The sequence below is a fragment of the Ranitomeya imitator genome, chromosome 3 (assembly GCF_032444005.1).
Source record: "Ranitomeya imitator isolate aRanImi1 chromosome 3, aRanImi1.pri, whole genome shotgun sequence".
NCBI classification, from domain to species: Eukaryota; Metazoa; Chordata; class Amphibia; order Anura; family Dendrobatidae; genus Ranitomeya; species Ranitomeya imitator.
Window position 1 is genome coordinate 99,378,780 of NC_091284.1, and position 124,747 is coordinate 99,503,526.

Consider the following 124,747-nt stretch of genomic DNA (forward strand, 5'->3'; position numbering starts at 1 on the left):
TACTGACCATGGTATTACTGTGCTCAATTGGCCTGCCAACTCTCCTGACCTGAACCCCATAGAGAATCTGTGGGATATTGTGAAGAGAAAGTTGAGAGATGCAAGACCCAACACTCTGGATGAGCTTAAGGCCGCTATTGAAGCATCCTGGGCCTCCATAACATCTCAGCAGTGTCACAGGCTGATTGCCTCCATGCCACGCCGCATTGAAGCAGTCATTTCTGCCAAAGGATTCCCGACCAAGTATTGAGTGCATAACTGAACATTATTATTTGATGGTTTTTTTGTTTGTTATTAAAAAACACTTTTATTTGATTGGATGGGTGAAATATGCTAATTTATTGAGACAGGTTTTTTGGGTTATCAGGAGTTGTATGCCAAAATCATCAGTATTAAAACAATAAAAGACCTGACAAATTTCAGTTGGTGGATAATGAATCTATAATATATGAAAGTTTAATTGTAATCATTACATTATGGTAAATAATGAAATTTAACACTATATGCTAATTTTTTGAGAAGGACCTGTATACCCCTATACTATGTGTAGACATTTATTTTAGCTATTCTATTCTAACCTGTCAGTGTGATTTTACTGTACACCGCACTGAATTGCCGGCTTTTCTATAGAACACCGCTGCCTATTTCTCGCAAGTCACACTGTTTGATCCATGTGTAATCCGTAATTTTCTCGCCCCATAGATTTTCATTGGCGATTTTTTTTTTGCGCAATACGGTGACAAACACAGCATGCTGCGATTTTCTACGGCCGTAGAAGACCGTATAATACGGATCAGTAAAATACGGCAGATAGGAGCTGGGGCATAGAGAATCATTGTACCGTATGCAATCCGTATTTTCTGCACCTCTCATACGTCCGTAAAACTCGCTAGTGTGACGCCGGCCTAAAACACATAAAAAAGAAAGATTGTCAAGATACAAATGCATAAAAAATAAGGAGGAGATATGACAGTCCCCCTACAACAATCACACACTATCTCATAAGTGTGTGCAAACAGGCCAGATATCCAAGGTACATGGGTAGAGAGATCGATGTCAATTGCAAGGACTTAAACAAAATAATTTCAGATAAAGCAGCTATAGGTAAGTTGTTCATTTAACCCTTTATGGGCTACTGACTCCATTCTAAAAATCCACTGAGATTTTCTCTGCAATAATGATCTATCCCAGTCACCCTGTCTACCGTTTGGTCTAACCACCTCCAGAACACAGAATCTCAGAATGTCCGCAGTCCCTTGATGGCACTCCCATATACCGTATGTCTGCCTATTGGGGTGTCGCTCTTATTCCTCACATCACCCAAATGCTCGCCTATCCGTTTCCTGAATTCCCTCTTGGTCTTCCCTTTATAGTTCAGAGGACAGGAGCATGTTGCCATATAAATAACTCCTGTAGTTTTGCAATTGGCAAAATCTCTTGTAAAGAATCTCCGATTAGTTGATGCACTCACAAAACTTTTACCTGGTGAGATAACTTTACAGAAAGAGCAGTTACCGCATCTAAAAGTGCCACAGACTTTCCTGTCAAGCCAGGAACCTTTATTTCTTTGTCTGATATAGTGGCTATGTACCAAGCGGTCCTTAAAGGGACACTGTCACCTGAATTTGGAGGGAACAATCTTCAGCCATGGAGGCGGGGTTTTGGGGTTTTTGATTCACCCTTTCCTTACCTGCTGGCTGCAATATTGGATTGAAGTTCATTCTCTGTCCTCCGTAGTACACGCCTGCGCAAGGCAAGATTGCTTTGTGCAGGCATGTACTATGGAGGACAGAGAATGAACTTCAATCCAATATTGCAGCCAGCATGCAGCCAGCGGGTAAGGAAAGGGTGGATCAAACACCCGAAAACCCCGCCTCCATGGCTGAAGATTGTTCCCTCCAAATTCAGGTGACAGTGTCCCTTTAAGGGACCTCCCTCTCCGAAAAGTAATCTGTGGTTGGGAGGGGATGAAATCCTCAAGAATGTTATCTGCTTGCAAGATTTGCCAGTGTTTCCTCAGAATCCTCTAAATATTCTCTGATTCCGCTGACAGGAAGGGTTCATTAGGGAGTAATAGGCACGCTTTATTTTTGAACCGGGTTATTTGTGTCTATTGACTGCATTGTTTCTAGGGTTCAATAGTGTGCATCTAGGGTGAGCCGTCGATGAGTGGGGGCGCCATTTTGCGTACAAGATAGGGTGCCAACCTCCGCTGACAGGAAGGGTTCATTAGGGAGTAATAGGGTGGATTAGGAGCCTGCGTTATTGTGTTTTTGGATGGGGGTTTGTGGTAAATTGTCAAAAGTTTTTTATTAGTCAATAATAAATTTATATTTTTAGGTATTAGGGTTTTTTTTTTAAGTATTTATGGGGGCACCCTGCTGTCAGTTATAGGGACGCCCTGCTGTAATGTATAGAGGGCACCATGCTGTCATTTGTAGGAGTGCCCTGCTGTCATATATATCATTTATAGAGGCGCCCTGATGTCATTTATGGGGGCACCCTGCTGTCATTTTTAGAAGCGCCCTGTTGTCAATTATAGGGGTGCTCTGCTGCCACTGTGTTATAGGGTTGCCCTGTTGTCATTTTTGGGAGTACCCTGCTGTCATTTATAGGAGTGCCCTGCTGTCATATATATCATTTATAGAGGCGCCCTGATGTAATTTATGGGGGCACCCTGCTGTCAATTATAGGGGTGCTTCTGCTGCCACTGTGTTATAGGGTCGCCCTGGTGTCATTTTTGGGAGCACCCTGCTGTAATTTATAGGGTTGCCATGGTGTCATTTATAGGAGTGCACTGCTGCTGCTGCTGGCGGTTGTAGGAGTGCCCTGCTTCTGCTGTCATTATAGGGGCATCCTGCTGCCACTTTTGTTTATAGGGACGCTCTGCTTCCGTTGTCATTTATAAGGGTGCCGATGCACTGCTGCCAGTTATAAGGGCGCCATGCTGCCGCTGTCTGTAATAGGGGTGCCCAGCTGCAGCTGTCAGTTATAGGGGTGCCCAGATGCCGGAGTCATTTATAGGGCACCCTACTGTCACTTTTGTTTATAGGGGTGCCCTGCTGCTGCTGTCATTTATAAGGGTGCCCTGCTGTTAATTATAGGGGCACCCTGCTGCCACTGTTTGCTATAGGGGCGCTCTGCTGTCAGTTATAGAGGTGCTCTGCTGCCGCTGTCTGTTAAACCACTAAAAAGAATTAGTGCCATGGTCCGCTAATTACATATATAGAAAAAGTTTATTGAAAAGTACATAAAAAAATTACAATCAGCAGAATAGGGGATATATGACAACAAACCACATGGTAACTAGGAGAGAGGAGTTACTCCCCAAATACAGATCATAACTTGTGCTATATATGGCACAACATATCATATGCAAAAGTGGGTTCATATCAAGACAGGCATGCCCATGTTAGACAATGATCATAAGGACATATTGCATCAAGACAATGTACAGAGTGACAGAATTATATATAAAATACCATGATACAGACATGTCATGCAAATAATCAAGGCATGCCTATGTACAATGTAAATAGATGAACGTACCACTGGTGCAGAGGGGATAACACCAAACTCCAGCTCACCCCGCTGTCTGTTACAGGGGCGCTCTGCTGTCACTTTCGGTTATAGGGGCGCATCGCTTCTGCTGTTTTTGGGGGATGTTCTGCTGTCAGTTATAGGGGCACCCTGCTGTCAGTTATAGGGGCGCCTTACTGCCGCTGTCGGTCATGTTTGTTAAAAGTGTATCGTATTTGGCTCCTTCTTATTAAGCAGGTTGTCTGCTTTTATAGGTCAAGGTATCACCCCCTTTAGTTTACTCTCTACCTTCCTTTCCTTTATTTGTGTCTATTGACTGCATTGTTTCTAGGGTTCAATAGTGTGCATCTAGGGTGACCCATTGATGAGTGGGGGCGCCATTTTGCGTACAAGATAGGGTGCCAACCTCCGCTGACAGGAAGGGTTCATTAGGGAGTAATAGGGTGGATTAGGAGCCTGCGTTATTGTGTTTTTGGATGTGGGTTTGTGGTAAATTGTCAAAAGTTAGATTTTTAGGTATTAGGTTTTTTTCTGTTAAAGTGTTAGATTACTATACCACTATATCTATTTTGCCCCCATAAATAACATCAGGGCACCTCGATAAATGACAGCAGGGAGCCCTTGTAACAGACAGCAGGGCGCTTCCATAAATAACAGTATGGCGCCCCTATAAATTACAGCAGGGAGCTCATATAACTGACAGCAGGGTGCCCCTATAATTGACAGCTGAGTGCCCCTAAAACTGACAGCAGGTGACCCTATAACTGACAGCAGGGTGCTTCCATAAATGACAGCGGGGCACCCCTATAAATGACAGCAGGGTGCCCCATAAATGACAGCAGGGCGTCTCGATAAATTACAGCAGGGAGCCCTTATAACTGACAGCAGGGCGCTTCCATAAATGACAGCATGGCGCTTCTATAAATAACAGCAGGGTCCTCCCATAACTGACAGTAGGGCGACCATATAAGTGACAGCAGGGAGCCCCTATAATCAACAGCACGGCGCCCCTATAACTGACAGCAGGATGTCCCTATAACTGAGAGCAGGGAGCCCCTATAACTGAGAGCAGGGAGCCCCTATAACTGACAGTGGGGAGCCGCTATAACTGACAGGAGGGCGGCTCTATAACTGACAGCAGGAAGCCCCTATAACTGACAGCAGGGCGCCCCTATAACTGACAGCAGGGAGCCTCTATAACTGACAGCAGGACGCCTCTATAACTGACAGGAGGATGCTTCTATAACTGACAGCAGGGCGCCCCTATAACTGACAGCGGGGAGCCCCTATAACTGACCGGAGGGCGGCTCTATAACTGACAGCAGGGCTCCTCTATAACTGACATCAGGACGCCCCTATAACTGACAGCAGGGCGCCCCTATAACTGACATCGGGACGCCCCTATAACTGACAGCAGGACGCCCCTATAACTGAGAGCAGGACTCGCCTATAACCGACAGAAGGGCACCCCTATAACTGACAGCGTGGAGCCCCAATAACTGACAGGTGGGCAGCTCTATAACTGACAGCAGGAAGCCCCTATAACTGACAGCAGGGCGCCCCTATAACTGACAGCAGGGCGCCCCTATAACTGACAGCAGGGCGCCCCTATAACTGACAGCAGGACGCCCCTATAACTGACAGCAGGGAGCCCCTATAACTGACAGCAGGATGCCCCTATAACTGACAGCGGGGAGCCCCTATAACTGACAGGAGGGTGCCCCCATAACTGACAGCAGGGAGCCTCTACAACTGACAGCAGGGGGCCCCTATAACTGACAGCAGGACGCCCCTATAATTGACAGCAGGACGCCCCTATAATTGACAGCAGGGGGCCCCTATAACTGACAGCAGGACGCCCCTATAACTGACAGCGGGGAGCCCCTATAACTGACAGCGGGGGGCCCCTATAACTGACAGCAGGACGCCCCTATAATTGACAGCAGGGAGCCCCCCTAACTGACAGCAGGACGCCCCTATAACTGACAGCAGGGAGCCCATATAACTGACAGCAGGACGCCTCTATAACTGACAGCAGGGAGCCCCTATAACTGACAGCAGGTCGCCTCTATAACTGACAGCAGGGAGCCCCTATAACTGACAGCAGGACGCCCCTATAACTGACAGCAGGGAGCCCCTATAACTGACAGCAGGACGCCCCTATAACTGACAGCAGGGAGCCCCTATAACTGACAGCAGGACGCCCCTATAACTGACAGCAGGGAGCCCCTATAACTGACAGCAGGACGCCCCTATAATTGACAGCAGGTCGCCTCTATAACTGACAGCAGGGAGCCCCTATAACTGACAGCAGGAGCCCCTATAACTGACAGCAGGAGCCCCTATAAATAGTAACATTAGCGGATCTCTGCATCTGTCACTGAGGGCAGATAACGAGTCTTCCTGTCTCCATGACAACACAGTGATTTACACCAGCAGATCACTAATAAGATTTCCGGAGCCCGGATGAACCGTGACGTCACGTCAGACACACCCCCAGCTCTGAGGCGGAGCCGCCCTGCTGTATATCTTTCCTGTATCACAAGGATAAAGTCACCCAGGGAGGAATCAGTTATCCTTGGAAGCACGTGATTCCTCCCTATTCTGATTGGTTTTCTGTACAACAAGCTCCGCCCCCATAGCGCCTGAGAGGGCTATTCTAAGTCATTCATGCCCTGGCTCCGCCTACTCGCCTGCGGAGGGGCCGTGCGCAACGAGCAGCTGACTCCGCCCCGCTTGGGTGTCGTAAGCGTCTTGTTGTCTGCGAGGAGGAAGGCGACATTAGCGGCAACGCGACATACGACCTGTGCGCACGGAGCTCCGCAGCCATGGGCAACTGTCACACGGTGGGGCCCAACGAGGCGCTGGTGGTGTCCGGTGAGTGCAGGGCCCGGCTGTGCGGCCGTGCTGGAGAGAGGCCGCACACAGTGTGCTGTTATCAGCGGCAGCCTCCATCTGTCTGTGTCTGCTGCTCACTGCTGGGTGAAGCGCTGTCCTGGGCGCTGGTGGCTGCTGCAGAGTCTGGTGATCGCTACTAATATCTGCCGCCCATCGTATAAATCACAGACTATGGAAAATGAGTGGGAAAATATCTGTAATGGGGGGATTGTAGTCTGTGACTTCTGTGTAACTGAAGACCTGTCACTGTGTGTACAGGGGGCTGCACCATCTGTTGCACTGCGATAAGTTGGCTGTGGTGTGTGTGTATATATATATATATATTACATTACGCTGTATTTCTACAGGTGATCTGTGTGTATAGATGTATATATTCGCTATATCTCCCCTCCTGTATGGCTGTGCCTGTACACACAGGCTGGCTCTGCAGGGAGTGGCAGTGTTTAGCACTGGCTCATTGCAGAGTGATCAGCAGAATTCCTAGTGGACCCGCAGGTTAACGCTTCGCTGTCTGGGGTGGTCTCGCTGTCTGGGGTGGTCTCGCTGTCTGGGGTGGTCTCGCTGTCTGGGGTGGTCTCGCTGTCTGGGGTGGTCTCGCTGTCTGGGGTGGTCTCGCTGTCTGGGGTGGTCTCGCTACAAGTGCTCCTCTCCCTCCCTCTGGATAGTTATACAGGCTGTGATTTCCCGGCCTCAGATCCGTTATTAGGGTGTGATTCATTCTCTCATGTTCTTGTAATCATTACTAGGTGGGGCGATTATACCGCACTACTGTGTCAATAAGACGACTTCTATGGGAGCGTTTACTTATCGATCGTCCTCTTTATCTCTGTACTGTTTGACACTTGATGTGTGGCAGATGTGGCGCTGATCCAAAGTGTATGGGTTTATACATAATAGATTGGACTGGCCACAGGTAAACAGGTGAACTCCGGGTGGGCCACCCTCACCTATATCACTATGTGCAGACAACTGATCATTGAGTTAACAGTCGCTCAGTGTATTATTATTATTATTATTATTATTATTATTATATAGACCCACAGGTAAACTAGCAATTGAGGGTAATGTAGTATTTGTATGTAGCGTAGCAGTGGCCCCCTGAGTGATGTTATTGGTGGGCCTCTGCCCCCTAGTCCGATAATGTATAATCTGTCAGAGATGAGCGAATTATATTTTCAGGTCGCTGGTGCAGAGGCCACATCCGTACCCCATGGGGGCTGACCAGGAGCTCTGTGACCCACCTGCGGCCCCTCTTTGGATTACGTGTCCTGGTGTCTTGCTATGTCTCTCACCATCCGGCTGGTCAGTGGAGCTGGGAGGATGCACACTGGGCTCTGATGCACTGACCTGTGAATGGATATCCTCCGCTTTAACATCTCCATATTACATTTATATCCAGAGAGTAAAGTGATGTCTTGTATCATAAACCTGTCTTTTATTACTCCCGTTATTTCTCTGCCCTTGTATTCACAAATGCTGCACAGGGTGGGGTTTATATCAGTACTGTTAGTTATCCCAAAAATAACCATGTGCTGTTACCAGTCTATAAATCACTGGTGCGGCCACATCTAGAATATGGGATCCAATGTTGGATATTCAGACATTAGTTTAAAGCCGGAGAAGTAGACTATTACAAGGGATGGAAGGCCTCTTGTATCATGAAAGGTTGGAAAAGTTTACAAAAAGATTCCTCAGAGGGGATCTCATTTACATTTATACAGTTGTGCCCAAAAGTTTACATACCCCGGCAGAGTTTTTGCTTTCTTGGCTTTTTTCAGAGAATATGAATTTTAACACCAGAGCTTTCTCCACTCATGGTTAGTGGTTGGGTGAAGCAATTTATTGTCAAACTACTGTGTTTTCTCTTTTTAAATCATAATGACAACACAACACACTAGTCTCCGCAAGAGAAATTTCATCAGTAGAATACATTGAATTTAGTGAATCCACACGGTTCACTGATCACGTGCGGATTCACCTACGTTCGATAGGCGGCGGCACTTTGGATGCGTAACATGCACTGCTACTTCCGGACCGTGTGCACCTGGCCTTGTACATCAGATGGCCAAGTTCTCAAAAAATATGATGACGTGATCATAGGAGGTTACAACTATCCAGACATTTGTTGGGAATCTCCCTCAGGAACAAGTAATGGGTCCAGTAAATTGGTATCTTCTCTTGCTGACTGCTTCCAAAAGGTAGAGAAGAAAACAAGAGGATCTGCTACCTTTGACCTAATCCTTTATAAACAGTGAGGAAATAGTTGAGGTGGTAAGGGTGGCTTGGATCCTAAGTGGCAGCGATCATGGTATCATAGAATTTTCGATAACTAGGGGAGGAAGACCTGTGATGACTCGGGCTTCAAGGTTGGATTTCAGAAAGGTAGATTTTAAGGGACTCAAAAAGAATATAGGAGGGATTCATTGAAAAAGAGTTTAGATTATACTCACCCAGGGGCGGTCCCGGTCCGGTCCGATGGGCGTCGCAGTCCGGTCCGGCGCCTCCCATCTTCATCAGATGACATCCCCTTCTGGTCTTCACGCTACGGCGCAGGCGTGCTTTATCTGAACTGTTGAGGGCAGAGCAAAGTACTGCAGTGAGCAGGTGCTGGGAAAGGTCAGAGAGGCACAGCGCACTGCAGTACTTTGCTCTGCCCTCAACAGGGCAGATAAAGTACACCGTAGCCGCAGCGTGTAGACCAGAAGAGGACGTCATCCTATGAAGATGGGAGGCCCCGGACTGCGACGCCCACCGGATCAGACCGCCCGCCCGCCCAGGTGAGTATAATATGACCTCTCTTTCTCATCTTATAGGATACATCGGGGGCTTATCTACAGCATTACAGAATGCTGTATATAAGCCCCTGATGCCGGTGGGCTTAGCTCACCCTTGATTTTGGGGTTGACAGGTTCCCTTTAAGAACCGAAATGTCCAGGAAGGATGGGAAGTTTTGAAAAATTAGATTCTCAAAGCACAATCGTTAAAAATCCCTAAAAGAGGGAAGAATAGGAAGCAGTTAAGGAAACCAGGATGGATGAATACAGAGGTAAAATGAAATGTTTATTAAATAGAAAGAGGGAGACCTATCTGAAGAATATACTGTTGTCTGCGGGGCACGCAAAAGATTATCTAAAGCTGATAATGAATTAAGGCTTGCAAGAGACGTCAAAAGCAATAAGAGATGATTTTGAGGGTATATCAAAACTAAAACAAAAGTCAAAGATGCTATAAGATTTCTACAGTATGAAAATGGTGACGTGGTAAAAAATGATATTGAGAAGGCTGAACTTTTAAATTCCTATTTTGCATCTGTTTTCTTTCATAATGTAAATGTAACATCAGCTGATCTTCACTGTTCTATCCAGGGAATAGTGTGGATTCTTCTATCTATAGATAGAGAGGGAATACGTAGCTAACATAAATTAATTCAAGTCTCCAGGTCCAGATTAATTACATCCCCAGGTACTGAAGGAGATGGTAGAGGAAATTTATTGAAGCACTCTCCATAGTCTTTGAAATTTCATGGAGAACAGGAGAATACCTAGAAGACTGGAGAAGAGTACTTGTTGTCCCTATATTCATAAAGGGAAAGCAGGTGGACCCAGGGAACTAAAGGCCGGTGAGCCTGACTTCTTCTATATCAGGAAAGATCTTTGAACAAATTATTAAACAACATGTATGCAAGTACCTGGATGAGAATGAAGTGATTAACCAGAGCCAGCATGGGTTTGTAACTAATAAGTCATGTCAGACTAACTTAATTTCCTTCTATGATAGAATCACTGACTGGTATAGTATATCTTGACTTCAGCAAAAATTTGACAAATGTATTTCATACCATCTTTATTGAAAAAATGATCAACTATGCGATGGGCAAGGCAACTATTAGGCCGGCCTCACACTAGCGTGTTTTACGGACGTAAGAGAGGTGCTGAAAATACGGATTGCATACGGTACAATGCTTCTCTATGCTCCAGATCCTATCTGCCGTATTTTACTGATCCGTATTATACGTTGTTCTACGGCCGTAGAAAATCGCAGCATGCTGCGTTTGTCACCGTATTGCGCAAAAAATACGCCAATGAAAGTGTATGGGGGCCAGAAAAATACGGATTACACACGGACCAGCAGTGTGACTTGCGAGAAATACGCAGCGGTGTTCTATAGAAAGCCGGCAATTCAGTGCGGTGTACAGTAAAATCACACTGACTGGTTAAAATAGCTAAAATAAATTTACTCGGACTCCCATGACAGCACGACGAGAGAGGGGATCCGCCCATTAGGAACAGGAAACCTACAGCTACAAAAGGGCGGTACCTCTCCCTTGCCTCAGTTGGTTTCCTGTTCCTGAGGGGACGGGTGCCTACAGACAGAAGCCCAGGCCGGCCGGCCGATTACGGTAGCAGGGGGGTCTCCTACCTCGGCCGGTGCGGAGATCCCTGGAGACGCCACGGTGGTCCTTGCTGGATTGCACGTCGGTGGCATTCGCAGCAGGGAGCGGAGTCCGGAGGATTTCCTGCATCCATCAGTGTCGGCGCAGGTAAGTATTCCCATTGGTGGCGCAGCGGTGCGGCGTGGCTGCGGGTGCCGGGCTCAGATGTGTGGGTGAGCTCCGGAGCGCTGCCAATCCGTCCCCGTCGTCCTGCACCGCTCTCAGCGTGTGCTGGAGTGTTTCCGGGTGCGGTGACGTAGGGGGGCGGAGTTTGGTAGCCGCTTCCGGGTCGCCGGACGTCTGCGCATGCGCGGTCGGTCCAAAATGGCGGCGCCCATCGCATCTGGACGCCGGTTCGTCCGACAGCCCTCCTGCCCTCCCTGCGGTGTCCAGAACCAATAGGGATAGCGCTGGCCCATCTGCTGACCGGATCCAAGGGGGATATAAGCAGGTTAAGATGTCAGAACCTTGCTTTTTGATCGCAATTCGTCATGGAGAGTGGTGGTGAGCAGCAGCAGCTGTCAGACGAGGTGCGTCAGAAGCCCAAAAAGGATAGAGGCGACCAACCCAGTCGAAAAAGCTCATCCAAGCAGGGATCCAGAGCTTCGACTAGGAAAGAACCCCCTCGGATTCCGGTACTTGACTTTGGCGCACGGTTAAGTGATCTACGTGAAAGTTCACTCTGTGACGCAGGCCCCTTATACTTTATCTTTCCAGGGGAAGAAGAGTTCGGACAAATCAAAACATAAGGAGTGTGCCCTCTGTGGAGTCCCCTTACCTGACTCTTGTTTGAAAAAGTTATGTGCCCCCTGTATACAACAGACGGTGAGGTCTACAGGAGTGGTTGGGTGGAAGTGACTTTAGGTCAGATAGTGGTTATCACCTATATCTCCCCTAGGTAGCAGAAGAGTCCGTGAGCACAGCAAACTTAAAGGAAATGATCCGGCTTGAAGTAAGGGAGTCATTACGATCCCTATCCCAAGCGGAAGGCTCGAAGCATAGGACACCTCTGGACTCTAATTCGTCAGATGAGGAAAGAGAAGAAAGTACCTATCTCTCTAGTCCTTTCTCCTCTTCATCAGATGAGGAGTCTGGACGATTTTGTCTACCCTTGGATAAGATTGACAGGGTGGTCAAATCAGTTAGAGGCACGATGGGTATAGAGGAACCCAAATCACAGCCCTCAAAACAGGAGTTAATGTTTAGTGGATTAGATCGTAAAAAACATAGATCTTTTCCGGTAAATGAGAAGATCCAAGAGCTGATCCTCCGAGAATGGAAGAAACCGGAAAAAAGGGGGCCTTACCGCCAGCTTTAAAACGCAGGTATCCCTTTCATGATCCGGTGGTGGATATATGGGATAAAGCCCCTAAGTTGGACGCGGCGGTAGCAAAAGCGTCAAAGAAAGCCTCATTACCCTTTGAGGATATGGGGTCCCTCAAAGATCCCCTAGACAGGAAGGCGGATATCTTCCTAAAAGGTACCTGGGAGATGGCGGCAGGATCCCTCAGACCAGCCGTGGCCGCAACATGCACAGCCAGGTCATTAATGGTCTGGCTAGATCAATTAGAGTCTCAGCTGAAGGACGGGGCATCCAGAGATTCTATTCTGAAAGCGCTACCGACAATTCAGAATGCTGCGGCGTTCCTATCGGATGCATCTGTGGACTCTGTCAGAATGGCAGCTAGAGCGGCAGGACTATCTAACGCGGCTCGCAGAGCCCTATGGTTAAAGTGCTGGTCGGGTGACATTCAGTCCAGAACTAAACTCTGCGCCATTCCGTGCGAGGGACAGTATCTCTTTGGTCCAACACTGGATGAATTACTGGAAAAGGCAGGCGACGACAAAAAGAAGTTTCCCAGCCTGTACTTGGCATCCTACCGCTGACCCTTCAATCGAAGAAGGTTTGGACGCGGGAAGAAACGCGGGTCCTCTCCCACTAGAGAAAGTTTCAGATGGGAAGACAGACGCGGTAGAGGTACGGGCTACATGTTTCGCCGTTCCTCAAAGGATCAGAAAAAACCGGACCAATGACTAGCGATCCCTGTGGGGGGTAGATTGTCAGCATTCTCCTCAGCGTGGCTTGACATTACGAACAGTAGATGGGTCAGAGGTATTGTTACTAAAGGTCTAAGGCTGGACTTCAATCATTGGCCTCGATATAAATTCAAATTAACCCCTTTTCGTTCCTCCCCCCTGGAGCAAGCAGCTCTAGAAGCAGAAGTCATGAACTTATGCGCTAAAAATGTATTGGTGGAAATCCCAGAATCAGAAAGAGGAAGGGGATTCTATTCTCCTCTTTTTCTGATCAAAAAGCCAGATGGATCTTTTAGAATGATCATTAATCTAAAATGTCTTAATGAGTTCCTGGTTAATGAATCCTTCAAAATGGAAACAATTAATTCAGCAATAAAAATGTTGTTTAATCACTGTTTCATGGTAGTTGTAGATCTTAAAGGGAACCTGCCACCCCGTTTTTTGAGATTGAGCTATAAATACTGTTAAATAGGGCCTGCGCTGTGTGTTCCTATAGTGTATGTAGTGTACCCCGATTCCCTATGTATGCTGAGAAATAACTTACCAAAGTCGCCGTTTTCGCCTGTCAATCAGGCTGGTCAGGTCGGGAGGGCGTGGTGACATCGGTGGTTCTTCCTCAGCTTTACGTTGGTGGCGTAGTGGTGAACAAGCAGCGCGCGATCTGCGCTGTAATCCCTTGCATTGGTGGGGGCGGCCATCTTCCTGGGGCCGCGCGTGCGCAGATCGAGTGCTCTGCTGCACGGGGCTTCAGGAAAATGGCCGCGGGATGCCGCGCGTGCGCATTAGAGATCGCGGCGGCCATTTTCCCAAAGCCGAGTTTGCATCTCGGCTTTGGGAAAATGGCCGCCGCGATCTCTAATGCGCACGCGCGGCATCCCGCGGCCATTTTCCTGAAGCCCCGTGCAGCAGAGCACTCGATCTGCGCACGCGCGGCCCCAGGAAGATGGCCGCCCCCACCGATGCAAGGGATTACAGCGCAGATCGCGCGCTGCTTGTTCACCACTACGCCACCAACGTAAAGCTGAGGAAGAACCACCGATGTCACCACGCCCTCCCGACCTGACCAGCCTGATTGACAGGCGAAAACGGCGACTTTGGTAAGTTATTTCTCAGCATACATGGGGAATCGGGGTACACTACATACACTATAGGAACACACAGCGCAGGCCCTATTTAACAGTATTTATAGCTCAATCTCAAAAAACGGGGTGACAGGTTCCCTTTAAAGACGCATACTATCATGTCCCAATACATGAAGATTTCCAGAGGTTCCTGAGAGTAGCTGTGTCAATGGAGGGTAGCATTCGCCATTTCCAGTTCAGAGCTCTCCCCTTTGGCTTATCAGCGGCTCCTAGGGTGTTCACAAAACTAGTGGCTGAGGTCATGGCGCACTTGCGAGAGTCCGACATCCTGATCATTCCCTACTTGGATGACTTTCTTATAGTAGGGAGCTCAGCAGACCATTGCCTGTCCCAGCTAGAAACAGCCACATCCAGAATGGAGCGTCTGGGGTGGATCATAAATTATGAGAAATCTCGTTTACAGCCTCAAAAAATACAAAGATTCTTAGGACTGTCATTAAACTCAGAATCCCAACAGTGTTGTCTTCCACCCGACAAATCAGTACATATCCAGCATCAGGTGTCTAAAGCAATTGACAAACCATCCATGACCCTTAGACAGGCTATGTCACTATTGGGTTCCCTAACCTCTTGCATACCCGCTGTCCGTTGGGCCCAATTCCACACCAGACCGTTACAATCCGAGGTGCTGGTTAATGACAGAATCTTACAGGGGTCCCTGCAGAGTCAGATTACCTTAGGTCCAAAAGCGCTTACATCTCTTAGGTGGTGGCTAGACAGTGAAAACTTATCGGCGGGAGTTCCCTGGGTGTCACAGGTAACATGTGTTGTAACAACAGATGCTAGCCCTTCGGGTTGGGGAGCACACATGGATGACATGACGGTTCAGGGTCTATGGCCCCCTCCCCTAACATCAGCCTCCTCCAACCAGAAAGAGTTAATGGCAGTAGAGCTTTCAGTGAAAAAATTCCTCATATATCTGCAGGGTCATCATGTCAAGATCCTATCGGACAACCAGGTGGCGGTCGCATACATAAATCATCAGGGTGGAACTCATTCCGAGTCACTGATGAGAGTGGCGGATCGTCTGTTCCAGACAGCGGAAAATCACTTCTTATCCCTAACTGCTCTACACATAAGAGGAAAAGAAAACGTCAGAGCGGACTTTCTAAGCCGCAACACCTTGAGGCAAGGGGAATGGTCCCTAAACAATTGCGTGTTCGATCAGATTGTCCAAAGATGGGGACATCCAGAAGTAGATCTATTTGCTACCAGGGACAACCGGAAGACAACAAAATTTTGTTCCCTAAATCCCAGGGAGAATCCTCTGGCAGTAGACGCCCTTCTGATCAATTGGGATTTTCAGCTGGCGTATGCATTTCCTCCACTAGGCCTGTTACCCTTAGTAGTCAGGAAGATAAGAGAAGATCGAGCCAGAGTTATATTGATTGCCCCATTCTGGCCCAGAAGGGCCTGGTTCACTTGGCTCAGGATCATGTCAGTGGAGGATCCCTGGGTGCTTCCGGAGATTCCGGATTTGCTCTACCAGGGTCCGATCAGTCATCCGCAAGTAAAGAACCTTCATTTAACGTCATGGATTTTGAAAGGGCGTTACTGAAAAACAAGGGGTTTTCCCCGAGTTTAATTGAAACCCTTATGAAAAGTAGGAAGCAAATAACCACAACAATCTACGCTAGGACCTGGCGAAAGTTTCTGGCCTCTTCTGATTTCAATTTAGAAGAAGGAATACCCGTAAAACAAATTTTAGAATTCCTGCAAAAAGGCTTAGAGTTAGGTCTATCTACTAGTACTCTAAAGGTACAGGTCTCGGCCCTAGGGGCTCTATTCTCCTGTAACATCGCCAATAATTACTGGATCTCAAGGTTCATTAAGGCATCTAGTAGGTCTAGACCCATACATAAAGATAGATCTATGCCTTGGGATCTCAACTTAGTCCTATCAGCATTGACTAAAGAGCCGTTTGAACCTTTACAATCAGCTTCAATTAAGGCCTTATCCCTTAAGACAGCATTTCTGGTAGCAATTACATCTGCCCGTAGAATAGGAGACATACAATCTCTCTCCAGGGTTTCCCCTTATACAGAGTTTCTACCAGACAGAGTAATCCTCAGACCAGACCCAGCCTATTTACCAAAAGTATCATCACGGTTTCACAGGTCACAAGAGATAATTTGACCATCCTTCCTCCCTAATCCTGCTAACCCTAAGGAAGAACTACTCCATACATTAGACGTTAGGAGATGCCTGCTAGAATACATCTCTGTTACTGACACATGAAGAAAGATGATGCATTATTTTTATCTTTCCAAAATCCTAGAAAGGGACTCAGGGTATCAAAATACACACTAGCAAAGTGGATTAGGGAGGCTATCTCTTTGGCTTATACTGCAGGTGGGGGTCCGGCTCCGCAGAATCTGAGGGCGCATTCCACCAGGGCCATGGCTACATCCTGGGCGGAAAAATCTGGAGTATCAATCGACCAGATATGTAAGGCGGCCACATGGTCATCCCCGTCCACCTTCTTTAAACACTATAGGTTGAATTTGGGGGCTTCCTCTGATCTCACATTTGGGTTAAGGGTGCTACAGGCCATAGTCCCTCCCTAAGGAAGTTTACATCTCTGTAATTCTCTCGTCGTGCTGTCATGGGAGTCTGAGTAAAGCATTAAGCTACTTACTGGTAGCAGCATTTCTCGGAGGCCCATGACAGCACCCTTAGTTCCCTCCCTATTCACGTGGGGGTTGCACTTCCTATAGATGTATATATCTCACATAGGATACCCAGTTCCAAATATATGGCTGAAAATTTGTATATAATCTGTATATAGTGTATATTTTTTGTGCCACTAACCGCGGTAGTCCTCTCAAGACTCTGAAATACAACTGAGGCAAGGGAGAGGTACCGCCCTTTTGTATCTGTAGGTTTCCTGTTCCTAATGGGTGGATCCCCTCTCTCGTCGTGCTGTCATGGGCCTCCGAGAAATGCCGCTACCAGTAAGTAGCTTAATGCTTTCTACACATAGTATAGGGGTGTGTGTGTGTGCACACACACACACACACACACACACACACACACACACACACACACACACACACACACACACACACACACACACACACACACACACACCAAGATTTTTTGGCCTGAAAGTGCCCCTCTCGGCTTATACTCGAGTCACGGTCGGCGGGTGAGGGGGAGAGGGCGCTGAGGCATACTTACCTGCTTCCGGGGCTCCTGGCGCTGTCCCTGCAGTCCCACAGTCTCCGGGTGCCGCAGCTCTTCCCCTGTTCAGCGGTCACGTGGGACCGCTCATTAAAGTAATGAATATGGACTCCACTCCCATAGGGATGGAGCTGCATATTCATTTCTCTAATGAGCGGTAACGGTGACCGCTGATAGAGGAAGAGGCTGCGGCACCGAAGACCAACTGTCCGGGGGAAGGAGCGGGACGCCAGGAGCAGGTAAGTATTACATATTTACCTGTCCGCGTTCCACACGCCGGGCGCCGCTCTGTCTTCGCGTCCTCTTGCACTGACTGTTCAGGTCAGAGAGCACGATGACGCATATAGTGTGCGCGCCGCCCTCTGCCTGATCAGTCAGTGCAGAGAGACGCCGGGATGGGACGCTGAGGAGCTGGAAGCAAGAGCAGTGAGTATGGCATTTTTTTTATTGCAGCAGCAGCAGCAATGGCACAGCTTTATAAGGAGCATCTATGGGAAAATAATGAACGGTGCAGAGCACTATATGGCACAGCTATGGGGCAAGAATGAACGGTGCAGAGCATTATATGGCACAGCTATGGGACAAGAATGAACGGTGCAGAGCACTATATGGCACAGTTATGGGGCAAGAATGAACGGTGCAGAGCACTATATGGCACAGCTATGGGGCAATAATGAACGGTGCAGAGCACTATATGGCTCAGCTATGGGGCAATAATGAACGGTGCAGAGCACTATATGGCACAGCTATGGGGCAATAATGAACGGTGCAGAGCACTATATGGCACAGTTATGGGGCAATAGTGAACGGTGCAGAGCACTATATGGCACAGCTTTCTATGGTACATCTATGGGGCAATAATGAACGGTGCAGAGCACTATATGGCACAGCTATGGGGCCATAATGAACGGTATGGAGCATCTATTTTTATTTTTGAAATTCACCGGTAGCTGCTGCATTTTCCACCCTAGGCCTATACTCGAGTCAATAAGTTTTCCCATTTTTTTGTGGCTAAATTAGGGGGGTTGGCTTATACTCGGGTTGGCTTATACTCGAGTATATACGGTGTGTGTATATATTTATATGTATAATTAGATAGATATATATCGATCTCAGTGAGACACATGTGTATATATATTAATATTTCATACAGCGCTAGATAGCTTAAAGGCCGGTAATTCAATTGCCGGCTTTTGCTATCTCCTGTCCAAACCCGACATGATATGAGACATGGTTTACATACAGTAAACCATCTCATATCCCTTTTTTTTTTTTGCATATTCCACACTATAATAGTAGTGTGTATGTGCAAAATTTGGGCGCTCTAGCTATTAATTTAAAGCGTTAAATCACGGAAAAAATTGGCGTGGGCTCCCGCGCAGTTTTCTCCACCAGAATGGTAAAAGCCAGTGACTGAGGGCAGCTATAAATAGCCTGGAGAGGGTCCATGGTTATTCCCCTCCCCCGGCTAAAAACACCTTCCCCCAGCCACCCTATTCTGGCACTTGGCCCCTCTCTTCCCATTCCCGTGTAGTGGTGGGATATGGGGTAATGAAGGGTTAATGTCGCCTTGCTATTGTAAGGTGACATTAAGCCAGATTAATAATGGAGAGGCGTCAATTATGACACCTATCCATTATTAATCCAATTGTATGTAATGGTTAAAAAACACACACACACATTATTACAAAGTATTTTAATGAAATAAATACACAGGTTGTTGTAATATTTTATTATACTCAAAAATATTTCCCGGATCCGTGCTTTCCTTGACCGCAACACTGCAAAAACGCTAGTGCATGCCCTTATCATCTCCCGCCTCGACTACTGCAACCTCCTACTCTCTGGACTCCCCTCTAGCACTCTGGCACCACTCCAATCCATCCTACACTCTGCTGCCCGACTAATCCACCTGTCCCCCCGCTATTCCCCAGCCTCTCCCCTGTGTCAAGCCCTTCACTGGCTTCCTATCGCCCAGAGACTCCAGTTCAAAACCCTCACACTGACATACAAAGCCATCCACAACCTGTCTCCTCCATACATCTGTGACATGGTCTCCCGGTACCTACCTACACGCGACCTCCGGTCCTCCCAAGACCTCCTTCTCTACTCCCCTCTCATCTCTTCTTCCCATAACCGCATCCAAGACTTCTCCCGTGCTTCCCCCATACTCTGGAACTCTCTACCCCAACACATCAGACTTGCGCCTACCATAGAAACCTTCAAAAAGAACCTGAAGACTCATCTCTTCCGACAAGCCTACAGCCTGCAGTGATCCTCAACCTACTGAACAGCCGCACAGCCAGCTCTTCCCTCTCCTAGTGTATCCTCACCCACCCCCTGCAGACTGTGAGCCCTCGCGGGCAGGGTCCTCCCTCCTTATGTACTCGTGTGCCTTGTTATCTGCTCATGTTTAATGTATTTGTCTATATTTGCCCCGTATTCACATGTAAAGCGCCATGGAATAAATGGCGCTATAAAAATGTATAATAATAATAATAATAATAAATACTGGTAATCCACCTGAAGACCCTCGTTCTGTAAAAAAAAGTAAAATAAAAAAACAACAATATCCCATACTTTCCGTCGTTCTGTCACGTCCAACGATGTAAATCCATCTGAAGGGGTTAACTAATTTTACAAGCAGGAGCCTGCTAATGCAGCTGTGCTCCTGCCAGTAAAACCCCAGGGAATGAATGGAATGTAGGTCAATGACCTGTAGTTACCTTTAGTCGCGGTGATGGGCCCTCTGCTGGATGTCCTCATATGAACTCGAGCCTGGGAACTTTTCAGAATATTTTCCCACGCTATATAACATGACAGATTCAAACAACGCTGAGGAGGTGGTGCCAAGGGGACATGAATGACGGCTGTGCTGCGTCTCATTAGGAAGGAAAGTCCCGCCTCCCTGGCGATTTCACAGTATGAAGAGGCACATTTTATAAGTGTTTATTTTAGCGTGTGCAAGGAGCATAACTAAAAGAGCCACCTTGTCCAAATGCAGCATTAGTGCTGCACAAGGTGGCTCTTTTAGTTACAAACGCCTGGGGGGGTAGGGGGGTGACAGGTTCCCATTAATGGTTGGTAAGAGATAAAATACTTCACTGCAAAATGCAAATTTATATAATTTATACAATGTGATTTTCTGGATTTGATTTTTGATATTCTATCTCTCAATATTAAAATTAACCTCCCCTTAAAATTTATAAACTGCATGTATTTGTCAGTGGGCAAACTTACAAAATCAGCAAGGGATCAAATACTTATTTCCTTCACTGTAGTTCCAGGATGTATTAAGAGGTGCATAGTCTAAACAAATAATGAGTTGGTGATTAAATTATCACCTGTGCAGTACAAGGAAATCCTGAAAACATGACCTGTTTGCTGCCCTCGAGGAATGCAGTTTGACACCCCTGGTCTAGATTACGTGAAGTAAGGCTACGTTCACACTAGCGTTGTGCACCGCTGCGTCGGCGACACAACGCATGCAAAAACGCGGCAAAACGCACGCAAAAACGCTGCGTTTTGCGACGCATGCGTCGTTTTTTGCCGAAAATCGGACGCAAGAAAAATGCAACTTGTTGCGTTTTCTTGGTCCGACGCTTGCGGCAAAAAAGACGCATGCGTCACACAACGCAACAAACGCATGCGTCGCGTCCCCCATGTTAAATATAGGGGCGCATGACGCGTGCGTCGCCGCTGCGTCGCCCGACGCTAACCCGACGCACACTAGCATAACGCTAGTGTGAACGTAGCCTAATTATCCCCTCCCTCTCCTCCTTAGTCAGGCGTCATCTGGAGTCAAGTTCAAGGCACCACATTTAAAAAAAAATTGAAAAAATGGAGCAAGTTCAGAAAAGAACGCCCAGAATGGTGACCGATGTCCTATGAGGAATGGTTTGAGGATTTGGTAATGTTTAGCTTGCAAAAGAGAAGACCGAGAGGAGACTTAATAGCTGTCTACAAACATCTGAAAGGCTGTCACAATGTAGAGGGCTTAGCATTATTCTCATTTGCACATGGAAACATGGAAGCAATGGGGATGACACTGAATGGGAGAAGATACAGATTAGATGTTGGAAACCACTTTTTGACAGTTGGGGTGATCAATGAGTGGAACAGGCTGCCACGAGAGGTGGTGAGTTCTCCTTCAATGGAAGTCTTTATCAGAGGCTGCACAGTCATCTATCTGGGATGGTTTAGTGAATCCTGCAGTGGGTTGGACCAGATGGCTCTTGAAGGTGCCCTCCAACTCTAACATTCTATGACTTTAGTAGGATTTGTGGCCAGGAGCACACAGTTGTCACTCTGTGACTGCTGGCTTCTGAATCCTGACAGCATGATGTGCAGACGCAGTCGGGATTCACCAGTACTGTGGGCTAGAGTGGCCATCACGTGACTGTTAGTATGCAATATGCATACTACTATCCACATTCAGACTAGACGTTCCTGACTTTTTTCAATACAAGTGAATTGAGCGAAGCCTCACACTGGTAATACAATAAGCTCTGGAGGCAGATTATCAGGGAGATCTATGTCCAACCCATAGATCTTAGCAGCTCATTTACATACTAAGAAAAACGTGCATTTCTCTGTAGTAGGACATCGGATCACAGATATCAAGGTATCATTTTGTTCAACGGTCTATGACTTACATTAACTTGGGAGGGTGATCAGATTTAGGTACTGTACCGAATAGATGTAAGTTGGCTGAACCTGCTGATTTCGGGGGACCTGACAACCATCCTATGTGCAGGGGAGTATTGGAAGTTCTTTATTCCGCTTCCTGTGACCTGCGGGCATACATATACAGCCTAGGGGTGTTAATGTAAGCATGCTGGGCTGAGCTTGCAGGCTGCAGCGGTATTCCATTCCCATAATCTCATGGCCTATTACTAGGATATGACATTTATGATTGTTGGAAGCCTCGGTGCCAGATTCTCGCTGCTGCCTCTTTACTGCCTGAACTTTGCTTGTACCTCCAGTCTTGCAGGAAGTGGTTGTTCAGCTTTGGGGATTTCCCTGTATGTGGGTCGCACGTGGTCGGCAGTACGTGGGATCATTTCTGGAAGTAATTCTTGTGCTCTTGTTGTCAGCATCTAATGTTAGTGCCAGGGTCTGGCTCTCTGCGTTTCTGTGATAAACCAATTGTAAACCATATTAATCCGCCCCACGTGACCGCATGATTATGTTACACAGGGAACGGCTGGGTATTTTCCAGCCAGCAGACACGCTATCTTTTACTGAAGGTGTGTTTATCCAGTAAATGTAGCTTGCTTTACTTAGATTTTTTTTTTTTTTTTAACAAAGCATGTCATCTCTGAACAGTTTAAAGGGGTTGTCCGGTCTAAATTGATAAGTCTGCAGTAACTCTGTGTGACTGTTGGCTTGTGCATCCCCCCAGCGCTGTGAGCAGGGGTGTATATAGAAATCATCATAGGGCCCCATAGCGTTACGCCATTGGCTTGAGGATTTGCCCGTTTCTGAGACGAGGGCAGCAGGTACGTATGTGATATGCATGATCCCGGCCAGAGCCCGTCTAGTGGGCGCAGCATCACTCCATTCACTTATATAGAGCGAGGCTGCAAACACTGGTCGACCACATCACTAGAGTGGACAACCCCTTTAAAGGGAAGCTGTCAGCAGGATTGTGCTCAGTCACCTACAGTGTCAGGTCAGCGCCATTATGCTGATTACAATGATACCGTGGTTGATGAAATCTGTCTTGTGGTTGTTGTTTGGGGCAGCCTCTGGGCGGGGCTTTGTAGTGCTCTGATTACATATTCATACTGATGGCTTATGATAGGTCACTGATCCCTCAGTGACCTGCCCCCTATTTTACATACTGAATATTATATAGATAGTCACCTTTGGCAGGCGCCTGTGCTGCAGCATGACCGCATCCATAATGTGTATTTACAGTAATTATCAGGAAGTCTTCTACACATGAACAATGCACAGCAGTACATGCCGTGGTTCCTGTTACTCACATGGTAGTATACAGTCACACCATGTTCTTGAAGTTGTGATGGTAGCAGGAAGAAAGGGCAAGTGTAAGGCTACGTTCACATGTTGCCTTTTTTTTATGCAAATTTTCAGCTGGGTTTCACAGTACTAGCAAAGCCTAGGAGATTTCAGAAATGCCCCATTTTAATAGCCAGTAAAGGTTAAGTATACAGCTGTGAGCTGATATTAATAGCATGGGAAGCTACATGGGTATAACCCCCTTCCCAGGCTATAACCATCTGCCCCCAGATATCCGCTTTCCCTCTGCTGGTTAATAAAATGTCAGTGGAACCCCGTGCAATTTTTCTGGGGGGGAAATTAATTTAAAATACATGTACAGAAAGCTACACATGCAAAGCACTGGTTATATATCTCACAATTATTTATTATATATATATTTTTTTATTATTGAATATTTATTGAAAACTGTAAATAAATGACATATGGAATTGCACTATTGAGAAGCTTGGGTTAAAATCGCGTTGCATTTGCATGTAATTCGGATGCAAGGTGTTAAAAATCAGATGACTTTTTTTTTTTTTTTTTTTTTTTTTTTTTTAAACCGCTAGCGTGTCTCAGGCTTGAGAGCTGTTGCACACCAGGAACAGCTCCTCATGGCAGGGGTATTCCTTAATGGCAGAAACCTTTTCAACAAGAAAATATGCTCTACCACTATGCGAAGTTCACCAGATCTCCGTCTGAGCAAACCTCTTGCAGGACTGTAGGATCTGCTGCTGTCTTCTTGGCGCCAGATCTTCCCGGTCACTGTCGGAGCTCTGGTTTGTGTATGTTTTGTATAACAAGCTGTTAGTGAGTGTAATGTGACCTCCCATAGTGCCATAACTTCAGCCTCTGTTTCTCGGTGACTGCACGCAAACTAGGTCGTTACCATTTCCACTTCCTCTTCTATTTTTTTTTTTTTTGGCAGGATGAGGTTTTTGGGGGTTTTAATACAGTCTTTGATTTTTCATGCAACATCTTGGATTGTGTTCATATAATGACTAAAGCTGGCCGTACACGAGGCCTCCTGTCACCCAGCTTTCTCTCCCGACTTCACCATAAACGTGAGCAGTCAGGTGTCTCCAGGGGGAGAGAGGACAAAGCCGCTGCCCGACACAAGAAGCGGGCATTGAAATTCCAACTACAGGGTCCATCTGTCTCCAGACATCATCTGTCAGGGGAGAGGCGGGAAGCGCCTATACACCTCAAATGGGTGGCCAGTCTTGGTGAAATTGCCTGGTTTGACCGACCTTCAAGTATTGTGCCCTTTGGCCTTACGTTGTCTTTAAAGCCCTGTTCACATCAGATTTTTATGGCCCCGTCACACATGGCGACGCTTGAGCGATTCCGACAACGATACGACCTGTCAGGGATCGCTCAAGCGTCGCTATGTGGTCGCTGGTGAGATGTCACACAGTGCGATCTCCCCAACGACGCAGCAGCGATGCGGCGAACTGTAGCGACCTGTAGAACGATGCTATTTCATGATTCAATGGGACGTCCTGTCAGCGAGGTCGTTGGTAAGGTGTCAAACACAGCGATGTGTGCTACCCAGCGGGACCTCAACGATCAAAAAATGGTCCAGGCCATTCCGACACGACCAGCGATCTCACAGCAGGGGCCTGATCGCTGCCACGTGTCACACATAGCGAGATCGCTACTGAGGTCGCTGTTGCGTCACAAAACTTGTGACTCAGCAGCAATCTCGCTAGCGATCTCGCTGTGTGTGACGGGGGCTTTACTCCACGTCTTATCCGTATGCCAGAATGGCTCTCTGATTTCCACACAATTGTCCATAGCTCTCATCACAGGCAAAGGCCTAAAGTGTGTCTTTGGTTGCTGTGTAGCTGGTATGCGTCAGTTGTATGAAATAGCATAATAGACTCTAGTAGCCCATCCTCGGTGATGGTTGCCACTGTTTGTGCCAATTATGGGCATGCATTTAAAGGGAATCTGTCACTAGTTTTTTTACCTTCTATTCTGAGAGCAGCATAATGTAAATACAAAAGATGCTGCTTGCTGTAGGTTTCATAATCTGCTGATAGTGATTTATCACTAGAGGACTAGTAATCCTGCTGAGCTCTGCATAATCACTCTCCCATCTCTGATTGGCTGCTTTCTGCCCACGTACAGTGTAAAGCTACCAATCAGTGGTTTGGGTGGGGTTATACAGAGCTCAGCATTCAGAGAACTGCTAGATCTGCAGCAGATGAAACAGGAATTGTTTGAAAATAAGACCAAACAACCCAGTAAGTGACACATCACTGGAATCTGGGTCTCTGCCTCTACATTATACTCAGATTCGGTAGAGAAGAGATGGTGACAGATTCCCTTTAATGGATTCGTCTTGGGCTTTTCAATAGTTTTTCATGACTGGTTCATTAGACAACTTTCACCCATGAGACCTGTCCGAGTTCTGTCTGACCTTTGTTTATTTTTTTGATCCATAGAGGAGTAGAATGGAGAGAGTGAGGTCCATGAGACTCGGAGCAGGTCTTATTCTGATCTGATTTGCGGCCATTCAAGTTTGACGATTCTTGAGACACAGATGCAAATCGGAAGGCTTCCGTTTTGTATCTGTCTCACAGATCTGGTGCTTAGTAAAAAAAAAAAAAAGTTAAATAAAAACGTAACCTTCAACTTTTTTATTAGGATGGAAGCAAACATACTTCCTCAGTGGGTAAAAAAATAAAAACCTGCACCCTTGGTGAATACCCACCGAAAACAGGGGTGCACAACCAATCCCTAGGGCCGCAAATTTTTTTAAAGTGGTCGCTAAGTCTGCAGTCACTCTGTGTGAGTGCAGACTTAAGGTACCGTCACACTGAACGATATCGCTAGCGATCCGTGACGTTGCAGCGTCCTCGCTAGCGATATCATTCAGTTTGACAGGCAGCAGCGATCAGGATCCTGCTGGGAGATTGTTGGTCGCTGGGGAAAGTCCAGAACTTTATTTCGTCGCTGGACTCCCTGCAGACATCGCTGAATCGGCGTGTGTGACGCCGATTCAGCGATATCTTCACTGGTAACCAGGGTAAACATCGGGTTACTAAGCGCAGGGCCGCGCTTAGTAAAGCGATGTTTACCCTGGTTACCATCGTAAAAGTAAAAAAACCAAACACTACATACTTACCTTCCGGTGTCTGTTCCCGGGGACAGACAGCGGAATGTAAGTATGTAGTGTTTTTTTTTTTTTTACTTTTACGATGGTAAACATCGGGTTACTAAGCGCAGCCCTGCGCTTAGTAACCCGATGTTTACCCTGGTTACAGGCATCATTGGTCGCTGGAGAGCTGTCTGTGTGACAGCTCTCCAGCGACCAAACAGCGACGCTGCAGCGATCGACATCGTTGCCGGTATCGCTGCAGCGTCGCTGAGTGTGAAGGTACCTTTAAGAATCCCCCCAGAGCACACGCTGTGAGGGTTTGCCTGGACCCGAGCGTATGCATGCGTTATACATTCTTCTGCCCAGAGCCCGTCCAGTGGGCACGGCCTCCCTCCATGCATAAATAGAAATATCTCCTATGTTGTGCCCCTGAATAAATAAAATTATCCTGCACAAAATACCCCCACCCACACACACTGCCCTTCTTCAAAATATACCCCCATACTACTCCTCTCTATAATATCCTCCATGTTGTTGCCCTCGATACTATGCCCCCCCCACACTGCCCCTTTCCGTAATGTTCACCCTCACAGCCCCTCTCCATAATATACCCTCTCAACATAATAAACCCCCCCAAACTTCCCCATGGGCTGCATTAAGTCCATATTAAGAACCCTTGCCACTTGACTAGAGGTACCGTCACATTTAGCGACGCTGCAGCGATCTAGACAACGATCCTGATTGCTGCAGCGTCGCTGTGTGGTCGCTGGAGAGCTGTCACACAGACAGCTCTCCAGCAACCAACTATGTGAAGTCCCCTGGTAACCAGGGTAAACATCGGGTTACTAAGCGCAGGGCCGCGCTTAGTAACCCGATGTCTACCCTGGTTACCAGCGTAAACGTAAAAAAAAAAAAAAAAACACTACATACTTACATTCCGGTGTCTGTCCCCTGGCGCTGTGCTTCTCTGCACTGTGTAAGCGCCGGCCGGAAAGCAGAGCACAGCGGTGACGTCACGACGGATGCGTACGTGTGGCAATCCGTCGCAATGCGTCGTCAATACAAGTCTATGGGGAAAAAACGCATCCTGCAAGCACTTTTGCAGGATGCGTTTTTTCTGCAAAACGACGCATTGTGACGGATTGCAGTTAACGCTAGTGTGACAGTAGCATAAGCGCGGCCCTGCGCTTAGTAACCCGATGTTTACCCTGGTTACCAGTGAAGACATCGCTGAATCGGCGTCACACACGCCGATTCAGCGATGTCTGCGGGAGTCCAGGGACGAAATAAAGTTCTGGACTTCTAGCTCCGACCAACGATGGCACAGCAGGATCCAGATCGCTGCTGCGTGTCAAACACAACGATATCGCTATCCAGGATGCTGCAACGTCACGGATCGCTAGCGATATCGTTCAGTGTTAAGGTACCTTTGGGATCGTAGAGTAGAGAAAACAGCCGCACTCAGAGTATTGACTTTCAAAGGAAACGGACATTTGTGTCTATGCCAAGTATATACAAGATAATGGAGACAAAGAAATCACATGCTATGTACAACAATATTCAAAATATATACAATAAACGCACACAAGATATACATGTGTACAGAGAAAAGCCCAAACAAAGGGAATAATCATAAGGACGTGTTTTTTAAAAGAAGAAATGGCAGCATATTTCACATGGGCTGGAGCGAGGACAAGCTAGCCCTCCTAATGCATAGCAGAGATGCTGAGTAGGTGTAAAAAAAACGCGTCCTTATGATTATTCCCTTTGCTTGGGCTTTTCTCTGTACACATGAATATCTTGTGTGCGTTTTATTGTATAGACAATCCTTGGCTTAGACACAAATGTCCGTTTCCTTTTTCTTTTCCTGTTATTGTAGTATGGTTGATAGCCACCGCATGCATAGCTGTGATAGCTTTTGTATAGCACTACGTTTTTTGCTTATTGATTGTATGACTATTATTTTTGTCAGTGTGGTTTGATAAAGACCCATTACGGGGCCGAAATGTTACCTTTGCACTTTTTTCTACTTCTGTGGTGACTTAAATAAATACTTGCCCTTTGTTACGCATTTGAAAATCAATACTGAGTGCGGCTGTTTTCTCTACGATTGGCTCCAGGTCCAGCCTGCACCTACCTCACACCTGACAGTGTGCATGCCATTGCTCTAGAACTTGACTTGGGATAACAACCAAACCAGAATCTTTATTTGCAGAACCATGTTTTTGTGTGTTGCCCCTCCAAGCAAGAAACAAGACCTTATTTGTCTATTTGAGAGGTCTCTGACTTGGGATCTCAGGCGTCCAATAGGTGGCACTAGAGTTCAAGTCCTCTTCCTCTCTGAAGAGGCAAGTTTCTGTAGTTTCCTTGAGACTAATCTTTTGCTTGCATGTATAAGATCTTCCTTGTGCATTTGTGTATATGTATACAAGGCTCTCCATTGTTATTCGGCCTGATCTATCTGTGTAGTTTGCCACAGACAGACTGTTTGTATTTCCAATGATGACTACAGTCTGTTGTGTGATCCTGAACCAGCCTGATCACTCAGAAACCTGCATCTTATTCCACCTACAAATTTTGGTATGTGCCACACAAAGGGGTTTTTCATGTGATCTTTCGTCACTTCATAGTCCTGTGCTTGGACTGCACCTTCTTTTGGAACTTTGCTTGTTGGAATCTTTGTATTTTTTTTTTTTGTATTTCCTCATTCGTGCTTTGTATAGGTTCACTCATACACTTACATTAAACTCGCTTTAAGAGCTTTCTGCACAGACATGAACCTGATCATTGTTTGGTGTTCAATGTTTACAACCCAGCTTAGCCAGCCACTAGACTCTAAGGGTATGTGCACACGTCTTCTGGAGGACTGCGGATTTTTCCGCAGCGGATTTGGAAAAACCGCAGTGCAAAACCGCTGCGGTTTTTCCTGCGGATTTATCGCGGTTTCTACTGCGGATTGCGCTGCGGCTTTACACCTGCAGTTTTCATTGGAGCAGGAGTAAAACCGCAGCGGAATCCGCACAAAGAATTGACATGTTGCGGAATGTAAACGGCTGCGTTTCCGCGCGTTTTTTTCCGCAGCATGTGCACTGCGGATTTCGTTTCCCATAGGTTAACATGGTACTGTAAACTCATGGGAAACCGCTGCGGATCCGCAGCTGCGGAAATGCTGCGGATCCGCAGCGTGTGCATATACCCTAAAACTTAACATTTAATATGTATACCTCTAAAATTGTGTACTTTAAAAACAATTTGGTGCTCATGTTTAACCGTGCACTAGACAAGAAAAATGGCATGATCTCACCCAATTGCTGTCTCTCTTCTTGTTATAGATTCTTGTGCTTGTTGAGAGCACGGCGTGGGACGGAGACCAATAGACCTTTTCCGATGGGGGGGTAGCAAAAATAGGTAGGGGGGAGGGTTTGAAGCTATCTTCCCTGTCGTGCCCTGTGTATAAGACTCCCGACCTGACAAGGGCAGCCCCCAAGTTTGAGCCTACTTAGTGAAGCCCTTTAGTTAGTATAACCACCCTGGATAATGTGTCCTCTTTCTTTTCCCAACGCGTTTCCCTCCCCGTTACGGGGGTTCATCAGGGGAATAAAATGTCCAGGTTAATGGAGGTATTCTGCAGTGGCAGACATAACCTCATTCAGCGGCGTCCTCCATGTGAGGATAAGGCCTTAACCTCATTCAGCGGTGTCCTCCATGTGAGGATATGTCTGCCACTGCACCACCAAATTGTTTTTAAAGTACACATAATTTTAGAGGTATACATATTAAATGTTAAGTTTTAGAGTCTAGTGGCTGGCTAAGCTGGGTTGTGAGTTAAAAGTGGTCAGACGTGATCAGGAACGAAACGTTCTGTTTTTTTTTTCCTGCTGAATTCATGTGTTCAATGTTTGGTCATGGAAGCAGAAAACTTATAGCTAGGGTATTATTGTTATCATTATTATTGTTTGATTATTATTTTCCACTACCTTGCGACAATACTAATGCACTGCTAGATGCAGCACAACCCCATGATAAAAGGCTGAGGCAGAGCAAGTGCAAAATACTGATAGAACAGCCCTTTGCACACCGATCATCCATTAGGAGGACTGCCTGGTATTAGACACTGATAAGGCTTGTATGTGAAGCGTGTAGTGCAGTGAATTACGCTTAATTTTAGTCTAGAACTATTCCTATTCAGACAGTGAGAACACTTTGAGGAATACAAGCTTGCATATTTTGGCTAAAAACATCCAACACTAGATAGAGAGATAGATATATACACACACACATCTATCTATCTATCTATCTATCTATCTATCTATCTATCTATCTATCTATCTATCTATCTATCTATCTATCTATCTATCTATATCTATCTTACCCTTCGCCACGACAGCACCCCACATGAGAGAGAGGGATCCGCCCATAGGAACAGGAAACCTACAGAATAAAAGGAGGCGGTCCCCTCTCCTCCTCAGTTTAGGTTTCCTGTTCCTATAGGATTCCCAGCTTACCCTACAGATGAAGGATCCCTGGGCCATGCACCCGCCTGCGTCGGTCTCTGTGGGAACGGCAGGGGCTGCGGTCCAGAAGCAGCGGCAGGGGAGCCACTGTGTTCAGCCTCCCCCCTCGTCTGGTCAGTCGCCATGGTCCGGGTCCGGTTACCGCTGGTCCACCCAGCTCCATGAGGGCGCGCGCGCTCAAGCGGCCGGCTAAATGAACACAGCCGCCGCATGGAGAGAGGAGCGGCGCGTCTAACCCGGAAGTCGCTGGAGCACTTCCGGGTTCGGGCCGGGGAGGCAGGAGATTCGGCGCCAGATTCAAAAACTGCAGCGCTAGTGTCGGCCGGTGTGTGGATGTGAGTATGGCTTCACCGGCCAACGAGACGCACCTTGCTGTGACAGAGCGCTCTCCTAGTAAGGAGAAAAGCGCCAGAAGCAGTACTAAAGATGGTGGTCGACAAGAGCGATCTTCCATCAAACAAAAAGATCCCTCAAAGAATCCGCCTCCAGATCCGGTACCTGTCAGCTTCTCTGGGTGAGTTTAAACAATCCTCTACCTATATGCTGATATATGTTCCTCCTATGTCCCCTTCCTTTAGTCCAGGAAAAAGGCACACAAATCCAAGCACAAAGAGTGTGCTTTATGTATACAGCCCCTACCGGATTCTTATATGAAGAGGTTATGCTCGGATTGCATCTTGCTAACCTTACGTCAGGAAAACATAATGACACCATCTGACGTCAGAGCCATGATTTGGGAAGAGATGCAGGGGTTGGCGCAGGCTAGTAGCACCAGTTCCCGCCAACCTAGCAAGTCCCCATCTCCAGAAAATCCAGAGTCAGAGGGGATGCATAAGTCCTCAGATGAATCGGAATCTCGGCCGAGTTCATCCAAAGATGAAGGGGGGCTGTGTCTGCCTAACAGCAGCGTGGACAACTTGGTGAAAGCGGTCAGAAACACGATGGGGTGCCCAGACGAAAAAGGGAAAAAATCAGCTCAGGACATCATGTTCGTGGGGTTAGGACAAAGGAAACGTAGGTCCTTCCCCGTAGTTACCACCGTTAAAGAGTTAATTAAGAAGGAGTGGGATAGACCGAGCACAAGAGGATTTTTACCATCGTCCTCTAAAAGGCGATATCCCTTCAGTGACGAGGAGCTGAATTCTTGGTCAAAAGTGCCAAAAGTAGATGCAGCTGTAGCCTCAACCTCCAGGCAATCGGTCTTGCCAATTGAGGATTCGGGGATGCTAACTGACCCATTGGACCGAAACGCAGAGGCCTTGCTTAAAAAATCTTGGGAGGCCAATACAGGGGCATTCCGGCCAGCCATCTCTGCTACCTGTACGGCGAGATCGCTGCTGGTATGGATGGAACAACTGGAGGAGCAGATCAAAGGTAGAACTGCAAGAGACTCCATTCTACCAAAGATCCCTCTAATGAAGGAGGCTGTAGCATTCCTAGCGGACGCCTCAGTGGATTCGCTACGCTTAGCAGCCAGGTCAGCCGGCCTAGTGAATACAGCCCGGCGAGCACTCTGGTTGAAGAACTGGAAAGGGGACGCACAGGCAAAGGCAAAACTTTGTGCGCTCCCCTGCCAGGGTGAGTTCCTTTTTGGAAAGACTCTGGATGAGCTCTTAAATAAAGCAGGAGAACGGAAGAAGGGTTTTCCTAATCAATATCTTCCGTCTTACAGGAGAGCATTCAAGAGATGACCCTTTACCAGGAAACCGTTTGAGCAAAGGGATCGCTGGGAAGCGAAAGATCCTAAGCAAAAAGGAGCTCTGTTTAGCGGATCCTACAATTCGAAACGTGGCAAGTACCGCTAACCTTGAAGTGGGCGGCAGGCTAAAAAAAAATTTCTGTCCAAATGGGAACATATAACATCCAGCCGTTGGATTCTGGACATTATAAGAGATGGTCTAAAATTAGAATTTATTAGAATCCCTTGGGATTCTTTTTTAATAACATCAACAAGGGGACAAGAACAACAAGAGCCTCTAGAGTCCGAGATCCTATCTCTTCTATCTAAAAAAGTGTTGATGGAGGTTCCCCAAGATCAGAAACAAAGGGGAGTAGAATCCCCTTCCTTTTTGATCAAAAAACCAGATGGTTCATTCAGAACCATCAAAAATCTCAAAAAATTAAATTCCTTTTTGCGTAATCATACTTTTAAAATGGAATCCATTAGTTCTGCCATCAAGCTTTTGTTCCCTAGGTGTGTCATGGCCGGAATAGACCTAAAAGATGTCTATTATCTTCCCATACATGCCGAACACCAGCAGTACCTAAGGGTAGCGGTCATCCTGGCAGGACAGGTTCGTCACTTTCAGTATGTAGCAATGCCCTTTGGGCTTTCTATGGCTCCCCGCATCTTTACAAAGGTGATCCTAGAAGTGATGGCTCACTTAGGCCAGCAGAACACTCTCATAATACCCTACCTGGATGATTTTCTTGTTATAGGAAATTCCATAACCCAATGTGAAATGCGGTTATCTAATGCGATCTCATCCCTGCAGGATCTAGGTTGGATCGTGAATTACGAAAAATCCAGGTTGAATCCAGACACCATCCAGATATTTCTGGGAATTCAACTAGATTCAGTAAGTCAGAAAAGTTTTCTTCCGCAGTCAAAGAGAATAATTATACAATCAAAGGTGTCAGAGGCAATGTCAAAACCCTGCATGACCCTGAGGAAGGCCATGTCCTTGCTAGGATCATTGTCCTCATGTATACCAGCTGTGCCGTGGGCTCAATATCATACCCGTCAATTGCAGTATGAAATATTGTCTATCCAAGAGAAAGTACGACATTTAGAGAGTAAAATTACTCTTTCCAGAGACGTGGTTGAATCCCTTAGCTGGTGGTTAGACATGGATCACCTTTCAAGGGGTGTACCATGGATGATAAATCCCTCTAAAACAATTATCAGTGACGCCAGCCCTGTGGGTTGGGGTGCACATATGGAGGATAGTCTGGTCCAAAACACCTGGAATCAGGCAGAGCTAATGTGTTCTTCAAATTGGAAAGAATTAAAAGCGGTAGAATATGCCCCAAGTCATTTTCTTCCACAGGTTCAGGGAATGCATGTGAGAGTTCTGTCGGACAGATCCACCACAGAGAGAGAGAATTTTAGTCTAGGAAGAGGTTTCACATGTACCCATTCAGATGGAGACGTTTATTCTCAGCGAGGTAAGGCAAGTTTAGGACCTGGTATAAGAGAGATGCCGTAAAGGGGCTACCAGGTACACATAAAATTGGCCATTTTTATGCGCTAAACGCTCTCATTTTTCATATTTCTAGTGCAGTAATGCAGTTCAAATTTCGTATTTCAAGTTTGCATGTTCTAGCGCTGCAGTGTGCTGCCTTATTTACTTAACTAGTTCCACCACAGTGGCGTACATAAACCGTCAGGGAGGTACGCGATCAGGAACCCTGATGAACGTAGCAGCAAACATCCTCCAGTTGGCAGAGTTTCATCTTCCATCCTTAACAGCCCTGCACATCAAGGGGGCAGAAAACACCAAGGCAGACTACCTCAGTCGAAACAGGCTACACCAAGGAGAATGGACCTTAAACAGGGACATATTCAGGATGATAACAAAAGCATGGGGCGTACCCCAAATAGATCTGTTCGCCACAAGAGGCAACAGACAGGTAAAAAGGTTTGCTTCCCTGAACCTCATGGATCACCCAGACATGTTGGACTCTCTTCACCATCCTTGGAGCTTCAAACTAGCGTACGCCTTTCATCCGATGTCTCTGATACCTCTAGTGATCAGGAGGGACCAAGCCAGAGTAATCCTGATTGCGCCCTTCTGGCCAAAAAGACCATGGTTCTCGTGTCTCCAGATCATGTCTCTATGCGATCCATGGATCCTTCCTTTACACAAGGAACTGCTGTCTCAGGGCCCATTTTTCCACCCGCAAGTGAAAGGTCTTCACTTGACGGCGTGGAATTTGAGAGGCAGTTATTAAAGTCAAGGGGGTTCTCAGAACAACTAGTTAACACCCTGTTAAAAGGAAAATATCTACCACCCTATTATACAGTAGGGTATGGAATAAATTCTTAAATTTTCATACAAGACCATTCACTAGACAAATCCCGATAGTTCCGATTCTAGAGTTCCTACAAAAGGGTAGAGAATTAGGTCTATCGGTAAACACCCTAAAGGTTCAAATCTCAGCTTTAGGAGCCTCGTATGGAGACAACATAGCAGCTAACAAGTGGGTCTCCAGATTTATTAAATCCTGTGAACGTTGTAATCCGGTCCATATTCCCCTTCTACCTCCGTGGGATTTGAATTTAGTCTTAGAAGCCTTAACTGGCTCCCCATTTGAGCCACTAGATGCCATACCTCTAAAGATCCTAACATACAAAGTCGCCCTATTGGTAGCCCTAACCTCAGCTAGAAGGGTTAGTGACATCCAGGCCCTATCGGTAGACCCGCCTTTCTTAATGGTATTTCAGGATAGAATTGTCTTAAAACCTGACCCCTCATACCTCCCTAAGGTAGCATCCATCTATCACAGATCTCAGGAGATATTTCTGCCTTCCTTTTCTATACACCTGTAACCCCAGAACAACATAAGTTGCACACCTTAGATGTCAGAAGAGCCATCCTGACGTATATAGAGAGGTCTCAGACATGGAGGCAGAGTAGGGCTCTGCTTGTCTCCTTTCAGGGCCGCAAGAAAGGACATGGGGTCACAAAAGCTACCATTTCTCGATGGATCAGAGAAACTATCTGTCTGGCCTACACATCGAAGGGCGAAATCACGCCAGTGGGGATAAAGGCGCATTCCACGCGAGCCATGGCTTCCTCTTGGGCAGAGCAAGCGGATGTACCAATCCACCTAATATGTAAGGCCGCAACCTGGTCCACACCTTCTACCTTCTACAACCATTACAGACTTGACCTTTCTGCTTCCTCTGATCTGACTTTTGGTAGAGCTGTCCTTAGTACAGTAATCCCACCCAAATAATGACTCTCTGAAAATCTCTCATGTCGGGTGCTGTCGTGGCGAAGGGTAAAAAGCCAGATTACGTACCGGTAATGCTCTTTTAATGAGTCCACGACAGCACCCATGTATTACCCTCCCTAAATTCTGCACACTTCTTTCCTTTGAGTTCAAAAGTAATGGTTGTATAGAGTTAAGAATTTTATGTTACTGAATAAGAATGAATACTAACACTTTTGCGGTTCCCTTTTTATACTCTGTAAACTAAACTGAGGAGGAGAGGGGACCGCCTCCTTTTATTCTGTAGGTTTCCTGTTCCTATGGGCGGATCTTTCTCTCTCATGTGGGGTGCTGTCGTGGACTCATTAAAAGAGCATTACCGTTACGTAATCCGGCTTATTGTAGTCTTGCCCTCCGATTTGGGGAAGGACTGGGTTAAATCACAGCTCTATGGTGTCTTGATTAGATGCATCTATAGGATGTTGCTGAGAACCAGGAAGTAGCTTCATGGAGTACCAGTCTCCTGACGCAGTGTCAGGCTGTGGATGTTGCGTAAAGTTAAGGGTGATGGTGGTGAGTGTTCAGCCAAAATGTGGGCTCTATGTGAACGAGAGACTCACGCCGAGGTCCCTCTCTGAATGGCGATTGTATTAAGCAGTCTTTTTGTGAGAGCTGCAGAGAACAGTGAGAGCTGCAGCCTATTCATTGTGAACTGTGCCCAGAGTTGAAAACGTCTGTTTGGCACTGAAAGCTGCTGGAACTCGGAATGAAGGGCATATTGCAAGTGGTGGGATTGTGCGTCTTCTGTGTATGAAGTCTGCTCTGGGAGACAGGACTGTCATCCATTTGGGTGAGCCTGCACTGACATATGTAGGTTTTAATTAAATGCACAAGCCGTGTGCAGAGAACCGCAAGCATCAGTGGTTGCTAGCTGTTGTTTCACTGAGGTAGCTCAGCCATGTATAAGTTTCCAGGGTCTGTTCTGTTTAGTTAGCGCTTGGACAAGTCTGGGCAACCCAGTGCTGTGGAGTCGGTAAGGCTTCTTTCACACTAGCGTCAGAATCTCCCCGTCGCAATGCGTCGGGGAGAGATTCCGACGCTAGCGTTTGCTGCATTGCACAATGGGTGCAGCGGATGCATTTTTCCGCCGCATCCGCTGCCCCATTGTAAGGTGCGGGGAGGTGGGGGCGGAGTTCCGGTCCGTCAGGAGAAAAAAACGTTACATGTAGCGTTTTTTTCTCCCGACGGTCCGTAAAAGCACGATGGATGCGACGTGTGGCAATCCGTCGCAAATGCGTCGTCAATGCAAGTCTATGGGGAAAAAACGCATCCTGCAAGCACTTTTGCAGGATGCGTTTTTTCTGCAAAACGACGCATTGTGACGGATTGCAGAAAACGCTAGTGTGAAAGTAGCCTAAGGCTACTTTCACACTTCCGTCTTTTTGCCTCCGTCGTTATGGCAAAAAAACGGATCCTGCAAATGTGCCCACAGGATGTTTTTTTTTTTTGCCATACATTTTAGTGGACGACGGATTGCGACGGATAGCCACACGTTGCATCTGTCGTGCGATGGATGCGTCATGTTTTAGCGGTCCGCCGTGACAAAAAAAGTTAAATGTAAGTTTGTTTTTGTTTGTTTTTTTTGTCCGTCCGGTTCTGCCATTTCCGACCACGCATGCGCGTCTGTAACTCCACCCCCTCCTCCCCTCTCATCACAATGGGCAGCAGATGCATTGTAAAACTGCATCCGCTGCTCAAGTTGTGCCAAATTTAGCACAACGTTCATCGGGCCGACGGTTTGCGACGGCCCCATACCGACGGAAGTGTGAAAGTAGCCTAAGCCAAACCACTGCCTCCCAACTCCACATCACTGGTCACTACTGAGCATATGTACATTAAGTGCAGCACTGCCTCACTGCTGAGCATACAGTTACATCCATATATATTTGGACAGAGACAACATTTTGCTAATTTTGGTTATAGACATTACCACAATGAATTTTAAACAAAACAATTCAGATGCAGTTGAAGTTCACACTTTCAGCTTTCATTTGAGGGTATCCGCATCAAAATTGGATGAAGGGTTTAGGAGTTTCAGCTCCTTAACATGTCCCACTTTTTTTTTTTTTTTTTTTTTTTTTTAAAGGGACCAAAAGTAATTGGACAATTGACTCCAAGGCTATTTCATGGACAGGTGTGGACAATCCCTTGGTTGTCATTCTCAATTAAGCAGATAAAAGGCCTGGACTTGATTTGAGGTGTGGTGCTTGCATTTGGAAGGTTTTGCTGTGAAGTAAACATGCGGTCAAAGGAGCTTTCCATGCAGGTGAAACAAGCCATCCTTAAGCTGCGAAAACAGAAAAAACCCATCTGAGAAATTGCTAAGTTCAGACTTTCAGCTTTCATTTGAGGGTATCCACATTAAAATTGGATGAAGGGTTTAGGAGTTTCAGCTCCTTAACATGTGCCACCCTGTTTTTAAAAGGGACCAAAAGTAATTGGACAGATTCAATAATTTTAAATAAAATGTTCAATTTTAGTACTTGGTTGAAAACCCTTTGTTGGCAATGACTGCCTGAAGTCTTGAACTCATGGACATCACCAGACGCTGTGTTTCCTCCTTTTTGATGCTCTGCCAGGCCTTCACTGCGGTGCTTTTCAGTTGCTGTTTATTTGTGGGCCTTTCTGTCTGAAGTTTAGTCTTTAACAAGTGAAATGCATGCTCAATTGGGTTGAGATCAGGTGACTGACTTGGCCATTCAAGAATATTCCACGTCTTTGCTTTAATAAACTCCTGGGTTGCTTTGGCTTTGTTTTGGGTCATTGTCCATCTGTAGTATGAAACAACGACCAATCAGTTTGGCTGCATTTGGCTGGATCTGAGCACACAGTATGGCTCTGAATACCTCAGAATTCATTCGGCTGCTTCCGTCCTGTGTCACATCATCAATAAACACTAGTGACCCAGTGCCACTGGCAGCCATGCATGCCCAAGCCATCACACTGCCTCCGCCGTGTTTTACAGATGATGTGGTATACTTTGGATCATGAGCTGTACCACGCCTTCACCATACTTTTCTCTTTCCATCATTCTGGTAGAGGTTGATCTTGATTTCATCTGTCCAAAGAATGTTATTCCAGAACTGTGCTGGCTTTTTTATATGTTTTTTTAGCATAGTCCAGTCTAGCCTTTTTCTTCTTGATGCTTATGAGTGGCTTGCACCGTGCAGTGAACCCTCTGTATTTACTTTCATGCAGTCTTCTCTTTATGGTAGATTTGGATATTGATACGCCTACCTCCTGGAGAGTGTTGGTCACTTGGTTGGCTGTTGTGAAGGGGTTTCTCTTCACCATGGAGATTATTCTGCGATCATCCACCACTGTTGTCTTCCGTGGGCGCCCAGGTCTTTTTGCATTGATGAGTTCACCAGTGCTTTCTTTCTCAGGATGTAGCAAACTGTAGATTTTGCCTCTCCTAATATTGTAGCAATTTCTCCAATGTTTTTTTTTTGTGTTTTCGCAGCTTAAGGATGGCTTGTTTCACCTGCATGGAGAGCTCCTTTGACCGCATGTTTACTTCACAGCAAAACCTTCCAAATGCAAGCACCACACCTCAAATCAACTCCAGGCCTTTTATCTGCTTAATTGAGAATGATATAAGGAAGGGATTGCCCACACCTGCCCATGAAATAACCTTGGAGTCAATTGTCCAATTACTTTTGATGCCTTTAAAAAGAGGGTGGCACATGTTAAGGAGCTGAAACCCCTAAACCCTTCATCCAATTTTAATGTGGATACCCTCAAATGAAAGCTGAAAGTCTGAACTTCAACTGCATCTGAATTGTTTTGTTTAAAATTCATTGTGGTAATGTCTATAACCAAAATTAGAAAAATGTTGTCTCTGTCCAAATATATATGGATGTAACTGTATGTACATAAAGTGCAGCACTGCCTCACTGCTGAGCATATGTACATAAAGTGCAGCACAGATTCATCTTGCGGAGATTATATACAGTTTTGTTTAGATGAATTGGGGTGTCTTATTGTGAACTTAAAATGGCTTTAAATTACTTGGTTGTTAAAGTGAATCTGTCAACAAGAATTCACTCCTCCGAACTATATGTGCATGTAGCTTTATCAAAACCAACAATTTTACATGGACAGTTTGTTAGTGCGAAATCAGCGTTTGTGTAAATATACACATCAGGCTGAAGAGCTATGGTAGATCTGAAGCCTCTATCACTCCAGCTCTATTCCCCACCCAGTACCAGCTCCTCCTGCCTGACTTGACGGCTCCTTTTGCCTGCAATGACACCAGTATAAAAGTTGTCAGTCAGGCAGGAGGAGGCAGTGCACATTCTAAGTGTCCATTTACACTGGCTGACCAGCGGCACGATACGACCGCCAATGGGTAAACCTTTACTGATGGGCGGTCATGTAAATGCCTGTGTACACACAGCAGACCAAAGTAAATGATATTCACTGTACACAGAGTTCATTGGTTTTTGGCACTGCACAAAAGATCGTTTCAGCAGATGAACAGGCTTTTTGCATTCATCGGGTGATTGGCAGCCTGTTTACATGGGAAGATAATTGTGGAATGAGTATTTTTAGCTACAGTGTAAATGAAGTTTAACACCTAATGATGTGAAGATCATTTGCTTTTAGAGGTGTGCAAAAGTGATATGCTGCTGCAAAAAAAAATGCTCATTTCTACCGAAAACAGCAGTGAACCTAGTGAAATCTTTGCTGACAGGTTCCCTTTACCCCCTTTCTGAAATCTGACGTACTATCCCGTCGGACGTATGGACCCGTATGACCACCGACGGGATAGTACGTCCTCACCAATCAGCCGCGCTCAAGGGGGGAGCGCGGCTGATCGGGGCCAGGTGTCAGCTGACTATCGCAGCTGACATTCGGCACTATGTGCCAGATTAACCCCTGGAACACTGCGATCAAAGATGATCTCAGCGTTCCGGCGGCACAGGGAAGCATCGCACAGGGAGGGGGCTCACTGCATGCTTACTCAGAGCAACGTGATGTCATCGCGTTGCTCCAAGGGTCTCCTACCTCCTCCTCCATGCAGGCCTTGATGCAAAATGGCTGCGGGGGGCCTTCCAGGTCCTGCAGGAAGGTGGCTTTCAGGCGTCTGCTCAGAGCAGGCGCCGGGAAGCCTCCCTGCACTGCCTGTCGGATCGCTGATCTGACACAGTGCACTGCAAAGTGTCAGATCAGCGATCTGTCACTATAATGTGATTTTCTGTAAATAGATCTGGGAGTGTCAAGAGAAGCAACTTATCAACTGTTAATTAACCCCTTCATGACCCAGCCTATTTTGACCTTAATGACCTTGCCGTTGTTTGCAATTCTGACCAGTGTCCCTTTATGAGGTAATAACTCAGGAACGCTTCAACGGATCCTAACTGTTCCGAGATTGTTTTTTTGTGACATATTGGGCTTCATGTTAGTGGTAAATTTAGGTCAATAATTTTTGCGTTTATTTGTGAAAGAAATGGAAATTTGGCTACAATTTTGAAAGTTTTGCAATTTTCAAATTTTGAATTTTTATTCTGTTAAACCAGAGAGTTATGTGACACAAAATAGTTAATAAATAACACTTCCCACATGTCTACTTTATATCAGCACAATTTTGGAAACATTTTTTTTTTTTTGCTAGGAAGTTATAAGGGTTAAAATTTGACCAGCGATTTCTCATTTTTCCAACGAAATTTACAAAACCATTTTTTTAGGGACCACCTCACATTTGAAGTCACTTTGAGGGGTCTATATGGCTGAAAATACCCAAAAGTGACACCATTCTAAAAACTGCACCCCTCAAAGTGCTCAAAACCACATTCAAGAAGTTTATTAACCCTTCAGGTGCTTCACAGCAGCAGAAACAACATGGAAGGAAAAAATGAACATTTAACTTTTTAGTCACAAAAATGATGTTTTAGCAACAATTTTTTTATTTTCCAAAGGGTAAAGTGAGAAAATGGACCCCCAAAAGTTATTGTAAAATTTGTCCTGAGTACGCCGATACCCCAAATGTGGGGGGGAACCACTGTTTGGGCGCACAACAGGGCTCGGAAGGGAAGGAGCGCCATATGACTTTTTCAATGAAAAATTGGCTCCACTCTTTAGCTGACACCATGTCGCGTTTGGAGAGCCCCTGTGTGCCTAAACATTGGAGCTCCCCCAAAAGTGACCCCATTTTGGAAACTAGACCCCACAAGGAACTTATCTAGATGCATAGTGAGCACTTTGAACCCCCAGGTGCTTCACAAATTGATCCGTAAAAATGAAAAAGTACTTTTTTTTCACAAAAAATTTCTTTTAGCCTCAATTTGTTCATTTCCACATGGGCAACAGGATAAGATGGATCCTAAAATTTATTGGGCAATTTCTCCTGAGTACACTGATACCCCATATGTGGGGGGGAACCACTGTTTGGGCACACGGCCGGGCTTGGAAGGGAAGGAGCGCCATTTGACTTTTTGAATGAAAAATTGGCTCCACTCTTTAGCTGACACCATGTCACGTTTGGAGAGCCCCTGTGTGCCTAAACATTTGAGGTCCCCCACATGTGACCCCATTTTGGAAACTAGACCTCCCATGGAACTAACGTAGATGTGCAGTGACCACTTTAAACCCCAAAGTGCTTCACAGAAGTTTATAACGCAGAGCCGTGAAAATAAAAAAAATACTTTTTCTTTCCTCAAAAATGATGTTTTTATTTTCACAAGGGTAGCAGGAGAAATTGGACCCCAATAGTTGTTGCCCAGTTTGTCCCGACTATGCTGGTACCCCATATGTGGGGGTAAACCACTGTTTTGGGGCATGTCTGGGCTCGGAAGGGAGGGAGCTCCATTTGACTTTTTGAACGTAAGATTGGCTGGAATCAATGGTGGCGCCATGTTGCGTTTGGAGACCCCTGATGTGCCTAAACAGTGTTAACCCCCTCAATTCTAACTCCAACACACCCCTAACCCTAATCTCAACTCTAGCCATAACCCTAATCACAACCCTAACCCCAACACACCCCTAACCACAGCCCTAACCCTAATCCAAACCCTAACCCCAACACACCCCTAACCATAACCCTAACCACAAGCCTAATGTTAACCCTATTTCCAACCCTAACCCTAATTCCAACCCTAACCCTAAGGCTATGTGCCCACGTTGCGAATTCGTGTGAGATTTTTCCGCAACATTTTTGAAAAATCCGCGGGTAAAAGGCACTGTGTTTTACCTGCGGATTTACCGCAGATTTCCAGTGTTTTTTGTGCAGATTTCACCTGCGGATTCCTATTGAGGAACAGGTGTAAAACGCTGCGGAATCCGCACAAAGAATTGACATGTTGCGGAAAACACAACACAGCGTTCCCGCGCGGTATTTTCCGCACCATGGTCACAGCGGATTTGGTTTTCCATAGGTTTACGTGGAACTGTAAAGCTGATGGAAAACTGCTACGAATCCGCAGCGGCCAATCCGCTGCAGATCCGCAGCCAAATCTGCTGCGGATCCGCAGCCAAATCCGCACCGTGTGCACATAGCCTAATTCCAAGGGTATGTGCACACGATGCGGAAAACGCTGCGGGTCCACAGCAGTTTCCCATGAGTTTACAAAAAACGCTGCGCACATGCTGCGGACAAAACTGTGCGGAAAGGCAGCGGTTTACATTCCGCACATTTCACTTTCTGCGGATTCTGCAGCGGTTTTACAACTGATTCAATAAAAAACCGCAGTTAAATCTGCAGAAAATCCGCGATAGATCCGCAGCAGTTTTGCACTGCGGATTTATGAAAACCGCTGCTGAACAATCCGCAGAGAACCAGAATACGTGTGCACATTCCCTAACCCTAGTTCTAACTGTAGTGGGAGAAAAAAAAAATTCTTTATTTTATTATTGTCCCTACCTATGGGGGTGATAAAGGGGGGGTCATTTACTTTTTTTTTATTTTGATCACTGTGATGTTTTATCACAGTGATCAAAATGTACATGGAACGAATCTGCCGGCCGGAAGATGGCAGCGCCCATGAAGAAGACGGTTGGACCCCGGGAGCCTCGGCAAGTATAAGGGGGGGGCGTCGGAGCACGGGGGTGTGGCATATGAGCACGGGGGGAGCGGACAGGAGGACGGAGGGGAGCGGACCACAGATCGGTGGCTTGGGGGGGTGATCGGTGGGGGGGTACACCAGTGTTTCCAGCCATAGCCGATGATATTGCAGCATCGGCCATGGCTGGATTGTAATATTTCACCAGTTTTTTAGGTGAAATATTACAAATCGCTCTGGCAGTTTCACTTTCAACAGCCAATCAGAGCGATCGTAGCCACGGGGGGGGGGGGGGGGTGAAGCCACCCCCCTGGCTGTACTACCACTCCCCCTGTCCCTGCAGATCGGGTGAAATTGGAGTTGACCCTTTCACCGGATCTGTAGGGACACGATCTTTCCATGACGCCACATAGGCGTCACAGGTCGGATTGGCACCGACTTTCGTGACGCCTACGTGGCGTCATGGGTCGGGAAGGGGTTAACAATTTATCAACAAATTATTAACTTAGTTGATTGCTTCTCTTGACAGTCCCAGATCTCTAACTACAGCAATCACCGAATCCCCCTTCTCGAGCAGAGTCAAGGCACGGGATTTCTCTTCCATTTTAAGCTGCTTTCGACCCATTGTGGGAGATGATAAAAAACTGAGGGCGATAATAAAAGACTGCCTAATAGCAACTGGCTGAGATGCACATAACAACCAATCAGAGTGCAACTTTCACTTTACCAATGAAGTGAAAACTGAGCGTTGATTGGTTAATATTAAAGCTGGCTTTGTTGCAAATATCAGACAGTTTTTTATTATCTCCCCCATTGTGTACACATTTAAAAAGTGAAATTATGATGTGGATTTTATATGTAGAGTGTTTTTTTTGCTGCGCAAGTGTAAAGATTTTTTTTGCCGGCACTGTATCTCTGTAATCGTTCAGACCCGAAGAATAAAACCCAATAAACCCAAAAGAAATTCCTGAATAGCGGGTTTTTGTTCATTCTACCTCACAAAAATTGGAATAAAAAGCGATCAAAAAATGTCACGTGCTTGACAGTGGTACCAATGAAAACGTCAACTCGTCCCGCAAAAAAACAGACCTCACATGACTCTGTGGACCAAAATATGGAAAAATTATAGCTCTCAAAATGTGGAGACGCAAAAACTATTTTTTGCAATAAAAAGCGTGTTTTAGTGTGACGGCTGCCAATCATAAAAATCCGCTAAAAAAACCCGCTATAAAAGTAAATCAAAACCCCCTTCATCACCCCCTTAGTTAGGGAAAAATAATACAATTAAAAAAAATGTATTTATTTCTATTTTCCCGTTAGGGTTGGGGCTAAAGTTTGGGTTAGGGTTTGGATTACATTTACTGTTGGGATTAGGGTTAGGGGTGTGGTTAGGGTTATGGTTGGGATTAGGGTTTTGGTTAGAATTGGGGGGGGTTTCCACTGTTTAGGCACATCAGGGGCTCTCCAAACGCGACATGGCATCTGATCTCAATTCTAGTCAATTTTGCATTGAAAAGTCAAATGGCGCTCCTTCCCTTCCGAGCTCTGCCGTGCGCCCAAACGGTGGTTTAACCCCACATATGGGGTATCGGCGTACTCAAGACAAACTTTACACCAACTTTTGGGGTCCAATTTCTCCTGTTACCCTTGGTAAAATAAAACAAATTGGAGCTGAATTAAAAAAAATTTGTAAAAATAAATAAATAAATAAATGAAATAATTAAATTAAATGTTCATTTTTTTATTTATTTTTAAACATTCCAAAAATTCCTGTGAAACACCTGAAGGGTTAATAAACTTATTGAATGTGGTTTTGAGAACCTTGAGGGGTGCAGTTTTTAGAATGGTGTCACACTTCGCTATTTTCTATCATATAGACCCCTCAAAATGACTTCAAATGTGATGTGGTCCCTTAAAAAAAAATGGTGTTGTAAAAATGAGAAATTGCTGGTCAGCTTTGAACCCTTACAACTCCCTATCAAAAAAAATTTTGGTTCCAAAATTGTGCTGATGTAAAGTAGACATGTGGGAAATGTTACTTATTAAATATTTTGTGTGACATATCTCTGTGATTTAAGGGCATAAAATTTCAAAGATGGAACATTGCTAATTTTTCAAAATTTTCGCCAAATTTCAGTTTTATTCAGTCGCCATGACAGCACAACGAGAGGGGATCCGCCCTTCAGGGACAGGAAACCTACAGACATAAAAAGGGCGGTACCTCTCTCCCACGTCAGTTGGTTTCCTGTCCCTGACAGCGGAACCTCTTCAGACAGGCCCTGAGAAGAGGGTCGAAGCTAAGAAGATATCCCCACTCCTGGCAGGCCGGTGCAGGTAGCAGGGGTCCCCTACCTCGGCCTGATCAGGAGGCAGGAAGCACCACACGGCAGGGGGACTGTTTAGTGTAGGTGGCGGCAGGAGGAAGCAGCCTCAAGTCATATAGGCTGACTTCTATGGTGGCCATAAAGGAGTACCTGGGGAGTGTGTGCCGGATGACGCGCTGCGCTGCGCTGCTGCGTTTCCAGAAGCCAGTCGGTGCCTTGCGGGGGTGCGGCGTTGGTCCGGTGGAGTGCCCGCTGCCGTCCGGGTCCGCGTGTCTGCTGGGCGCCGGCGCTGCGTCCGGAAGGGGCGTGTCTGGATGACACGGCGTTCGGCGCGGCCGGGCATGCGCAGTGGAGCCGTTCTCCGGCTAATGGCGGCGCCCAGCTGCGGGGACGTCGGGGCTTCGGGGGAGGGCAGCGCAGTACGAACAATGGTCCCCATCAATCGAATGGCTGACACCTGGGATTCCCTGCTAACCCCCATCCGGGGGCGGTACCTTGGGGGCATTATTTAAGGCTGCAAGCTGGGATGGCTGATGTTCCTTGCCCATTCCATTATGGAGTCGCCAGAAGGGACTAACGGCAGCCAGCAGCAACAGCAGCAGCAGTCAGAAAAGCCTCGGAAAAGCTCCCAGCGTCGGTCTAGTGGCAGTAGCTGCACTGGTGGAGCTAAGGAGGCTCGAGTTTCTATACCAAAGTCCTCAAGCCGTAAGGATTTGCCGGCTACGAAGGACCCCCCATCTACGGTACCACTCATTACTGGCGGGGTAAGTGATCTTCGTGAAAGTTCACTTAGTGATGGTTATGTTCCCCTTGTCTTTTTCCTCTCTCCTTACTAGGGGAGAAAAAGTTCGTCTAAAGCTAAACATAGGCAGTGTGCCGAATGCGCAGAGCCGCTTCCGGATGGGCATTTGAAAAAGTTATGCAAAACATGTATCCAACACCTGCTAGAGGAGGAGGCTCCTGATCTAACCTCTACAATAAGAGAGATGGTTAGACAGGAAGTCAAAAATTCTGAGATCCAGGTCTCGGGGAACGGAAGTTAGAAAATCCTCCCCTTTATCTGATGTAGATTCGGACTTGGGTGAGCTGAGCTCAGGGTCCCTTCCGTCTACTTCCTCCTCTGAAGATCAACAGTCCAGTCAAGCCTGCTTGTCCCTGGATAGGGTTAACCATTTAGTTAAAGCAGTTAACAGTACAATGGGGATAGAGGATACCCAGTCGGAATATTCCATTCAAGATGTTATGTTCAAAGGTATTGAGCGGAAGTCCCGAAGAGCCTTTCCAGTGATTGACAAAATCAAATCACTAATCTCAAAGGAATGGAAGAAACCAGAGAGGAAGGGTTCGCTTCCGCCAGCTTTTAAAAGAAGATATCCCTTTGAGGAGGAGGCTTCATCCTCATGGGATAAAGTTCCGAAACTGGATGCGGCAGTCGCCAAGGCATGCAAGAAAACATCTCTCCCCTTTGACGACTTGGGAAACTTGAAGGATCCATTAGATAGGAAAGCTGATACCTTCCTTAAAGGGGCTTGGGAGACTTCAGCTGGGTCCTTGAGACCAGCTATAGCAGCCACCTGTACCGCTCGATCCTTGATGGTATGGTTAGGTCACCTCGAAGATCAGCTCAAAGATAAAGTCCCTAGGACAGAAATATTATCCTCTATGCCTATAATCCAGGATGCAGCAGCTTTCCTTTCGGATGCATCGGCAGACTCGGTCAGGTTGGCCGCCAGATCCTCAGCGTTATCTAACGCAGCCCGAAGAAATGTTGGCCAGGGGACTTACAAGCCAGAACAAAGTTATGTGGCATTCCCTGTGAAGGAGCTCACTTATTCGGACCGGTCCTAGATGAGCTATTGGAAAAGGCGGGGGATAATAAAAAACGCTTTCCCTTCCTAGGAAGACCCTTCTACAGACGAGACTATAATAGAGGATGGTCTAGCCGCAGAAGGCCATATAGAGACTCTAACAGAGAATCTAACAGATACGACAGCAGCAGAAGGAGGGGTAAAGGATTTATGTTTAATCCTTCACGAGATGTTAAAAAACCGCAATGACTGGCGGACCAGGTGGGGGGTAGGCTTTCGGCCTTCTACCTGGCCTGGGTACGGATTACAAACAATCCATGGATTCTAAGCATTGTGGGGAAAGGCTTAACCTTTGACTTCCACCATACTCCTCGGGACAAATTTATGTTGACACCTGTTCGTTCCTCCTCTACAGAACAGTTGGCGCTGGAGTCTGAGGTCCGGGAACTCCAACGGAAGAAGGTTCTAATCAAAGTCCCTACGGGCGAGGAAGGTAGGGGGTTTTATTCCTCTCTGTTCCTGATCAAAAAACCTGATGGTTCATATCGCACCATTATCAATTTGAAAGGCCTGAACAATTTTTTGTTGATACCCTCCTTCAAAATGGAGTCGGTCAAGACAGCAATAAAATTACTCTTTAACCATTGTTTTATGGTTGTCTTAGATCTCAAAGACGCCTATTACCATGTTCCAATACATGTAGATCATCAGAGGTTTCTTAGGGTGGCGGTTTCACTAGCCGGCTCGATAGAACATTTTCAATATCAGGCACTTCCCTTCGGAGTCGCAATCGCACCCCGGGTGTTCACAAAAATCATGGTGGAGGTTATGGCGCACTTGCATGAACAGGATATATTAATAGTCCCATACCTGGATGATTTGCTAATTGTGGGTCATTCAGAGTCGCATTGCAAAGACCAACTACAGAAGGTCATGAGTGCGTTACACGAGTTGGGCTGGATAATCAATGTCAAAAAGTCGCGTCTTCAGCCCCTAAAAGTACAAGAGTTCCTGGGATATGTTATAGACTCTAGTCAGCAGGAATGTCGCCTGCCGGACGCAAAGGTTGCTAAGGTTAAGCAGTTGGTCACCAGGGAAATAAATAATCCCTTAGTGTCGGTCAGAAGTGCGATGTCGATCTTGGGTTCTCTTACGTCCTGTATCCCGGCGGTTCTCTGGGCACAGTTCCACACAAGGACTCTACAATGGGACGTATTACACAATTCTCGTCGTCTAAGAGCTCACCTCGAAAGTAAATTTACACTTTCTGCGGAGACTATACATTCTCTTGTTTGGTGGACTCACACTTCGAATCTACGCAGGGGGGTCCCTTGGATAAATCATGTGTCTAGGGTATTGACTACGGACGCTAGCCCCAAGGGGTGGGGAGCTCACTTAGGAGAGGATTGGGTTCAGGGGCTATGGCCTCAGTCTGAACAGGACTCTTCCTCCAATTTCAAAGAGCTGTTGGCGGTAAAACATGCATTAAGTAAATTCCTTGTACCCCTACAGGGTCGACACGTCAGGCTATTATCAGACAATCAGGTAACTGTGGCCTACATTAATCGTCAAGGTGGCACGCGATCCAGTTCATTGATGGAGGTCGCAAATCATATCTTTCAGGTGGCCGAAGTACACCTTCTCTCCCTGACGGCGCTTCATATAAAAGGAAGTTTCAATACCAAAGCCAACTATCTAAGCCGCAACGTACTCAGACAGGGAGAGTGGTCGCTAAATCCAGCCGTCTTCAATCAGATCATTCAGTTATGGGGTTGTCCAGAGATAGACCTTTTTGCCAGCAGGGGAAACAAAAAATTACACCAATTCTGCTCCCTAAATCCAAAAGACAACCCATTCGCTGTGGACGCTCTGCTGATATCTTGGCGCTTCAGGCTCGCATATGCTTTTCCCCCTCTAAATCTGATTCCTTTAGTTCTAAGGAAGATTCGGGAGGACAGGGCCCAGGTAATCTTGATGGCTCCATTTTGGCCCAAGAGGGCTTGGTTTCCTTGGCTGAGGAAGATGTCTGTCTGCCAACCATGGATCCTGCCAGAGCTACCAGATCTGCTCTCCCAAGGGCCAATCCTCCATCCTCAAGTAGCCAACTTACACCTAGCGGCATGGAACTTGAGAGGTCCTTACTGAGGGGAAAAGGATTCTCTCAGAATCTGGTAAATACACTCCTTAAAAGTAGGAAACCCTCTACAACGAGCATTTATGTTAGAGTGTGGAGAAAATTTCTATCATATTCAGGGGCCCAAATTGACCAAAAACCATGTATAAACCAGATTCTCGAATTTTCACAAAAAGGCCTAGAGATGGGCTTGGCCACAAGTACTCTTAGAGTTCAGGTGTCAGCGCTGGGGGCATTATATAACCTTAACTTAGCCAGTAATCACTGGATTTCTAGGTTTTTTAAAGCAGTCACTAGATCTAGACCGATTATTAAACAAAGGTTAGTCCCATGGGACCTAAATCTGGTACTCTCAGCCCTAACGCAAGCCCCATTCGAACCCATTGATTCCATCCCTGTAAAAATCCTTTCAGTTAAAACAGCCCTGTTGGTTGCACTCACATCGGCTAGAAGGGTTAGTGATCTGCAGGCACTTTCCAGACATCCACCATACATGCAGGTCAGAGAGGATAGGGTAATATTGAAACCCGATCCCCTATATCTTCCCAAAGTGGCATCAAAATTCCACAGAGTACAGGAGGTAGTCTTACCCTCATTTTGCTCTAATCCTGCTAACGATAAGGAACGTAGATTTCATTCCTTAGATGTAAGAAGATGCCTCCTTAAATATATTGCAGTGACAGATGCCTGGAAAAAAGATATCTCCCTGTTTGTAGGGGTGAGAACGGGTCTTAGAGTATCTAAAAACACTCTAGCCAGATGGATTAGGGAGGCGATCTCTCTCGCTTTTACAGCAGGTGGCAACGAAGTTCCAGATGGTATAAAGGCACACTCCACGCGAGCCGTAGCATCTTCCTGGGCGGAGAGGTCAGAAGTATCGATCGAAGACATATGTAAGGCGGCCACATGGTCTTCTCCTTCTACCTTTCTTAGACACTACAGATTAGATCTGGGTAGTTCCTCAGACCTTACGTTTGGGAGAAGGGTGCTGGAGGCTATTATCCCCCCGTAAATCTTTCGTCTCTGAAAGTCTCTCGTTGTGCTGTCATGGCGACTGAATAAATACGTACGCTACTCACCTGGTAGCAGTGTTTTTTCAGGAGCCATGACAGCACCCTTAGATTCTCTACCCTACGTTTTGGATGTTTCAACACCCTGTTGGTTTTGCGTTAAATTCCATGTTCACTGGCATAATAAAATGTATTTATGTATATGCTGCATCTGTGTTACTAACCAAGGTGGTCCTCTCATGCTCTGGAAACAACTGACGTGGGAGAGAGGTACCGCCCTTTTTATGTCTGTAGGTTTCCTGTCCCTGAAGGGCAGATCCCCTCTCGTTGTGCTGTCATGGCTCCTGAAAAAACACTGCTACCAGGTGAGTAGCGTACGTATTTTTCACAAATAAACGCAGGTAATATCAAAGAAATTTCACCACTATCATGAAGTACAATATGCCACGAGAAAACAATGTCAGAATCGCCAAGATCCCTTGAAGCGTTCCAGAGTTATAACCTCATAAATGGACAGTGGTCAGAATTGTAAAAATTCGCCCGGTCATTAACGTGCAAACCACCCTTGGGGGTAAAGGGGTTAAGGATAAATATTAACCCTTCGGCCGTGTTAACATGATGCCATGGTGGTTTTTTTTTGTTTGTTTGTTTGTTTTTGCTGCAACTTTACTGTGATTTTGGGAAAATGCATACAGCCGTTTCAATGCAAAGTAGGCAAACAGAAATGATCCGTTGGTGTGTGTATGTATGTATGTATGTATGTATATGTATGTATGTGTGTGTGTATATATATATATATATATATATATATAATGTGTATGTATATATATATAATGCAAAACGGTTTATAGGGTCTGTATTGCCTTTGCCTTACAGGATTGCTACTTCTAACGGCACTAGAGGCGATGTCCTTCTCTGTGAAGAGGTTATTTGAGGTTGTTTATCGGGGGCATTGTATAGCTTTAGGCTATGTGCACAAGTTGCGGAATGGGGTGCAGAATTTTCTGCACAAAATCCGCATTTCCTGGCAGAATCCGCAGCTGCAGATTTGCCGCGAATTTTGTGCGGTTTTTATGCGGAATTGATGCAGATTTTACCACTGCGGATTTCTATAATGGAAGGGTGCAGAAACGCTGCAGATCTGCACAAAAGAAGTGACATGCACTTCTTTTAAATCCGCAGCGTTTCCGCGCAGATTTTTCTCGCACCATCTGCACAACTTTTTTTTTTCACATTCATTTACATTGTACTGTAAATCACAGTGCGGATCTGCAGCGTTTCTGCGCGGAAAAATCTGCTGCGGATCCGCACTAAATCCGCATCGTGTGCACATAACCTCAGAGTCCCCCTACGCCAGCTTTGCGGTTTCCTTTAACGAGAAATTTTGCCCCGTAGAGCCTGCACCAAAAATTGACATAGTGCAGAATCTAAAATCCTTTCAGGAATGTGCGCACTCATCTCCTGGCATGAATTTGGCCATGGTGAGATGAATGGTGTGACCATGGGAGTGGCGATGGTAGCCCAGTGCCGTGCCTGACAATCTGTTGGTGCCACAGACATTGAGCGGAGTGGCATGAGTAACCAGCCGCCACGTTCAACTCCGAACGGTCTTGTGGCTGGAGGAGAGCTAGGACATCTGGTGATTACCGAGGTCTTGGCATTGTGCCCCTCATCACTGTGTGTACATGCTGACACTGTTCTGGTTTACCTCCGAGTGACTTTTATATTATAAGCTGTTTTTTATCGCTTCATTTATAGATGGTAGATGTGTAAAACCAGCCAAAGGGGGGAAGTACCGCATGTAAGGGCAGTACCTATAGTGCCTACAAGTCTGTGGACCCATACTGCATCCTATGTCCTTTTTTTGAGGATAGAAAAATGCCTTTAAAGTTTAAACAATGTCTGATAAGGACATTTGGCTTTCTTTCCATCTGTGGACTAATCGTCTATTTTGAAGTTCCTCATTTTATTTTCTCATGGATAAACCATGTGCTTCATGGACGTGTGATTGTGAAAGTGTTAACCCATGTTGTGCTAGAGCATGGTGCTTCCTGAAAATGAACTGCTGCAGAGGTCGTAGGTGAGGACATGTGCAGTATTTCTCTTGTGTACGTGGTTATGTGGTCACAGTTGCCTTTGTCTCCTCATTCCTGGACTTGTTGAGTCATATGATAAAACTTCCTAACTGAATCTTCTAACTGCTCGCCAGTATTTCTCAATGTTACAAAGCCGAATATCCCTACTCAGAAAAAAGAAATTACCCTCAAAGATTTTATGATGTGGTGTTTCACACCAAAAAGCCCAGCTTCCGTAATGGCATGGATTGTACCCCTCAACATAGGATGTATATCCAATCCAAAACTTAAATGGTCACTGTTCGTTCAACAAACTTTGCAAACATCAATTGTACAAGTGACAATAAGAAACTTGTGAATACATCTTTAGTTTGAAATCTGCCTCTTTATCCTCTTCTATAAGCCACTTCTCCCCTCAAAAATTACTCAAAAAAAAAAACTCTAGTCAACACAGACTGCCATCACCCTGCATATTACAGCTGCCTATTGAAGTCTATGGAGAGGAGCAGAGCGAGATGGCAGACTGTGGGCCACGTGATCTCACCTCAGCGCTGGGCTCTGTTTTACTGCTATATAATGGCCTTCACGTTGCTGCTTCTTCTGTACGTATGCTACATACAGACCGGAAAGCAGGAAGCCCTCATGTCTGTGTGTGACGTCTATGGGAGACATCATAGCAGCTAGTCTGCGCCCACTGGCTCAGACAACTGAAAATAGCTGATAAATGCTGGACACAAGAAATTCAGTGGCCAGATATGGTGTTATTTTTTTATGAATACACAAGTCTGCTTTTTCTGAAGTCACCTGAAACAGGTAGGTCACGAATACACTGAGTATTTGATTTTTTATTTTTTTTTTACCTCCGTATTTGTATGTGAAAACCAGGAGTAAGTGATGAATACAGAAGTGGTGACGTGTTCCTTTTATACTTTTTCCTCAGATTGTGCCAGTCCTTTTGTTTGTTTTTGTTTTTTCTCCTTACAAATGCTGAGGTAAAAAACTGACTAAATACCAAATGTGTGAAGGTGGCTGTACACTGTTTTTTTTTTTGTTTTGTTTTTTTCTTTTATGCTTTCATTAATAGGACTTTTATCATTAAAAGTGGTTCTATGACCCTACACACCTCTCTCGTCTGAAATTGCAGCCCCATTCAGTTAAAATAAAGTGATACCAGACATGGCTACTAATATGAGGCACTAACTCTGAGGAAAAAGCAGGCTGTTTATATTTGACCAAGCTTTATTGGATCGTGTCCTGGCAGTGACCTTTCCTTAAACTGTTCAAGACTGACTACAGCTGTAGATGTTCAGCACTGCAGCTCTGTCAAACCATTGTGCAGCTTAGGCACAATTATCTAAGTCTTTTTCCGCCCTGACGTAAATCTGAGTTCAAAAATGTGTTAATATTTTACCATGGCATCAGTTAAAGGGAACCTGTCACCCCGTTTTTTCAAGAAGAGCTAAAAATAGCGTTAAATAGGGGCAGAGCTGTGCTTTACATTAGTGTATTTTGGAGCCTTTATTCCCCACCTATGCTGCCGAAATACCTTTGTAAAGTCGCCGTTTTGGGCTGTCACTCACGCTGGTCAGGTCATATGGGTGTGGTGACAGCGCTGTTTCTCCCCCAGATCTCCGTTGGTGGTGTAGTGGTGTGCGCATGTCCAAGTGGCGAATCCACTGCGCAGCTTCAAGGAAAATAGCGCGATCTGTCCTATTCAGCCGTTTATCTGGGGGAGAAACAGCGCTGTTACCACGCCCATATGACCTGACCAGCGTGAGTGACAGCCCAAAACGGCGACTTTACAGAGGTATTTCGGCAGCATAGGTGGGGAATAAAGGCTCCAAAATACACTAATGTAAAGCCCAGCTCTGCCCCTATTTAACGCTATTTTTAGCTCTTCTTGAAAAAACGGGGTGACAGGTTCCCTTTAAACAGGAATATCTTGACCGCTTTCCCAGGCCACCAAACCGTCGCCATATATTTAATGCTTCCTTTATGCCCTGCCTTACACGCTCACCTTATGTCTTGATTTCTTTATATGCAAAAATAAATTTTATAACTGTGATCACAATATGCTAGTTAGTGGGTGACTAGTCATGGGGGCAATGTTTTGTTTTTCCAGATTGATGAGTGTAAGCTGACTTGCAAGAGTGGCATCATCGCGACTGTTTGCACATCTCTGCCCCTCTGACAGTCTAATATAAGCCGGGTGTACACACTGCACATGTCCAGGAAGGCAATGGCCCTGCAGGACTTCTGCGGGCCCCGCATACCTCGCAGCTGGCTGTGTCCCCTACGCCAGTGGCGCTTACCTGGGGGATGCAGCTGGGGTATATCGTACACCTGGCTTACGGCACAACATCAGGGAGGCAGAGATGTGCAAGAGTCAGCAGTGACTCTCCTCTCATGTTACTCGCCCACAGGGGATTGATCATGTATTTAGTGGACCGATTAGTCTGGGGAAAACATAGCCCTCATGACTAGTCACCCACTAATTAGCACATCACCACCACAGCTCTAAAATAGATTTTTGGCAAATACAGTAATCTATAAGACAATAAAATGGGCTTAATAGGATGGGTATAAAAGAATCAATAAATTCATGACCTTTTGGGGGGATTCTGGGGAAGCTCACGGGTTCCCTTTAATTACGGAAGATAGTCCACTCTTCCAAAGATCTTGTGTGACTCCGTGCAGGATGGTGGTGATTGTTGTCCTCTGGTATTTCTGCGGGGTAACGCTCTCATCCATCTTTGTCCATTCTATTGCTTCTTAAATTACATTTGACATTTTGTTTTCGAAAACACGCCATTAGCTGAAATGTACAAAGTGCTTTTGGATTGTTACTAATGATCCATTGCAATTAAATTAAACTTTTCTGTAGCGCAAGAAAACATTGTGATCTTTATTTTGTTCATTTTTAAAAAAAAAAATGTTCTGAACTCAGATTTAATTATACATTGTGGGTCTTTCGGTTTAATACTTTTTAATACATAATTTATACATTTACTTTACCATGCTTACAACCAGTGTAGCTACCAAGGGAGCAGAGGGTCCCGCGCTCTGAGGGGCCCACCCAGAGCTACACTACTGCAACTATATCTGCGTGCACAGCACTCCACCCGGCCGCTATTGGGCCTTTGGACAGGGTGGAAGGGAGGCCCATCATTGCAAGTTCAACTGTATCGGCTGGATGGCAATACAGTTGAAAGCAATGATGAGACCGGGAGCAAGACGCTCCCTCTCCCATCATTCCCCCTCTGCATCTGACGTACAGACTGGCGCGATTACATCAGTACATGGCACCCACAATGCTGACATGAGCGGGTGCTCGGAGCAGCGGGAGAACGAGGAAGAGAGATAACTGGTGAGTAGTACTTTTTTTTTTTTTTTTTTTTTTTTTAGTAACCGCGCCGTCATCTGCTGAGGTTCTCCTACATCCACTATTAGGATATGCCACCACAGTTGTTATCAAGGTTACCTGGTTACGGGCCCACTCTGACATTTTGCTGCCCCCCTCCACTTGAACCAAAACCCTAGCTACGCCTCTGCTTACAACCATCTGTTGGCCAAGAAGATGGATGACGTTTTTTCTTCTTAGTATATCTAGAGGAGGACAAATTATTGTTGACTTTACACCACTGCAAGAATCAGTATTTGTAATATCTTATTGGAGTAATATGCGTCTTTCTCCACTTATGACCCACTAAGATCAGTACTGCTATATAATGCCCTACAAGCTAATACTGCTTCAAAATATGTGGCTAATGAAAACCAACATAGCGGAAATCCCAAATATCTGTACTTTGTATGGGAAACCTCATAGCAGCTACGCTTCACACACTAGCTGAGAGACAACTGAATATTAGAGATGAAACCTGGTCAAAAATACAAGTCAAATCATGACTGGCCTTTTACTCATAGGGGGAGCTGACCATTGGTGTGAGATATATTGTCCCAGACTGGTGGGGAGAGCAGTGAGGAGCAGCTCATGTCAGACTGAATTGCAAGTTTTAGGCCAGAGTCACACGGTGTATAACATGACTGAGTGCTATGCGATAATACCTCGCATAGCACTCAGGCCCAGTATTATACTATAGGGCAGCTCAGATCTGCGATTGTTCTCTCATACCGAATCGGCATGAAAAAAATAATCTCCGCATTCTGGGATTGCATCCGAGAATTAGGTCGCACACACACTTACAAGTCTATTGGTGTGTTGGAACATCGGAGTGCACTTGGATGGCATCCCAGGAGTAACTGGTAATCTGATGTTCTCAAGGTTCCTTGGAACTATTGCATCCCTTTTTTTTTTCCCCACAAAAAAATGAACATAAAAAAAAAAACCTTTAATGTATGTATATATATATATACATACATATATATATATATATATATATATATATATATATATATATATATATATATATATATATATATATATATTATAATATTATTATTTTTTTTTTTTTTTTTTTTGCTCCAATTGTTTAAATTCTCTTTCTTTCTCTGCAGGCGGCTGTTGTGGCTCCGATTCTAAACAGTATATGTATGGTGGATGGGCCTGGGCGTGGTGGTGTGTATCCGACACCCAAAGGTCAGTGCCCTCATTTTAGCTCAGAAATGATATACGGTGGTCTCTTGCATGCAGGCCCACATAGTGCAGTGATCATCTAGAAGTTTGGTTTGTGATTTTAAAGGTGTAAGATTTCGGACACTTAATTTCAAGGAAATGTGTTGTAAGAAATAAAGTGCTCTTACAAAGACCAGACTTTTAAACATTTTGTCTTTAAGATCTCTTTACCAAGGGTCTGTGCTCCCCACTCTCTGTCCTTGTATGACAAGATACACATACTGGGCATACTTTTGTCCCTAGAGAAAGGTGGTGCTGGTACAGGTTAAGGCTGCAGATATACCAGTACTACACTGTCCTCATGGCAGACATGTGTTTAATTTCCTATTGTAACATTTTAAGAAAAACTTTTTGGCACTATGGATATGATGGGAACATCGCACCCTGTTGTGCGACGTTTAGTTGACCTCTAGTTTGTCTTATTGAGTATCTTTCAACTGCCCTAATAGTCTATGATTGGGCAACCATGCCCTAATGGACATTAAATATCTTTTGTTAAAAAGAAATATTACACCTTTATTCAATTTAAAAATACAAATAAAAGAAAGACCGTGCATGCTATGTTGTATTTCCACTTTGTTTCACATTTATTTTTACTCTTTGTTTTATAATATACTTTCTCACATTTTGAACAAAATCAAATATACTTTGGCTGATTTATTTGTTTTAAGGGGAAAAACTGGTCCGAATTATCTCCTGTGCTTATGTCTTGTGAATATGGTGGTGATCTTCGCCCAATAATCACTTTTCCACTGCCCTGAGAATCTCCCAAAATATTGTCCTCTGGACCATTCAAATCAATAATAGTTTTCTGAAAATAATCAATATTAGGGCGATTATTCTCATCTTGCGTACCCACCGGATGTGCTATAAATATTTAGTAAATGTGGGTGCCATCCATGGCTCTTCAATGGCATCTATTTTGAGAATAGACCCATGACGCCCTCCATTGTTAGTTTAGGTGGTTGGAATCCCATTCATTGTATGAGTATTCCTACCACCTCTCCACTGGCAGTGGCGCATGAGGGGCACCATTTATGTGGGATCCACATCTATATTACATTTGTGGTATATTTGGTGGTTATTCCTTTAATGTACGAGATGGGCATCTTTTCACAGCTCATTTCTATATACCAGAAGATATTTGACAAGTTTTCCCCTTTTTAAGATTGTTGCTAGCTGTGCCTCACTAGTGGTATACCTTGGAAAGAGAGGGAGTGATTATTCTCTGAAGATGACGCGGTGGCGTATTTTGCCTATAGACTCCCCTTTAAAAAATAATTAAAACATTAAATGAAGAATGCTTTTGTATAGAATAGCCCAACCGTCTGACAGAGGCCTGAAGAACAGTCTCCTTTGGTGGGGGCCTATAGATAAGTCTAACGTACCTGGAGCACTCCTGGGGTATACCACAATTGAGCACTGCAGTACGTTGTGTGAAAGCAGCCTATAGAGCACTGCTAGTATTGAGTCATCTATTTTATGACTTTTGAATCAAAATTCACGGTATAGCCTTAAGTGTAATTTCTAATAAACACTGAAGGATATTCCCATGTTTAAAGTAGCACTCCAGCAATGTTTTTTTTTACCTACATAGTGTACCATATGCTAGTACAGAATAATATAGAGGTTTCTTTATGTGGCTGGTGTTTTAGTTGAAGCACAATTGGAGTTTTCTGTCAAGTTGGTTCCGTCAAATACATTAGTTACATCGGTGAAACCATATGAGCCTACGTTTTTCCATGATGCCTCTGGCATTGCAGAGGGGGACAGACTCTCAAAACATGGTATTTACCCTGCCATGAGTCCTATTTTGAGGGCATCCGTGATCAATCAGTGACGTACAATTGTTATCCCCTGACTCTGTAGGGTCTTGGTCGATGTTATGAAATTCAACTTCAGCCTTCCTCCCCTGCCTCCTACTTGTGATAGGTTCCTCTCTGTCAACTTTTACAAATAGGAGAGGGATACAACAAGATGAACCTTCATATCATAGTAGGAATCGATTGGAGAATCTGAGCACAGCACTTCTAGATATTAACGGGGGGAGTTTTATAGCTCTGCTGTTAATCATTGTATAGACTCCTCTAATATCACTGCTGCTATCTTATAGAAAGCAGAAATGGTCTTTTCAGTGGTGTCTGTGAAAAGCAAAGGAAGAAGAAGGCTGGAGCCAAGTGGGGAAGGGATGATGTCACCCTGTAGCTTACAGGAGGTCAGAGACTGATCTCTTATTTCACGGAGTGCGTGCACCAGAGGGAAAATCACATGTCCTAGCTGCCCATAATTAAAGGGTCACAATGTAACTGAGCTCAGATGACGATAAATTACAAAGCTATAATATTGCTGGTGAGTTACCATTACATGTGTGAAGAAAAAAAAAAAGAATCCTGGAGTGCTACTTTAAACAATAATGGTCTATCGGCTTTTCATGTTTCCCCGCATGTTGTGAAATCATATCCCACTTCACTCTGATACCTGGTAGTCTAGCTTCTGTCCTCAGTCATATTTGTACTCTGCTCACAACCCTCAGATGACCACCACCTACACACAATGGACACTGACCCTAAATACACATTATCGGAGAGTGCTGCCAATTCGCTGATTGATATATGTAGGTCCTAATATAAGCCAAGGTTCACCTGCACTTCATATATCCCATAATAATGGCCCAGTTCTGTAGGTTGATGTAGGCTGTTAAACTACCGCTGATTAGCTATATACAAGCTCCTTTATTGGCCTGTTTACACAGGCTGGTGAAATAGTGACTAGCACAGAACGATCGCTAATATGATCGTTCTGTGTGCTGTATCACGTTATTAGCAATACTGTATTTAACTCCATGTGCTGCTGAAAACGCTGATGTTTATGTACCCACCAAAAGGGCATTTTGCTCATTTATTGGGTGATTGCAGGCTTTTTTAAATTGGTTGACAGTTGGGGGGGAAAAAAATATTCCTTCTCCAATTACTGTTTTGCCTTAATAGGCCATAAATTAATATCTCCTTCCCCAATGCCAAGGTCATACATTGTTTAGGAATGATCAGAGAATGTAGAGAGGTTTCAGACGGTCGGAGCATTGCTTGTTACCCCCTTCACACGATTTATATTGAGGAAGCTGGGCCACCATCAGATATCACTGATAACCACTCATCGAATGAAATCATCCGTCTGCCCCAGACCCCAGCATGCCCCCTTACTTGCTTGTTTGCTTGACCAAATAATAATTGCCAACATTGATATTCTAATCTTGAAGTAACTTTTGTTAATAAATCAGATGGAAGCCTCAGATGGAAAGTTGGTTCTTGAAGGAGATATCAGGGACTTTAAAAAAGAAAAAACCCGCCTGTTGTTCCCGGCACCAGTCTTTGACTGCTCCTGCCAGCGATTCAGCTACGCCCTGTCAACAGAGCAGCAGTTTCTCTTCCTACTCACATGGCGGGACTACTGGTGTCATGCTGACTGACATGCGGCGGTTCTCCCAATTAGGCAGCAGAATCCGTCTGTCAATCAGCATGACACCATTAATCCCGCTCTGTAAATGGGAAGAGAAACTGCTGCTCTGTTAACAGGGAGTAGCTGAATCTCTGGCAGGAGCGGTAAGTGACCGGAGCCTGGTGCAACAGGCATCTGTTAGCAATTACATACCTTTTTATTCTAAAGTACCGGATATCCTTTTTAAAGAGACTGTCCAGTCATTCCGGACCCACCATGAAGTCTTTATGTCCCAGTTCTCATTGCAGAATCTGATCAGTAATGCCACCAATCTGTGTCTGGGAGCACAATATGAAAGACCGCAATGGTGTCAAAAGTTGCGCACCAACACAGTCACATGGGAAACAGTGCTTTTAGTTAGCTGACCCATTCCTATTGCGATCTATTGATCTTCTTTATCATAAAACGCATTGTATTCATTGAATTCACCAGCATCAAACCTGTGTACTGACTTCTTCTTTACCTGCTCATTACGATCACTTCCCATAAATATTAACCTGATTTATATTTGTTTTTAGATGATACACATAGATGCCGTTAACAGTCGAGCAGGTGTTCCCTTTGTATCCATTCTTGCATACAAAATGCTTTTAAAGTTGTTTTTTTTTTTTTTTTATTTACGATAAACCGAATTAAAGTGAAAGTTCAGGCTTTTTTTTTTTTAACAATGTTTAATCCACCAATAAAAACATAATTATGCAATATACCACAGTTATAGGAAGTCATGGACCGCACATCCAAAACGTGTCACGTTGATCTCTTGCATCTAAGCAAAAATGTACAAAACTGAACACGAGATTCTTGACTTAACATTCCGATCAGACTGTATGAAGCCCACTCTCAGTGGGTCCCTAACCTTAAGCCTGTGTGCCCACGATAATGTTTTGGGGCGTTTTTGACATTGCATCAAAAAGGTAACGTCTTACACCTCCGGCAAACTGGATGGGATTTATAGAAATCTCCTGCCCACTGTGCTTTCCTTAACTCGCCGTAAACTGACCTGCGGTGCGTGTTTCAAATCCACAAAATGACAATTTCTCTTGCAGGTATGCCGAGTTATATGTGCAGACTTTTCTCATAGACTTGCCTTAGATGTGGAAAATTCACAGGTAAAATATGTTCATCCCGTTTAGTGCATGTCCGTGGTGGAAGCCCGTCAAAAACCGACGTGACTCTATCAATAAAGTTTTGTCAAATCCAAATACCAGGAGTATTAAAAACAAAGTGGCTTGCACCAACAGCCTCACCAACACCAAGTGAAAGGAGATTAAAAAGGAAAAAAAAAACTTTCCGCATGTTCTCAGACTGAGCTGAGAGCAAAACTAGTAGGAGGAACCCCTCTTGTAATCTCCTGCTAGTGTTCAGTGTTGTAAAGTTTTGCTTAGCCGCATTAGATCTATTTGTCTTTTTTACATCTATGTTAGAACAAAACGGTGCCTTGAAAAAGTATTCATACTCCATGAACTCTTCCATCTTTTTTTCACATTGCACCCACAAACGTAAATGTATTTTATGTGGTACCAACACAAAGTAGTATTTATGAAGTGTAATTTCAAATATTTAAAAAAAATTGTACATTTGCAAATTGTGACGTGCATTTGTATTCAGCCCCCTGAGTCAATACTTTTTAGGACCACCTTTCTCTGCAGTTACTGCTGCACATATTTTGGGGTATGTCGGTACCAGCTTTGCATATCTAAAGGCTGAGATTTTTGCCCATTATTTGCAAACTAGCTCTAGCTCAGTGAGATTGGATGGAGAATGACTATAAACAGCAATTTTCAGGTCTTGCCACAGATTCTCAATGGTATTTAGGTTTGGACTGTGGCTAAGCAATTCACACATATGAATATACTTTGATCTAAACCATCCATTGTAACTCTGGCCGCATGTTTAGGGTCATTGTCCTGCTGGAAGATGAACCTATGCCCTAGTATAAAGTCTTTTGAAGCCTTTAACAGGTTTCCTCTATCCACATTGCCCTGTATTTAGCTCTATTCATCTTCCCATAGACTCTGACCTGCTTCCCTTTCCATGCTGAAGAAAAGCATCCCAGCAGCATGATGTAGCCACCATCATGTGCGACGCTGTGAATGGTGTTTTTAGGGTGATTGTGCAGTGTTAGTTTTCAGCCACACATAACGTTTTGCATTTAGCCAAAAAAGTTCTACTTTGGTCTCATCTGACCAGAGCACACTGCAAACTGGGCATCTTATGGTTTGCTTTCAAATATGGCTTTCTTCTTGCCATTCTTCATTAAAGGCCAGACTAGTGGCTGATATGGCTGTTGGTTGTCCTGTGGACAGATTCTCCCTCCTGAGCTGTGGATCTCTGCAGCTCCTCCAGAGTGACCATTGGCCTCTTGGCTGCTTCTAATTAGTGCTCTCCTTCCTTTTGGATGTCCATTTAGATGGACGGCCATATCTTGGCAGGTTTGCAATTGTCCATACTCCTTCCATTTTGGATGATGGATTGAACAGTGCTCAACAAACTTCCGAGGCCTTTACAGAACAGCTGTAGTTATACTGAGAATAAATTACACACAGGTGGACTCATCTTACTAATTATGTTACTTAAGGAGGCAATTGGTCACTCCGGATTTTATTTGGGGGTTAGGCCACAAATGCACGCCACTATTTTCAGGTTTCTATTTTTTAAATATTTTGAAAGCCTTGTATAATTTCCTTTATACCTCATAAATAATGCTACTTTGTTGGTACATCACATCCCAAAAAAATGCATGAAGAAAAGTTCATGGGGTATGAATACTATTTTCAAGGCATTGTGTATAACTTAATCCCCGGTCTCCACAGAAACCTTTCATTGTTACCCATTCATTTTTTCCTCCCCTTCTTCCAAGAGCCATAACGCTTTCAAATTACTGTCAACATAGCCGTACGAAGATCTGGGTTTTTGGTTACTTTTTCCTGTTTTTTTACAAGACTAGTTGTAGTTTGGAATTCCACCATTCATTCATCCAATTTACTGAAAGCGGGGGTTCCAAGTAGAATGAAATGGTGAAAATAAATACCGTTCCACCATTGGTTTATGGATTTTGTTTTTACGACATTTACCTTTTGATCAGTACAATTATAACAAACTTGCCTATATATAATATAGTATATAATTTATTTTTTATTATTTTCTAATTTTTCTAAAGCAAAGAGATTATAGTGCAGGCCTTTGCAGTATAGTCACTTTTTAATAACTTTATATGAGATTTGTTATGTTCTCCCGCATCATGGACCATCAGGAGGCAGTGTCCTGCTTATTGCTCTTGGCTGTAAGATATTCTATGATGGGCTCTTCGGCACTGAGGATGGTGGCCGAGCAGCAGGAGCAGGACGCTGCCTAGTTAGGAGCAGCACAGACATCAGGAGGTCCGCACTGCGGATTAAAAGCAAAAAAACATAATTGTTTTTCTAAATCCCATCTATTAGAGGTTTTTTCAATTAGTCCGTAAAGGAACACCCAATACCTGTGCTGAAGGCTGAATTAAACTAAGCTGTGGCTGAGCTTCACAGGAGTATTAAGATGGCTGTGATTGGAGCCTTTAGTAAGCCCCTGTCTGCCATGATAACTCATAGGAGTTCTGCAATCTCGTCACAGATACCCGATGTGAGCCGCTGTGCACAAGCACTGGCACCTGTGCCATTTAAATGCTGCTGTCCGAGTTTGTGACCCATTAATTGGTTAACAGTAGTGATGAGCGAACGTGCTTGGATATCCTGTTATCCTAGTATCCAGGGCGTGCTCAATATGTTAGGCTACGTTCAGACTAGCGTTGTGCTAGTGTGCGTCGGGTTAGCGTCGGGCGACGCAGCGGCGACGCACGCGTCATGCGCCCCTATGTTTAACATGGGGGACGCATGCATTTTTGTTTGTTGCGTTTTGCGACGCATGCGTCTTTTTTGCCGCAAGTGTCGGACCAAGAAAACGCAACAAGTTGCATTTTTCTTGCGTCCGATTTTCTGCAAAAAACGACGCACGCGTCGCAAAACGCAGCGTTTTTGCGTGCGTTTTGCCGCGTTTTTGCGTGCGTTGTGCGTTGCGTCGCCGACGCAGCGGCGCACAACGCTAGTCTGAACGTAGCCTTAGAGTCCCTGCGGCTGCATGTTTTGCTGCTGTTTGACAGCGGAAACACATGCAGTGATTGCCTAATAAACAGCCCTGAGACATGCAGCAGCACTTGAACATAATTTTAGAGTACGCTGGAGACATTCTGTAAGCACACGAGCATGCTCAGATAACACCTTATCAGAGCATGTTCCCTCATCACTAGTTAACCGCAAATATCAGAGCTCCGCTCTGCTCTGGCCGCTGCTGTTGGACAACACAGATGTCTTCTGCATAAAATTGCCAGTATCAGATATGTGATATGTGTGGCCGGAGTTCAGCTCTACGCAATCACCCTTGCAATCGCACAATGTTACGTCAATTTGCATTAATGGGTTAACGGCCTCTTTAGCACAGAACAACAGTTATGTCAAGTTCTAAGTTTGATCATTTCCTGTAGATATCTTTCATCTCCATTTTGATGGCACTATGAATAATTCTCGTCATCAGCAGTATGATTCTCTTGGGAACCGGCAGTCCCTGACCACTTGTGATACCTGAAGCTTTGCGTTGTCATCTTGTCCAGGGTTCAGCGTTTCCCTGTGACTCCCAGTTCTTGCAGTAGTCATGTTAACCTCAACTTTATGCAAAAAAAAAAAAACACCATGGAAATAAAGCCAAAAGGGTCTTCCCTGCAATAAACTTTTACATTAAAACAATGGCTGTTATTGTCTGAAATTTCGTAATTTGCTTAGTAGATAAGAGCGACGACTGACTGGTGGATCGGAGCCTGGCCATGTATTTCCAGTAGTTGCCAGTGGGAGAGGGAAAAAACGCTGTCTGACACTTCTGGTGGTGGCTTGTCTCCGAAGACCATGCAAAGATCAAGCATGTCGAAATGAAACCTGCCCGGAGCCTTTTTTTTATATCTCTTCTGTCAGTTTAAGCTTCTAATTCCCCAATAAACTAATCCTTATGCTGCAAATAAACAATTGATATAAGCAAAACAAAAATCCATAATTAAAAAAATCCGGTATATTTCCCAACACTCACACATAGGGTAAAGCCTGCAGGTAAACCAATGGCAATAAGTGTAGGAGATATCACTTAGGTAAATTATGACCAATTCAGCCCCTCCTATACATACTGGTGTGACCCCACTAGTGACCATTGGGTGTATGTCAGTGCCGCTCCTGTGATAACACACCTTCCTGCTCCTGTCGGACACCGTGCATGGCTGCCTGTGCGGCAGCAGACTGCCACTAACCACACTACCGCCCTCTTTTTTTTTTTTTTACCTTTTTGGTGTAACTGGTTTGTGTGTTGCTCTCTGGTAACTGCTGTGTGTATTTGCTATCCTCTGCCCTCATTTAACGCTGCTCAGACTGTCATTGGAGGTAATGACCATCCTATGTCGCTGCGAGAATATTGAGACATCGGAGGGGGTCCCTCTGTACGTAACAGGGGTTGCACAGGTAATAAACTTCCAGCTTCCTAATTCTGCTCCTCGGTTTCTTGATCTTTTTTTATTATAAGCAGAAACTCCGTCAAGAGGACTCCGCACTAACCCCTAATACATACTCTTCTTCCCAGGTGTACGCTTTCAACTTTCCTTCCCACGGTCCCTTCCCCCATTGGTGTCCAGCCAGCAGTCACCTTTGAACGTAATGTGAAGCTCTAGTAAACCAAAGAGTTTATTAAAAGCGAAAAGGTGCCAATAACCAGACCGTATCTGATTTTATTCTGAATCATCACAGATTTATCAATCACAGGTCCTAAGGTGCCCATACACATAAGAAGTCAAGTGCTCATTTGGCTGACGGGTATCCCACACACACTCCCCTCACCCCGATACATACGAATGCTGGGATTGGTCTTTTTAAATCTTAACTTCCTGATCATGTTTTCCTCCAGTCTGGTAATCCGCTGATCACCCCAAGTCTGGAGCGCTGCATCGCTGACTCCCATCAGTAACTGCTGGAAAACCTCCATAAAGAGAATGGTCTTCAGAAAATGATCTATTGTTTGAATTGGTTTATTATGTTATGCATTTTTTGGTTGTTTTTTTTTTTTAGAATGTTTATCTCCGAAATCTTCAATTTTCCCACTGGCTTCTAGGTCTCATACTAGATTCATACTTCCCATTTTGTACAGATGACTTTTCAGCAGTGTCATTATCATCACAGATAGGATCACAATGATTGATAGATAATAATATCTCTATGTACAGTAAATGACACAGGATTCACCATTCAGAATAGCTGCTGTCACAGCTCCCCACCTTCCCCTTCCTTCACCATGACCTCTGCCCAGATCAGAGCATGACCAGGAAGTTCTTCTATAGAGAGTCAGTGGGTGGAATTTATTAAGACCTGGTGTTCTTTATACCGATCTTAATGAAGAGTAAGTTTCACCTCCTGGCATAAGCCTTTTAGTATGTTAGATGCATCTATTGCTGTGTGTGCGCCAGAAAATCAAAGCCAGGAAAAAAAAAAACACACAATATGTAGTGAATTGGACTTGCATATTTTTTTTTTTTTTTCTCTAGAAAATGGATCTAGGGACGATGATAAATTCCCCAGATTGAGTCACTAGGTCCATGTGGCCTCCCGCAGAGAACAGGAAGTATGAGTTTAGTATTCGGCTAAGTGGTCACTGTGAAAATGCAAGATACAATATATTTTACTTATACTTTTGGATTATTTGTATGTCTAGCTTTATACTGTACATTTTTATTTATTTTTTTCTGAGGACTCTTTCCCTTTTATATTCACTATACACATGTAACTTTGTCCCTGACTTGACCAGACTTTTATCAATCTCGCCAGATCATGTTGCCCACGTACAGGAAACATTAATTTCCGGTTATTGTGAATTCCACTTGGTTTTCATACTTGTGTCCTATTAGCTTATACTTTTGTGTTAACCAGTTATGGAAAATCCCGAATATTCTCAACCACTTTTCTTTCTTATCTGGGTCAGTCACACATACTTGGGACTTTCAACTAAACCGATTCACATCGTCTCTGGTCCACTTACTTCACCGGAGGCATCAAATGGGTTGACGGCAATTAATATACAGTATATGGCTAATCATTGTCTAGGCCCACAAAGCTCCTCTTACCTCTCCAATGTTTCCAATTACTTAGTTTGGTGCTGGTGTATTTAATTTTACAAAAGGACCGGTTTTGTGTCCGTTCTGAGCTGAGCATTGCGCACGCTGTGACTATGGACTAGAAGGGGGAAGGAGATGTGAAGGAAGTGTAAAGTTGATGTTGGCAAACTGGAAAATGTGCAAATGTTTTACCTTTTTTGGCAGGATTTCCCTAGAGATAATGACGTTGCAGCCCAAGTGTGAGGACGTAGAGACGGCCGAGGGCGTAGCTTTAACTGTCACTGGTGTGGCCCAGGTACTGTAACTCGCAGCACGACATTTTGGAAAATGCATGTCTCCAGGAGTGGATGCCTACTGATGCCATGACAAGTTGGCGGGTCAGGTCTGTGTTTACAGACTCTCCGAGAATATTCGTAGCATATACCGAGCTAAAAAGCATAATTGGAATACTGTTATTATCTAGACCAAGTATGTTGCCATCTCCTGTCTAACTATTCAGTGTATCAGGCTCTCCATGGCACATCATGTGGTCAAAAGGAAGAGGAACGTCCTCTTGGCCAAAACAAAGCATTAACTGATCGTCCACGGGAATGTTTTCTAGCTGCATTACATTGTATTTTTCTAGCTAAAATTGTTTTTAAACTTTCTGGGTTTGTGAACTTCTAGTCTCCTGGTAAAATCAAGAATTGGAGCAGATTGCAAGAGGAGGAAATGAGGATCAGGCGTGTTGGAATTCGGCATGCCTAGTGCCTCGCTCCCACTTGTCGTTTATTTGGTTTGAACAAGAAGCACAACGTCAGTTGTCGTATACCTTCGATATCCAAGAAATGTTATCATTGATGACACATTCCTAACACTCGCCACCATTGTATGGTCATCAGCGTCAGTCCATCTAAGCTACCGACTACTAGGGAATGGGCTGAGTGAGGCTCCCAATTAAAGGGAGGTCAAACTGGTTGGAAATCCTCGGATCAATCACATCATATACATTCCCTATAAAGAGAGAAGTAATGGGACACGTGCTCATTTTCTGGAGGTTTTATGACCTCCCAATTCATAGCCTTTAATGTGGAGATGTTGCCCCCTTTTCAGCTTTAAACAGCCTGCACTCCTCTGGGAAAGGTTTACACAACCATAAGGAGTGAGTGTATGGGGGTTTTTGCTCATTTATCCAGAGGATCATTTGTGAGGTCAGACACTGGCCTGCTCAGTCTCCATTCCAGTTCATCCCAAATATATTAGATGAGGTTGTAATGGAGACTCTGTGGCCGGTCAAGTTTTTCCACACCATGCTACCCCCACCATACCCTCCTGGCCCTTGCTTTATGCTCTGGGAGACAGTCATGTTAGAATAGAAAACTGCTCTCATCAAGTTGAAAGCATACAATTGTCGAAATATCTTTGGTATGCTGAACGGTGGTTTGGGTTACTTTATTTTTTTTTTCCAATACACTATGTACCTTAGTGCTTGGTGACTGATTTCTAGCTTTGTTGTCAGTCACTTTGTTGCTAAGTTGCTGTGGCCATGTGACTGCAAGCATGTGATTTGCATACTTCCAGCCACAATCCAACTAGACTTCTCCAGCCACATTCAATACACTAGCATTGACCAAGGCCGTGCCCATCTAGTCTGCATGTGACTGCACATAAGCAAATCTTATACTTGCGATCACACACCCGGCACCAGAGAATCCTCACAGCGCACAGACTTGTAGTCTAAGGCCGGACAACTCCTTTAAATACCATTCCCATAGTCTGACCATGCTAAAAGGACATGTCAAGACAAATTACCGTATATACTCAAAAAATATTTAGAATTTAGTCCTCAGTGGTTGATACCTTTTAATGGCTAACTGAAAAGATGGTAACAAATTGCAAGCTTTCGAGACTACACAGGTCTCTTCATCAGGCAAAGACTAAGGGCTCATCTCCACTTGTGTGAGGAAAAAATGGTCCGATTTACGGACCGAAAAAACTGATGTAACGTCTGCGAGTGCCATGCGCGTGTCATGCGAGTGTCATGCGATTTTTTTTTTTTTTTTTTTTTTTTTTTTAATTGATTTTTTTTTAATCGCAACATCCGTATGGCATCCGTATTGCTGTCCGATTTTTACGCACGGGTCTCCTTTGAAAAGCCGGTAATTCAGCGCAGAGTACAGTAAAATCACAGTGACAGGTTGGATGAGAGTAGAAATATACACATAGAATAGGTATATATACATATATATATATGTCAGGGAGACACATACATATATATATATATATATAATGCAGCGCGAGACAGCTTAAAAGCTGGTAATTCAATTACCGGCTTTTGCTTTCTCCTTCCTAAGGAGCGGGGGCTGTCTAATTATACTCACCTGCTCCTGGTGCGGTCCCTGTCTCCCCGGCGCCCCAGCTTCCTGTACTGAGCGGTCACATGGTACCGGTCATTACAGTAATGAATATGGGTGGAGCCGCATATTCATTACTGTAATGAGCGGTAACGGTGACCGCTCAGTACAGGAAGAAGCGGCGGCGTCGGGGAAGCAGGGACTGCACAGCGGCAGGAGCAGGTGAGTATAACCGGGAGGGGAACGCTGCGCGATATTCACCAGCTCCGTCTTCAGCATCTTCTGCAGTGACGCTCAGGTCAGAGGGCGCGGTGACGTGGTTAGTGCGCGCCCTCAGCCTGAACGCCAGTGCAGAAGACGCTGAAGATGGAGCCGCACCGGAACGAAGTCAGGTGAATATTGAAAGTGCCGGGGGCCTGAGCAACGGAGAGGTGAGTATGTGATATTTATTTTTATTTTTTTTATCGCAGCAACAGCAAATGGGGCAAGTGTCTGTCTGTATGGAGCATCTTATGGGGCCATAATATTTGTGCAGCATTATATGGGGCAAGTGTCTGTATGGGGCCATAACGTTTGTGCAGCACTATATGGGGCAAATATCTTCATGGAGCATCTTATGGGGCCATAATTAACGTTTGTGGAGCATTACGGTATATGGGGCAAGTGTCTGTATGGAGCATCTTATGGGGCCATAGTCGAGGTTTGTGCAGCACTATATGGGGCAAATATCTTTATGGAGCATCTTATGGGGCCATAATCCACCTTTGTGCAGCATTTTATTGGGCTAATGTGTCTATGGAGCATCTTATGGTGCCATTATCAACCTTTATGCAGGATCATATGGGGCATATTTTAATATGGAGCAGCTTATGGGGCCCATCATAAACTTTATGGAGCATTATATGAGGCTCCTGATTCAATATGGATATTCAAAAAAACTTAACCTACTGATGTCACAATTAATTTTACTTTTATTGGTATCTATTTGTATTTTTGACATTTACCGGTAGCTGCTGCATTTTCCACCCTAGGCTTATACTCGAGTCATTAAGTTTTCCCAGTTTTTTTGTGGCAAAATTAAGGGGGTCGGCTTATACTCGGGTCGGCTTATACTCGAGTATATACAGTACTAATTTTCATACTTTTCTAGAAAGAATAACAAGAACAGTACAGTGCAAGAATCTAAACAAAAAAACAAAAAAAAAACTGTCCTGTATGATTTCAAGGGGAAATCAAGTAATTACTAAAATACATCACATCTATGTAGAATAAAGCTTCAAATAACAAATCCTATTACTATACCCTTTATAGTTTAGGAATATAAGAAAGCATTGAGGGTGTGGGCACATGTGCATAGTCTACATTGGCCAGATGTTACATTGATTTTTTTTTTTTTTTCCCCTACATTTGTAAATCTCCCTTTCACTTTCTGGTACAAAAAAACAAACCTTTCAGAATGCTGAAAGCTAAAACAACAAACCATTTTCCCAAAAGACTCTCATTGGATAAAATGTAGCACAAAAACCCCTCTGATGCACTCTGCAGCACAGGAATGGTCATCAGTGCAACTTTCTGAAGTCTGACATTGTCACAGCGTTATGAGACACACTACATAGACACCAGCATGGAGAAGGTGGTATTCAGAGATGAAGGCAGGTTTTATTAATTCAACGCTCCACATTTCTTGATGTTGCCAAGAGAATGATATAGAACAAAATGTTATCTTGACCTTATGTTACTTTACCTCTTGTTTGCAAAAAAAATCTTTTCATCTATATTGAAGCTTAAGGAAAAAAAATGCTTAATTGTGGGTGGTTTGCCTTATCTCTTCACACGCCAGTGTTTCCGGGACATGTGGTCACCGTTTCATACATACTGGCGACACTTACACACGTGCACCCATTTAAACCTATGCAGCTGCACACCTGTCCATGTTACCCACTCGTGGACATGTCCGTTTTTTTTCCTGCAGCACATCCCACACACAGATCACATCTGTGTGACACGTACCGGAATGGAATGCTCCGGCGGCTGGGAAAAGTAGTACAGTTAGCGCTGTTCCCAGACGCAGGGTGCTAGCTACAACAATCATGATCCTTGGCAGGGCTCTCTGCAATCAGCGAGACCATGTCAGTTGTAGTCAGCACCCGTCGCCTGGGAATAGCGGGAAATTTTCTTTTACAATCACTCATTAAATAAATAATTAAATAAAGCAAATGGCCTGGGGTCCCCGTTATATTTTAAAACCAGCGCAGATAAAGCAGACAGCTGTGGGCTTCTGTTATCGGGCTGGGACGGTCCACGGTTAATGGCCCATCCCCAGCCAAAAAAATAAAAGCCAGCAGCTACCCCAGAATCAGGTCATCACATTAGCTGTGCCAATTTTGGCGCTTAACCCAGCTCATCCCGATTCCCTTGTGTAGTGGCAATCTGGGTAATATATGGGTTTGATGACAGCTGTGATTTGTCAGAAATCACTTCTGCCATCAAGCCTTCCCTAGGGTTAGTAGTGAAGAGGTGTAAGTCAGACACCCCCATTACTAACTATGAAATCACAGAAAAGTCCTTTAATTGTAAAAAGCACTCCTCAACAACTACTTTTACCCATTTATTACAAAAAAAGTAATCCACCGAGGTCTGCCGTAAATCCATAGTAAGTGGGTCCCACAGCGATCCCCGACTTCTACAGAGTCTGTGATGAATGGTGAAATCGGCAAGGTGACCGCTCACCATGGCTGCCGGAGCCATCAGATAGCCGCAGGTCATAGGTGGCGGTTCTCACTGTAACCTCTGTGTGATCCGCCACCTGTGAACCGCTTTATCCTTACTGCCATCGCCTCCGAGCGCTCGTCACAGACTCTGGATGTAGCAGAGTTGGGGATCATCGTGGGACCTCCTTATTATGGATTTATGGTGGACCCTGGTGGATTACTTTTTTGTAATTCATTGGTAAAAGAGGATAATTGTTGGAGAGTGCTTTTTACAAGTGAAGGACGTGTGTGTGTGTGTGTGTGTGTGTGTGTGTTATTATGGGGTTAGTAATGGTGGTGTCTGACACGTCTCCATTACTAACCCCTGGGCTTGATGTCCACAAACATTACACAGCTGACATCAACCCCAAAACCATTGCCACAGCACCAGGGCAATTGGGAAGAGCCAAAACTAAGCGACAGAATTGGGGCCGCTAATGGATGTGCTTTTTCTGGTTGGGCTGGGAAGGGGTTTAATGCTGATATTTTTTGGTTCGTGGATCCAGCAGCTTATACCTCCACCAAACCAATTCCTTGAGCAAGACCCCCTTTGGGTTGATCTTGGCTCTCGTGCACACACACTTTTTAGTATTACAGAACCCTAAATCCCCGGTGTCCCCCTATATCGTGCCACTTTGTAGCGCTATGTTTTCCCCTTGAACCTATTCTTACCCTTGTAGTATAGCATATGGTGAAACATGGTACATTTTCTGTATTGCAGTGAGAGAATTAAAAAAAACAAAAAAACCTTTATCATTTTATTTGAAATGAGGTGTACTCAAAGCATGGGAACTTATTAAGGTGCCAAATTATGGATCCTTAAAACCCGGATTGTGTGCATGAAGCCTTCTTGTGAGTTTAAATACCGTAAATATTCTCAGTGGATTGTTTGTTCAGTGATTTTTTTTTTTTTTATTTATTTTTTTTATAAAATGCTATTTTTTTCTATTAACATGTACAGTCTAATGATGTCTCTTTTCCCAGGATTGGTGTATGTAACTATATTGTCATTGTTCATGTGTCGCTGTCATTTAATGATATATGTATACTCTGGTTTTCTGCACATATTGTGTGTATGTATTAAATATATATATATATATATATTTATTAATGTGTGTGCATTATACCCTTATTTTATCTACTCACAATTTGCTACAATGTGCATTTTTTTGATATCTGAAGAGGTACTTGAAGGGGTTGTCTGGCACTTCTGCATCTAGAGGAGAGCTGCACTGTTTTCGCCATAGATTTTTCCCACAGACTGTCATTGTATAAATTATAGCAGGGAAACCGCTTCCACTGTCTGAAGGAGAGGAATAACCAATCCTTCTTTATGAAGAATGACATTCACAGCATTATGTAAAAAGACGCCAACATGGAGAATCAACCCGAGAAAATTATGATCAGCGATAAAGGCAGATTCCATAATTCCAAGCGCCACATTTCTTGATGTTGCTGAAAGACTGGTGTGTAATAAAATGTTACATTAACCTTACATGTTACACATACCTGCCAAAACACATGAAAGATGACATTGAAATGTGGAGACACAACCTCATCAGTGCCGCTCACCTCTCAGGGCGGCAAGGCGCAGTGCCAGGCAACCCTTACAAAAATTACCAAAACATTTATTTTATTTTTTTTAAACAAATTATTGATATTACCAGTGTGCACATAACAGCTACGTCCTTTAAAGGGAACCTGTCAGCATGAAAATGGCATCCAAACTTTAGCGCCCATGTTATAGAGCCGGGGGAGCTGAGCAGATTGATATATAGTTGTGAGAAAAGATTCAGAAAGAACCTGTGACGTAATCCGACTGGGATTTTCTATCCAGTGGGCAGGCCTATCAGTGACTGACAGCTTTCCATTGCATAGATGGCTGTCAGTCACTGGTAGGCCCGGCCCGCCCACTGGATCGAAAATCCCAGTAAGAGCAGAGGTGTAAATGATTAGAACACAGGTTATACTGAATCTTTTCTCTCAAAACTGTATATCAGGCTTGCTCCGCTCCCCCGGCTCTAGAACATGGAGCGTGAAGATTGGATGCATTCTCATGGTGACAGGTTCTCTTTAAATGATTATCGCTAGTACAGAGCTGGCATACATTCAAGAGAAGAACATCTGAAGAATAAAAGCATGCATAATATACATTTTATTACAGTAGCGACATAATTGTCCTGCAAGCCATCCTCCAGGACATTCCCAAATGTTGCTTTGACTGGTGGTGTTGTAGAGAAGAAGCTAAACAAGACAAGTGCTGCTCTTACATACCTTGTCCAAATTAAAGGGCTAAACCCAAAATCGAAAGCTATCGACAATTAAAAGGCTAGGGAATAACTTGTGATCAATGTGGGGTGTGGTGTTTTCCGGCTCCCACTCATCTGAAAATGGAGCTTTGAAAATTCCCCAGTGGAATGGAGCATTGCCAACGCTTTGCCACCACCATAGATTGTTTATGCCACTGGCTGAGATGGCGTAGGACCATGCTTAGATTTCTCCCGCAGTCCCATAGACCATGAATGGAGCAATGCTTGCGTGCACGGCCACCACTTTAGTCCATTGGGCCATTTCAGAACCCTTCTCTTCGTCTCAGTGGGGGTCTGACCTCAGGGACACCACATTGGTCAGAAGTAGTTATTGCCTATCGTGTGGAATGATAATGTCTCCAAAAATTAAAATGGAGGTGCGTCATGTATGCAGAAGCTCACTGTGTTGTCCTGTATAAGAAGCAATTCTGTAATATAGCCTAATTGCCCAAACATCGCTGCCATGCAACCAGTACAGGGAAACAGCCCAAACCTTCAGGCAGCGATGGCCGTCTATAAACGTTCAGATGTGGCCACCAGATCCTGCAGATGGGCAACCTATGTGCAGAATATATGGCAACTTGACATTTTTCTGCAATGTGGAGTTGTGTTCAAGTGTTACGTATTTTCTAAAATGGGTTACATTTTCTTTTTTAGGCTTTTACAAAATGGAAACCTTCAATATTTTGATTGCTGCAGATAAGATCGATTGTATATACATATTTTGTTTCTATGGGTATATCGCCCCTCGGAAAGCATACGCTGAGCACATCTTGATGTTTTCTTGTACATGTGTTTTATTTCATTTTGTGTTTAGTAGTTTGTCTAATCTTATGCCGTTTTAATTATATGTATTTTTATGTAATATATATACATTTTATTTTATTTATTTTTTTTTAGGTGAAAATCATGACTGAGCGTGAACTTCTAGCTGTGGCTAGTGAGCAGTTTCTTGGAAAAAATGTCCATGAGATTAAAAATGTTGTCCTGCAAACCTTAGAGGGCCACTTGCGATCAATTCTCGGTAAATAAATGCTTTTTTTTTTTCTCGTCTTTCATAGATTATTGTGATCACCTAACATTAAAAGGGTGTTCCCAAATCATCCATTGTGGATAAATGAGTGAAAGGTGCGCATCCCACTAATAGGAACTACAGCCACTATAAAGGGAATCTTTTAACCCTTTTTTCTATTTAATCTGAGAGCAGCATGAAGTAGGAGCAGATAACCTGATTCCAGCAAAGTCAGTTGCTCAGCAGCTTGCTGCAGTTTCAGTACAATCAGTGTTTTATAAGCAGGAGATTATCATTAGAGGACTAGGTGTCTCGTGCCAGTCAGTCCAGCTTTATTTGTGCAGCCCCTCCCCCACTACTGATTGGCAGGTTTCTGTGCACATTATTAGCAAGCTGCCAATCAGACATGCGGGTGGAGTTATACAGAGATCATCATTCTGACCACTGCTACATTTTACAGCAACAAAAAAATGTCTAAAAACTGCACCAAGCATCCCAGTAAGTGACATCACTCTCTGCCCCTACATCTGCTCTCAGATTACATAGCAAAAACCTGCTGCCAGATTCCTTTTAGGAACTGGGTTCCCCTACCCCACGTCTCGCCTCACTCAGGTGAATTTGTTGGCCATCACATCCAGATGGAGAATGAGTTCACAGGTGGCCACTTAATCTACATTATGGGAGTCCCAAACGGTTTGCCCACACCTACAATTACAGTACAACATGTTTATGCTCTACCCTGTGTAACAGGTGCCATAAATGTGAGTTGGGAATATCTCTTTAAGGAAATGGTAGACTATTTTATATATAATTTCTTTTTAATGATTGTTAAACCGTCTGATGTAAAGTGGATACTTGTCATAAAGTGTTATTGACCCCTATAACCTGCGAAGGGCGTCATTATATGACCAGTCGCTTGAGACGCCACAATAGCTGCAGCTTTGGAATCGGTTGCCCCTCTCATACATACCAAAGCTCGCAAAATCAACAGACAGCCCTGGCACACCAGCCTGACCAAAGAACTGAGGCGGGCTTCCAGGTCTGCTGAGCCGAGATGGAAAAGATCCCACTCCAACGAGCACTTCATCGCATTCAAACAGTCCCTCACTATGTTCAAGGCCACACTCGCCACAGCTAAACAAACCTACTTCTCATCTCTCATATCCTCCCTGTCTCACAACCCTAAACAGTTTTTCAACACCTTTAAATTCTTTCCTCCGTCCCCCAGCACCTCCTCCCTCCCCACTCCTCACAGCTGAAGACTTTGCCTCATTTTTCAAGCAGAAGATTGATAACATCAGAGACAGTTTTGGCCGACTACCCCCAGAGCCCTTCCTCCCAACTACCCAGCCCTCCACCTCCAAAACCAACTTCTCCACTATTACAGAAGATCGACTCTCCACTCTACTCTCAAGATCGCATCTCACCACCTGTGCACTTGACCCGATCCCATCCCACTTCCTCCCAAACCTCACCACAGTCTTCATCCCAATTCTAACCCATCTCTTCAACCTATCACTAACAACTGGTGTTTTCCCCTCAAGCTTTAAACGTGCCTCAAGCACACCTATCCTCAAAAAGCCCTCTCTTGACTCATCCACTGCATCTAGCTATCACCACATATCTCTTCTCCCCTATACCTCAAAACTACTGGAACAACACGTCCATCTTGAACTTTCCTCCCATCTCTCTTCCTGCTCACAATTCGACCGCTTTCAAAATGGTTTCCGGTCACACCACTCCACTGAAACTGCTCCAACTAAGGTCACCAATGACCTATTAACGGCCAAGAGCAAGCGACACTACTCTATCCTCCTCCTCCTGGACCTCTCCTCTGCCTTTGACACAGTGGACCATTCCCTATTATTACAGACCCGCTCATCACTTGGCATCACAGACTTGGCCCTATCCTGGATCTCGTCATACTTAACAGACCAGACATTCAGCGTCTCCCACTCACACACCACCTCCTCACCTCGTCCCCTATCTGTCGGAGTCCCGCAATGTTCAGCCCTAGGGCCCCTGCTCTTCTTTATTTACACCTTTTGGCCTCGGACAGCTCGTAGAATCTCACGGCTTTCAGTATCATCTCTATGCTGATGACACACAGATCTCTATCTCTGGACCAGATATCACAACCCTACTAACCAGAATCCCTCAATGTCTATCCGCTATTTCATCCTTCTCCGCTTGTTTTCTAATTAAATTTAACATTAAAGTAAACTGCTGCCCACTCTCCCCAGTCCCACAGTGTCAAGGGTAATCCTTGACACTGATCTCTTTCAAACCACATATCGAAGCCCTTTCCACCCCCTGCCGACTTCAACTCAAAAACATCTCCCGGATCCGTACATTCCTCAGCATAGAATCTGCAAGAACTATAGTGCATGCCCTCATCTCCCACCTTGACTACTGCAACCTCCTGCTCAGTGGCCTCCCCTCGAACACTCTCTCACCCCTCAAATCTATTCTAAACTCTGCTGCCCAACTAATCCACCTGTCCCCCCGCTATTCCCTGGCCTTTCCCCTCTGCCAATCCTTTCACTGGCTCCCGATTGCACAGAGACTCCAGTACAAAACCCTAACCATGACATACAAAGCCATCCACAACCTGTGTGCTCCTTATATCTGTGACCTCGTTTCCCGGGACCGGTACTTACCTGCACGCAACCCACGATCCTCACAAGATCTCCTTCTTGACTTCCCTCTTATCTCCTATTCTCATTCAAGATTTCTCTCACGCATCACCCCTACTCTGGAACTCTCTACCACAACATATTAGACTCTCGCCTACCATCGAAACCTTCAAAAAGAACCTGAAGACCTACCTCTTCCGACAAGCCTACATCCTGCAGTAATCACCGATCGACCAAACCGCTGCACGACCAGCTCTATCCTCCCCTACTGTATCCTTACCCATCCCTTGTAGATTGTGAGCCCTTGCGGTCAGGTCCTCTCTCCTCCTGTACCAGTTCTGTTCCTTACGGCATCTCTCATACATGTTACAATCCATCTATAATGGACGTCTTTTCTTCCAGGTACACTAACGGTGGAGCAGATTTATCAGGACCGGGATCAATTTGCAAAGCTGGTTCGAGAAGTCGCAGCCCCTGATGTCGGCCGCATGGGTATTGAAATCCTAAGCTTTACCATCAAGGTGAGAGTATAAGAAAACTGTTTTGTAAATACAACTTAATGATTTTCCTAATTAGTCACCCTCTAGGCACTTTTGGTTTATTTCCCTTTTAATTGCCCATGAAAATCATAAGTGCATTCACCTTATTTGCTTATGATTCAGCATTGCCATAAAAGACACTGAAGAAGGCGCGTCGGCTACAGAGATTCTGACCTTTGTCATCTTTGCATTGAATGTTGTTTGTCTTGTTTTTCACTTGCATTATATCTCGTAGCCCATGTAATTCCCGTAATTCATGCTTTGTCCTACAGGATGTGTATGACAAGGTTGAGTATTTAAGCTCCCTGGGTAAGACTCAGACAGCTGCTGTTCAGAGGGATGCAGACATTGGCGTTGCAGAAGCGGAGCGCGATGCAGGCATTAGGGTATGTAATCCACCAGAGGATTTGAAGTGCTTAGAATACTATATGTAGCTTTTACATCCTGCGGTATAATTTAATTTGTTGTTTTCATTTCCTTTGTCAGGAAGCCATATGCAAGAAAGAGATGCTTGATGTCAAATATCTATCTGATACGAAAATGGCAGATTCCAAACGGGCTTTTGAATTACAGAAGGCAGCCTTCAGCCAGGAAGTCAACACCAAGGTAAGACTAGGAGCGTGAGCTGGTATATTCTGCTGAGAATGAGCAAAGCGAAGTGCAATGTGTCCTATGGAGGAGTAAACCGTTCTGGGCATGGGGCAGGATGAGACAGAAGACACTTGGTGTTCTTACATATTGAAGACGATGGCAGGGAGCTTGCTTTAGCGCTAAAAAGTCAGAGGCCCCATTTATACTCGGCAGTGTCATATGTGTAAAAATAATTTATATAAGAATGTAGAGAGTGACACACCAGCCCTGTCATGTCAAGGTAAAGAGGCTTATTCGCTGTGCAATTCTCCTCTGGGAGATTTAATATGAAAATTGCCTCTTCAGAGAGAAAGAGGACTTGAATGCTATAGCACCACCTGTTGGAAGTAGCAAAACGTTACCCCTTAAACCAGTCCAGTGTCTCTCATCTAGCCAAATCCGTTATCATACTTTGCCCTGACAAAGGGCAATAGCCCGAAACACCGTGTCTGCAAATTGAGATTCTGATTTGGCTTTTATCCCAAGTCATATTGCAAGACTCGTTAAAGGGTTGATTGTGACTTGTAGGATCGCTACTTCCAACAGGTGGCGCTATGGCGTTGAAGTCCTTTTTCTCGGTCTCCCATGACAGCACTACGGAGAGAGGGGATCCGCCCTTCAGGGACAGGAAACCTACAGATAAAAGGGCGGTACCTCTCCCTCGCATCAGTTGGTTTCCTGTCCCTGAACAGGGAACCTCTTTCCGGTGGTACCTGTTATGAAGACCGATGGACCGGGACCGGGCGGTCGAGTTCCGGCAGCGAGGAGGCTCCTGCCGCGGCTTGTCCGGCTCCCGAAGCCGCCACCGCTGGAACCGAGGGGTTCTTCAGGGTGAGCGGAGGGAGAACGCCGCCGATTCTGATGAGAGGAAGGGGCGCTGGATCACCCGGAGCTCCTGTGCCGATAAGCGCACGCTCCGGGTGTACTAAGATGGCCGCCGCTCCGGAAATGCGGCAGGACTTCCGGGTCATCGCCGCGCGCATGCGCGGTAGCTTCTCTTCTCCCTGGAGGACGTGACGCAGGACCGGAAGTGCGGGGAACGCCGGAGGTGGCGCCAAATACAAATAGGGAGATGGTGCACACATAGTTGTCGCACCATCTCCCTGTAAATCATGGAAGACAGCGATCCACAGGAGCTGCAGCCGAGGCAGCAGCACCATAAGAAGACAGACCCTAAGAGCGCTAGGAGTGGGTCTAGCAGCCGTTCTACACAGCGCAGCAGGTCTGCTGCGAAGACTAATTCACCTCCTAGGGAACCTTCCATTCCAGACCCAGGGCCCCCTCCAGAACCGGTACCTGCCTGCACGTCCGAATGGTGAGTTGATCTTCGTGAATGTATATATTATAATAGCGCTCCCTCTTCTCCCTTAATAGGGAAAGAAGTTGGAGAAAAGGAAAAACAAATCCTGCCCCATCTGTGACAAAGCTTTACCAGTAGCCTGGGACAAAAAGCTTTGTAAATCATGTATCCAGCGTGTGGTATGTGAGGAGACTCCTGACTTTGCATCCGACCTAAAAAATATTATTAGATCTGAGGTTCAGAATGCTGTATCTTCCTCCAAAAAAGGGAAAGATAAAGTAAAGGAAACAGTACAATCCCACTCTGTCCGATCCTCATCTGAAGACGCAGATTCGGACGATTCTGACTCCTCCCTATCCTCCGAGGAAGATTCAGGCCGACATTGTTTTCCACTCGAGGAAGTGGATGCCTTAGTGAGAGCCGTTAGGGCTACTATGGGGGTGGAGGAGCCTAAACCTGACAAAACAGCCCAAGACGTAATGTTTGGTGGCTTGGGACAAAAAAAAACGGAAAACCTTTCCCTTAAATCCCAATGTCCAATCCCTAATTAAAAAAAGAATGGGAAAAACCAGATAGGAGAAACTCTTCGGTGCCCTCGCTTAAAAGGAAGTATCCCTTCGAAGATGACGCATCCACTTCCTGGGATACGGCACCAAAGTTGGATGTAGCGGTGGCAAAAGCCTCGAAAAAATTTGCGCTCCCGTTCGAGGACATGGGTACTCTCAGAGACCCTTTAGATAAGAAAGCAGACACATTTCTTAAAGGGGCATGGGAATCGGCTGGGGGTAGCTTGAGGCCTACTGTTGCGGCTACCTGCACCTCCAGATCTCTGATGGTGTGGATTGATCAATTAGAGAGTCAAATTAGAGACGGGCTACCCAGGAATAAATTACTGGATTCTATCCCTGCAATTAGAGCAGCAGCAGCATTCCTGGCGGACTCCTTGGCAGACTCCGTACGGTTAACATCTAAGGCCGCTGCTCTCTCCAACGCAGCCAGAAGAACCTTATGGCTCAAAAGCTGGCCTGGGGATCTCCAGACAAAGCTAAAGCTATGTTCTATTCCGTGTGAAGGAAATTTTCTGTTTGGAGAGACCCTGGATGACATCCTCCAAAAAGCAGGAGACAAAAAGAAGGTGTTTCCAAATCTGGGCCCAGCCCCATTCAGGCAGTCCTTTCGGAATCGGAGATTTTTTCGCCGCAGACCCCCCAGGGAGCAGAATAAATGGGAAGAATGGGATAGAGGTTACCTCTTTGGCAACACCTCTCGCGACAAAAAACCCTCCAAATGACATTGTGCCTACGGTAGGGGGAAGACTCACATCATTCCTTCCCGCCTGGAAGAAAATATCCAACAACACCTGGATTCTAAACATCATACAGTACGGTCTAAAAATAGATTTTATTTCTTTTCCTCCCCGGAAGTACATAGAAACGAAAATAAGATCTTCAGTGGCAGAACAAGCAGCTTTAGAGAAAGAAATTATTTCCCTACTGCAAAAATCTGTGATTCAAGAAATCCCTCCTCAGGAAGTAGGAGAAGGGTTTTTCTCTCCTCTTTTTTTAGTACCAAAACCCGACGGGTCCTTTCGGACCATTATAAATCTAAAAAACCTGAACAAATACGTAAAAAATTACAAATTCAAAATGGAAACAATAAAGTCCACCATAAAAATCCTGTTTCCGAATTGCTACATGGTCGTGATAGACCTAACCGATGCATATTATCATGTGCCCATCCACAATCAGTCTCAAAAATTCCTGAGATTGGCAGTTCCCATAAAAGGACAATTAAGATTTTTTCAGTACAGAGCTCTTCCGTTTGGAATCTCTATAGCTCCTCGAATATTCACGAAGGTAATAGCGGAAATGATGGCCCACATAAGGGAACAAAATATATTAATAGTCCCTTACCTAGACTACTTTCTCATCGTAAGCAACTCGGCCCAAAGTTGCAAAGAACAGAGGGACCGGGTAATGACTATCTTGACGGACTTGGGGTGGCTCATAAACTTAAAAAAATCACCAAGTTGGAACCCTGTCAAGTACAGGAGTTCCTAGGTCTGACATTAGACTCCCGGGTCCAAGAATGCCGACTTCCAAACCCCAAAAAAGACAACATATTAGCCATGATAGCGCGAACCTTTCACCATCCTTCCATGACTCTAAGGAGAGCAATGTCGCTACTAGGCTCTCTGTCCTCATGCCTACCAGCGATACCCTTCGCACAGTTCCACACAAGAGAACTTCAGTGGCACGTACTCGAATGGCAGTCAATACTAAAAGACAAATTGGAAAGTCGAATCACCCTGAATTCCTCAGTTATTCATTCCCTTCGTTGGTGGGCAGAAAGCCAAAACTTATCAAAGGGAGTTCCTTGGGTGACACAAATATCCCGGGTGATAACAACCGATGCGAGTCCCACAGGGTGGGGGGCTCACATGGGGGACAGAGTGGCTCAGGGAACCTGGTCAGTTCAGGAAATATCAGCATCCTCAAATCAAAAAGAACTTTGGGCAGTGCTTCAGGCTCTTCTTTCTTTTCTGACCTATATTCAGGGACATCATGTCCGAATCTTTTCGGACAACAAAGTGACTGTAGCGTATATAAACCACCAGGGAGGAACAAGGTCTCAGGCACTCATGAGTTCTTCAGCCAAAATTTTCAACCTTGCAGAAGAAAATCTACTATCCCTCTCTGCGCTACACATTCAGGGTTCAAACAACGAGAGAGCAGATTACCTGAGTCGATCGCTGTTAAAACAAGGCGAGTGGTCCCTAAACCAATCCATCTACGATCAGATCACAAAAATGTGGGGAGCACCGACAATAGATCTATTCGCCAATTACAAAAACAAAAAGGTGAACAAATTCTGCTCACTGAACTCGGTAGGGAATCCACAGGCTCTAGATGCCTTTATGATTCCGTGGACTCAAAAATTAACTTATGCTTTTCCTCCAACTATTCTGATCCCGGCAGTCATTCGGAAAGTCAGAGAGGACAAAGCGAAAATGATCCTCATAGCCCCGTTCTGGCCAAAAAGGACGTGGTTCTCCTGGCTGAGGATGCTTTCGGTCTCGGACCCATGGGTCCTACCGAATATACCAGACCTTCTACATCAAGGGCCGATCTTCCACCCACAGGAATCGAACTTACATTTGACAGCCTGGTTTTTGAACGGGGACTATTAAAAGAAAGGGGTTTCTCAGATAACTTAGTCACCACGTTGTTAAAAAGTAGAAAACCCATCACTACTAGAATATATGGGAAAACTTGGAAAAAATTTCTGTCCGTCTCCAAAGTAAAAGTCCAAGATGGGCCCTCAATTCCTAAAATACTGGAGTTCCTACAAAAAGGTCTGGAACAGGGGTTGTCGGTTAGTACTCTTAAAGTACAAATATCAGCTCTAGGAGCACTCTATAATCATAATATTGCGGCCAACCCATGGATAATTAGATTTGTTAAGGCGGTGACAAGATCAAAGCCATTAGTCGCTCAGAAAGTGCCCTCATGGGACTTAAATTTAGTCCTCTCGGCGTTAACGGGTCCTCCATTCGAACCCATAGAGACGATTCCCATTAAAACTCTATCACTTAAAACCATTCTCTTGGTAGTGTTAACATCCGCACGCAGAATAAGTGACATTCAAGCCTTATCCTCTAATCCACCCTTCACTAAAATATTAGATGATAGAGTCACTCTTAGACCTGACCCGGCCTATTTGCCAAAAGTGGCATCAAAATTCCATAGGTCACAAGAAGTCTCCCTGCCATCCTTTTGTCCAAACCCAAAAAATGAGAAAGAGCAGAACTTCCATAATCTAGACGTCAGAAGGTGCCTAATCCAATATTTAGATTCCACCAGAGAGTATAGGAAGGAAGGCTCTCTGTTTGTCTGTTTCCAGGGTCCCAGAAAAGGATTTCGGGCATCCAAGGGTACTTTGGCGAGGTGGATAAAGGAGGCGATAGTCTTGGCATATTCATCCTCGGGGAATGAGATCCCAGATGGTATAAAAGCACATTCCACAAGAGCAGTAGCCACCTCATGGGCTGAGAGGTCAGAGGTATCAATAGAGCAAATCTGTAAAGCGGCCACCTGGTCATCACCATCGACCTTTTTTAGACACTATAGATTAAATCTAGCCTCTGTGTCTGACTTAACCTTCGGACGAAGGGTTCTCGAGGCGGTGGTCCCTCCCTAAGCTTAGTCTCTGCAATTCTCTACGTAGTGCTGTCATGGGAGACCGAGAAAGTCGTAGTTACTCACCGATAACGGTGTTTCTCGGAGCCCATGACAGCACTCGCTTATTCCCTCCCATCACGTGTGCGGTGAGCACCTTTAATTACATATAATTTATATAGTGTATATAGTATGAGTATAGGCACGAGGTTCCTCTTTTAAGAAATGTTGTAATATGATTTTTTCTCTGTTGTAAACTAACCTGGAGGTCCTCCGATGCTCTGTAAACCAACTGGATGCGAGGGAGAGGTACCGCCCTTTTATCTGTAGGTTTCCTGTCCCTGAAGGGCCGATCCCCTCTCTCCGTAGTGCTGTCATGGGCTCCGAGAAACACCGTTATCGGTGAGTAACTACGACTTTCTCTCTGAAGAGGCAATTTGCATATTATAGAAAGACGTGTAAAAACAGTCCTCCCGAAAAAGACACTTAAAATTGTCTTATTGGCATGAAGTTGTAGGGGGCGGGAGAATTGGAACTTCTGTGGTCATTCAGCAACACCTACAAAAAGTGTAAGTTTTGTGCCGCAGCCCTCCACTAGGCGTTCACGGCATTACTTTTGCCAAGAATGTTCCTTCAAAAGCTTAACCCCCTATAGAGTAACTGTGGTTTTTATTTTGTAAATCAATAATCCACATTAAAAAAAAAATCAACTCTGTAATGTATCTTGTCAGAGAAATCTGCTTTTTCTTCTCCTCCTGGATTGCTCTTTCACTTTAAATGAATGGGTAAAATCTGTATTCAGTGAAGAGAGATTTTCCCATTGCTGAGATAGGAGATGGCAGTTGGTGCTTTTAAAAATTCTATAGTGAGGGAAGAGCTAGAGGCCGTCACAGAAATTGTGCCGCAAGTTCTCCTGAAATTGTTATGTTTCTCCATAGAACTTTATGAGCACAAAGTGTCGTCTTTTTTTTTTTTTTTTTTTTCTCTGTAATGGGGAAAATCTTTACTTGATGAAGACTGTTCATGATCAAAAATAATAATTTTATATTTTATATAGCGCCAACATATTCCGCAGCGCTTTACATTATAGAGGGGACTTGTACAGACAATAGACATTACAGCATAACCATAAACGCAGATCAAACCAGATCCCAAGAGGAGTGAGGGCCCTGCTCGCAAGCTTACAAACTATGAGGAAAAAGGGAGGCACGAGAGGTGGATGGTAACAATTGCTTTCGTTGTTCGGACCAGCCATAGTGTAAGGCTCGGGTGTTCATGTAAAGCTGCATGAACTGGTTAACTGCCTAAATACGTAACAGAACAGACACAGAGGGCAATTAACTGTATGAAGTGTATGAGAACATGATGCGAGGAACCTGATTATGGTTTAAGTTTTTTGAGTGGGCGACACAGGGATAGTTAGGTTAATGCGTTGAGGCGGTAGGCCAGTCTGAACAAATGCATTTTTAGGGCACGCTTAAAACTGTAGGGATTGGTGATTAATCGTATTAACCTAGGTAGTGCATTCCAAAGAACTGGCGCAGCACGTGAAAAGTCTTGGAGACGGGAGTGGGAGGTTCTGATTATTGAGGATTCTAACCTCAGGTCATTATCAGAACAGAGAGTGTATGTAAGGTGGTAGACTGAGACCAGGTAGGAGATGTAGGGTGGTGCTGAGCCATGGAGCACTTTGTGGGTGAGGGTAACAAGTTTGTACTGGATTCTGGAGTGGATGGGTAACCAGTGTAATGACTGGCACAAGGTAGAGGCATCGGTGTAACGGTTGGTGAGGAATATGATCCTGGCTGCAGCATTCAGGACAGATTGGAGCGGGGAGAGTTTGGTAAGAGGGAGGCCGATTAGTAGAGAGTTACAATAGTCCAGACGAGAATGAGTAAGAGAAACAGTGATAGTTTTTGCAGAGTCGAAAGTAAGAAAAGGGCGAATTCTAGAAATGTTTTTGAGATGCAGATAAGAAGAGCGAGCCAGTGATCGGATGTGGGGGGTGAATGAAAGCTCGGAATCAAGGATGACCCCAAGGCAGTGGGCATGTTGCTGGGGAGTAATGGTGGAACCACACACGGAGATGGCAATGTCCGGCAAAGGTAGGTTAGTAGAGGGAGAGAACACGAGGAGTTCAGTTTTTGACAGGTTCAGTTTCAGATAGAGGGAGGACATGATGTTAGAGACAGCGGTAAGACAATCGCTGGTGTTTTCTAAAAAGGCAGGCGTGATATCAGGAGAAGTGTATAATTGGGTGTCATTAGCATACAGAAGGTACTGGAAACCAAATCTACTGATTGTTTTTCCAATAGGGGCAGTATACAAAGAGAAGAGGAGGGGGCCTAGGACTGATCCTTGAGGAACCCCAACAGTAAGGGGAAGGTGAGAGGAGGAGGAACCAGCAAAAGATACAGTGAAGGAGCGGTCAGAGATAAGAGGAGGCCGATGGAGCGGAGCATAGTGAGGAGGAGCTGATGATCCACAGTATCGAATGCTGCGGAGAGATCCAGGAGAATTAAAATGGAGTAGTGACCATTAGATTTAGCTGTTAGTACAGTGATGGAGGAATTAAGGGCAGCGGAGGAGGCATTGGGGGCACAGTGTTCCAAAGCTACGCAGACCCGCATGAGTGGCCCAGTCGGAGGTTAATAAACTTCACATCCGTAAGGCAGAGAGATTGCGGGCATTTCAGAACGAGGCATTCTATGCGGAGGGAGAGAAAGTGGGGCACCTGCTCTCAGTCGTAGCTTCGGCACAATGGGAATCCTCACATAATTGGAGAAGGTATTTAATGAGTCGTTGGAGAGGGGAATACTACCTACATCTATGAGAGAGGCCATTGTTGTGGTCATTCCTAAAGCTGATAAGGATCCGCTGAATCCGGAGTCCTACAGACCAATCTCACTCCTTACAGCGGATATAAAGATTTTGGCGAAGGCCTTGGCCAACAGACTAACCCATGTGATTGATAAAGTAATCCACCCAGATCAATCTGGATTTATGCCCAACAAATCTACAGCAATCAATTTAAGGAGACTATATTTAAATATGCAAATTCCAGCCGAAAATGCTGGAAAGAGAGTGGTGGTGTCTTTGGATGCCCATAAGGCCTTTGATTGTGTAGAATGGAATTACTTGTGGTCGGTTCTGTTGTGCCTTGGGTTCGGGCCTAAGTTTATATCTTGGGTGGGGTTGCTATACTCCTCTCCAATGGCAAAAATTAGAGTAAATAATAAATTATCTGATAGTTTCTCATTGCATAGGGGAACAAGGCAGGGGTGCCCATTGTCTCCGTTGCTATTTGCCCTAGCTGTGGAACCCTTGGCCGCTAAAATAAGGGAGGCACGAGAGATAAAAGGATTTGTCTATGGAATGAAGGAGGAGAAGGTGTCTCTGTATGCTGACGATATTTTGTTATTTTTGGGGGACTCAGGGGAGAATCTGGATAACGCGGTGACATTAATTGAGGAATTTGGGGAATTCTCTGGACTCAAAATAAATTGGGACAAATCGTGCATTATGCCCATTGATGAGGTAGAAAAGGGTACTGAGGAGGTGGAAATGTCTGCAAAATTGAAGGTAGTTTCGAAATTTAAATATTTGGGGATACAAATCACCCTTCCTCTGACGAGGTTTGAAGAACTTAATCTAAGCCCTCTGCTACAAAAAATACGTACCAAAATTTCAGCGTGGAACAAACTACATCTCTCTGTAATTGGAAGAGTGAACCTTTTGAAGATGATTGTGATGCCGCAGTTGTTATATGTACTGCATAATTCTCCAATTTGGATTCCGCAGAGTAGGTTCCATAAAATTAAATCGCTGTTTGGCGAACTAATATGGGGGGGAAAAAACCCAAGGTTTAAACAAGAAACTTTGCAGAGGCCAAAGGCGGAAGGGGGCTTGGCGCTCCTTAACCCTTGGGTATATTTTTTATCAGCACAATGCCAGCATATTGGAGGATGGGGGGAGGAGATGGGAAAGGGGCAATCGCCCAGTAGTTTGAGTTATTTGATGGGAAAATGGCCTCTGGGTGAGAGTTTGGAAGGGGGGCAATTTTTGAAACTGGGTTCTCGGTTTCCTACTGTTCTCCTAATTCATAAGGTATGGGAAAAAGTTAAACAGATTAGGGGTGTCACAGGCCTTACCAAATACTCACCTATATGGGATAATATAAACTTACAAGAATTTAAGCAAATGGAAGGATATGGGCCATGGAGAGAGGCAGGAATTAGAAAGATGGGTCAGCTAATGGGTCAAGGGAGACTTAAGTCATTTGTGGAGTTACAAACAGAATTCCAGTTATCACATTTAAATTTATATAATTATAAAAGAATTCAGCATGCGTATCGGTCGCAATGTCGGAGAAAACTTATTGAGATCCAGATTGATATCACGCTGGCTTCCATTTTGGAGAACAGCGGGACAAGGGGGGCAATTTCAGAAGTGTATAGAGATTTATTATTCACCTTTCTAGCCAAACATCCCATCAAGTCTAGAGTGAAATGGGAAGCTGAATTGGGGGAGATAAATGATGATAGATGGGAATCTATTTTAGAATATGTGACTAAGATCTCTATGAGCGAACCTGGGAGGATGTCTCAATTATATGTGATTCATAGAGCTTACAGAACTCCCGATAGACTGTTCAAGATGGGTTTGAGGTCTGATTCCGAGTGTCCACGATGTTCGCAGGAACAGGCAGACATGTTACACATGCTGTGGCACTGCCCTAGATTGTCTGCCTTCTGGACAGTTGTATTGAATCGGATTGAATTGGTATATAGGTGTGTCATGCCCAGAGACCCTTTGGTCTGTATATTAGGCTATGTGGAAGAAATAGCAGCGGTATCTATGGTTAAACTGGCGATTGCTAGACTGTTATTCATAGCAAGGAAATTGATAGCTCGGTTCTGGATCAGGGAGGAGCCTCCGACTAGACGAGACTTTCTTACGCAGGCGGACCATATAATTTTATTGGAAAAAAGTATCTATACTAAGAGAAATAAACTAGATGTATTTCAAAAGATTTGGCAGCCATGGATAGAATGGGATTAGAATTGTGGGGAGGATGCATAATGGTATAGATGATGTTCATACTATACAATTGTATTTGAATTGGGGAAGGAATATCGGATGGGAATTTGGGAAAGCATTAAAGGGGTTTCGAAGGGGGGGGGAAAGGGAGGGAAAAGGGGGTGGGGAGTTATGTTCATAAAATATGATTATCTGTGAATAACAGCTTGATGTCATTTGTTACCATTGATTTTCCTTAATAAAAATTTATCTGATTAAAAAAAAAAAAGATTTAGCTGTTAGTAGGTCATTAGAGACTTTAGTAAGGGCAGTTTCAGTAGTGTAAAGAGCAGAAAACAGATTGAAGAGGGTCGAGACGAGTGTTATCTGAGAGATTGTGGATAAGGCGTGAATGTACCAGGCGGTTGAAGAGTTTGGAGATGAAGGGAAGATTAGAGACAGAGCTATAATTAGCGGCACAGTTTTGATCGACGGATGTTTTTTTAATTAATGGATGTATGATGGCATGCTTAAATGAGGAGGGAAAAATACCGGAAGAGATAGAGAGGTTGAATATTTTTGTTAGGTGAGAGGTGCCAGCCAGGAAAGGGACTGGAGGAGATGTGACGGAATAGGGTCACTGGTGCAAGTGGTTGAGCGAGAAGATGCAAGGAGCCTGATTACTACTTCTTCTGTAACTGGTTCAAAGTCAGACAGTGAACTACATGCAGTGGGGGACGGAGGATAGTGCATGGTATGAGGGGATTGGGAAATCATTTACTGTCGGATATGGTCAATTTTTTCTTTGAAGTGATTGGCCAGATCTTCAGTGAGGAGAGGAGATCCGTGGTTGGGGGTCTGCACTCTTGGGTTAAGTAGGGACTGAAAAGTGTCAGACATTTCAGGTTATTGGATAATGACCAATAATTTCATCCAGGGCACTTTGCAGGGTTTCATTGTAATGCTCCAATGCAGAATCGGGACATGAGAGGGAGGAGATAGGGGCCAATGAGGACTGCAAGTTCTTCATAAGTTTCTGGGTGTTAGGCTGGCGTCACACTTGCGAGTTTTACGGACGTAAGAGCGCAGAAACTACGTCCGTAAAACTCGCAAAAAATACGGCACAATTATTCTCTATGCCCCTGCTCCTATCTGCCGTATTTTACTGATCAGTATTATACGGCTTTCTACGGCCGTACAAAATCGCAGCATGCTGCGTTTGTCACCGTACTGCGCAAGAAATACGCCAATGAAAGTCTATGGAAGCGTGAAAAATACGGATTACACACGGACCAGCTGTGTGACTTGCGAGAAATACGCAGCGCTGTTAGAGAGAAAAGCCGGCAATTCAGTGCGGTGTACAGTAAAATCACACTGACAGCTTACAGTCCAATAGGTAGAATAAATGTGTACACATAGAATAGGTGTGTATATATATATATATATATATATATATATATATATATATATATATATATATATATATATATATATATATATATATATATATATATATAATATATATGTCAGTGAGACACATATATATATTAATATTTTTTCCAGCGCTAGACAGCAGTAAACCATGTCTTCTCTCCATTTTTTTTGCAGATTCCACACTACTAATGTCAGTAGTGTGTTTCTGCAAAATTTGGCCGTTCTATCTACTAAATTAAAGGGTTAAATGGCGGAAAAAATTGGCGTGGACTCCCGCACAATTTTCTCCGCCAGAGTAGTAAAGCCAGTGACTGAGGGCAGATATTAATAGCCTGGAGAGGGTCCACGGTTATTGGCCCCCCCCTGGCTAAAAACATCTGCCCCCAGCCACCCCAGAAAAGGCACATCTGGAAGATGCGCCTATTCTGGCACTTGGCCACTCTCTTCCCATTCCCGTGTAGCGGTAGGATATGGGGTAATGAAGGGTAATGCCACCTTGCTATTGTAAGGTGACATTAAGCCTAATTAATAATGGAGAGGCGTCAATTATGACACCTATCCATTATTAATCCAAATGAATGAAAGGGTTAAAAAAAAACACACACATTATTAAAAATTATTTTAATGAAATAAAACCAAAGGTTGTTGTAATATTTTATTTAACGCCCAATCCAATCACTGAAGACCCTCGTTCTGTGAAAGAAAAAACATAATAAACCAACAATATACTTACCTTCCGCAGATCTGTAAAGTCCAACGATGTAAATCCTTCTGAAGGGGTTAAAACATTTTGCAGCAAGGAGTTCCGCTAATGCAGGCTGCTCCTTGCTGCAAAACCCCGGGGAATGAAGCTAAAAATAGGTCACTGATCTATATTTAGCTTCATTTGCGGTGAGGCGCCCTCTGCTGGCTGTTCATAGATCGTGGGAACTTACCTAGAAATCTCCCAGGCTTTCCCCCCCCCCCCCCTTCGAAACCCCTTTAATGCTTTCCCAAATTCCCATCCGATATTCCTTCCCCAATTCAAATACAATTGTATAGTATGAACATCATCTATACCATTATGCATCCTCCCCACAATTCTAATCCCATTCTATCCATGGCTGCCAAAACTTTTGAAATACATCTAGTTTATTTCTCTTAGTATAGATACTTTTTTCCAATAAAATTATATGGTCCGTCTGCGTAAGAAAGTCTCGTCTAGTCGGAGGCTCCTCCCTGATCCAGAACCGAGCTATCAATTTCCTTGCTATGAATAACAGTCTAGCAATCGCCAGTTTAGTAGTGTGGAATCTGCAAAAAAAATGGAGAGAGAAGACATGGTTTACTGTATGTAAACCATGTCTCAAATCATGTCGGGTTTTAGGAAGGAGAAAGCAAAAGCCGGTAATTGAATTACCGGCTTTTTGCTATATCGCGGCTGTATGAAGTAATAATATATATACATATATGTGTCTAATAGGCGTATGTCGGTTTGGCAAGCCTGCGATAAAAACACGCAGTACGGCTGCCATACGGATTACATACGGAGGATGCCATGCGCAAAAAATGGTGACACACCCTGCCTACGGAGGAGCTACGGACCACTATTTTCGGGCCTTTTCAGCGTATTACGGCCGTAATATACGGACCGTATTTGCATACGCTGTGTGTGACGCCGGCCTTAATGGCCTGTATGTTTCTATAAGTGTGGAAAGTGGGGGCGACCTGAGCGGGATGGCAGTTCTTGATAGAGAATGAAAGAAGGTTGTGGTCAGAGAGCGGGAGAGGGGAGCTTGTGAAATTGTCCACTGAGCAAAGCCGGGAGAAGACCAAGTTGAGGGAGTTTCCATCTTCATGCGTTGGAGAGTTATTACTCTGCGAGAGGCCGAAAGAGGAGGTTAGAGATAAAAGGTGAGAAGGAGAGGGGAAAAATTTTCAATTCATGTACAAAATCTATCTGATCTGGAGGAGAAAGAAGCCAATTTCTCTACAAAGCTTCTGTTTTCAAGTGTGCTGTTAACATAAAAATTAATGACGATCACTCGTTATAAACATGTGTATAAACATATACACTGCTCAAAAAATAAAGGGAACACTATAAAATGCCACATCCTAGATATCACTGAATGAAATATTCCATTTGCAAATCTTCATTCATTACACAGTGGAATGCATTGAGAATAATAAAACCATAAAAATGATCAATGTACCGTATATACTCGAGTATAAGCCGACCCCCCCCCCCCCCCCTAATTTTGCCACAAAAAACTGGGAAAACTTATTGACTCAAGTATAAGCCTAGGGTGGAAAATTGGAAAATGCAGCAGCTACTGGTTAATGTCAAAAATAAAAATAGATGCTCCATACCATTGATTATGGCCCCATAGATGCTCCTTATAATGCTGTGCCCCATATATATTGCTCTGCACCGTTGATTATGGCCCCATAGATGCTCCTTATAAAGCTGTGCCATATAGAATGCTGCTGGTGCTGCAATAAAAAAAAAAAAATCATACTCTCCTCTCTTCGCTCAGGACGCCGGCGCTTTCAATATTTACCTGCTCCTCATGCGGCTCCGTCTCCAGCACTGACGCTCAGCAGAGGGCGCGCACTGACTACGTCACAGCACCCTCTAACCTGAGCGTCACTGCCAGAGGACGCTGAAGACGGAGCCGCACCGGAGCGAGGAGCAGGTAAATATAGCGCAGCGCTGCACTCCTTGTATACTTACCTGCTGCGGCGCGGTCCCTGCAGTCCCTGGCTTCCCCGGCGCTGCAGCTTCTTCCTGTAATTGAGCGGTCACAGTTACCGATCATTTACAGCAATGAATATGCGGCTCCTCCTCTATGGGAGGTGGAGCCGCCTATTCATTTCTGTAATGAGCGGTGCCATGTGACCACTCAGTACAGGAAGAAAAAAATGGGCTGAAAATCCCGGCTTATACTCGAGTATATACGGTAAATCAAAAATGATATCCCATGGTGGTCTGGATTTGGAATGATGCTAAAAAAAAGTGGAAAATCAAATTAGAGACTGACCCAACTTCAGTGGAATTGACTCATGACAAGAAAATGATGCTCAGTAGTGTGTGTGGCCTCAACGTGCCTGTATGACCTCTCTACAATGCCTGGACATAGACCTGATGAGGCGGTGGATGCTCTCTTGAGGGATCTTCTCCCAGACCTGGATTAAAGCATCAATAAAATCCTGGTCGGGTTGTGGTGCAACGTGGCATTGGTGCATGGAACGAGACATGATGTGCTCGATTGGATTCATGTCTGGGGTCCTGGCAGGCCAGTCCATAGCATCAATACCTTCATCATGCAGGAACTGTTGACACACTTCAGCCACATGAGGCCTAGCATTGTCATGCATCAGAAGAATCCCAGTGCACCTGCATGTGGTCTCACAATGGATCTGAGGATCTCATCCTGGTACTTAATGGTAGTCACAGTACCTCTGGCTAGCACAAGGAGGACTGTGCCACCCTCCAAAGAAATGCTTCCCCACACCATTACTGAACCAATGCCAAATAGGTCATGCGGGAGGATGTTGCAGGCAGCGGAATGTTCTCCATGGCGTCTCCAGACTGTAACGTCTGTCACTTATGCCAAGTGTGAACCTGCTCTCTGTTCTCTGCAAATGCCAATCACCCTGACTGTGTTGAACTGTAAGCACAACACCCACTTGTGGAAGTTCGGCCCTCATGCCACCTTCTGGAGACTGTTTCTGACAGTTTGAGTAGAGACATGGATGTTAGTAGCCTGCTGGAGGTCATTTTGCAGGTCTCAGGCACTCCTTGCATACAGGAGGAGGTAACGGTCCTGCTGCTGGTTGTTGCCCTCCCACGGCCCCTTGCACATCTCCTGGTGACAGTGGCCTGTCTCCTGGTATCTGCTCCATGCTCTGGATACTGTGTTGACACAGCTGCCCTTCTTGCCACCTCTCACATTGATGTGCCACCCTGGATGAGCTGCACTACCTGAGCAACTTCTGTGAGTTGTAGACCCCGCCTCATGCTAATCTACAGTACCTCTAGGGTTGAGAGCAATGACAAAATGCAAAAGTGACGAAAGCACCAGCCAAAAAGGATGAGAACAGAGAAATGGTCTGTGGTCACCCCCTGCAGATCTTCTACTTTATAGGGGTTGTTTTGCTTATTGCCTATAATATCTACGAGTTGTCTGTTCTGTTAGCACAACAGCAGGAGAAATTGACTCACAATCAGAGTTGCTTCATACCTGGGCAGGTTGATTTCACAGCAGTGTGACTGACTTGCAGTTACATTGTGTTGTTTAAGTGTTCCCTTTATTTTTTTGAGCAGTGTATAGTGTATTGCTATATTACTATTCCACTGGTCTGCCATAATGTGTGAACATTGATTCTCATATCACAGTATATTAGGCAGCAAGTAAACGGTCATTTCTTGAGTTTGTAAAAATGGGGCAAGAATAAAGACCTGTGCAACTTTAGCAAGAGTCACAGTGTGATGGAAAAAGGACTGGGTCCAAGCACCTCCAAAATAGCAGGTCATATGAGATGTTCTTTGTATTTGGTGACTGGTACCTGAAAAAGTGTTGGGGTGCTTTCACATTGCGTTCTGTGTCCCTGTCAAGCCATATGTCCGAAATACCCTGCAAAATGGGGTCAGGACACATGTGCCGACGGGGCCATAGACTGTAATGGTGACAGCAGATCAAAAGTGCCCTCTGCCATGCATAATTTTTGAGGTTATATGACTAGAGGCGGACATCCAGTAGTAGTGTAGTAGATTACATCCTAGTGTCAGGCTACTCGAGGCGTAAACTTCCCAAAATACTGACCCCGTCTGTGCATGCACCGGACCCCGTTTTGCGGGGGATTTCAGATGTATGCCCTGCTGGGGACACAGAATGCAATGTGAAAGCACCCTTACAAAGAAGCAATCCTGGTGATCTAGTAACTGGGTCATGGACACTTGCGTCTTATTGAAGGCTGCACCGATCCCCCATAAAAAGATGGAGACCCCACCTCTTAGGTTCTGGTCCTAACATCTCGTGCCTGAGTTTGGGGGAGCCCATTTTTGCACTGATCAGAGCGGGTGTAGCAGCACCGTGCGGGTACACACCATGTACATGGTCCTCGCTGTAACCGTCATCTCCTTCTTATGTAGAAAGCAGAATCTCAGCTGGCGTATGAACTTCAGGCAGCTAAAGAACAGCAGAAGATTCGACAGGAAGAAATTGAGATCGAGGTCGTACAGAGGAAGAAACAGATTGATATTGAGGAGAAAGAAATTGTTCGTATGGACAAGGAGCTGATTGCCACAGTGAGGAGGCCCGCAGAAGCCGAGGCCTATAGGATGCAGCAGATTGCAGAAGGACAGAAGTGAGTACACACTAGGGCAGATACGGCGTCACTCATAACATTGTCGGAATCTGAATCAGATTTATTTTGTAGGAAGAAGTACTTTGAGGCTATGTGCACACGTTGTGGGTTAGGCTTAGGAATTTCTGGTGCAGATTCTGCCTCTCCTGGCAGAAAACGCACCTGCGGATTTGTTGCGTTTTTTTTTGTGCGGGTCCGCAGCGTTTTTTGTGCATTTTCGCTGCGGTTTTCTTGCGGATATGCCAGCACCGGACTTCTGAGCACGCTTGTGTGCTAGGCTCTTGATCCTGGAGAGGGATCTATGAGGATACGGGGTGGCAGTACACGCCGTACTCATAGTCCGTATTGTGGGAGTACAGGTGTGACTGTTCACCCTGTATCCCTTCTGGAAAAACCTGAAAAGAAACGACGCACATTGAGGTAGATAAGGGTCTAATGAAAGACCCGTGTCCACCTCCTACTGACACAAAGCTAAACTGAAGAGTATAATGCTAGTCGGTGCGGTGGGGTGTACACTGCAGAGGAGGAGCTAACTTTTTTTTATTTGCATAGTGTCAGCCTCCTAGTGGCAGCAGCATACACCCATGGTTCCTGTGTCACCCAATGAAAGGCGATAAAGAAAAGATTTTTTTTTTTTTTTTTTTTTTTAAAGGTGATATCCAGAATTTTTTTTTTTTTTAAGTGTTTTTAGGATGAGAATTGTAGCTCTTTATTAAGAGTTGCTGGTGCAGATCGGACGTCTTTTGCTTATGTTTTTTTGATTTCCATAGGGTGAAACAAGTGCTGATTGCTCAAGCAGAGGCCGAGAAGATCCGTAAAGTTGGAGAAGCAGAAGCCTCTGTTATTGAAGCTATTGGAAAAGCTGAAGCCGAGAGGATGAAGCTGAAAGCCGGAGCCTACCAACATTATGGAGAGGCAGCTAAAATGGCCCTTGTTCTGGAGTGTCTGCCACAGGTAACTCGTCACTTACATTTTTCTTTTACGCCTTTGATTTTTGAGGACGGTCTCTGAACCATTCAGCAGAGGTTGGTGGAGATATCCATGAATCTCTGAAATAGGCACTAGGGCTTTCTGGGTTGTACAGGATATGAAATGTCATTGATGAAGGTTTGGGTTTTGTCCCCCCACAATCTGATGCACAGACTGTCTCCCTTTGCCGTGGCTCTTGCTTTCCCTCTTATTACTCTTCGTCTACCACTAGCTTCTGGAGCTTCAGCCATTTATTCCCACATCGCTTTACCTTGTGCATTTGCTGAAGTTGTTTCTTCTTTGTTACAGATTGCTGCCAAAGTGTCAGCGCCATTGGCCAAAGTGGATGAAATTGTCATTCTCAGTGGAGAGAACAGTAAAATAACCGGTGAAATGAATCGTCTGTTGGCTGAAGTTCCCGTTTCAATTCAAGCTCTCACTGGTGTAGATCTGACGAAGGTGAGCGTGCCAGGAGATGGATGACATGGCCAGTAGTCCTGTCTGTAAATATAGCTAGAATGTTCTACTTTTTACAGATGAGCAATTAATTCACAGGTTCTCTGGCCCAGCGGCCACATCAGTAGTTTGTGGCTGTTGGGTGGAAGCCCTGCGAGCCACCTCCTACATGCTCGGGTGCTGAGCGTCTTCGGTGTGCTCAAATGCTATGGTCGAGTCTCCGCAGCTGAATGTCTCACAGCTGTTTGACAACCGTAAAACATGCAGGGATTGCCTAATAAACAGGACATCCCCGCATGTGTTTCAGCTGTCTTGATAGCCGCGAGACCTGCAGCCGCGGAGACTCGACCATACATTAGAGCTCACCGAAGACACTCCGCACCCGAGCATGTGCCGATACCTTTATACGAGCACCTTTGTTCATCACTGGTGGCCACTAATAGTTTTATGTTGGGTCAGAATTTTGTGACCCATACCTCTGTTATTATGTTATAGAAAGAATGGATTTGGCAACTTTTCTGTTTACTATACGGCCCAGCCAGGAAGGTGAGCGAAGATATTTGTATATTTTTTGTAACACGACCAGAAAGGGTTCTGTGTCATAGAGGATGCTCAGGTTTGGAACAAAAGTTCGCAGTTGCTCTATGTGACTGCAGAATTGTGAAACCTCACAGTGCACATGTTAAAATTAAGTGCTGGAAGCGGTTATGTGACCCAAAGTAGGCTAGATACACACTGCCAGCCATAATCCGTCTATACAGGCACAGCCTCAATTAATTCATTTGTATTGAACGATGTTTGCGCCCATATAATATGGCTGTAAGTATGCAGATCACAGACCTGCAGTGAGTTGTCTGCCACTGATGGCAGCAGCTCCTCACACCCCCCATAGTGTTCATATGGCTGATATTGTGCAGCCAGTGCCTGATGCATGTTGCCCACGGATTGGGCAGCATGCGTCCGGTTCACTTTACACTGTATATACAGTAAGTGTCTTTATACAGTTTTGCTCCTTGATGTTGGAGGCTATAATGGTGCTTTCATGTTGCATTCAGGCAGCTATTCGTTGGCCCCATCAGCCATAGACTATAATGGTGCCTACAGAATGAACATGCGCTTTGAATTGCATCATTTTCGGGCGTATATGCTTCCTGGAGGCGGACGTACTGTCTACTACTCTGTCTTCACTATTATTTATAGTCTACGGCCCCATCATCACAACTGAATCCCATTTTGCATCGGGACCAGCGAACTGATGCCTGAACACAATGTGACTATAGAGATGACCACAGCACTACTGTATGATGGTGCACAAGTAGGATGCAATCCCCTTCAACGATGCGCAAGAAAACTTGGCACTCAGAGTAGATGAAATAAAATACATGATGTAATATGCAATCCAACAGTAAAGGTTCACCAACATTTCAGCCTACATTAGACCTTCCTCAGTGCCTACTGAAAAGAGATCAGATTGCGTTTTATCCCGTGGGTCAGCTAGGAAGCGTGCACATGGTGTCCCCAGACGTCTGTTGGAACCAGCGGTGTACACTGCGCTCAGTCTTCCTATTTGACCCAGTGGATAAAACGCAATCTCATATCTTTTCAGTAGGACAATAGGCACTGAGGAAGGTCTGATGTAGGCCGAAATGTTGGTAAACCTTTATTGCTGGATTGCGTATTAAATCATTTATTTCATCTACTCTGAACGCCATGTGGAAGCCTCCTAACAGGCCCTGTGACTACGTGTCCCTACAGTCTCCATTTCATTGATCTGATTCCTTTTGTAACTTTTTTTTGCTTCTTTCTTCCCATCCCGCAGATCCCTCTAATCCAGAAAGCCACGGGAGTCTTGGCATAGGAACGCATGAGAGCAGCCTGCCCCTCCATTCACTTGAGCAAATGCCTTCAATTCTTCGGGACTCTGTTTTATACAGAAAAGACAATTTCTGTTACATTTTTAAGCATCTGGTGCCTTACATTTCAGGACCAGAACCACAAGTTATATCATTTAAGTTGTCTTTAGTTTTCGTCGAAAGATTATTTTTTTAGCAGAATCATTTTTATGTGTTGTTGTGATTTATTGGTTTCTACTATACAATCAGTTTGCTAGGCAGAGTTCAGGTATGGCTGGAGTCGCTGCCCTCTGTGCCTTCAGACTCCTCGCCCTCTGGTTATCCGGTCAGTGCTGCCAAAATGCTGCTTTTTTTTTTTTTTTTCATTATTATAAATATGTAGGGACTTCAGCCACACACACACCAGTACACAGCACTGATCCATGGCACCGGCCATTGTATGCGACTATTGGGCTGCAAGCCTTGTGGTCTCTCCTGCAATCTATAGTCACATTACATATGCCTGGCCTTGATTCCCGACCCCTTAGTGTCACAGCTATGCAGTTGTATGTGTGTCCTAGCAGTACGGGCTGACGCCAGTCATTTTGTAAGGTCGTAGCTGAGCGAAGTGCATGTAGCAATAAGTCCATTTGCGCATGCACCACCCAAGTTTGTGCCATAAGATGGCGCTCTGACTTCCTAAATGTGAGTGTAATTCCATCTACCCAGTGCTGGATTTTACAAGTTCTGTGTTTGTTTTTTTTTGTTTGTTTGTTTTTTTACACTATTTCTACATCTGAACAGTAAAGCTGCCGCCTGTGTCCCTCCTGTATGTAGCACAGTGCTCTGTATACCGGCGATTATGCAGCGTTACCTTGAGGCTTTTAGTGGCAGAGCGGTATTTACCATATGGGTGGTATAATTATTATTATTATTATTATTATTATTATTATACATTTTTATAGCGCCATTTATTCCATGGCGCTAATTCTATAAGACCCTAATAATCACATTGTCAATGAAGTTGCACATCCCGAATCTTTTTAACATATAATACCTTTGAGTGTTCCTGTTCCCGTCATCATCTGCTTATCACACAAGTCTCAGCAGTCGCCATTGGTTTTTAACACTAGTTTGTTTTTTTTTTGTTTTTTTTTTTCCCCCGTTTCATGATGAACCCTGGTAAATTCGCCACGACCCCGATGTCTGCCTTCATCTTCAGCCGTTTGTTGTGTACATAGTGGTATTACTCTTGACTACATGCATCTTATATGAGGAATACACTATATATTGGGGTTAGTCCATAAATGCCCATTGTCGCATGCGGCTGCCTGGAATCTGGCGTTCTCCTATGGACAGTGATTTAATAAAGCCATGGTCTTCGCACGTTCACCACTGCTCCAAACTGGGCGCCCCTGGGATTGGTGTGATCGGCAAAGTTATGGCCGTCCTGCGGATAGGTGATGACTTACATTCTCGGGACCTGTGAACTCTCCAGATATGTATGTTACTGGAATTTTACTACTTTTTGTGTAATTCTTCAGCATCTTTTCTTTGGTAGGTCGCAATGTGACGCCATCGGAGAGAAATCCGATGTGAAGTTGTTCTGCGACGTAAACCCCGGCGTCTCCTCCGCCCACTGCTGAATTTTAGGTCTAACGACACTTACATGTCTCTTTGTATTCTGCATCCTGTGCACTAGATGATCTGGGAAATATGTGAATTTTTTTTTTTAAACTGTGATCCTTGTCTCCTTTTTATTGTGTATTGTATGCTAAGCCTGAAGCCCAAGAGCTGGGTTTGTAATGTCTTGTGTGTGGATGAAGCAGAACGCTATGGTCGGAATTGTGGCCCTAGGAATGTTTCATCGGCTTGTGAGCGGCTCTATAGTATGTTTGGCTTTTTATTGTTTTTTGTGTTGTATCTGCTAAGGACAGCTTTAATAGCGCCAGTATCTGTATCTAGAGGAGCGCGGCCGTTGGGTGCCGCATCGGTGCTGGTGGACAGTAGGTAGTGTCCCGGCTGGGCACCATAGGAGGCGAGACCTGCTAATGGGGTCTCTTGTAAATACTGATGACACCAAAGTCACATAACTTTCCTCTTTAAGGGACTGAGGTTTAATCACTTTTTACTTATTACTTTTTTACTTTAAGCTTTCATTGTTGTGTTTTGAAAGTTTGCATGGCCAAAATGTCTGGTATTCCTGAGTGCCCCGCTGTGAAGAAGGGAATCGGGGGCCGCACCACAATCCTATGGCAGGTCACTTGCCACAAGTTGGCAGTGCTTTCCCCTTTTATGTGGTTTGAGGTGTTTTTACCTCTGCCCTCATTGATGTGGGCTCAGTAGCCATATTGTACTGGACCAGCCCGGTCAAAAGTTACAATTCCTATGTATTCAGATCACTGGATAATGAAGGTCTGTTCCCAAGTGATGGTAATGGTGACCCAACTCACTGCACTATTAATGCACTGCAAGATGTAGGGACGATTCATTATCACATTTACTTGTCATTATTTTTTTTTTTTGTTCAGCTTTTGGTAGGATTTTTGCCTGCTGTTCATTTATGCCTTATTCTTTTAATTTGCCCTATTTTTTAGTCTATTTTGTGTTTAATCTTTTGTTTTTTTTTCTTATTGTGCAAATTTAGCTTCATTTTTGCGCAACATGCGACTTAAATGCATGTACTTGGGGTTACAAATAATTTTTTGCAATTGGATTTCAATATAAATTTTTCATAGTTTTGCCTTCTATAGTTTGTTTTTAGCACTGCTGGCCAGAGGATGGGTCAACTGAGGATCCATTAGACAGCTCATCAGTTTGTTTTGTTTTTTTCTGAGCTCCTCTTGGCTAATTTGTCATTTACTCCATGTGTATTCAATTTATGGTCAGTAAAGAACCTGTAAAAGCTATGTGGTGCAAAATTTTAAATTAAACCCAATTGCAAAAGTAATTTAGTCCCAAATACATCCACGTAAGAAGTGTCCACCTTCTTAAGATAGATATATATATATATATAATTTTTTTTTTCCCTTTTGCAGTGCGGTAATAGTGAGGCTAGCTATCTGACCATGCATGCTTGGCGTATAGCAATGCAGTAGGTGGCATGGACCATACTGCATGAAACCCATTGACTCAACTGCCTCTAGGAACTACTATCTGCTTTGGAATAGCAGCAAGTTTTCCATAACTGACTGCCAACATTTATTGGAAATAAAAGATGTTGCGCATCCTCCTTCTCCGAGTCGTGATGATTGCTCCATGTAGCTTGTGTGCATTACTTGTACATTGTTAGGTCTCAGTCTTTCATATGATTTTTATTATGATTTAAATACATGAAGGAAAAGTATGATAATCTCGTCATTTTATGTGAAATCTTCGTGTTCCAGCTTCTTTATTTCTTCTTGACCCTTTGATAACCGGGATTATTGTATTCTCGTTATCTATCATTTCCAAGAAGTGGATACATTTCGTTTCTGATAATTGTTTGTGGGGTTTATGACCTATATACATCGATTTAAATGACAAATTGTCAGTTATGGCCAATGTGACATGCGGTAATGATATCCCAGATTTTAGAACCTGAAATACGGTAATTCCTGAAGTTTTCTTTATTTTATTATTTTTATTATTTCAACGTCAGACATGTTGTTATAGAATGTCCTTTAACCACCAATTCAGTAAAATATGACTATAACTTGTCTTACCCAAATCTTTAGTTACATCAGTTATTATCTGTTTGTATCTCTGTAAAAGATGTTAATATCCTCTAAAACCAGTACGTTTCAAGTTCTTTACTTTTCTTCCAATCCCCCCCCCGGTTTTGTTTGTGGTCACTGGGGTTTTTATTCCATAGCTTTTCAAAATCATGGCGTTAAGCTGCAGTAACCACTAAAGCTACCCTGTGACGATGCAGCCAATAGTAGGGTGGAGTGGAGCTTTATAGGGTATTCCCACCACTGCATATCACATTCACTGTATTGATCATAAAAAAATGAAGATTTCCAATTTAATTCCTGTTAAAAAAAAAAAAAAAAAAATTCTCATGTAGCGTGGCGCCACCTGGTGTTGAAAGTATATAGCATAGTGCACATCTTCTGTATGAGCTGCACACTGCTGGTTTTGCGAGCTTTGTCACTGTCCCCGTAGCCAGTTTTCTGCATAGTGATCCCTTACTCGCACTATTACTATTGACCACTCTCTGGTGAACTGGGAAATGCAGCAGAAAACAAGCAATGGGAATAAAAACTGAGCATGCACGACCACGGACAGCTTAGAAGGTGAACCTGCACATTGCTATTTACTGTGAACACCAAGTGGCAGAATTTTATTAATTTTTTTTTTTTTTTTACAGCGTGCAAACTGAAAGTTTTTTTTTTTTTTTTAATGTTTTTATGTAGTGGATGTGATATGTAATGGTAGGAAACACCCCTTTAATAAATTTGTTGCCTACACAGGCATAGAAGCTATTTGTTTCCTAATATTGATGGTGTAGCCTATGAAGTCGATAGTGTATGGGTCCATCCCAGAGAATATCCCTCAAGGCATACAAAATGGATCAACCTCTGTCCTAGGGCAAAGTATGGTTTGTTTGTTTGTTTTTTACCTGGTTTAACCACCCTCACCAGGTCCTGCAGTGAACTTCCCTGTGTTTGTCAGTAACGCTGCAGCCAGTTAGTGAGCTCAGCAGCTCTGCCCGAGTGGACAGGACAAGCCACTCCGCTCGCTGACTTCAGTGCTTTCGGGATGATGTCATTGCTGCAGATGATAAGACACATCGGGTTCAGCGGCGGAGACTCCACTCTAGGCCCAGGGAGGGTGAGAAAAAAGTAGTTTTTTGTTTTTTAACAAACTGAACCCTAGGACAAGCGTTTTTTGAAACCGGAAACCCCTTTAATACTAAATTCCCACTACAGTACTTCTCTGTAAATTACAGAAGATTACTTTCCTGCATTTCCTGAGAGTTCTGCTGTGCCTTAATGACATTTCAGCATTTCCCTACCTGTTCTGTTCTGGTCCAGTACTCCATTCTATCCTTTCAATGTAAATAGCCGATATCGGAGTACATTTCTGCCTCGTTTGTGATCTAGTAGAGTGACTGAAACTTTGTACAGGAAGAAAAGTTTGATGTCATCAGCCAATCAGTCGGTCCGGTTTCTGTGAGCGGGCGGATGTAAGCTCACATTTCATTGGCTGCATTGATCGCCATCATTCCATTTTTTCCTCCTACTTTTCATAAATGTGTATTGCTGTAAGAAGAGGTGTCCTGTATACTTATACCCCATGTTATATTTGGTTATATACATAATAATATAAAGATAAATAGATATATAACATGGACACGATTCCGCTTGGAAGCAGAACTTTACCCTGTGTGGGAGAAGGAAGAGTCTGGATTTGTCTCGTGACCTCAGGGATAAGGTCTTGGCAGAATTATGCGATCCCTTTGTATAATACGGAAGCAGATATCTAATGACTGTTATGTTATCCACATTACTATCTGCATGTGTAATGTATATGCAGCACACATCATATGGATCGTGATATTGTTTCTGTTGTGAGTTTGCAAGTGTTTCATATCTATAATAAAATTCTATGCTACGGACTTTTTTTTTGCCTTTTTTGTCTCCAAGTTTTGTATTCCATATACTGTATCATATAGTATTGTGTGTGCTCAGCATGTTTGTGGGTACCCAAATCTGCCAACCAAATATTCATGTGAAATGCCTCATGCCAGTACTAGAAATGGCCTTGTTTTTTCTTTTTAGCAGTTGTGCTGCTTCCACTATTCTTCACAGGCTTACTGTTTAGTGCTGGCTTAGGTTCCTGTCTGCTCAGCAGTCAGAGAGGTTGTCAGATGCCAGACGTACTTATGATCCAGCACATTTGGCACAGTACTACATAGGTAGTACAATTAAATATGTATGCGATAAAAGAGGATTGCATGTTCAGTTTTTCTCTTGTGGAAATAAGAACTTCTAAAAAAAAAAAAAATTAATATTTGTTTAAAATAAATAATAATAATAATCCTTATTTTTATATAGCTTTAACCCCTTAGCGACCGCCGATACGCCTTTTAACGGCGGCCGCTAAGGGTACTTAAACCACAGCGCCGTTAATTAACGACGCTGTGGAAAAAGTAAATAGCGCCCCCAGAGTCGGATTTTCTCCGGGGTCTCGGCTGCCGGGGGTAGCCGAGACCCCAGGGAACATGATTCGGGGGGAAGGTTTTACCGACCCCGCATTTGCGATCGCCGGTAATTAACCGTTTACCGGCGATCGCAAAAAAAAAACGCGATTTCTGTTTAATTTCTCTGTCCTCCGATGTGATCACACATCAGAGGACAGAGAAAAGGGGTTCCAGGTAGCTCCCCGATACTCACCTATCTCTCCCGGTGCTCCTCGTGGCTCCCGGTGGGCGCGGCACATGCGCAGTGCGCCCGCCGGCCGGCACCGGGAGAATCTTTGGGGTCTCGGCTGCCGGGGGTAGCCGAGACCCCAAAGAACATGATCGGGGTCGGTTTTACCGACCCCTGTTTTGCGATCGCCGGTAATTAACTGTTTACCGGCGACCGCAAAAAAACGAGAAAAAAAGCAAAGTGTAATTCTCTGTCCTCTGATGTGATCGCACATCAGAGGACAGAGAAATAGGGGGATTCGGGGACCCTATCATACTCACCTGTGTCCCTGGGTCCTCCTGCTGCTCCTCCTGGCCGCCGGCAAAAGAAAATGGCGGGCGCATGCGCAGTGCGCCCGCCATCTGCCGGCAGGAGAAGAGCAGTTGGGGCTAAAATTAGGGTTAGGGCTAGAGTTAGGGTTAGGGCTAAGGTTAGGGTTGGGGCTAAATTTAGGGTTGGGGCTAAATTCAAGGTTAGGGTTCTTTCACACTTACGTCGGTACGGGGCCGTCGCAATGCGTCTGCCCGACATACCGACGCACGTTGTGAAAATTGTGCACATCGTGGGCAGCGGATGTAGTTTTTCAACGCATCCGCTGCCCAATCTATGTCCTGGGGAGGAGGGGGCGGAGTTACGGCCACGCATGTGCGGTCAGAAATGGCGGACGCGTCGTGCAAAAAAACGTTACATTGAATGTTTTTTTGTGCCGACGGTCCGCCAAAACACAACTGATCCAGTGCACGACGGACGCGACATGTGGCCATCTGTCACGATCCGTCGGCAATACAAGTCTATGGGCAAAAAAAACGCATCCTGCGGGCACATTTGGAGGATCCGTTTTTTGTCCTTAGGGTTGGGGCTAAAGTTAGGGCTAGGGTTGGGGCTAAAGTTAGGGTTAGAGTTGGGATTAGGGTTAGGGTTTGGATTAGAGTTGGTATTAGGGTTAGGGTTGGCATTAGGGTTACGCTTGGGATTAGGGATAGGTTTGGGATTAGGGTTAATGTTAGGGTTGTGATTAGGGGTGTATTGGGATTAGGGTTAGGTTTGAGGTTAGGGTTGAGATTAGGATTAGGGGTGTGTTGGATTTAGGGTTTTGATTAGGGTTATGGTTAGGGTTGACATTAGGGTTGTTTTGGGGTAAGGGTTGTGATTATGGTTAGGGTTAGTGATTAGGATTATGGATCAGGTTGGGATTAGGGTTAGGGGTGTGTTGGGGTTAGGGTTGGAGCTAGAATTGGGGGGTTTCCACTGTTTAGTTAGATCAGGGGGTCTCCAAACACGACAGCCAATTTTGCGCTCAAAAAGTCAAATGGTGCTCCCTCCCTTCTGAGCTCTGCCGTGCGCCAAAACAGTGGGTTACCCCCACATATGGGGCATCAGCGTACTCGGGATTTCTCTTGTTACCCTTGTGAAAATAAAAACTTGGGGGCTAAAAAATCTTTTTTGTGGAAAAAAAAATATTTTTTTATTTTCACGACTCTGAATTTCTGTGAAGCACTTGGGCATTCAAAGTTCTCACCACACATCTAGATAAGTTCCTTGGGGGGTCTAGTTTCCAAAATGGGGTCACTTGTGGGGGGTTACTACTGTTTAGGTACATCAGGGGTTCTGCAAACGCAACATAATGCCCACAGACCATTCTATCAAAGTCTGCATTCCAAAACTGCGCTCCTTCCCTTCCGAGCTCTGCCGTGCGCCCAAACAGTGGTTTACCCCCACATATGGCACATCAGTGTACTCGGGATAAATTGGACAACAACTATTGCGGTCCAATTTCTCCTGTTACCCTTGTGAAAATAAAAACTTGGGGGCTACAATATCTTTTGTGGGAAAAAAAAATATTTTTTATTTTCACGACTCTGCATTCTAAACTTCTGTGAAGCACTTGGGCATTCAAAGTTATCTAGATGTGTGGTGAGAATTTCCTTAAGGGGTCTAGTTTCCAAAATGGTGTCACTTGTGGGGGGTTTCCACTGTTTAGGCACATCAGGGGTTCTCTAAACGTGACATGGCGTCCGATCTCAATTCCAGCCAATTCTACATTGAAAAAGTCAAACGGCGCTCCTTCACTTCCAAGTTCTGCGGTGCGCCCAAACAGTGGTTTACCCCCACACACAAAATTTATGGTTACATTTCTGTTTTTACACTTGTGAAAATAAAAAAAATGTTTCTGAATTAAAATGTTTGCAAAAAAAAGTTAAATGTTCATTTTTTTCCTTCCACATTGTTTCAGTTCCTGTGAAGCACGTAAAGGGTTAAACTTTTTGAATATGGTTTTGAGCACCTTGAGGGGTGTAGTTTTTAGAATGGTGTCACACTTCGCTATTTTCTATCATATAGACCCCTCAAAATGACTTCAAATGTGATGTGGTCCCTAAAAAAAAAAAGTGTTGTAAAAATGAGAAATTGCTGGTCAACTTTTAACCCTTATAACTCCCTAACAAAAAAAATTGTTTCCAAAATTGTGCTGATGTAAAGTAGACATGTGGGAAATGTTATTTATTAACTATTTTTTGTGACATATCTCTCTGATTTAAGGGCATAAAAATACAAAGTTTGAAAATTGCAAAATTTTAAAAATTTTCGCCATATTTCCGTTTTTTTCATAAATAATCGCAAGTAATATCGCAGAAATGTTACCACTAACATGAAGTACAATATGTCACGAAAAAACAATCTCAGAATCAGCGGGATCCGTTGAAGCGTTCCAGAGTTATAACCTCATAAAGTGACAGTGGTCAGAATTGCAAAAATTGGCTCGGTCTTTAAGTACCAAATTGGCTCTGTCACTAAGGGGTTAACATATTCAGCGCTTTACAGTTTTGTACACATATCATCACTGTACCCGATGGGGCTCACAATCTAAATTCCCTATAAGTATTTGGAATGTGAGAGGAAACCGGAGGAAACCCACGCAAACACAGGGAGAACATACAAAATCTTTTTTTTTTCTCCTTTTTTTTTTTTTTCCCTAATAAAATTGTTTATTCAAATACCCCCCCCCCCCCCAAAAAAAAAAAATAAAAATAAATTTTACCTATTTGGTATTGCCACCTTTATAACAACCCATACCGTAAAACAATGTAATTGTCATACAATAAATGCCGCAAAACCTAAAAATAAACTATGCCAGAATTACTGCTTTATCCTGCATCACAAGAAATGAGAAGTAAAAACATCAAAAAGTCTTATGTATCTCAAAATTGTGTCAATGAAAACGATATCTCATTTTGCCAAAAAATATAATCAAACAGCTTAATACTCAAAAAGATAAAGTTTTGGCCCTGAGAATAAGACGCCCCCAAAAAAGTTAAGACAAACAAGTTTTAAATCCCTTTAATCATATTTATTTGTTCTTTAAAATTACATATTTATCCCTGATAGTGAATGGAAAATATATATATATAAACATTGACAGAATGGCTGTTTTTGTTCCTTCCGCCTACAAAAAAATGCAATAAAAAGTGAGTTTTGCACAAATCGGGCAAACAAGGCACCAGGTCCACAGGATATATAAAAGCCACCGCCACAATAGAAAAGGGGGGAGAAAAAAAGGAATAGCAAAAAAGAGGTAGGATACAAAAAAAGCCTAATCATTGCCCTGATGTTTTCCTATACTACATACGCCCTGCCTAACAGCGGAGGTTGGCACCCTATACCTGCGCAGTGGCGCTCGCACTTGACGACGGCTGACCCTTACTGGAGCCACCTGTTAAGGCCCTTACATCTTTATAGAAAGGAGACAAAAGAGAGTTGCTCATCCAATCCCGCTGGGTACATAGAACCCATTTTGTATATCCATCTTGTCTCATGCTGAAGGATTATTTTATCCCAGTCTCCACCCCGTGATGGTTTTATGACCTTTTCAATGCCCATGAATTTTACTGCTGTTGTATCACCCCCATGGACAGAATTCATATGTCTAGCCAACGGGGTTTCCCTCTTCTTCGTGATGTCTCTAAGGTGTTCTCCAACCCTCCTCCTTAACGCGCTGATTGTTTTGCCAACATATACGAGATCGCAATCACAGATAGCTCTGTAGATGACACCGTCACTCTTACAGTTTATAAATGATCTGATCTCAAATTCTTCAGTTTTGTCAGCCGAATAAAAAGATTTGCCTATTTCAATGCTATTGCAAGCTATACAGCCACTGCACCTATAACAGCCAGTCACACTAGATGTTAACCATGTACTTTGTTGTGGCTCAGAAAAATGGCTATGTACTAGCCGATCTTTAATCGATCGTCCTCTCTGAAATGTGATCTGGGGGAACGGTGGTAAGGAATCCCCAACATCCTTATCCATTTTTAATATTGGCCAGTGTTTATTCAAAATTTGCCTGAGATCCTTCGCGCCATTGTTGAATGTGGTTATGAAGGGCACACCGGAGAATATATTATTCCTAGTTGGAACCAGTGTCAGGAGTTCAGTTCTTTCCTTCTTTATCTCATTGAATGCCACTTTCAGAATACGATCTGGGTAACCCCTCTCATGGAATCTATTACGGAGATCGTGTGACTGTCTCACGAAATTACTGTTATTGGAACAGTTTCTGCGCATTCTCATATATTGTCTCTTTGGAATACCCTTTTTTCAGGGCCAAAGGGTGTCCACTTTCCCATCTAAGAAGGGAACTTGTGGCGGTGGATTTCCTGTGGACACTGGTGCCAAGGGAGCCGTCAGGCATCCTCTCAATCATCACATCCAAGAAAGGGAGTTTCAAGGGATCCCATTTAAATGTAAAAGAGAGTCCAAGATCATTGGAGTTCAAATTACCGACAAATTCAGAAAAAGACTCTCCAGTCCCTCTCCCTATACAACTGCTGCATGCCTTTTTGGTGTGCGTTCCACTTGTAACATATAGTGCTCTAGAGGCTGCACCCTCGAGCCACCAATGCGGTGAGTGTAATTACTGGGCACTGGCTTAATAGCTGACCTTTTGGTAGGCTGTGGACCAGCTGGTTTTGATGGGTGGGCATTACCCCTGATATGAGTACTTTATTTAAGAGATGCCAAGATACTATCTATGGCTACGTTCACATTAGCGTCGCTGTTGCGTCGGCGACGCAGCGGCGACGCGCCCCTATGTTTAACATAGGGGACGCGTGCGTCTTTTTGCACGCGTTTTCCGACACGTGTGTCGTTTTAGACGCTAGCGTCGGACGCAAGAAAACGCTACAAGTTGCATTTTTCTTGCGTCCGATTTCGGCAAAAAACGACGCACGCGTCGCAAAACGCGCGCGCGCGTTTGCGCGCGTTTTTCCGTGCGTCGCCGCTGCGTCGCCGACGCAACAGCGACGCGACGCTAATGTGAACGTAGCCTTAGAGAGGCTCCTTAGAGATACCAATAACGGTCGAGCACTCCATCATTATGACCACAGACTGACTGCCCTGTCCCCTGATGATTCCCCCCTGGGATGAAAAGCGTAGGGAGGTGGTCCTGAAGACGGGAGTTGGTCCTGGAATATAACGAATCTAATGAAGTGGAAAGTGACCCATTGGATTCTTGTCTGGATGAGAGGAACACATTTCAGTGTGCGGCATCGTCATAATTGGGTGAGACCGTTCTAATTTTTATGTGTCTCCTCTTGTTTACAACATAGTACGGGTGATCATCAGTGGTATTGATTCATCACCCTATAGATGTTGTTTTTTCTTTTCTGACAGCATTTTTATGTTTGTGGATGTATGCATTCGGTTCTCTTGCTTCACCTAAGTAGATGTCTTTTGAATGGAGACCATGAGGGTTGTGCAGTGAACAAGTCTGTCTACAGATTATTTGCCTCTGGACTTATTATCAGAATACTGTCCGATTAACTGTTGGTTAATGTACATGTCTGTCCTTGTGTGTTGTGTCTATTTAAAACTGTTTAAAATAAACGTTATGTTTTAGGTTCCCTTATGTATAAACTAAACAAAAATGTGCACATTTGTCATCCCTGCATCTGTAATAACCCTTGATATACAACTGTACCATGACCCATAAGATGAATGACATTTCAAAAATCATATAAAAAAAGCCAAAAGTGTAAAAAAAAAAAAAAAAATGATCAAAGAGTAAAAAGATGAAAATATGGTATAAAAAATGTAATCCCTTCCTGCAAAGAATGTGGCCCATTAAATTTAATTTTTTCTAGGTGCGGCCCATACACCCAGCTGAGCTTGAGACCCCTGGTTTAGATAAACACATTCGTGTGTGGAGAGTCTGTGGCAAGAATAGGAAATTACTGTTTACAGATGTGCGCCATCCAATCCACGTGTGTTCATTGCTCTTCCATTGTTCCACTTCGTTCTTTCTGCAAATAACAGAAATATTTGGTGTCCCTGTAACTGTAACCCATACATTGCAGTTAACAGATTATTTATGGTGATTGCAAAATAGCATAAAAAATGACGATTGCTTTTGTTTCTCAGTTAAACTCATAAAAATGTAAAGCTGATTCAACGTCCACATGTACCGTATTTTCCGGCGTATAAGACGACTTTTTGACCCCTAAAAATTGTCCCAAAAGTCGGGGGTCGTCTTATACGCCGGGTATGGCGTGTGCAGGGAGCGATCCTGGATGGTTCCCAGGGTCTGGAGGAGAGGAGAGACTCCTTCAGGTCCTGGGATCCATATTCATGTAAAGAATAAAAATAAAAAAACATGGATATACTCACCCTCGGACGGCCCCTGGCTCACAGCGCTGCTAGCGTCTGCCTCGGTTCCTGAGAATGCAGTGAGTGAAGGACCTTTCGATGACGTCGCGGTCAGGTGACCGGTCACCTGATCGCTCATGTGACCGCGACGTAATCGAAGGTCCTTCACTCTCTCCATTCTTAGGAACGGAGGCAGACGCTAGCAGCGCTGTGAGCCAGGGGCTGTCCGAGGGTGAGTATATCCATGTTTTTTATTTTTATTCTTTACATGAATATGGATCCCAGGGCCTGAAGGAGAGTCTCCTCTCCTCCAGACCCAGGAAACCACACGCCGTATAAGATGACCCCCGTCTTATACGGCGGGTATATCCCAAATTCCATATTTTATATGGAAAAGTTGGGGGTTGTCTTATACGCCCAGTCGTCTTATACACCAGAAAATACGGTAGCTTAAAAGCTTCATTTTTTTCTGCTGTTTTATCTGCAGGTTTCTGTACCAAACTAAGCAATATTAATCTTACTGCATTTTTGCTGCATTTTTAAATGCCTTTTTTCCTTTATTTGATGCACATTTTTGGTGCAGATTTGAAACAATGTTTTTAATTATATACAGCTCTGGCAAAAATTAAGAGACCACCACATGAAAACCCTGTCATGGGCGCCCAATCTCCAGACCTGAACCCCATTGAAAACCTCTGGAATGTAATCAAGAGGATGATGGATAGTCACAAGCCATCAAACAAAGAAAGGCTCATACCCATTTGCGAGAAAATAAAAACGGTCCGGACTGAAAATAAAAAATATATATATATATATATATATATATATATATATATATATATTCTCTTAAAAGCCAGCAGATGCCAGGTACAGTAATAATAATAATCTTTAATTTTATAGCGCCAACATATTCCGCAGCGCTTTACAGTTTAACAGCTTCAAACACAACAGTCATAAGTAACAATGTTAACAATACAATAATTAAAGCAACACAAGACGACCCTGCTCGTGAGAGCTTACAATCTACAATGAGGTGGGGAAATACAAAGTACAGGTGTGTATTTAAAATTATGTATTTACGATGATGGTCCAGCCATCTTCAGGGAGTGGGGGATAGATGGAGATAGTGAATGGGTTACACACAAACAAAATAACTGATTAGGGAACATGATAGGCCGCTCTGAACAAATGTGTTTTCATGGAGCGCCTAAAACTATGCAAATTGTGGATGGTCCTAATTTCTTGGGGTAGAGCATTCCAGAGGATTGGCGCAGCACGGGAGAAGTCTTGTAGTCGGGAGTGGGAGGTACGGATTAGTGCAGAGGTTAGTCGAAAGTCATTTGCAGAGCGAAGAGGTCGGTTAGGCCGATAGACAGAAATGAGGGAGGAGATGTAAGGGGGTGCTGCACTGTGAAGAGCTTTGTGGGTGAGAACAAGTACTTTGACCATTCATTACAGGATACAATTCAGCCAGTGTACAGTATAGAATAGGTTAGAATAAAATAGATATATACACGTAGAATAGATATATACACATAGATTAGGTGTGATTCACAATTTCACATGCTGTTGTGCAAATGGATTAGACAACAGATGGAAATTATTGGCAATTATCAAGACACTCAATAAAGGAGTGGTTCTGCAGGTGGGGACCTCAGACCACATCTCAGTACCAATGCTTTCTGGCTGATGTTTTGGTCACTTTTGAATGTTGGCTGTGCTTTCACACTCGTGGTAGCCTGAGACGGACTCTACAACCCACACAAGTGGCTCAGGTAGTACAGCTCATCCAGGATGGCACATCAATGCGAGCTGTGGCAAGAAGGTTTGCTGTGTCTGTCAGCGTAGTGTCCAGCGGCTACCAGGAGACAGGCCAGTACACCAGGAGACGAGGAGGGGGCCGTAGGAGGGCAGCAACCCAGCAGCAAGACCGCTACCTCAGCCTTTGTGCTAGGAGGAGCACTGCCAGAGCCCTGCAAAATGACTTCCAGCAGGCCACAATTGTGCATGTGTCTGCACAAATGGTTAGAAACCGACTCCATGAGGATGGTCTGAGTGCCTGACGTCCACAGATGGGGGTTGTGCTCACCGCCCAACACTGTGCAGGACGCTTGGCATTTGCCACAGAACACCAGGATTGGCAAATTCGCCACTGGCGCCCTGTGCTCTTCACAGATGAAATCAGGTTCACACTGAGCACATGTGACAGATGTGATAGAGTCTGGAGATGCCGTGGAGAGTTATCTGCTGCCTGCAACATCCTTCAGCATGACCGGTTAGGCAGTGGGTCAGTAATAGTGTGGGTGGTATTTGTTTGGAGGGCCGTACAGCCTTCCATGTGCTCGCCAGAGGTAGCCTGACTGCCATTAGGTACCGAGATGAGATCCTCAGACCCCTTGTAAGACCATATGCTGGTGTGGATGGCCCTGGGTTCCTCCTAATGCAGTACAATGCCAGACCTCATGTGGCTGGAGTCAGCAGTTTCTGCAAGATGAAGGCATTGAAGCTATGGACTGGCTCGCCCGTTCCCCAGACCTGAATCCGATTGAATACATCTGGGACATCATGTCTCGCACCATCCACCAATGTCACGTTGCACCACAGACTGTCATGGAGTTGGCGGATGCTTTAGTCCAGGTCTGGGAGGAGATCCCTCAGGAGACCAACCTCCACCTCATCAGGAGCATGCCCAGGCATTGTATGGATGTCATACAGGCATGTGGAGGTCACACACACTACTGAGCATCATTTCCTTTTCTTGAGGCATTTCCACTGAAGTTGGATCAGCCTGTAACTTCATTTTCCACTTTGATTTTGAGCATCATTCAAACTCCAGACCTCCATGGGATATTAGTTGTGATTTACGTTGATAATTTTTAGGTTTTATTGTTCTCAACACATTCCACTATGTAATGAATAAAGATTTACAACTGGAATATTTCATTCAGTGATATCTAGGATTTTAGTGTTTCCTTTATTTTTTTGAGCAGTGTATATTGTAATCTTCAGTCAGGGCCAGCGTAACCTGCGAACATGAGGGAACAGAAAGGACACAATTCAGGTGTTTTTACCAAATTGATCATCTACTTTAACTTGAGGCCAAGAAAACAATGGCATAAGTCACCACGGTGTATCTAAGGCTGTGTTCACATTGTGTTTGGGCTGCACAAGGTGGCTCTGTTGGGGCTTCCATCTAAAAACATTGAAATAAAGGGTTTTAGATGGAATTACTGATAGTGAATGGACCTATAATGAAGCAGACTGGGTCACTTGGCTCTCTCTCGTCTTCGTTTCAGTGTCCATATTTTAACGGCAGGGACGTAAGCACGGTAAACCATACTTTTGTGCCTGTCTCAAGAAGGTGAACACGTGAAACAGATGCCAGAGAAAACACAAAGTGACTGCCCTACTATAGGAAATGGGGCTGTCAGCGGTCCCGTTCCCATTTTTCAGGGCTTTAGATTGTAGAACCGATGGGGCCACTGGTTAAACATCATGTGAATTTGGCCTAAGTGTGTTACGAGATGTTTCTATCTGTAGATGAGCAATGGTCCGGTCCTGCATGGCAGTAGTGACCCAAGATGGCTGGCAGAGAAGTGAGGACAGGATCCAGACCAAGGCATCGCGGCATCGCAAATAGAGTTCCACAAGTTTATTTCCATGCGATTTCCCAATGATTCGCTCCACCAATTATTACCATCTACTCCGAGTCCTAATGTTATACTGATTTGAGAAATGTTGTCTTTAAAAGAAATTATTTAGTAATATTTTTGATAAATTTTGTGTGTAGAAACTACAAACAGCTGGGGGGTTTTTTGTTTTGTTTTTTCATATTTTGTGCAACCATTATGTACAGGCAGAGCTGTAGAGGCTACTAACATACTAATGGATGTCAGGTGTATGATATAAATTGCATGCATTTCTTAGTAGCAACATTTTGTATAAAAGATATTTTAGTTATCCATTAAAACAAAATTCCTGGCAAACTACCAGTGGTGTTCTCTGTATTTAAAAAAAAAAGTTACTTTTATTCACAAAAAATGCTGCAAAAATAGTTTTTTCACTTTCTCATTGCTTTCTATGGGTAAAAAGACAATGCAAATAGCTTGGTGCCTAGGAGCGCCCCTCTACAAGGAAGAGTGCAGGTCATCAACATCAGATCGATTGGGGTCCGTCCAACACCTGGCAACCTCACCAGTCAGCCGATACCTGATACCCCGACCATCGGGAGTGCAGTGTACATGGCTGCAACTCCACAGCTCCATGGTGTGCAGCTGCCGTTAACCGCGCCGATCACACTCACTTCAATGAAAGCTGAGCTGCAGCATCCGAGAACGGCTGCTAAAATATACTGAGCTGTGCACTTCCATCTCTGTACTCCAGAGCACCCCCATGACCGACAGCGGCAGTTAGGCGCCCCCATAACAGACAGCGGCAGTAAGGCACCCCTATAATCGACAGCAGCAGTAAGGTGCCCCTATAACAGACAGCGGCAGCAAGGCGCCCCTATAACTGACAGTCACAGTAAGGCGCCCCTATAACAGACAGCGGCAGTAAGGTGCCCCTATAATTGACAGCGGCAGTAAGGCACCCCTATAACCGACAGCGGCAGTAAGGCGCCCCTATAACTGACAGCGGCAGTAAGGCGCCCCTATAACCGACAGCGGCAGTAAGGCACCCCTATAACCGACAGCCACAGTAAGGTGCCCCTATAACCGACAGCCGCAGTAAGGTGCCCCTATAACCGACAGCCGCAGTAAGGCGCCCCTATAAACGACAGTTGCAGTAAGGCGCCCCTATAAACGACAGTTGCAGTAAGGCGCCCCTATAAACAACAGTTGCAGTAAGGCGCCCCTATAACTGCCAGCGGCAGTAAGGCGCCCCTATAACTGCCAGCGGCAGTAAGGCGCCCCTATAACCGACAGCGGCGGTAAGGTGCCCCTACAATCGACAGCGGCAGTAAGGTGCCCCTATAATCGACAGCAGCAGTAAGGCACCCCTATAACCGACAGCGGCAGTAAGGTGCCCCTATAAACGACAGTTGCAGTAAGGTGCCCCTATAATCGACAGCAGCAGTAAGGCACCCCTATAACCGACAGCGGCAGTAAGGTGCCCCTATAAACGAAAGTTGCAGTAAGGCGCCCCTATAACAGACAGCGGCAGTAAGGTGCCCCTATAAACGACAGCAGTAGTAAGGCGCCCCTATAACCGACAGCGGCAGTAAGGTGCCCCTATAAACGACAGCCGCAGTAAGGTGCCCCTATAAACGACAGTTGCAGTAAGGCGCCCCTATAACTGACAGCGGCAGTAAGGCGCCCCTATAACCGACAGCGGCATTAAGGTGCCCCTATAATTGACAGCAGCAGTAAGGCACCCCTATAACCAACAGCCGCAGTAAGGCGCCCCTATAAATGACAGTTGCAGTAAGGTGCCCCTATAAACAACAGTTGCAGTAAGGCGCCCCTATAACTGCCAGCGGCAGTAAGTCGCCCCTATAACTGCCAGCGGCAGTAAGGCGCCCCTATAACCGACAGCAGCAGTAAGGCGCCCCTATAACTGACAGCAGCAGTAAGGTGCCCCTATAACCGACAGCAGCAGTAAGGCGCCCCTATAACCGACAGCCGTAGTAAGGCGCCCCTATAACCGACAGCCGCAGTAAGGCGCCCCTATAAACGACAGTCGCAGTAAGGCGCCCCTATAACAGATAGCGGCAGTAAGGTGCCCCTATAATCGACAGCGGCAGTAAGGCACCCCTATAACCGACAGCGGCAGTTAGGCGCCCCTATAACTGACAGCAGCAGTAAGGCGCCCCTATAACTGACAGCGGCAGTAAGGCGCCCCTATAACCGACAGCGGCAGTAAGACGCCCCTATAACTGACAGCCGCAGTAAGGCGCCCCTATAAACGACAGTTGCAGTAAGGCGCCCCTATAACCGACAGCCGCAGTAAGGCGCCCCTATAACCTACAGCGGCAGTAAGGCACCCCTATAACCGACAGCGGCAGTAAGGCACCCCTATAACTGACTGCAGCAGTAAGGCGCCCCTATAACTGACAGCGGCAGTAAGGCGACCCTATAACCGACAGCGGCAGTAAGGGGCCCCTATAACCGACAGCGGCAGTAAGGCGCCCCTATAACCGACAGCGGCAGTAAGGCGACCCTATAACCGACAGCGGCAGTAAGGAGCCCCTATAACCGACAGCGGCAGTAAGGCACCCCTATAACCGACAGCGGCAGTAAGGCGCCCCTATAACCGACAGCCGCAGTAAGGCGCCCCTATAACCGACAGCCGCAGTAAGGCGCCCCTATAACAGACAGCGGCAGTAAGGTGCCCCTATAATCGACAGTGGCAGTAAGGCACCCCTATAACTGACAGCGGCAGTAAGGCGCCCCTATAACTGACAGCAGCAGTAAGGCGCCCCTATAACTGACAGCGGCAGTAAGGCGCCCCTATAACCGACAGCGGCAGTAAGGCGCCCCTATAACTGACAGCCGCAGTAAGGTGCCCCTATAACCGACAGCCGCAGTTAGGTGCCCCTATAACCGACAGCCGCAGTAAGGCGCCCCTATAAACGACAGTTGCAGTAAGGCACCCCTATAACCGACAGCCGCAGTAAGGCGCCCCTATAACAGACAGCCGCAGTAAGGCGCCCCTATAAGCGACAGTTGCAGTAAGGCGCCCCTATAACCGACAGCCGCAGTAAGGCGCCCCTATAAACGACAGTTGCAGTAAGGCGCCCCTATAATCGACAGTCGCAGTAAGGCGCCCCTATAACAGACAGCAGGGGGCCCCTATAAACAACAGCGGGCGCTCCTATAACACCCACAAAAAAAGAAAAAAATGAATGGCACCAGGGTCATGCAAATTTAACAACTGTCGCTCTGGATGGCCGGCACTTTAAGAACAGCTGTATATAAGCTCTGGGCATAGGTGCGCAGCATGAAAGGGAACCTGTCACCCCCCTCAGGCGTTTGTAACTAAAAGAGCCACCTTGCGCAGCACTAATGCTGCATTCTGACAAGGTGGCTCTTTTAGTTATGCTCCCTGCACCCGCTGAAATAAACGTTTATAAAATGTGCCCCCTCATACCTTGAAATCGTCCCGGGACGGGACTTTCCTTCCTAATCACACGCAGCACAGTCATCACTCCGGGCCTGTGCGCGCTGGGCGTCGCCTCCTCTTATTTCATTATCGTCCCCGGCGCCTGTGCATTAAGTTTTTTCGGGCATGCGCAGTTGCGCTGCCCTTCGTGCTTACAACGCAAGCGACGGGGACGATAATGAAGCAGGAGGAGGGAGCGCCTGGCGCGCACAGGCCCGGAGTGACGGCTGTGCTGTGTGTGATTAGGAAGGAAAGTCCCGCCCCCGGGACGATTTCAAGGTATGAGGGGCGCATTTTATAAACGTTTATTTCAGCGGGTGCAGGGAGCATAACTAAAAGAGCCACCTTGTGAGAATGCAGCATTTGTGCTGCACAAGGTGGCTCTTTTAGATACGAACGCCTGAGGGGGTGACAGGTTCCCTTGAAGGAAAAAAGCATATAACAAAGCAGCAGCAGGGTGCCCCTATATCAGACAGCAGCAGAAGAGCACCCCAATAACTGACAGTAACAGCAGAGCACCCCTATAAGGCCGGAATCACACATGCGAGGAACACAGACGAGTCTCGCATGTTAATACCCACCACTCAGGAGCGGAGTGTGCGGCTGCATATATTGCTATGCGGTCGCACGCTCTGATCCGAGTTCTGGCGGGACGTGCCGCATGTGTGATCCCGGCCTTATTTAGAGACAGCGGCAGCAGGGCTCTCCTATAACACAGCGGCACCAGGGCACTCGTATAACAGACAGCAGCAGAGCGCCCCTATAACAGACAGCGGCAGCCAAGTGCCCCTGAAATTGACAATGACAGCAGGGTGCTCCTATAACACAGCGGCAGCAAGTCGCCCCTATAACTGACAGCAGGCTGTCCCTAAAAATGACAGCAGGAGCCCCTTTAACTGACAGCAGGGTGTCCATAAAAATGACAGCGGAACGCCACTATGACTGACAGCAGGGAGCCCCCATAAATGACAGCAGGGTGCCCCTATAAGTGGCAGCAGGGCGTCACTGACGGCACGTGTCCGCTATAACTGACAGCAGGGCACCCCTATAACTGACAGCAGGATGCCCCTATAACTGACAGCAGGGAGCCCCTATAACTGACAGCAGGACGCCCCTATAACTGACAGCAGGGCGCCCCTATAACTGACAGCAGGGAGCCCCTATAACTGACAGCAGGACGCCCCTATAACTGACAGCAGTGAGCCCCTATAACTGACAGCAGTGAGCCCCTATAACTGAAAGTAGGATGCCCCTATAACTGACATCAGGACGCCCCTATAACTGACAGGAGGGTGCCCCTATAACTGACAGCAGGGAGCCCCTATAACTGACAGCAGGGCGCCCCTATAACTGACAGCAGGACGCCCCTATAACTGACAGCAGGGAGCCCCTATAACTGACAGCAGGACGCCCCTATAACTGACAGGAGGGGGCCCCTATAACTGACAGCAGGGAGGCCCTATATCTGACAGCAGGGAGCCCTTATAACTGACAGCAGAGAGCCCCTATAACTAATAGCAGGGAGCATCTATAACTGACAGCAGGACGCCCATATAACTGACAGCAGGGAGCCCCTATAACTGACAGCAGGGAGCCCCTATAACTGACAGCAGGGCGCCCCTATAACTGACAGAAGGGCGCCCCTATAACTGACAGCAGTGAGCCCCTATAACTGACAGCAGGGAGCCTCTATAACAGACAGCAGGGAGCCCCTATAACTGACAGCAGGGTGCCCCTATAACTGACAGCAGGGAGCCTCTATAACTGACAGCAGGGAACCTCTATAACTGACAGCAGGACGCCCCTATAACTGACAGCAGGGAGCTCCTATAACTGAAAGCAGGACGCCCCTATAACTGACAGCAGGGAGCCCCTATAACTGACAGCAGGGAGCCCCTATAACTGAAAGCAGGGAGCCTCTATAACTGACAGCAGGTGCCTTTATAACTGACAGCAGGGAGCCCCTATAACTGACAGCAGGGTGCCCCTATAACTGACAGCAGGGAGCCTCTATAACTGACAGCAGGACGCCCCTATAACTGACAGCAGGGAGCCCCTATAACTGACAGCAGGGAGCCCCTCTAACTGACAGCAGGGAGCCCCTATAACTAACAGCAGGGAGCCCCTATAACTGACAGCAGGACGCCCCTATAACTGACAGCAGGGCGCCCCTATAACTAACAGCAGGGCGCCCCTATAACTGAAAGCAGGGAGCCCTTATAACTGACAGCAGGGAGCCTCTATAACTGGCAGCAGGTGCCTCTATAACTGACAGCAGGGCGCCCTATAACTGACAGCAGGACGCCCCTATAACTGACAGCAGGGAGCCCCTATAACTGACAGCAGGGAGTCCCTATAACTGACAGCAGTGAGCCCATATAACTGACAGCAGGGGGCCTCTATAACTGACAGCAGGTGCCTCTATAACTGACAGCAGGGAGCCCCTATAACTGACAGCAGGGAGCCCCTATAACTGACAGCAGGGCGCCCCTATAACTGACAGCAGGGAGCCCCTATAACTAACAGCAGGGCGCCCCTATAACTGACAGCAGGGAGCCCCTATAACTGACAGCAGGGAGCCCCTATAACTGACAGCAGGGCGCCCCTATAACTGACAGCAGGGAGCCCCTATAACTAACAGCAGGGCGCCCCTATAACTGACAGCAGGGAGCCCCTATAACTAACAGCAGGGAGCCCCTATAACTGACAGCAGGGAGCCCCTATAACTGACAGCAGGGCGCCCCTATAACTGACAGCAGGGAGCCCCTATAACTAACAGCAGGGCACCCCTATAACTGACAGCAGGGAGCCCCTATAACTGACAGCAGGGAGCCCCTATAACTGACAGCAGGGCGCCCCTATAACTGACAGCAGGGAGCCCCTATAACTAACAGCAGGGCGCCCCTATAACTGACAGCAGGGAGCCCCTATAACTAACAGCAGGGAGCCCCTATAACTGACAGCAGTGAGCCCATATAACTGACAGCAGGGGGCCTCTATAACTGACAGCAGGTGCCTCTATAACTGACAGCAGGGAGCCCCTATAACTGACAGCAGGGAGCCCCTATAACTGACAGCAGGGCGCCCCTATAACTGACAGCAGGGAGCCCCTATAACTAAGAGCAGGGCGCCCCTATAACTGACAGCAGGGAGCCCCTATAACTGACAGCAGGGAGCCCCTATAACTGACAGCAGGGCGCCCCTATAACTGACAGCAGGGAGCCCCTATAACTAACAGCAGGGCGCCCCTATAACTGACAGCAGGGAGCCCCTATAACTGACAGCAGGGAGCCCCTATAACTGACAGCAGGGCGCCCTTATAACTGACAGCAGGGAGCCCCTATAACTGACAGCAGG

The 124,747-nt window shown here is 45.1% G+C and overlaps 1 protein-coding gene across 2 annotated transcripts; it reads left to right on the plus strand.

Moving 5' to 3' along the window:
* The first annotated feature begins 6,265 nt into the window (after positions 1-6,265).
* On the plus strand, positions 6,266-101,470 carry FLOT2 (flotillin 2). Of its 2 annotated transcripts, none has more exons than XM_069761209.1 (11): positions 6,266-6,417; positions 57,723-57,804; positions 68,711-68,801; positions 76,799-76,922; positions 79,949-80,067; positions 80,358-80,471; positions 80,572-80,691; positions 97,781-97,995; positions 98,766-98,949; positions 99,274-99,423; positions 101,240-101,470. In XM_069761209.1, the coding sequence occupies exons 1-11, from the start codon at positions 6,369-6,371 to the stop codon at positions 101,276-101,278; spliced, it is 1,287 nt and encodes a 428-aa protein (XP_069617310.1). In that variant the 5' UTR covers positions 6,266-6,368; the 3' UTR covers positions 101,279-101,470. The 2 variants fall into 2 exon arrangements, with proteins under 2 accessions (XP_069617310.1, XP_069617311.1); XM_069761210.1 differs by lacking the exon at positions 68,711-68,801 and adding an exon at positions 66,776-66,866 and having other exon boundaries at positions 6,289-6,417; positions 101,240-101,415.
* The last annotated feature ends 23,277 nt before the right edge of the window (positions 101,471-124,747 follow it).

Coding starts and splice junctions, on each gene's coding strand:
- FLOT2 (XM_069761209.1), top strand. CDS start 6,369: ATGGGCAACTGTCACACGGTGGGGCCCAACGAGGCGCTGGTGGTGTCC. Junction 6,418..57,722: donor CGAGGCGCTGGTGGTGTCCG/GTGAGTGCAGGG, acceptor CTTTCTCTGCAG/GCGGCTGTTGTGGCTCCGAT. Junction 80,692..97,780: donor GCCAGGAAGTCAACACCAAG/GTAAGACTAGGA, acceptor CTTCTTATGTAG/AAAGCAGAATCTCAGCTGGC.